The sequence below is a fragment of the Thunnus thynnus genome, chromosome 2 (genome assembly GCF_963924715.1).
Source record: "Thunnus thynnus chromosome 2, fThuThy2.1, whole genome shotgun sequence".
Classification (NCBI taxonomy): domain Eukaryota; kingdom Metazoa; phylum Chordata; class Actinopteri; order Scombriformes; family Scombridae; genus Thunnus; species Thunnus thynnus.
Genome location: NC_089518.1, coordinates 18,697,869 through 18,842,047, shown reverse-complemented (window position 1 = coordinate 18,842,047; position 144,179 = coordinate 18,697,869). Strand labels below are relative to the sequence as shown.

Sequence of the window (144,179 nt, the reverse complement as noted above, 5' to 3'; positions counted from 1 at the left end):
TAGCGGCTGGAGGCCAAGCAATAGGCCCATTCCAAACAGGCACATTTTGAACTAGTCAGTATCAAACTGAGACTGTTTCATAACCAGTTGTAGTTGCTTTAAATAAACTAATTTACACATCAGTTCATTTAGCTATATGAGGCCCATGGTCTTATGTGTCTGACTAAACTAAATAAATCCATCTAACATGATATTATATCATTTTTCATAGCACATGGGACATTTCCAGCAACTTAAGATGGATACTGACCAGTTGTATAATATTCTCTTATATCAAAGTGTGTCACAGCACCTACCCACCCATTCCCTTTTTTAATTAAGACTGTGTGCTGACATGTGTGTCGTTGTGAGATTATTTTATCTTCAATTTGTTAATGACCTTTATGTGCAAGCCATGTGAGGAAGGAATGTGAAAATGTTAGCCATTGCTCATTTGAGTCTCCTGTGTTCTTTGGACAGCAGACAATGTGTCACGGGTTTCAAACTGTCTCTGAAGTGGGAAGGTTGGGTGTGAATTCAAAAATACCAAGAAATAACACGCTAAATGAGAGGCTGCCATTCATCCTCCCGGGCATGGTTGGATCAAGCTCACTACAGAGTCAACTATAGCATGGACCATGCTGATGCAAAAATCAGTTTATTCTCCAACTTCCTCTAGTGCTGACAATGCACCAGCTTTTCATAAGTCCAGAAACAGGAAATGCATCTGAAGATTTGAGGCTTGTGCTAGTAAACCACTTGTGAGGTGATAGGGGGATATTTTGGCTCACTGATGAAAGAGCCCTTTGATCATCCCATTAACCATATACTCAAAACAGTGGAATATTTTGTGAGGCTATAGGAGAAATGGGACATTTTGTGGTCATGATTACTCTACAGTATGCATCAAAAAAGCGTTAATAATCATAATTGGATTCTAGGTTAAAACACATAATAGTTAACGGTGAGGTAGGAAAATTCCATATATGTGATGTTTTCCTAAGCCATACGAACAGATTCCTTGACAGCGCTGGGTAAGGTAAAGCACAGTGTTTGTATAGGCTTACAGACAACTTGTCTGTAGCTTCATACACATCCAACAGGCCACTGTGGGAGACAGTCTGGCTGCCCCTAACTCAACAAACATTGTCACAGCAAACAAATCTGTTCCCAATTTTAATGTGATCAAATAAATTACAGAAACATTTTTCACGGACTATACTCTCTGACTGAGACATCCAGTTACTAGTGCCAGGAAGTGAAACATTCAGCCAAGATATTTCTCCTTCAGGAACAGCTCTGTGAAGTCATCCTTTCTATCTCTGTGACAGTGAGGGATTGAGAAGTTTAGCAGTCTCTTGAAGCTCCTCAAACAACATTTTGATACAGCTGGGGCAAAGGCAACATGATTATTTGTGCTGTTTCCTTCACAGTACATGTCCTCTGCTGGAGGGGATGGGAGTAAAACCATGACAAGCTTGTAAAATCCATGACGTGCTTGGGATTCTTTGCCCTTATCACCATGTGGGTCTTTTTTTCTGGCTGGTTTCTGAGGCATAATGCCCACCCCTCTTGTCCTAATCATGCCCCCTGCACAGAGAGCCTGGCAGACCTCACATCCAGTAAAACCTGTTGATAAGTGGCTGGTGTTGTGGCAGGGAAGAGGGCTGGAGTTTAGTCTTTGGCCCAGGCCAAGAATAAACCATAGTTGGAGAAGAAAGGGATTGAAAACAAGTATGAGCATATTCAGGATTTTCTGTGTGTTTGTGTGTTATCTTAAAAAGTTTGTAGTCAATGTCATCTGTAATTTATATGTGTCAAAGACTCATACATACTCAAGATTTTTTTTTCTTAAGGTTGGGCTGGCAGTTTGGCCGTGTATGGTCCAGCCAGTGGTGATAACACTCCCCTGTCCTCACTGTTGCCTCCCACCGTGCCCCTTAAAGAGCAAGGGTTCATGGGAATGACCAATGGGAAGCATTGCTCAGCTCCTTCCCACAGCTAAGAGACAGCTGTAATCCTTTAACCCCTTCCCCCCATATGAGTTTTAAAACGCACACACACACAAACTTTCTTAAACACAATGGAATTTGTAGGTACACACGTGTGCACGTATACAAAGACACATTGCACAGTACAGTTTCGACCAGTCGTGCTGTGATACAGCTACTGAATTGATGGTGGTTCTGCTGCAGTGTCCTAGATTGCCTCTGAACATTCATCACTGGACCCTCCATGGCAAGCTGTGGCCACTGGCCTTCAGTCAAACCCCATACCATAGTGCCAATGGGGCACTGATAAAACAAACAACACACTGCTGCCTACACAGTGACCCTCTGAGTCTGCATATTAAGACTCACTCTCTCTACCACCCTCCTTAAAATTACTTTTTTTCTCATTCACTCTTTCTTTAACCCCCCTCCTCCTCCAGTCCCAGCAGACCTCCTTCCCGTTTCCTCTCAATATGCACCTCCTTTAGAGCGTTGGCCAACCACCTCCCCTCTCTCTTTTCTCTATCTTTTTCTTTGTGCTATGTGATGAAGAGGATTTGGGTAGCTACTGTAGCTAAGGGGGTTGAGGGGGCTGGAAAAGGAAGAGATGGAAAAGGAGTGAGTATGAAAAAGGAAGGCACGACGGTGGATATGTAAGGGTGGGAGGATAGGGGGCTATGAGTATACAGTCCTCAGAGGAGTGAAGTGAAAGCCAAGAGTGTTTTCTGAGGAAGTGGGTTCAAGATGGAGGTCTTTTATTCCAGCACCGTCATCACTCTGCTTTTTCCTCTCTCATATATGTACACATTTACACACAGTGCTTTGTCTTGCATACAGTGTAGAATGATGAGAGCACAATATCATGTAAAACTAGAAGGAACTTTGCAGATGTAAACACTGTCAACATAATAAGACCTGTAGAATTGGCAATAGAAATTCTGATGTTCTTCTATTTGCATTTATCTCTTGGGGATTTCCAACTGCATTGTTTTCATGATACAATTTTAGCACTTACCATTGTCAGTTGTTGCCATTCCCAGGCCACAGTGGCATCCAGCAGCATAAGAGAAAAGTGTTTTCATTTATTAACCTCACCTTGTTGCTTCTATTGCCCTTTTCAACCCAAGAACCTTTTTGCAGGAATCCAGGAACCTTGTTAGCAACTTGTTGGGACCTTTTCTTGCATTTCTGCCTCAGGAATTGAGTCCCAGTTTTCTGGGCTGTTTTTCCTGTCCCCTGAAAAGTCTCTGCTCCAAATGTTATAGTTTCCGATGCCCCAGGAACTACTGAGGTGGAGTTTGCAAAATAGTTTAGTGAATATGTGGTAAAAGAAAAGATGGTGAATTGTTTTCTTCTCACAAAAGTGAGAATATTCCATGTATGTATTATTTTGGTGTATAATTCTAAAAAGAAACTTGTCTTCAAATTGATTCAGTGTTTATTAGTTACTGCCAGTAACTGAGGGGCATTTCATTGGTCTATCAATTTAAGCACCGCTGACTGTTGGCGGATCAGTTGACAGCAATCAAAAGTTGCAAAAATGTCTTCTTTGCCAGATCGAATTGCAAGCCTGCACATGCACCAGCATAACACAGGATTGCAGGCAGCTTCATAAGCAGGGGACTTTGTAAATGTTGCTTCACTGGCCTTATTTCATAGAATATGAACAGAAGAGATGTGACATTGGCTGCCATCTCATTACACTACATGTTTTACTTTTGTGCCATTCACATTGCACTGGGTACAAAAGGAACAAAGGGACAGTCAATTTACATTCCAAGGTCAAAAAAATATGATGTCTTCAAGCACTTAAAATTATTGTCCCTTTGGACTACAGCTGCATATACAGTAGGCGGAGGTATATTGTCTGCAAGTGACAACATGAGCATACAGTGCACAAAGAATTTCAAAATCAACAATTTTAGTGAATTGCGGTGAATACTTCTAGTGTGTTTGTATGGAGATTCTCTATTGTTTCAACTAATATTATATATCATATATGGCAAATGTTTCTTTACTTTATGTGTCCCTTCACAAGCATCACCAATGATCAAGATAAGCAAACTCACAATGTTTTGTTTTTTTTCCTAAAAACCATAGGGGATGGTAGCAGCCTCCATTGAGAATAAGAGAAAGAGAGAGAGAGAGTTGTTCCATAGCAAGCCTGTTATTGCATCTGCCTGGTTGAGCATGGAGGCTTTAATGTCTCACTAATCACATTAACACACAACGCTCACCCAGTCATGGGGATGGAACAACATGCATTCTCTCCATGGCTTAGGCATCCATCCGCTTTTTGCTCAGACAGAAGCATTATAGCGTCAGCAGTTAAAAACAAAGATTCCTTGATGGGATCAGGGGGAGCTATTGAGATGTACTGGTCTCACAGTTAGCTGAACAGATTTATCATCTGTTTAGTGCTGGAGGAAATTGGAAATGATGAGACAATACAAGGAGAAATAATACAAAAAAGAGCAAGAGACTGCATCTGCTGACAGTCAAGGCCTGACTTAAAGTAAGATAGGATCAATCTTGAGAATTGAGAGGCTCAATGTGTAGAGGAGCTTAGTGGCGGATGGCTCTTCAGAGCTATGGCTGTTATAGCCAAAGGAAAAAGGAGTTGATGTATTCAAGAATTATGCATTTTTTGAGGCATGCAGGCAGAAAGGGGGTGGAGAGGGAATGTATTGGTGTCTACATTCAATGTTCTGTCATAAACTCTTGAAATATAACAAAGCAAAGTGCTTGATTATAAAACCTTGTGAAAACATCCTGTCGTAGTTTTAATCACCTCTTCCTTGTTCTATACATTATGAGTAGACGATGAGTTAATTGTTATTCAAGTGATAAACATTCCTAAATCATACTCTTGACTTGAAACATTGTGGCATACAGTAAATCTCTAAAAAACTGCATGAGACAGAATCTCAATAGCATTAGTGTCCACTATGTGAGGCTTAACTGTCACTTCTGCCACTTCTTTACAGTTCTCTTCCTTGTTTTTAAGTGGTCTCACACATTCTTTGCCGGCATCTGTGCCATCTCAGAAGCGGGCCCTGTCTCTTCTGCCTGCCCACCTCCTAATGTTATTTGGCAGAACAAAAGCTTCAGTGCTCATGCCAACGATCCTACCAAAGGAAGTTCTTGGGTATATGAGTTGAGTTGTGGTGGAGAAGGTAATACCACTCTCAATAGTGGCTGCCTTGGTGTCAGGCAATGGACGTAGAGAAGAGGATGTTTGTCATGTTTCCTTTGTTTGCTGTGCATTATCCTCTCTATATGCTCGCTCCTGTCTGGCCTGTCTGTCCTGCTCCTTCTTGGCTTTTTTATTTCACTTTCTGTCTATGGATCTTCACCTCCCCCTCATATTCTCATATTCTTTGTTTGACATCTCGTTTGAGTTGTTGTTCTTCGCTCTTTCTCTCTGTCTCTCTCTCTCTCTCTCTTTTTCTCTTTCTCTCTCTCTGCTTGTGTCTCTTTGATGCCCTCATGGTTGGTTGAATGACTGAAGCCATAAGGCTGATCCGCCCACACACGTACGCTGAGCTGAGCTGTCCTGTACTGCGCTGTTGATTCTCCTGCTCAACCCATCTGAAAGAGAAGGCAGAGTGTGACTCAGATGCTAAGGTGGGTGGTATGGGCCCAGGTGGGTGGTTAAATAGGCTAACTGTAGCTTCTCCGACGCACTCACTTTCACATGGGAGATATTCTGATAAGTAGCTAAAACACGGCAAATTGGAGACGTGAACAGCTTTCAAATGTGATTTACAGTTCAAAGATCGTCGCTGTTATATCTCTAGGTTGTTTTGGAGACAAACCAAAGCTCTTGATTTGATTTGCTGGGATGACTGTTACTTACTATGATAGCTCCCTCAGCCTCAGAGTCAAAATGACATTAGCAGATCAGCATTATCATAATCATCCAAACCATGCAGCTCTCTGAGTTATTTTCATATTTGCCGCATCACAAGAAAGTGTTTTGGAATGGATCTGTATAAATTGAATATTTGATTTTATTAGATGTTTTGAATCAGCGTGGAGGCTGTAAAGCTACTTTAAAAGCTTCAAAATATACTGAGATTATTAAAAATGAAATCAAACAAATACAAATAAAAAGCACAAACACACCATCATAAGGCATCTAGACTTTTTTTAAAAGATAAAAGTTAAATATGATCTTATGGTCTTGGAGTATATCCAATTTAAATCAAGGCATCATACTGTAGATATGATAACCTTTTGCTGTAGGCCCACAAGTCAAATGCTGATAGACAACAAGGCTCTTTCTTCTCAGTGGAGAGGTTTTAAATTTTGCCTTAAGTTATAGATTTAGATTTTCACTTCTACCGTGGGTAATTCTCCCTGACAGGCTAAAGTGACTAAGTAACATTGCGTGCACTGAGGGAAACTGCAACTGGCCTATCTTTGAACGTGATTATCTTTATATAATTTGGCTGTCTGTAAAGCAGAGCGTGAGTCACTATCTGAGGGCTATGTAATGTCTCTTTTCTGAGCCACACAACACACAAAGCTTTGGCTGGACACTTTTACCTTGGAATGACAGTGTTCTCTTAAGTGAAGCTCCAGTACAGAGATAATGCTTTGTGGCTTTAACATTCATCTCAAATGGAAAAATGAAGATGCAGTGTATAATTTTTCACTTAGTATTTTAGCAAATGGCAAGGATTGTTTAACATGTACACACAAGAAATTTCTTGTTATGTTCCCATGGCACAAATGTACTGTAATATATCAGTTTATTAGTACCAATGACTTAATGATTTATATTATCAATATCTAAAAAATAAGGCACCATATTACATTATCAAGCCAAAACTGACAGAACAGTTTTATTTTTCATTATGAAATATTAACCTTTCACTAGACATTTCTTTTGACCCCCTGTACACTTCTTGACTTGATTTTGAAAACATGACATTCATGTTCAGGGCACCATAAACTGTGAGACTTGTAAGTGTTGTTGCAACTTCAGTTGCCAGTAGAGCTTGATAGACATCATACTGTTTATGACCTCATGTTTCAGATTTGTCATTGTTGTCGTTCTTTGCCCCTCTCCAATGGAAAACTGTCTCATAAAGGTAAGTGAAGAGAATTCTGAAATGTATAGCATGCTGTGAACATGAACTGCAGTAAGTGGCAATTTTGAACCACAGCACCAAAAGAATTAATTAAAAGAATGCCATGAATTTGACACCTTTTCCCTAGTTTGGTACATGAAAAGGTTGCCTCACAGCTAGGTAATGTCTAATTAGATTAGGGTTATAGTATATGGAATGTAGAATTAGTTCATAAACTTTAGAGTATGGTGATATTTACTTTAAAAAGTTCAAATGTTCACTTGCACTAAAATCTTTTTTGCACAAGTTGGAAATCAAACATCAAAACAAAGCAAAGCAAAAGGCAGTATCACTTATTTCACTGATGACATATATAGTATTTTACAACACAATTTATCTTTATTTACATTCTTATTGTTTTTCTGTGAAAATACATTTCTATGTGAACATGCCTTACCTGTGATGATACCTGGCCACCCTTTTATACGAAACACAGATAATGGGTAAACTAAACAATGCAAGCATCTAACGTTACTGACAAAAATGGTAGTTTCAAGAGGGAGACTTAATGTGGAAGTAAACTGCATCTGGCAAACTCCACATCTGATAAGTGTGGAGGTGGTTATTCAAATAGGTCAAGCACATGATAGATGGGCTGCAGAGATGACTGACTTAAGACTGTCTTATAAACTGTTATAGTGGTGAATGATGGGATGAATAAGTTAATAAAAAAAGTGTTTAAATTCTGCTGTTGAAATCATTCACAACATTGCTATGAGCTTGTTTTGGTGTCAATATGGTCCTCTTTTTACACTGTAGCACCTAGTCTGACGAAGACATCACCAGTTCTGTCTATCTGACACCCGCAACCATCTGTTGGGAGCCCATGGTGGAGCCTTGATGGCTGTGCATTTGAGTGGTAATTGAGCCTGAAATGTGCTTAATAACGATTGTCCTGCCTAATATGCCACATCAGGAGCTCAGAGCACCGTGACAACCTCGAGCAGCCGAGACAGGCAGGCCTGCAGGCAGATAGGAAAGATGGGCAGAAACCACATTTCTCCTCCTCATTAGCCTCCAATAACTGGGAACAGCCCACATAAATGCATCACTGGGAATCAGCTAAGAGAAAGACACAAGAGTAATTGTTCCTCTGAAAAGGCTGTGATGTTTATCAGTCCCGCTATGTTCTGGGAATTGTGTATTTTATTCAGAAATTAAAAACAGGTCTATATCTCGCAGAGTGTCTGTACATGCACGTATTGATTTCATTCCTCAGTCCTGGCATTTGCCTTGGCTAACAATTTACAGTTATAATTACAGACATAATGCAAAGGGCCAATTCCTTTTTTCACATATCTTAAGTCCAACAAAGTGACCAAGCTTATGATACAACAATGACAACTGAGATGAGCCCCACTTCTCAAATTGGTTACATAATGAACATCCCTTTGAATTTATTTGTCATGTTTAAATTGATCATGGCTGCTATGGCTATGAACACATCCTCTGGGAACAAGTTTCCTGTGTTATTAATGGGTGTAAAATAAGTTGTAGGTATTAGTCTGTGATGGGGGGCTCTGTTCCCCATGACAGCTGCCCCAGGAGACCACATGGCAGTAAGAGGTACTTGTCAACAGTGGGTTAGAGACAAAAGGCAGGCGTCTTCCTGGTCGGCAGGGGACAGTGTGTGGGATCAGAGGGCGTGATATCCTGTCCAATGCCCCCGCTGAGGATCCAGCAAACCCCAACTCCCTGCACCTGTCAGGCGCCACAGGGAGGTGGTTTGACAGTGTCACACTCATAACACAAGAGAACGCCCCTCTCCTGAGGTGTACGTGTACAGTAGTCATCATGGCTTCCGTTTCAGATCTATAATCAGTCGTTCAACCTGACAAAAGCACTGTGTTTTTGCCTGTATGTTGCGTTGTGTTGAAGCTGAAGAGATTGGGTGCTTTGGGTTTTGGAAGGGTAATTGCCTCACAAAGTGAACTGAGTCATGAGGAAATGAGCATCCTCAGAGAAAAATCTGTCTTACAAAGTAACTCATATACACAACAACTAGAGCCTGCTGGTGAAGCATTACTTATTCCCTCTCAACTTCCTCTGCTATTCATTTTCCAGTCTGTTCAACTTACAGTGTGTGGGTGCCGCTAACCCACCCAGCCGCATGTGTAACCTGCTCAGCAGTAGCTAAATGTTACTCTGGGGATATAGCTTCATAAGAGCAATACCATGCATCACAGAGACCACATTTAAATACCAAATATTGCCCATTCGTTTCTCCCTCTCCAATCGTGGAGGAGTGCACAGCACTGTGTTTAGAGCAGGCCAGGGGGATTTGAGCAGGCAAACAGATGGGACCTGAGAAAAGGTATGGATAAGGTACAAATGAGAACAGGAATCCCCTTGGGAGCACCCTCCTCATTCTGGCACCCACTTTCATGGTGTGTTTAGTGCCCTACTCTGTATGAATTATGAACAGACTCAGAGACTGATTGTGTAAAGCTCTGAATACAAAGTGTGTTGTGTTTTATGTGGTAACATTGAGATAGAGTGGTTAGCCTTTCTCTGTGTATCAACTTATTTTAGTATGTTTTACAAAGAAAGTTGCCCTGTGATGCTGTTCATTTAAATACAAGTCAAACTATATAACTCATTGTTCCATGACATTATAAAGATCTCCTGTATAATATTAAAGAAAGGTATTCTATCGCCACATCTCTTGAGAAATACTACACTAGGTGTATGGCAGCGCAGCAATCACAGCAATCAGCACTCTTATTTCAGGATTTCTCTGGACCGCACAGCACTGACAAAACACATGTAGGAGCAGAGCTGACAAATCTGGATACAAGATGGGCACTCTGACCTTCCCCTGGCACGCCGCCCACAGCCTGCAAACCCACTCAACATGACGGGTATCTGTGCGTCTCTGCTGAAATCGTGGCAGGCATAATTGCGCCTCCTGTCCAAGTACGAGAAAGATATTCTTAAGGACCTTTTCTCTGTGCATCTCTGTGAGACACGACCGAACAAGAGTACTCATCCTCATCTATGGATCAGACCCCAAAGGTCCCTTGCTTTAGTCGGAAATGTAATGAGACATTGTTAACTCAATTTTCACAATTTTCTGTGGGATTGCAGAATATCACTACCCTTTAATTCTCTTGTCTAGAGTCTGATGTGTGTGAACAAATGTGCTTTTAACATTTAAAATGTCAAATTTATGACAAGATGTGGTGCTATCCTTGTAACATTGTTTTAATAACAACACTAACACAGTAATATATATATATATATATTACTGTGTTAGTGTTAGAATATATATATATGCTTCTTTAATCACCAGTTAAGGAAAAGGGCTTCTATACGAATGTGTGTGTGTGTGTGTGTGTGTGTGTGTGTGTGTGTGTGTGTAGGGTTAGGACATATATAAAAAAAAAGGTGGAGACAGACAAATAGCCCCACTTCTTTTTTATCTCTCTCTCTCTTGGTGTTAAAGGGTTGCTTGCCACAACCATGGGTTACTGTTCAGATGCCCTGACATTTACACAGCCATCTCTGCATGCACAAAAACTAACACACATACAAAGAATCACAATGTTAATCTGTGTCACAATGCCCTCTGAAAGATTGGGCACCTTTCAAAAACACCCCTGCTACAAAGGACAGTCCATGGCACCAGCACATGTTGTCGAGGCTGAGGTCATGGTGAACCATGTCACTGTAAGCCCAGGAAACAAATGAGGTGGGTCTATTATGCCAACTCCTGGTTACATGAACACATTTAAGGACATAGCGGCTGTCTGCTTGGAGTGAATCAACTCATCCTGGATAGCTGGCAGAGAGTGTGAGAGAGAAAGGGTCTTACTTTTGTCGCTGTGTCCTCCTTTTTTGTCACCTCTAACTGAACACACGTCCGTCAACTTCCACAACATCTCCATTTAGCGCTAATGAAAGTCTCACTTGCAAGTACACACAAGGGGTATGAGTGACCCTTTGCACTGGACATCAACACCCACTAGCTATAATGTTTGGCCTCTCATTTACTATAGCCTGTGTCTCATAACATTTTATTTTTATTGAAGAATGTGAACATGGAGAAGTGGAGTAGAGTTGCAAACACACAATGTAGGTCTTTGTTTCTCTACATGAATATTTTTTTATTTACCAGTGTACTTTAGATTAAGAGAGACAAATCGGGCTGTTTTTTTGGGCACATCATGTGATGTATGCATGTGAATTGCTGGAGGAGGTAGCTGCTGGATTGAAGCTGCTTGTCTGTCAATCTCTTTCACACATGATGCCTTGACTGCGATGTTAAGCTGCGGCCCTGCGGGCCACAAGAGAAACACATCATCGTTGTTCTAATACTACTTCCACTGCTGCTTCTGTGTTTAAAATCTGAAGACTTTTACATCTGTATGTTGCTCCTTTATTTACAGAGTGCATCTGCCCACGCAGACCAAGTGTGTATGCCCAATGGGACTACTGTAAGAGGAGGCATGGGGTGCAGCGGAATGTTGTTTTCCTGCTCAGAGACAGACTCACTGCCACTGACGAGGGGAGGGATTTAAAAGTCACGGTCTCCTTGGTAACAACATGCTTTCTCCAAAGCCCAATCTCAACTATTTAATCGCTTTAATCAGTGAAGTTATCAACACAATTACATCAACAATGCAAACATGTGAATAAGCAGTTCAGCATTTATTCCTGCCGAAATGGAGGATTGCGTGTTGGTGAATAATTGGCATTGATGAACAACACAAAGCCAAATGTGGTTACGGTACATTAACCAAGTATTTGGAAGTATTAAGTTATTAGCAGGTTTTACTTTTTAACAATAGCGTGAGTTCTCACTTTTACCTTTTTGGAAATCAGAATAAAACGATAGAAAAAAAGACTTGTGACATTATTACTGAAGTCTTTTTTTAGCTTTCAGTTGCACAATAATCACAACATCTTATTTTTTTAGTCCAACCATCCTAGTGTTCCAAGAAATGCCACGGTAAATCTTTTTAAAAGGTGTATCATACCATTCAATCAGTTGTATATTAAAACATTATGTAATTATACTTACTTGTATATTTAGAATGTAACCGCCAAGATGAATAAATGAAGCACTTGGCAGTCGCACAGACAACCCAACCTGTAAAGTGTATTTCCAAGCTGAGCTATAACACATTATTACAATCATCTACCCACCCCCTGTCCTTCCTCAGGACTAAATAACTAAATTGATACCACCAGAAAGCATGCACTTCACCACTGACACTTTGAGGGGGATTTGGTCCTGTGGGGATATAAATACCTGCCGAATCATGAAATGCATACCACTGAGAGATGGAGGAGAGGCCAATCAGGTGAATAATAGCCATAGTTTTTACACCATAGCTGGCAGTACTGGTTGCCATCAGTAGTAATGTCCACCTTGAAAAACTCTAAGTGTGCTGTTTGATCAATGCTGCCTGATGGGAAGGGAAAATCAAGCCCATAAACGGGCCCTTGGATGCTAAAAGGGGAGTGAGACCTGAGGGACCGAGCATTGAAATGTATGGTGAGAGGTATATTGATGGCTGAGTTCCGAGAAGTAGAAGTGTTTGACCCTATAGCTTTTTCCCCTTTTGTAATATGCATCCTCTGTGTACCTGTGTATGTATGTTTTTGTGCTGGAAAATGTGCACAAGTGGCATAGTTTATACATGTAATTAAGATAAAGAATCTGCCCAGTGGTAACGCTGCACTGAGAGACAGTTATGACCTTCCTGTATGTCTCATAGATCATGCTTCCATGGTTGAAAAGTTCATCTCTTCAAACGGAGAAAAGAGAAGTCTCTTGAAGTAGAGAACAAGAGCAGAAGAAAGCCAGCAAGAAGGAAAATGAAAAAAAAAAAGAAATAAGTAGCAGCAAAGTTTCTCTTCTCAGCAAAGAAGGAGGCATGTTTCTGTGTCACTGTTTTCCCTTTTCATGGCAAAGGGAGGAGAGCCAAGGTCGAGCGTGTCAGTGTGAGTCAAGCCTGAAAGTGTGAAGACTCCAATTAGACATAGCCTCAGGTCTGACTCCAAAAGACAAGGATAACACACACCCCTCCGTGAACATGTGCCAAACAACGCATAGTGCAAACACACACACACGCAAACACACACACACACACACATACACACACACACACCGCATGTCTTCATGTCCCTGTTTTACATGAAATGCATGTTGATACCACAGCTGTTTGCACCCCATCCATCATCTCTAGCAGGCAACAGGCAGAATTATTAACAAGCAAAATCTGTCATGCCCTATTAGCGCAATAAGGAACCTGCTAAGGCAAGTAAACAATTTATTAATGTATGGCTGATGTATCTAATTATCGTGTGTTTGAAAAAGACCAAATATTTATGATTTCACAGTCTATTTGCACTTAATCGAACATGCTGCTTGTAAAAATATCACAGCATTGATTATTTAATGAGCACTGGGAAGATTTACAAAGTTTATAAGCAATGGATTTCTGTTACTCTAAACTTCTTTGTCGGGATGTGACATCATCATTGATTTTTTTTTAATTTACTTTAGGTAGTGAGCTGTAAAAGAAGAGAAAAGTGTTTTTTTTCACAAATTCCTTGCTCTTCACAGACCATTCTACTCAAGATAAACCTAGTAGGAGTGTTATTTCCAAGCACAGATGTGTTTGTATAGATTTATTTAATTTATATTTTAGTATTTTGTGCTGTATCTTCTTTTAATGTTTTTAATGCATTATGTAAAGCGCCTTGCATTGTCTTTGTGTGTGAAATGAAATGAAACTTAACAAGCAAGAATCTGTGTTTGAGTGAGTGAGGAAATGCTTGTTGTTGGTAGAAGCAGCTGTTTTCAGTCTTGTAGTAATTTTGTCCACACATTCACATAAATGAAACAATTACCCACACTACAAAAACTGCACTAAAAATCCATATTTAGAAAACATTATTCCATCTTAGAATATTTTTTTCTTGAAACTATTTTAAACATTTACCAAGGGCATGGGTTCCTTTTACATGTTTGCAATGTGGTTCAAAAAATCAAAATTTCAGATAATTTCAGGTTTTTTTTTCATCATGACAGTATTTCTGAAACAAAGCATAATGAACAGTGTTTTTTACTTTAGTGCAATAATTGTATTTTTCCTGTAATCACTTCACAGGTGTGTGTCAGTGACAAGCATGGGTTAAGACTAATGATGCAACTACAAATGATAAAACAACAGCATTTCAGTGATGCCAATACTCACGTTTTTGAACACCACTGACCTTTCATGTTTTTGAAAAACACTGACCTTCAACAGCAAAATTTCTAACTGGTTGATTCTCTGCTGGTTTGCCAATTTATTATGAATGATCTGATTCTTTTGAGCATGTAGCCTGACTAACAAAGAGATGAAAATGCACTGGCTTCTCATGACCCCATCTTGGCACATTATATGAAACTAATCACTCTAACTGACAAAGTTTGTAAAGGACCCATAGTATTGAGACAGAGGAAACCATCTCAGAGATAGAAATCTCCTGGACAAAACCAACCATCAAATCCACAAACACAATAATACCAACCTCCAACCTGACATAGTACTCTGGTCAAGAACTACAAAACAAGTGCCCCCTCTGGAGCTGATGGTACCCTAGGAGGAAACGATTGAGGAGGCACACAAGCGCAAGCTGAGAAAATATCAGTCCCTCATCCTTGAAAGCCAGCAGAGGGGATGGAGAGCCAGGAACCTCCCAGTGGAAGTTGGTTGCAGAGGCTTCCCAGGTCACTCTGGAGAGCATTGGAAGTCCTCCGGGTCAGAGGGTCAGCCCACGAGAATTTGGTCATGGACATCACCAAGTGGGCAGAGACAGCATCCAGATGGCTCTGGCTGAAGAGGAGTGAGTAATGGCACAACTGGGCTGGCAGAGGAGAGGGAGGACACAGCCAAATGGTGAGTAGAACTGAGAGACTGAGGTGGGGGGGTTACAGGATGCTGGTTCTACTGTCAAGCCCATCTGCGGTGTTGTGGGCCAATCGACAAAACACCAGTGAGGGGGGGTGCCCACTTGAAAACCCTATGAATACAAAGGTCTGAACCACAAGACTCTGCCCTCGGATGATGGAAGAGCAATTGGAGAGAGTGATTTTATGCCAATCACATTACATAAGGCACAGGAGGTAACTCCTGCCAGGCGAGGTGGCTGCAATACAACACTGTGTAAAGATATTTCCCATTTAGTGACCCAGTGACAACTAGGAAAGACTAAATGGGAACCACAGAAGCATGGTGAATGGGATGGAGCAGAGAAAGACCAAAGGCCCTCAGCAAGCCAGAGTGAATGACATTTAAGGAAGATTGCAAACCTATGGGGCGACCTGAAAAGGCTGAGGAAGGCCTTTCTCCAGGCATCAGAGGATGAAAAACCATCCCTCAAAGAGATGTGAGACCACCTGAGGGAGCACATCAAAATTGTGTGCTGTGCTTAGTGCCAGTGAAGGGATAAAAGATGATGGGCAAAGTAGAGAGCCAAATTCACTCAAAACCCCTTCAAGTATTTGTCAAGACTCCTTGGGGAAAAAAGATCAGGGAAGCTTAAGGCATTGAAGGAGGAGGGTGAGGAGCACCTTCACAGTGTGCACAGTGATCCAAGGCAGGAGGAAGAACTCGAGTTGGGAGATAAGTTGTGCTGCCTGCAAAAACCAGTTATCTCTTTTGATGATGGGGAGCCCAGATGGCAGGAGGTTAATCACTTCATCCGGAGGGCCAGGGGAAGATCTGCACCAGGGCCCAATGGTATTCCATACAGAGTGTACAAGAGCTGCGAGAAGGTAAGGAGACATCTGTGGAAGTTCTTGAAGGTTGCATGGTGGAAGAACAACCTGCCCGAGAGCTGGCTCATCACTGAGAGTTGTTTCATTTCCAAAGAGGAGAATTTCTCCAGCATGAAAGAGCTCTGCACAATCTTCTTGCTGAATGTGGAGGGTAGGGTTTTTTTCAGAATTTTAGTGAAGATGCTGACTTAGTTCCTGCGGAGCAACAAGTACATTGACACCTCTGTGCAGAAAGGCGGAGTCCCTGGAATTCCCAGTTGCATCAAGTACAACAACATCACCTCCAAGATCATTGAGGATGCAAAGAGGAATCAGGGAGACCTGGTAGTACTAACTAATGCCTACGGGACAGTACCACACAAACTGGTCGAATCCATGCTGAAGGCCTACCATGTCCCTGAAAAATTCCAGCAGCTTCTCCTATTTTAGCTGCTTCAAGATGCTTCACCTCTGGCAACTTCACCACCAACTGGCAGCAGCTAGAGGTTGGCATTGTCACTGGGTGTACTATCCCTGTGATTTTGTTTGCAGCAGCAATGAGCCTCCTTGTCAAGTCAGCAGAGAAACCTAGACAGGGAGCTGTACTTGGAAGCAGCATCCAACAGTCTCCAATCAGGGCCTTCATGGATAACCTGACAATCCCAGCAAGGTCAGTCCTAGAAGGCAGATGGATTTTGGAAGATCTGGCAGAGCTCACCAAAGCAGCCAGAATGGAGTTCAAACCATCCAAATCCAGAAGCCTAGTCCTGAAGCGGGGCCGTGTTCAGGACCACTTTCGATTTAAGATAGGCAAAGATGTCATTCAAACTGTCACTGAGTAGCCTTCACTTCAAGGCAAGTGTGAAGGAGATGCTCAACCAAGCAGAGGTGTGGCTAAGAGCCCTGGAGAGTGGTGGCTATCCAAAGAAGTAGTAGTAAGGCCTGGGGCTACCAGCATGGAGTCCTTCCGAGACTCCTGAGGCCACTGCTTGTATACGAGGTTCCCTGGTCAATAGTAGAAGCTTTGGGAATGAAAATCAACAACTTCCTGAGGAGCTGGCTGTCTGTCCCCAACAGCTTTTGCTCTATCAGCTTGTACAGTTCAGAGAGCAAGCTGCAGCTGCCAGTGACGTTAGTTGTGGAGGAGTACAAGACAGCAAAAGTCCGGTTAGCCATGATGCTGCACGACAGTGAGGACAAGACGGTTCAGCAGGCAGATATCAACATCCGGACAGGACGTAAGTGGACAGCAGTGCACTGAGAGAGGCAGCATGCTGACATTATGGGGACAGTAAACCAGGGGAGGCTGGGCCAGAGCAAGCTGGAAGGATGCAAAGCCAAAGGAGTGGCAAGGTATGGGGCAGCAGGGCAGGTGGACCTGGTGGGACAGTGTATGAGGAAGATCTCCAGGATGGAAGGACATCTGGAATATAGAGGGGCATCGGATCAAGTTTCTGCTCTGTCAGACTTCTGCTTATGGCAGCGAATTATATGGATGCATTCTGTAAAATATGCACCCTTTTTAAGTCCTTAATTGTAGTTGAAGCAAGGAAAATAAACCAAAATTGCTTCAGGAATGGAAAATAACAAAAAGTCAACAAGACTTTGATGGGGGGGCCCACTTGAATACCCTATAAAGTCACAATGCTCTGAACCAGGCTCTGCCCTCAGATGATGGAAGGGTGATTGAAGAGAGCGATTTTATGCCAACCACCTCACATTAGGTGCAGGAGGTCATTCCTGACTGGTGAGGCAGCTGCAATACAACATCATGTAAAGATATTACACTGAAACTCATAATAATAGGCCTATCTGCCCAATAAGGCAACAACTACTGTATTGTATGATACAATGTAATTTCTTTAACAATTTCATTTACAATTAGTGAGGCTGTCTTCAGTATATAGAAACACTCCCATGCTACAGTACTACAGTATACTATGAAACATTGCATTTAAGTAGCAAAACTGAAAACTGCAATTATAAACTTGACAGGACAAAAATAAATATCTAGACTCTCCAGAGGAAAGACAGTTACTTTAAGCATCTTAAAATAAAAATGCCCCAACAGCTCTGATGGAGCTCAGGATTCATCCTGAGAAGAGTTGCTTTATTCCAAGTAATTTGTTGCATTGTGAGTAATGTAGGCAACAGGTTTTAGCAAGGAAGACAAATGTGTGGAATAAAAAAGACTGTCTGGTTATCTGCATCGATTTTGATCCTTTTTTAAAAAGCTATCCCATGTGAGTCCAACAAGACTGCAATGCTGAATCAGTAGAGTAAGATGCAGGTCTTGGTTAATACTGAAAAGGTCTGTTTGCTTACTTAACCAAAACCCCATGTTTCAAGATATACGCAAATATGCTGCTTGGAATCATAATTTGTGTCTCATATTCCACACAAAAAGTTCAATAACCTTATTAAAATCATTTAAATGACATCTCTTTCTTATCCCTTAATTAAAAACTCAGAATCTATGAATATACAAATTCAAAAGTTTACCTGCTGGATGTAATATGTATTCTACTTCACTGTAATGACCATTCTCAGTGTATATGCACTGGAGGCTTCAAGTCTGACCACGATTGACACCAGACTATTTGTGATGTCGCAATATATGAGTACATGACTTAAACTCAGATTTAAGGTGAGCACAGATAAACTTTCCCATTTAACAGATGAATGTGAATATAGCAATCTACTATCAGGCTCTGTGACACGATAAAGGTCAAACATCCAACTAAAGTAACGAGTAGAACATGTTTGTGAGGGACTTTAACCAAAGTGTTATAGTAGCATAAGCTTATCAACCTAACAACATGCAACTCTCCAGTGTGAAAGCCTAGCAGTTTATACACTCGTGCAGAACAAGAAATGTATACTTCGTGGACAGGAAAAAACATTGTCAGTGAACATAACTATTATGTTTTACCTCACACAGGCACCGCTCTCTACTGGACTCTATGGGTAATACTCTCTTCTAATCACACACACACAGTGGCCCACTGAAATTTGCATGTACGTAGCCAGACAATCAGGATGTGCCTACCGATTACGTGTATCTCACACAGTATAAAAGGCTTGCTGCTTCTCTCATCCTTCTCACTTCAGTGACGGTGAATTCAGCTCCCTGATCTCATTTCTCCAGGGGTGGAGTCGCTGCTTCAATCTGGCCACTTAAGGGCATCTCTTTCTGCTTTGAGTGCCTCACATAGGACCACACAGAGAGCAGTGTGATGCAGCCAGCGCCCTGCAACCCAACACCAGCAGTGGTAGGACCATTATCGGCTGTGTGATGTCTTATTCCACTGCAACGAGAGCAAACCAGAACTCAAGATTGACCTCCACAGCACGGATGAGTCCCCCACTTTGTCCGTTCCTTCACCACCATTGCCACCACTGGATACCTTGGCTGAGACTGTCCCACTGGCTTTGCCAAGGGATGATGACGGCAACCTCTTGTCTGTGTCTGCAACATTCCTGACCTTCATAAATCCACCACCAACTTCAGTTCACCATGATTTCTCAGAGCGTGTAGGGCTCTCACTTCCCCTGCCTATCCCAACCAAACCGGTCAACTGGCTTCATAAAGACTTTTGGTGGTGCAGGATAGGAACATGCTGGATGCTGAATGCACGACTGGCTGCGGCAACAAACAATCTGGGAGTTTTGGGCAGTGCTGTGGCCAATACACTACTGGACGCCTCCGCCATAGCAGAACGGGACTTTTTTCTGGGCCACACCATCGGCCAGATAAATAACCTAATTCTGGGTGTTGCTACTGCGCGGGTGATGTTGCTTGCCACAGTAGGATCACGTCACGTATGGCTGGGACTCTCCGCCCTACAGAGGACAGAGAAGACCCCTGCAAGCTCCCAGAGCTCCAGACAGGCTTTTAGGGTCCATCTCTTCTGTTACTCAGCGTTTCAAGAGGCTGGAACAGGAGAAAGCGCAGCTGAGCTGTCATCTGCCACTCGCGCCTTCTTCTAGCCAGAGAGGAGATGAGGTGCATCACCACAGCACCATGGTGAGTAGGAGAGCGTGCAGGCAGGGCAGAGCACCGCCAGCCCTTGCCACTTCAGTCACCTCCCAGACCACCTTGAGGGAGACACCGCAGCACCAGCCCTCCCCACAAATGCGGAGCGGCCCGTGCCGGGTCGAAAAATGCTAGCAGACCCCCACAGAAGCTAACCTGTCAGCAGGAGGGAGCGTCACATCAGTGTGGGCCCATGCGAATCAGGACTTGTGAAAAGGGTGGTGTGAGTGTCAGCTGTGGTACACCTGACATCCCCCTGGGCAATACACGTCTGCATTCTGCATTCTGTGATCCAAGATAACTTGGGGAATGAAATGTGCAGGGTGTCTGTTGTATAATTTGTGAATCCTGCAAGGTTAGACCATGGTTTCACCCAGTTATGTTCATGTTAACTGGGCTGGGTTGGGCCCCCTATTGCTCCACTTAAGTGGCTGGGATTATAAAGTAGTAGGAGAGCTGTGACGACTAACCTATAGCTGGTGGAGCTCAGTGAGGCAGTCTGATGACATGTAGCGGCAGGGCAAACATTCATCAGGCTCTGCCTTCTGTACCCATAGAGTCCAGTAGAGGGTGGAGCCTTTGTGAGATAGAACGAGGGTTACGATATTGTAACTCTAATTCTATAAGCACAGGTGGAGCCCTCTACCTACGGGCCTTACTGCTCCTATGCCGTCCACTGAAGTGGTTTCAGGATGAGAGCTGCAGCAAGACACTGTCTTTTATACTGTGTGAGACACACATAATCGGTAGGCGCGCCCTGATTGGCCAGCTACGTGCATGCAAATTTCAGTGGGCAAATGTGTGCGTGTGATTGGAAGAGAGTATTACCCATAGAGTCCAGTAGAGGGCTCCACCTGTGCTTATAGAAGTAGGGTTACAATATCATAACCTTCGTTTCCTCCTAAACATTATATGGCAAAACCTTTTATCCGCCAAATCGATGCCATTTGAATGTTGTAACTTTTCAAAACTTAACTTCGTTCTTCGTCTTTTTTCAGCACTGGATCCAATGACACACATGTTTAACTATTCAAAATGTGTAATGGTCAATTTCAGGCCATTTTATTTATTTTTTAAAAGGTTTCTAAATGACAAATACTTCATATGAGTCACAGAACTGACAGTAACAGGACCAGGAGTTTTTAGCATAGCATTAGCAAATATGAAATGTAGCCACATGGCATCAATGCTAATAGTATTAGAGACCCTTAACACTTTCAGTGGTTAACCAAAACTATCTATATAAAAAACAAACACAATAACATTGAGAAATAATTTAGGCAACAGGAATGAACATTGAGATTGATATTTTCAGTCATACTTACAATATGATCAAAACTACAGAAAATAGAGTAAGAGAACTTACTTTTGGTCTTCCCACGACCTTCAGGACACTCAAATGATGCCACTTCCTATTGATCATGTGACTTGTGGAGTGTCCCAAATTTTTAAAGGGGGGAAGGTGTCAGGGTAACAGGATTGGGTGAAAACCTGGGGACACGACTAAAATGTGTATTTTAACTAACATATTATGAATTTTCCAATGAGAAAATGTATTTTATGTCTAAATGGAAAATAGAGTCACACAATAATTTAAAAAAAATAAGATTTCTGAAGGATTGTAATCATTATATTTCATGTTGAAGTGTAGTGTTAGAGAGTGGGGATGGGCTAAAATCCTATTTTTTAGTTTTGTATTAAGGTTTTTCATGATGTATCTTCAAATTGCAATTAGGACAAAGTGCAGGACGTTTGCTTGATAATATAACATATTATACAGATACTTTTCATGCATATGTATGCATGTAATATCCTGGGGACAGAAAAGGCACCAATATGGCAGAATGGCCCAGTTAGTATACTGTATACATGCAACTTTTAGGAGATATTTTTGCACAATGCCAAACTGAACTTTTTCTAAAGAGAGCCTATCAGGGGGCATGTTTTTTTAAGATCACTCTTACTTAAGACTAGATTATTAAAAGCCATCTATAGGTTTAATTATCCCAACCACCTACACTACAAGGTCAATCCCTTATCACTCTCATCTATCCTCTTGATGCCTGGCTTTAGCAATGCATGAAATACCTCAGCGTGCAGAAAATCCAAAGAAATGTGTGTTTGAGAAAGAGAGTGAAGAGGAAATAGAATATTGTATGTAGTGTGTATAACAACAGATAGTAAAAACATACTCAAGCACAAATGCAGAGCAGATGTCCAGTGTACAGTGTGAACTTAATGAGCCATGAATGATATGAGAGGCAAGTGGAGATGCCTGTCCCTATCTGTATGGAGGCTGTGGTTGGGACACATCTGGTACCTGCCCCCCTCCCTACTGCACCTGTGCCTCAGATGCTTAGGGACAGTTGTGAAGCACACTACAATTATAACCTCAACCTCTCCATTTGTACCTATCTGATGTCTGTCTATTGCACATTGTAAGAGAAGTAGACCAAGACTAGGTATTAAAATGCTCTCTGTCTAATTCTCAGGATTAAGAGAACTCTTAAAGAAATAGTTTGACATTTTGGGAAATATAGGCTACGTATTTGTTTTTTAAGAGAGTTAGATGAGAAGATTGACACCACTCTGTGCCTTGTAGGGAAGATTACGGGTAAAATAAAATATGCATACCAGCACCTTTAAAGAACAGTATATTATTGTATATCTCATTTGTTAAATACATACACTAACAGAAATGTAAAAACAACAAGTTGTATTCTGTAACTGTAGCTGTTTCCCGCTTTTGTTATGTTTCCATTCAGGGTTTCCCACCAATACACATGTGTATCCTTGAGGTAGATTTTTTTAATCATTTCAATCCTGCATTGATTACATTCATGTTTACTAGCTTGCACTCTTCCTATGTTTGTTAGCATGTAACTGCCACCAGCTGTTGATTAGCAAAATATCATGAAATTGGCAGAATGTGAATCTACCAAAGTGTCAAACGGTTCTTTTAATATAACTTGTAACCAATGTCTTAAAATTGTTTAGATTTTACACGTTGTGAACTTGTGAATTATTTCTACAATACTTGTGTAAGACCCAGTTTTCACTATGGACACATAAACCTTCAGTAGAGGTAAAAATAAGAAATTTAAGTAAACAGGACACTCACAGCAGGGTGTGTGGCATACTTTTGATGCGACATAATCGGTCTGTAGGCAGGCAAATATGTTTATGGAATGCTACAGGAGCAGCAACAGGAAGTTTTTGCAACTGCTTTATAGCAAAGTTTGCAAATAAGCAGGCAGTGCAGCAGCCACCTGAAGGATGAAATAAGAACAAGTTGAACTTTAGTCCTAAGACATGTCATCAGAGGAAAAAAACATGTTCACTATAAAAGCAGACTGGTCAGGCTTGGCCAGTCACTCTGAAAAATTATGATTTACTCACTTTCATACAGAGAGGAATCAGAGTTTTAGCAGGAGAGGAAATCTGTGACTTATGGCCAATAGTTCAAATAAATGGTGTTATTTATTAGTTTTGAGTCTCTGAACCCCGATTGGTTTCCTTTGTTTCAAAACTGATTTAGGTAATGTAATTTACCAGCGGAGAGACACCATCGAACAGGAACAAGATTTTTTTCGTCTGTGGCAGTAAAAACAACACATGGCCCATAGATAATAGTGCTGTATTCAGCTTCACTCAATATTCATACTTATTGAACAGTTATGTTAACCATTATAACAGCAGGGTTACAACTAACATTATTCTGTTTACTGGCACTCCCCAACACACAGGGGGATCCTGTTGTAGATGATTTGCTAGCCAAGTTACAACACAGCAACTCTCCTGAAGAGGCATAAACGTGCTTCCAGTGACTTTGAAGTACAGAAGGAGAGGACTTGAGAATATTTTTTGACCTGTGGCAGGTCAGTGCTTAGGCACTGAATGGGCACAGACAATAGATGGCGCTGTTTACTGCCCTTCCAGTGACTCAATAGTCGTATAAACTGACCCACGAGTCAGTTTTGTGGTTTGTAGGGAATCTGGCATGCAGGGGGTGGAGTCATGGCTGGAATGGAGCAAGAAAAAAATGTCTCTTATGTTGTGTTCACACCAAATGCGAAGCAAATTTTTTCATGCGGCATGATTACATACAAAGCCAGTGCAAAGACACGAATAGACATAAATTTGCACCAGGCAACACAAAAATTTGTGCATATTGCAGAGCTTTATGAATGTTTTTCATGAACGTACAGAGAGAGGAAAAGGTGAGAGACTGGAGGGAAATAACAGAAAGAACCAGAGTTCCTGGTGAGTTCTGAGTTCTTCAGAGGATGTTTTATTGACAGTATAGTATTATTGGCAGTACAGTATAGTCAGTATTATTGACGCTCCTCCCGCTGAAACTGACTCAGTATTATTGACCTTCAGCCCTCTGAAACCGACTCACAAGTCAGTATTATTGACCTTCCTCCCGCTGAAACCAGCTCACAAGTCAGTATTATTGACCCTCCAGTCCAATCCAGTTTTAGTGTTCAATTTTCAGGAAGGTCAATAATACTGACCCGCAAGGCAGTTTCTCTGGAAGAAGATTGAAAATACTGACCTGTGAAGCTGTTTTGTCTGGTAGAAAGGTAAAAATACTGACCTGCGGAACAGTTTGGCCTCACCTTTGACCTGTATTTTCATAGGCGGCAGGTCAGTTTGCCTTAAGCTGTGCAGTATTGCAGCTTTAAAGCAATACTGTTTTGAGTCACACCAGGTGGTAAGTCTTTCCTTGATAGCACTTTGGATCATGGTGCTATGGCAGTTATTCTTAGTTTGAATAAACATAAGCAATCAGAGACATAACCACCACTATATGCCCATGACATATGCATTTAAGAATATTCTACATCAGTAAAACGATACAAATCAGTTCAATAAAATTCAGATACACTGAATTGATTGTTCTAACTGTTGCATGCTGGGAAATCTTAAGGAGGGTTAACCTAGTACTCTCTAGTATCATTTGTAATAAAAATGTTTAAAAAGATATTAATCTTTTAGGCTGTCACAATGTGGCTTTTTCTGGTACTATATCCCACTGAACCCCGTGACACTACACTGGATATTTTTTTGAAAATATTCAATTTTATATGTCTAAATTATCAGACATGGTACCCTTATCTTTTTTTCCATGCTCATCTGTAACACAGTATAATGTAGTATCATCTTTTATTCATAAAGTATATACAGTATTTCATCCTCAATCTGTGTAGAGTAGCTTATGAGTGTGGGTACAGGCTTGTAGTTATTAATTTTTTGTTTTGATGTGAACTGCCTTTTGGATTAAGTACTATAGGTGTGTCAACCTTTTAGGAGGGTTTTTTTATCTCATGCTCAACTCCAGCCATGACTCCACCCCCTGCATGCCAAACTCCCTACAGAGTACAAAACACACATGGGTCAGTTTTTGTGACTCGTGAGTCACTGTAAGGGCAGAAAACAGTGCCATCTACTGTGCCCGGTCAGTGCACAGATCAAAAAATATTCCCAACCCCTACTGTGCTGCACGTCTTTCCAGCAGAGAAACATGTAAGACCAACATAAGCTGTTCATGGCTGGTTAGCTCTGACTACCGGCACCATAGGAATGCACATCGCTATCCTGGTTCTACCCAATGAACTATGTTGGTTAGTGTCTTCTGCCTCCCATCACCCCTGCATCATCACACACTACATAGTCACAAGGCCACGCCTCACACAGACGTTTATGTCTAGCAGAATTTTAGAGTGGACAAAATGTGACCCACCTTTGAGCCAAGGATGGCCATTCATTCAGTCTAAGTTATTTCATTTATGAAATGCTTTTTGTGTACTGTACCCCCTCTTTTTATCCTGTGCAGGAACACCCCAGTATCCCCCAGGAAGAACTGAGAGCATGGATGGGAAAAACATATCTAGGCTACCCCACCATGACTCAGACCTGGAAATATGTGTAAAAATGAATAAAATGGACGGATATATTCTTTAATTCACTTAATTTATTGTTCCAACAAAGGACAAAGGAGGTTTAATGGTTTTAGCCGAGAGTGATTAAAATATGGAGGGGGTGATTATAATAGGGCAGAAAGGGAAATGAGAAAGGGAAGTGAGAGAAACCAAGGATGAATGAAGGATGATGGTGATGCACTGGAGCAAAGCTCTATAAGAGAGAGCAAGAGAGGAAAATCTCAGGAAGGAAGCATGGAAATGGATGGTGGTCAGTTGTTTGCCCACTGGTCTGTCGCTGGCTGTGTCAGGGGCACAGATGACCCAAAACCAGAAGCTCTCCCCGCTGTCATCCACCCCCGGAGACCTCCATGGCACTGACCTAATTCACACTGATTGATCTTCTTCCAAGCCCTCACATGTGACCTCTCAGCCACTTCTCTCTACCTCACAACTAAAAATTTGGGCTGGAAACTTTCTTTTTGGCGGTGTTAATGATTTTAATTGATCTGTTATCCATATCACTTATTTGTATCAAGATGCATATTGTATAGATGTAGAAAAATGTACATCTATCTACCAACAAGTCTCTCTGACTACTGTATTATTGCTTTTTCATGGCACTTTTGCTTGACAGTGCAAAATCGGTTTAATATCAAACAAACACAAACATACAGAAAAGAGAATAGTAGCGTTTAGAAAATGCACTGGAAGATCAGACAGTGTTATTATTTAACAAGGTTAAGTGCGCTGAAGATTTCCTGCATCTCAGAAAATGCTGCTATAGCCTGTTTCTGAAAAGAAAATGATGTGTTTATTTTTCTGAAGAATTTATGCCATATTATGTACAGGATGTATCAGATAATACTTTACTGGATTGTTTGATGATGTAGCTCGAAGTGGTAGTGTAAATGGGCAAATTTCTGTTTCCTCTCCATGCACAAATTCTTTCCATAATGATATTCCAGTACAACATTAAAGAACTCCTCCAGCCTTTCTAGTTGTTACTTTCTCTGTGTTTGATATGAGTTCACCAACAAAGCTCTTCTATTCTCAAATTATTGCTATTGTTGAACCCATCAGAGTGTGAGTTTGGAAAAATTTGAATCAGATCAAATAAATTAGATCGTGAGAATTTGTGTGTGAAAATTTGTCAATATGTTTGCAACATCCAGTGTTAAGGAGAACAGAATGTGTGGCCATGGCCTCAGCTGTTTTATGAAAAACAAAAACAAAAGTATTTTAAAATTCTTTTTGTCATAGCAGTACAACCTGCAGCACTGCTATCACTGCTATATATCCCTCCTAAAACAAAAAGTGACTTCACAATTTTGCAGTTGCAGAAAAAGTGAAGACATGTATTGTACTATTATAGCAGTAACATTGTAATTGATTGTGTACATCAATTATAAAGTTTTTCGCTGTTTAACATTGCTGTATTATCATCATCGCCATCATCCCTGTCATTTTTAGCAGCAGCAGTCACAGCTGCATCATCATTATCATCCGAGTCATAAATGGCATCATCGTTGCCATCATCAGGTGAATAAATAATTGTGATTGTTGGGGCCCCACACAGCATAAATTATGTGGCTAGATCTGAAACCCAGATAGAATGCAACTCCTTCATCTCATCTAGCCACCAGTTCATCCAGCCATCTGTCCATCCTGAAAGGCAAAAGGCTGTTTAGAGAGCGGAGGGAAGAAATCACTGGAGGCCTCAGACCAGCCTCTGTAGGCCCACACTATCCTCTCCTGTCCAGGCAGCATCTCAGTGAGTTAGACTGAGTGGCCCTGCTCCAGCATCTTGAATAATGAATTAGAGGCTGATATCCTGTGACGGAGACTGGGAGAGAGCACTTCCTCCCTGGGCCAGAGTGGGGCTTGAATACCCGTGAATAATACATGGCCAAAAGTGGGTCTGTTGAAATGACTCAATACTGGGAGTCAAGTGCGAGATTATCTTTCCACGGTTATGAAAATATTGCAGCCTTCGTAACACAATAGGAGAGGTGAGAAGATGATCGTATGAAGCAGGCTCACAGTTACTGTTCTGTGTGAAAAATTTGTTATCAAATTGTTCTGCCTACGTTGTTTCTGAAATGCCTGTCCAAAAGCATCTGCTTTGTTTAGTTTTGTGAGGAAATTACAGTTCATCCATCCAAACTAAAAAGTCTGGTGTAGTTTTAAATAATGTAAACAAGTATGTGCCAAAAATATTTGACTTGGACTAATAGCCCACTTGAAAAAGAAGAAATGTTGTAATAACACTTTTCACTGAACGTGGACTAAGAAGTGTGTCTCTGTTCAGCATGGCATGAGTAAAACAGTCCTACCTTATTTCTCAGTTTTTCCTTTTTTCCATGTTTCATCATGGGATTCTGGTTACATGGATGTGGAAAACTAATAATCATGGCACCTGTCTATTCAAACAAAAATAAATCCTCCTGGACTGAATTATAATATATTTACTTATCTTTATACAGTTGTCAATTTACACGTGCAGAGATGGATTTTCGGCCTCCCACTAGACTAACCAGGGCCCCCTGTCTCTCACTGGGCCAAGTCAGCCTCCAAGAAAGCTGGAAACCGCAGGCTCTTGCTCAGCCCCAGCTCTCCCAGCTAACCGCTAATCCATGTGTTTGATACATTAGACGCTCTGCTTGGCTTTGTTCTGCTGGGATGTGCTGTTCCTTCTCCTGCCAAGTCTCCCTCTTTCTATCTCTCCTCCTTGTGCTCTCTCTTGCTCCTGCTGCAGTCCAGAGGATTATGCTAGAGTCCATGGGATTTATCTAATTGTGTTTAATTAGGGCTGGGTCAGGCCAGAGTCACAAAGCTCACGCTGTTGGATTCGAGGAAGCAGATACTGTTGAGTAACCCCTCCAGATCTGAAGCTGGTAGGTAGGTCTGAGTAAGGTGAGAAAGAGCCAGAACAAGAGACGAAAGAGAGGATTAATAAATGGATTGGGAGAGAGGAAAAAAGACAGAGACAGAGGGCAGAAAGAGAGGTGGAAGAGAGGTATCAGTAAGGCGACGACAGTGTCTGTGTTGGATTCCCCCAAGGAGAAATCGATTGCCACGCGCCTTGCTGTTCCCCAGACCTCTGCTTCTCCATGCTTCTCTCCGTGACACCATGCTGTGGGGAGCCGTAACTCACTGTGCCCTTGGTCGGGGCTTAAGCGGATTGTGGGTCCGGAAGTCTTCCCTTTGGCATGATGCACTGTATCCCCGCTAAAATAAATTCGCTACTGAGGAGCATTAACAGCAACCGGCCTCTTGCTCTTGTCTGCTGAGGACTACCCAGGGCTTAGAGGAAGACAAAGACACAGAGCGGGTGCAAAAAGAAAGTGCCAGTTTCTTTGATTTTCATTGACTAAAGACCTTGAAATCTACCGAGAGCATTTAACACTCACTATATCTGGGTTACTTAGATACTGCATTGTCACATTACAATCCTATCATAATTCACCCAACCAACAGCCATACATACGGTGCATACATCTATTACAGAAAATACATGTCACCATTTACTTGGTCCACTACATCTTCTCAGTGTAAGACTGATCTAAGATGTAACCATAGGAACTGAATCAAGTGCTTAATGACTCTCATCTCTCATCAAAGGAGAAGGATATACTTTTTTTTCCATCCAATAATTCAGTGAAATGCTATTGAGAACGGAACATACCACATGTAAAAATTCAACAATGCATCAAAGAAAACTGTTTATCCATGTAAAGGAGCTGTCATGTTAAATCTCCCGAGCGTTTTCTCCTGTTACAGACAAAATGAATCTGGTCGCCTCATAATGAGCCCTTATTATGGCATTGTGTTTATGTTGGGTGAAACAAATTGTTATTCCTGTGGGGAGGGCTGAAAGAAAATGCGAATGTAATTTGTGTACCAAGGCATTGTCATCAGGAGTTACTGTAAGAGCAGGCGGCCGCTGAAATGTGAGCTGTAGACGCACACACAAACACAAAATAGTAAAGCCACACAAAAAGGAGTTCTGGGGCACATAAAGGCACGTTGATGGAGCGGCAGTTGCAAATGAAGTGTAAAGAAATGCTGCAGCTTGCTGTTGTCTTGATTCATTTCATCACATTGTGATCTAAGACTTTATGAGACACACAATCCAACTGACAAATCTATGTAGTGAGTTTTCCTCTCTCTGTCTGTGCATGTGTCTTGTGTGTAAATGTGTGTACTATGTGTCCAAGAGAGCCAAAGAGTTGGTGTGTTCATCATGTTCATAATATTAACAATCATTTCCAAGTTTATGGTTTTGTGGGTGTGCTGGAATAGCCTCCAAAAGGCCCAAGATAGTCAGTGTCTATATAACAGCACATGTCAGTGCCCCTATTAGATAGAATTTCAGCACACTAAATTGCTCAATCCAAATAACTGCCACAGACTATGTAACCCCACGATTCCCTGATGTCCATCATAACTAATGTGTTGATTCAGTGAGAGAGACAGATGGCCAGTGACAGCCAATGCTATCAACCTCAATTGACTCCAAAAGCTCCCACAATTACTCACTACCTCTTAATCACAATGACCCATAACAGTATCCAAGGCACTCCATTGGGCTCAGAGATGGTTCACTGTACAATTATTCAAATCACATCTGAACAAGAGCAATGGATGGAATTGTTGGAATTGAGTAATTATAGGGGCAGCCAGTAGTGGCTCCAAATGCCACAAGCTGAGCGATTAAGTAATAACATTGTATCCACGGTAACCTTTCTGAAGGAAAGTAATATCTGTATAATATGGCCCCATCTGATCACAGAGAGAGAGCAAGCAGAGAGGATGTCCAACATCTTTGTGACCAAAAAACTTTGTGGAAGGTTATTTTTGAACCAACACTGCTGCTGTTATTGGTTTTAACATGTTGAGGTTAATTAGTGAATAATTGTTTTAAGTTTTAATATGAATAAGCTTCTAAGCTGGCCTCATGGAAATGCCTCAGGTCCCTCACAGGGTGCACTACAGTTTCTGTGCAACCTGCCTTTACATCACCCAAGAAAGCTTAGAGGTTTCATCACATGGAACCAGAGATAGAGAAAATGAATAAAACTTTATTATTCATCACAAGGTTGGCAGTGCGAACTACTGAACACAATATATCCATTTGCATCACCCTAACAACTCAGTCCACTGTCATCCCCAGCATTAAAAATTGAGCTCTGCCTGGTCAGCACCTTTCAAATCTCTGCATCCTCAGGACCACGTTTTTTGTTTGATTTTAGCTTTTGAAGCAATAGAGAAGACTTTTTATATGTGTAGGGGGGATCAACTGGAAAAAATTTGTTCATAAATAACTTTGTGATCTGTTTAATTTCAAAAACATAATTTAAAACCTTGCATTTGTGTTGTACACAACTGGATGGTTCTGTTTATTTCATTTCCATTTTAGTGTCATACATTTGAGAAAGCAGTTTCAATTAGAGCTAAAGATAATACTTTGTCACTGGGCTTGAGTGTGCATCTGATATGCAGTAAATCATGAACACTGTGTGTTACAATATTAAGGTTAACTGAGGGCTAAATTAATGAGGAATGTAGGAATGTGGCTGACTTTTCACTGCCCTTAAGGGAATTTAAACCAGGCAGTCAGTCAAAAGGTGAGAGATGATTTTATTCACCACAGGAATGAATCATACGTATTTAAATTTAGATCTCCTTCTTCCCAGGCTGATCATTTTGAAAAGCAGAATAATATAGTATTTATTTTACAATGTGTCTACAATCACTGATCAAATAAATGACATTTAATGTAAATGTCACATAATTATGAGCAATGCATGTTCATGTAAGTACTAAATATCAGGATGAATAGGATATTCATACAATAATACATTACTATAAAGTAAACTAAGGCGTGAAACTGGATGTGCTGTTGTTTTTTTGCATAAGTCACCTTTGCAGACAGATACTATGAAGTATAGTTATATTGTCCTGACTGTATGAGGTGAAAGTGGGACATAGCCAGACTTAAATTAGAGAGAGGCACGGCAGTTGCATGTGTGCACATAACATTGAGGCTGGTTGCCTAGTCACAGCGGAACAAAGCGCTGCATCCTGGTCCCAGAGAGTGGACTAGAGATGCTGATTCAGCCAAATCCCTCAGCTGCAGGCTGGAATTGGCCCCCAGGAGCACAATGTCTGACCCACATAACTCAACGCTAGGTGCAGTACAATAACAGCATACATTAAGTTTCACAACACTTTACTTGTAGTTAAACTAACACTTATGGTGACATTATGTCCTAACATGGGAGCTTTGATAAACCCTAAAACGATGCATCGTCTATTCTAGTTTAACATTACACAAACAAAATTATTTTGATCTGCCTAAGCACGGAGTGACTGAAGTACATGCTCAAATAGGCTGTCCTCACATGACCCATGATGCTTTAGGCAGGAATAATCACCTTGTTTGTGCAGAATCTGTGTAATTTGTGAAGTAGCCTCCAGCTTAGTTAGTGTTAGTTAGTTTCTATTAGTTGAGTAAATGGGCTCCTTTGTTTTCTAAATGTAGGTTTAAATCCCATATTGGACATATACTGGTCAATGACACATACCCAGACAAACACAAAGGGCAGTCAGATGTGCGGTGGCCTGAGGCTTTCTTGCCTGTGGCAACAGACCGCGTGACCATCGCCTCCCATTAACCTCCTCCAAAGAGGGGGGAGAGAACTGCAAACAGACAAGAGCTGAAGATTTTATATTTAGAGGTGTGCTGCTGAGGCTCTGCTAGCTATCTGTTCCGTCTTTGTTCCACCTTGAGAGGCAGTGCTTGCAGGCTAGCTGTAACCTGGCAACAGGTTATGTACTCTTCGCTTATTGTGTGCTTTTATTAAAAAAAATATTTGCCTGTGTAACACAGTTGAGAAAGTCAGGTAAGCTCGCTCCTCTGGCAAAAATACTGCCCAAGCATGTATGGTTGAATTTGCTTTGATCAGTAGAACACTGGCAGGTGGTAACCAGGAGGTTAAAGACTCATTAGAAAGTCAGCCCTGAGGAGAAGAAAGGAGGAAGGAAAGAGGAAACTTGCATGTACGAAAGTGGCCTGTGATATTGAAGCTGTGGCCTAGATGAGCACTTTTGCTATAGTTGGGTTTTTAGATGTGTGGTGTCTTGACACTCCCTCTGCTCTGCTCCTCTGGTGGAATTACTATCCTCAACATTTTTCAAGATCAACGTTTGTATGAGAGAATGCTTTTGTCTGCAATTGATTGGCACCATGGCCATTTATCATGCTGGTAGGTACAACATGAGAGCACTGAAGTTTGAAACTGGGAAAAGAAACTACAATCTTTCCAATTCTGGGTAATATACATGGAATGTAAGCGATATTGTATATCTAGATAGAGTTAGGCATTCAATAATCTTACAATTATGTCAATTTATGGTCAGTGTGTTACAGAGGAATATTTGGACATGAACTTGTCAAACTGTGTTCATTGGTGGCTCATGCTTAATAAATTCCTTTCCATACAAAGGCCACTTCGTTAATGAGGTTCTATGTGGGGGGGTTTCTCTTAAGCATTATGTAGACAATATTGTTCTGAAGGACTTATTCCTTCCTTCCAATCAATAATTCAAGGTGTTGTTTGAGCAGTGAGTAAACAGTAAACAGGATCCCAATCTATTCAGATAACATGACCTCCGTTATGACATCATGAAGACATAAAGGTCATTGATTGGTGGGGAATCATTAGCAACTGTCAAGCTGATTCAGCTGCAGCTCCTTTTAATAGTCTACATGGTTGTGAATGGAGAGGTAAGCAGATCAACTTGCCCTCACAGTTTCTAATTGATACATGCTGCTGTAACCATAGCTGACTAACTAGATAAAAGATTGTTCTGAAGCTCAAAATGTTTCTGAAGCTAATGCAACAGATTAAACAGAGATTGACCACACTGAGTTACATCATAGAACACATTCATAGTTATACAACTTTCACTGTTTCACTTCTTAGTCTGAAGTATAAAAGCGTGTGTGTACTTTTCCATGCCAACTTCAATCAGAGTGCTTAAGGAACTGGTCATCTGGACTCTGTAAAGGAAACTTTGACTTAATTGTTAAAACTAACACTGTGCAACCTGTGCTGTGTTCTCCCTGAGTTACAGTGGGCACAATGGCAGCTAGCTCTATTTTGTTGTCAAATACAGGAAGGCAGGGAGGAGAAAAACACCATGAACTTGTATCAGTGGAGAGAGAGAGAGGACACTTGGTATTATTAATAGTAACAGACCCATGACAGTGAACAGAGAGGAGTCTGTGTGAGCTGCCTTTTATTTCAACCACCCTCCCATATACCCCACAACCTCCCACTTCCATCCACCCCAGAATCTTATGAAATATGTACAAGGCAAACAGAGGTGGGGTTGATGCGCAGACCTTCCTCCTCTATGACTAACCGCTACACGTCCAGTACCATTACTTATTTATAAGGCATGCCGTGTAAGTGCCAGAGTGGCCTCGCTCGCTTCCCTCCACGCCATAAGGGCACTTTCATAACACCCTGTTTACATTTCAACCACCAAGAGAGGAGCGATAACAAAAAAGGATCTCCAATTAGTTACAGTGTCCAGAGCATGGGCGAGACATAGGCCGCTGTGATGGTTCTGATAAATATTTGTAATGTGTTGTAGAGCCCATTGGTTTGTGCTGGTCATCATCCAAGGTTATTGGAAGAGATGAGTAGAATACTTTCCCATAGGGTCTCAAATAGGTTTAAAACTACACAGAGAGAGAATAAAAAACAATAAAGGCTTAGTTCAAAAAAAGCTGTTAAATGTGCTTTGCAATTACATCCAAGGAACAATCTATATAAGTGCTATTATGTTGCTCCTTTACATTGGCTGTACTTTTGAAATCATTTTTTGCCCTTTCCTTTAGACTATTTCTATCTTTAACACTAACACGGAAATAAGTCATAGGTGCCAATTTATATTTTTATGTTGCAGGGCCAGAACTATTACCAGCATTCAATATTATAACCAATGTGCATGGTTTTAAATCATTTTGCAACACCATTCATTTCAGTCCATTTAATGATTTTAAACAGATTTATTGCTCATTGAAAGAAATGATGGATGTTCAATAGCTGGATTAGATTCTCTTGATACACATGGATTGAATGATAATTATAATCAATTCTGACAACATTATTTCAGCAAAATCAATGAATACTGCAAAGCCTCTTCATAGTGAAAATACTTCAGATTTTCACAGAAACCTCTGTAATGGAGTTGTATGGGGGAGCTTTGAAATTTGGCTTCTCAGGAAAGAAACACTCATTGCCACTTGCATAGAAATAAGTGGGAGGATTCATTGTCAGCAAGTAAACAAAGCACTATGACAAGCCAATACCCCTCCCTACTGTTTTTGTAACACAATAAAAAATCAGATCAGATGTGGATTAAGAATAAAATGCCCATGGCATCTTACATGCACCCCCCAACTGTATGGATTGCAAGCTTCACTAGGGTACCTACCAAGGGACATGTGGTATAACTGCATTCTGCTAGATGGTATGATTTACTCTGAGTAAACCATGTAGTTCACTGGATCTTTTCTTCTTCTTCACTTTTATTGAAAATCAAGTCAATCTCTATAATATATATCTTTTACCAGTGCTGGAAAATGACATTACTGATGAAACTAATGAAAACAGCATTTTCACCTTGATGTATAATAGGCTGTACAGAAAGGTCATTTATAGGTGATATTTTATGTAAAACTGTGGGCTGCACAGGAATGTATATAAAAATGTATTTGAGATAAAATTGTACATGTTTTTATTGCACACATAAAGTATCCAGATTGCTTCTGTGTAAATTGTGAAAGCTAAGCATCCTCCCTCCCTTATGGCAATGTAGGTCATATTTTCCTCCAACTCTGCCTCTTTGAGTGTCTCAGTATGAAGCAAGGCCTGCCCCATCTCTGGATGCCACCAAACACAGAGCTGGCACTACCTCCTGGGAGACACACACACAGACACACACGCACACATACACACATTCCGACAGAAGCTGTGCCAGGCAGACCTCAGACATGTTACCATACTGCACCACTGTCTGGGACCTCCATTGCCACTGTATCCCCAAACCACTATCCAGCGCCACGCCTCATAGATCCAGCCTCAGGCCAGGCCAGCCCTGCCCAGCTGTGTGTGATTCAGCCCAGACCTGGCTGACACAAGTCCACCCTCCATCCACACCACAACCTAATCTCTCTCATCACTTGTCTCTGTATGGATGGGAGTTTGGGATTGACGGCAGGCTTGCCGCCTCCGTCCTTGCCATTGCCATCTGCTTGGTGAGCCCAAGGAAAGCGAGAGGAACGGTTATGTACGTCTGCCAGCCAGCCAGCTAGCCTTGCAAAGGGCTGTTGTGTCCAAAAACGCTGTGCCGTGCCACAGAACTTTAACTCACTGTCACAGGGCCGTCCAATGTGATTGATCTGGTCCATTTAGTTAGAGCAGCCAAGTCTGGAGGAGGCCTAGTCCTCCTGTAGCCCCTCCAGCCCCCTTCAGCCCACTCTAGCCCTGACATCCCAACTAGCACAACACAAACACTTGAGCCCTGCCAGCTGGCCCACAGGCCTGACATGCTCTGCCTGCTTATCAGTTAACACGCCTCAGGCCTTAAACCAGGCTTATGTGGTCATCCACAGCTCAGTTCTTTTGGCTGTCCTATTGACAAGTAATTGAACTGAATTGAATCATAGTAAATGCTCATAAAGTGGTATGCTTTCAGTACATGATAATGTCATTTTATTGGAAAAACAGCATACTTTTTCTTCTGAGGTCCAGAGGGTTGAATGTAGTTGCTCTGCACTACCAAGTTTATGCTCAAAGAGAAGCAAAAGCTTTTTATCAGCTCTATTAAATTGTACTGATTCACAAAGCAGAGACATATAGCATATTTTATATTTCAACAAGTATGTCCTCCCCAATATCCTCAATACATTTATTAGTGACAGATGAAATGGAATTGGAGGAAATTAAAGAGGTCATCAGTATGGGTTTGTGCAGTTTCATTTTACATCCCCAATATTATTTCCTGTTCAGCATATTTACGTATCCCTATCCCTTTTATTGGACGGTCGCTGCTCTGGCTTGGCTCATTCCAGGGAAGACATTTCATTGGTGTTTAGTTACTATGAAAATGAGTTCCCTAGACACAGAGGTCATGGCCACAGCCCTTCATCCAGTTGCTATTTGCGCTCTGTGTGTATTACATCACTTTGAAATCAGGCTAGTCCAAAGAACCAACTTCTCAATGCTCCCTTTTAACAAGCCTAGTGTTAGTTTTTGGGATTTACCCATTGCCAGGCTTTACGGTTTTCCTTAAAATTCCAACCACATCACATGGACTTATTTTTCTTTTTAGACGTCTGACTGCTGAGGAGAAATCGATTCTCGAGCTGCTCCATTTCACTATATAAACAGAGAATGATCGTAGATTTAGCGTTAAAAGTCATGTAAGGTTTACTTGATTTGTTGATATAGATGTGACATTTAGCTGAAACAGACATTGCTTTAAAGCTTTAATTGTGAGCACTGAGGCAAGGCAAAGATACAGACCTTTTAGTTTAAGGCCAGGCTTCAGAGGAGAAATGGACTCTATGTACTGCACGTACACTGAGTGAGGTTAAAAAACTCAGGGAGGATGTTAGGAAAGTTGCGTGTCCTCTCACTTTAATATTTAACAAGAGGAGAGGCTTTTCTCTTAAACTTTCCAGCATCCTTTTGGTCACTGTATTTTTTTTTCTCATCTCACCAAGCCATCTTCTCTCTCTCTCTTCCCTCTCTCACTGTCTCTTTCTTTGCCTCTCACTCCCTGTTATTTCTGTATTACCTTTGCTGCAGAGGGTAATATTTGCAACACAGAAAGTAGAGGGGCCAAGGGAACAAAGCATGTAAGTTACATAATAATTTAACATACATAATATTTACCTGAACATCTTAAAATGTATTTTATTTACCCCTAGTCATGCAGATCTGATATTCTTAACAAACCAACATCTTTTTAACTTTATTGAATTGAGAATTGAACCAAGTCTGCATACTCACTCATGACTACAGAGTTATTTATAATTTATGTTTAAAAACACACACAAGAGAAAAATGTTTTGACATTTTTATTCGCTGTTTGCATACAGTATGTCAATGATTCTAATCTCCACAATCCTTCACCAGAATTTGAAGTCACACTGTGGTGTGACAACCTAAGCAAACTCCCTATCTGACTGAGGCAGTTGGAACGCTCCTCTGTGAGCTGTCCAAGGACCACCATGGGAACTTTACTAGAGAGGCTGGCTGGAAAGATTGTGGGAGTGCAGTGACAGTTGGGGGACTTTTCTCATGTGAAAAGGGCTCAGTCATCCCATAGAAAAACACACTACTACAAACAAAGAGCATCCGTGACCTGACAATAAGGCACTCTGAGTTTGATCATTTTTTAAAAAGTAATAGCAGTCCCTTTTTTTTGCCTTCTCCACATTCGTATTCGTAGCCAGGTCAATTAAAGAATTATTTTCTTAATTTCCCAGAATATAATCATGACAGTTTCACAAGCAGCAAGGTAATATGATCTCATATTTTTGTTCAGCGCTGCTAACCGTGTTGCAAAGTAGTTTTAAGCGTGTCTCCAATGGTGACATCTCATCATGGCGCAGTATGAAATGGTTCTGAAGTTGAATGAGACTCAAACAAAAGCGTGAGGGAATTAGTACATGCGAGGCACATTTCCAGAAAGTGTTTATGTTCTTCTTAAAGCCTTTCTCTGGCAGAAGCGATTACATGAACGTCTCCTACTTATTTGTTTTCATCTGAACATTTGGCTGAGGGGTTTATCCATCTTGACAAGCACATAATATGGCTTTTGGTGCTCTGAGGGAGAAAATGAGAGAGATCGGAGGAGAGAGAGGGAGAAAATGTGAAAGTTAAAACAGAGGCTCTATGGTGGGGTTTTATCACTTTTCTTGCTCTTCCCTTCCTCTCTTTAACAACATGCTTAACTCCCCAAAGATGTGTTGTAAGATCACAATAATCCCCTCGAAATGACATTAGTCCTCACTCTCCTCTTTGAGTAGGTGGAATGTATCTGAGCCAAATTACTGAAGACACTCTAGGGTGTTGGGAACGATGTGATAAACACATAAAGTTCCCAATGTAATTTGATTAAGTTTAAAAAGTATAAATATGCTGTCTGCTCAGCATTCCATGCTAAGCCAATTAGAAGCTCTACAGTAAATGAATTTTGGTCCATATGATAGTTTGACTTTGCTTCCTTAGTCAAAAGGTATGCTTTTAACATTAACTCTGTTAAACTTTTCATCATCCTATGTTGGTCACTGTAATTTCTAAAGAAAATGGCCAACAGAGGACACAGTTGTTGTAACTGATGGAGTAAGACACTACTGAAGTCCTATTTGCATGCTATATTGTATTCTATAACTTACATCTCTAACAAAAACCACCATACCAAAATACTGGGTCAGACAGTGTTTTATTTGCTACATAGAAGTACAAAAAGAGAAAATGCATAATACTGCCCAGTTGGACAGTCCTCTAACACACAGTCTCAACCACTTGGCCACTACTTGTAGCAAACTTCAAAATAGAGCATTACAGAATGCGGACTTCTCCTCCACCAATGGTGCATTTGAACATTACAGAAAGAGCACCAAAGTGCTTATTTCTACTCCATCAAATGGGGAGCCTGGGAGGCTAGATTGGAGTGCTCAGCTCCTAAAATTGCTGCCAAGATATGCCACTGACTTTTCGACCAGCTTTCAGTTACAACAGTATAATGCAGGAGTGGAGAGGAGGGGCCTCTCTGGTCTTTCTCTGGTTGTGGGGGTATTTACGACCCAAATATTTTGCTTTTTCATTTTTTTTTTTTTTGTTTTTTGTTTTTTGTGTTGACACCAATTTTTTTCTATCTAGTTTTTTAAGTCCTGACCAATTTCATGAGTTTTATTATTTTGTTTTGTTCACATTTTTTGCCATTATTTTAAAAAAAACCTAAGTAAGTCAGTATTTTGACTTTCTTATATGTTTTTATCTATCTCTATCTTGTCTTATAACTTGTGTTGTGCTCTGTCCTACTGGTGTATGCATACGTTTGACAGTGTTTTTGCAGACCATATAGTTTTGTATGTGTGTGGCTGTCTGCTGTTTGCCGATCCACTTCCCCTGGTGTGTGAAGTGTTGGATAATTAGCTGCCTTATCAGCCTGGGACACGGGCAGTCTCCTCTACACTGACAGGTCATGGAGCCCAGGACCAGCGGGAGGTTCGAGAAAAGGAGGAGGTGGGATGATAAGGCCACAGGAGGAGAGACAAGGAGGAGAGAGCAAGAGAGAGGGAGAAGGAGCTAAGGGGAAAGAGATCAGGGGAGAGGGGGAGGGGGCAGAGAGGCAGACAAAACCTGAAAGAGAGAAATGGGATGAGGAGCCAGACAGAGGAGTAGACAGAGAGATGGAGCAGTTAAAAAGGGGGAGACAGTTAGGCCCCGCAAGGACAGAGCAGCTGCTCCGGCCTATCAGCTCTTCCACGAGATCTCGGCACTCATTAGCATAAATTCGAATGACAAATGTGGCCGCTTTGGCAAAGACTAATTAATTCACGGAGGGGGGAAACTCACCAGAGTAAGAATTCAAATCATTCAATGCCACAGGCCTGAACAAGTGTTAAGAGGGAGCGTGTTGAGCTCCATTGTGTTTTGGAATTACTACTGTTCTCTAACATGTACTGAAAAGGTTACAGCTTTCATTTTAGTATTTGAGTTGTGCTTGTTTTTTCATTAGTTTTTTCATTTTATGTTTTTTTATAATTCAGCCTGAGCGACCAGTATTTGGAAAAGTTTGTAAAGGTACAGTGTTGCTTTTTAAAAAATATTCCATATTTATTTAGTGTGTGTGGGAGGGTGTGACTAGATTGATTAGATTGATAGGCTGAATTCAGTATATTTTCACACACACACACACACACACACACAGACACTCAGGACTTCATGATTTATAAGAGGGAACAATGGACTGGAAAAGATTGCTTCGCTCTGAAGTGACGGCAGGCCTGGGAAACACAGGGAAAGGATAAGTGCTCCCCCTTGTGTTCAGCATACATATCTCTGCCTCTAATCCTTTCTCTATTTGGTTTCATAAACTGTGATCATGCACTGTAGGGCAATGTAACTCTAGCTCACATTAAATTGATATAGCGCTCTGTCACTATGGATACTTGAACAAAGTTTTGCACATCACATTCAGTCTCTTACTTCCTTCAGAGAACAGCAAGCATTACCTCATTTTGTCCTCCAGTCACTTGTTTGAAATAGAGGCAAAGTCTGCCAACGAAATGTCTGTCTCCTCAACTTTTGTTAACAAGCTGATCGTTCTCAGGAGGTTTGTGTAAATTGAATCAATCCAACATGTTGGCAAGTGACACCGAGTGGCGTGGGGGGCCTAAATGATTCATTTGAATGAGATTATAGATAAAGTGTCTGCTCGGTGCCCCAGCTTGTGTTAGCCCTCAATCCTCTTTGTTTTCCACTTTACAGCAGGCTTAACTGGCCAGAACATCTGGCCCTCATCAAGTCCAGGTGTTCCTGCAACAGTGTGTGTGCACGTGTGTGTATGTGTGTGTATGTTAGAGAGAGTGACTTCTCTGTCTCTCACTCTCTCTCTCTCTCTCTATGTCTGTCTCACTCCCTCTACCTCTTAATGTATCTGTCTTTTCTTTCCTTTTTCTCCCTGGTCCAAAACACATCAAGCTTAGCCAGGTGCAACCATTTTCCTTACCAAGTGTCTTGTTAAAGACCCCACAACAGTTGCCCAAGAGCACTCCCTGCTAAACCAGGCTCTTCCTGCATCATAATTACATCAAAACAGAACATGTTGTGCAGTGTTAGGACTATTTATACATCCACGTCGAGAGCCAGTTTTCACTCTTTCTGCTTCCAAGGAACATCCTTCTGTGACTACTGTGTATGTGCATATGTGTGTGATTCAGGGTGGGTGCTGCGGGAGTAAATGGGTGGTGGTTGGCGGGGGCAGTGTGATCCTCCAGGTGGTACGGGGGCCCCTGTTGCCGCTACCCATTACCAATTACCCCAAGACTCCTACACCTGTGAAACGCATTATAGCTTGACCAAGACACTGAAAGTAGGTGGGACTCTTTGTGTGACAGTGGCGCACAGCTAAAGCAATTTAAAGGCAATGCTATAACCAACTGTTGGTTCAAAAGGGATCGTTCAGGCAAAGCCACAACTATTATGGGCCTACTATTCATATCTTTGCATGAGGCCATCAGAATTTCCATACTAGTCCTCTATGTAATATGATTGCTCTCTGGTTTAAACTACAGAATGGTCTTTGTTGGACAGATCTCATAATCGTGCAATGTTCCAGGCTCTAATGGGCAATTACGCTGTAGACCCGCCCGCTCATTTATTTATTTAATACTATCACTACCATGGCAATGACGTTTGTCACATTCATGCTAGCATGCTGTCATTTTCAACTTCAACATTTGTCACTGGGGCAGTAAGACATCATCATGTCAACAGAGGAAGACTTATTTCCACATGAGTTTAGCCATCACATTGGGAAAAAGCTATTCAGAGCTGTATATCTGTTTGTGTGCATGTAAAAAGGAGACAGAATGTTAAGCCAATATATATATGCAAATATGTTTTCATAGAAGGTCATGGTAAAATAACCACTGTGTGCCATGTAAGGAGCTGGTCAGAGTAAGTGATAGTTATGGTCTTATGGGCTGGGAGCTGGACTTGAGGTTGAAGAACAGCATTGAAACAATCACAAGTAAACACTAAGAAAGTAATGTCTGAGTCAGTGGTAAAACTACACAAATGTGGATTTTGAACTACAGCTGATGCCTAGTTATGACAGAGAAACTTCTTTTGAAGCTGTAAATTACTATGTGTATATATTAAGTATATTTACAGGTTAGGGCCCCTCATAAAGAAAACAAAACACATCTGGAAGGCAAATGCAAAAATTAGTATTTCCCTACACTTACTGTACATACATTACCTCTGCTAGAAATCTCTCTTTGCATATAGCAGACAGTCATTTGATAAATCTATCCATCTATTATTACATTTAAAAAAAGTATATGATGTGTAGATAACCCCCTTTAATGTAGGGGAAAATCCCTCTGCAGGGTACATATACAAAAGCAGCCAAGAGATTCAATGCCATCACACTCACCCTATCAACTTCAGAGTGTCATGGCCAGTAGGTTTGATAGGTTATCCACTGAGGGGACTTTCACATCACTGATAAGCCTGTTGAGCTTCAGATAAAGAAATAGCATGCTACAACAAAACTCTAAGCAAGTAAAATTAATTGCCATCAAAACTCATACATGTTGACTACATTTCTGAGGACTGTGTTTCAATCGCTGTTGGCGGACATGGCATTGTAATTTGGTAATGCAAATTATTTGACTTGGATCACCAAACATTCATGCATAGATGCACACAGTTCAGAAGGTGCCATTGTCCTCTTTTTCCCCCAAGTGTGAATTACAAAAACATTTCTAACATGTTGATGTTTGCTGTCCATCAAAGGAGTTTAATGACTGGATTTTATTTGCTGACACTAATGCAAAACGTGTGACAAAACCAGAGAAATTTCTTCATTCTGGGCGTAGAGAAATGTTCTATTTAAGTACTGCACTCTTGAGTGAACTACATGTACCATGGCAAAAATGTTAATTTTGCAACAATTAGATTATTGCTGTCAGATTTCTCATTGCAACCCTGTCTCCTACTGTGTATACTAAATGGTTTTATCAAGTGTGTTTTGGAGGAATATAATTATGTTGAATGAAAACACCTTTTCTTGTCCACATAGTGCAAGTCATAAAGAGGTGGTTGGAGTGGTTTGTAAGCGCGCAAAGCACAGGTCTTTGACATTGGAGACCGGAGTGTACTATACATGCTGCACCCTGCATGTGTTTAGGTTTCAGCCATAAAAATGTTTTAGATTAGGTTAAGGAAAGATCATGGTTTTGGTTAAACATTGAGAAAGTAAACACATCTTGTAACCCATTTACTTTTTCAATATTTAACCATGACCAGGACAAAGCGCTGTGAATTACCAATACATAAGCTTAAAAATGTTAATTATGCTTTAGCTGCCACAAACAGTTGGAGTTGCAGACCTAACATATAATAAAAACATAATCTGGGTGATGTACTTGCTTTTGCAAATATATAGTATGTATATTAAAAACTTGCAAATTACTAGTTTATTCTCATTTATTTACAAGCATTGTTGCAATGTATGTACGACTGTGTGACATCACATATCTGAAAAAAAAAAAGTGTCATCCCATACAGTATATTCAGACTTTTATTCAATATTCTCATATATATATATATTTTTATTTTTTTCATTTCCAGAGGGAGTTGCTCATTGTCTGATAATCTGCCTCATTGGGGCTGAAGATTACAGGTTTGAAAAAGAAAAAAATCTGTTGGTGTGAGTTAGAAAGATGTGAGGTTACCAGATCCGCTCCTCATCGGTTCTTGTGGCTAGCAGCTCAAGGCACCATTAACCGATACTAGCATAACATCCAAATCCGTATAGTCAAGTGAATGGGGTCGAATTGCATTGTGGGTGATGTAGGCGCCAGGTTTTGGGAGAGGAATGCATGCAATCAAAAAAACAATATCTCTGGTTCTGCTGCATCTATTTTTATTTTAAACTCCGACAATATAATAGGATTGCAATGTTAAATCAGTGGAGAACTCTTTGAACTTAATAATTCTTTTTAACAAGAACGGTGAAAACTTTGAAGCTGCATATCTACCTTCCTGCGGTCAGCTACAACCTGATGAACTTAGGATAACGAAAGGTAACAAACTCACTTAGACTAAGGTATGACTGTTGCTACACCTTGCAATACCCTGCTGACGCACATGGAGCAGAAAGGAAGGGAGTGGAGGAATCATGGGAGGAAATGGTTTCATGGCTGAGCTGACTGTTTGAATTAGTGTATCTGAAATGGGCATCGTCTGCTAGCACTCTGACATGGTGTTGCTCTTGCCTTTGGCATTCATCCATCCCTTCAGACTGACACACATGCACACACACGCAGTCACACATACCATCACACACAGACAGACGCACATGCACTCGCACACAGAAACACACATCGTGCATTTAGCTTGCCTTCCTCCGACCTCCCTGCTGTGTCTGACACAGCACCCATGATCCTTTGCCTTGCGGGCTGTGAGCTGTCAGAGTGACAGGGCATGAGGAGGCTGACATGTGATGTTGCGAGACAGGATCAAATGTGTCATCATCTTCTCAAACAAAGAAACAAAGGGATGAGAAACTCTTTTCTGTACCGTAAGCTAATATCTGTCAGAAATATCATATCCATGTTAATGTTTTTCATCTTCTTTAATTTAGTCAGTGTTTAATTCAGTCAAAAATGATTTAGCTCTTCTATAGGTATGTTCAGGGGTGTACAGTGGGGGCTTTGTTTCAATCATTTGTATTTTCCTATTTGGGTAATAGATGTGATTTTGCCAAAGAAAACAAAAGAGGACAATGAGTACCAGTTGACACATTTACAATCAGTGTTTTCAAACTCAAGTCCGTTTGTATCTCTGGGAATGTTATATCAATGTAATGCGGCATTATCTAGTTTTAAAAAGTTTAATATTGTTTAAAAATAATCAAGACCTTTCTAGGAGAAATCACAAAAAACTATATGGTACATTGGTCAGTACTGAAAATTCAATATAAGTTATTACCTGATCTGAGCAGGCTGAGGTGTTAAAATTAGATTGGCACAAAAAAGTATATGATTACTGCAGTAATCCTCTCCCCTACTCTCCTGTGTCTGACAAGCTGTCGTCAGGTAGAGCACATACAGTATGTACACATACACGCAGACACACACACACACACACATATATATAAAGCTCTCCAGGTCCCACTAGCTTAGTCCAATCTGTCCTGGGCTGTCCAGGCCTCTGCTGTGCTAGTAGACCACACATCCACACATCAGCTCTTTATTGTTCCTTCCACTGTAGTAATGGAAACAGAGTCAATGTGGCACGGAGGGGGAGGAAGTGGTGGCCAAGGGCTGTGGGCCCCGGGCCTTGCATGGCCCCTCCATGGTTGGCATCTCTTTACTCTCTGTCTCACACACACACACACACACATAACTGCACACAACCTCTCTCTTTTTCTTCCTCTCTGGATTTGACACACACACACACACACACACATATACACCATTATGAGGGAAGAAAGCCACACTGTAGTGAAAACACACACCACCCCTGCATCCCTTCAAATGGTAGGAAATCCTGGACATGTCGAGCACATTTAGAAAAATACTTGAGGTTTTGGAGAAATTGGGATCACCTCATCTCAGAGTAACATGATGCTTGGTTATATTAAAAAATGAAAGGGTGCCCATATGGAAGCCATCGCGGACCCCGTGCATGCACGTACAAATCAAAGCAACTCCAGTGTGGCTGCTAATGAGGGTGACCGTGACGTTTTTATGTTGTTATCCTACTGTGTGGCTTAGGTAATGGCTGTATAGGATGGGAGGTTTCATCCACACACGCACAGGGGGGTCCGGGTGGTATTGTTACAGCCTAAACACATTTTTATGGTCTTTTTCGCCTTTGAATCATAGTATCAGTTCTACACATGGCAGGTAGGGTTTAGTGGTTGGTTAGCAAGCTGGATTTATTTACTTTAAATGTCTGACAGCAGCCAAACTGACACAAGGGGACCGGCTCTGTTTACAGTGAAACAGTCAACACCAGCAGTTCATCTCAGGAAAGCCAGACAGAATAGAATAGAATGGAATAGAATAGAATAGAATAGAATAGAATAGAATAGAATAGAATAGAACTTAAAACACGAGTCTGCATTCACCTGCAGATAGGCTGTAATATCTATTCTGCACAGACCATATAAAATCTCGACAAAAGTATTAAATTATTGTTTTTTACTCTTCTAATGCTCCAGCGTGGCTTTCACATTTTCTAATTGATCTTTGTATTAACAAAGAGATGATAATGCTGAGGTATTAATTGCCTGAGTGCTGCCCCTAGTTGCTGTTAGTATGTGTGTGTGTGACAGCTATAGTGTGCACATGCCTGTGTCTGTATATTTGTGCATCTGTGTGTGTACTTGCATGCTCCTGTGCTATCAGTCTTGGTCAGGTCCCTGCCTGGGTGTGTAAAGGTTTGTCTCCCTGTGTTGTTGCAGCCTGTGTAATCATGGTATTAATTATTAGCTGTTTGCTCTCCATCATCCTCCTCCCCTGGGTCGGGCACCGTGCCTGGGCTGCCAAGGGCTGGCTCTGGGTGTCTCATCCACTATAAATCTGCACGGTTAACATCACAATCATTGGAATAACAGTGTGAAGCACAAAGTCGTTGTGCACGTCTTAATATAGGATGAGCAAAATTTGAATTGTTTTTACATCATGTTAGTAAGACACATATTTTTTGCCTGTCTGCCTTTGTCATTATTGTTGATGTGGGGGGGGGGGGTTGTTTCTTTTTTTGTTGTTTTGTTGTTAGTTTTTTTCACATCTACATAAAATTGTGCCATGTTGTTTTCTGTGTTTCAAAACCACACGTACAGCCAGAAATTATGTAGTTCAACCAAGAAATAAACAATGTTTCCCCATGAGCTTAGCCTAAATGGTGTGAGAAAAGATGTCTCACATTATCCTCGCTTGGTGTCCTCGGGCTAGGCTGTGCATTAGACTCAACTCTATCTGATCTCATATGTGTCCTTTTCACACACTGCCACTGGCATATCCCCATCACTCACAAACACACACATGCTTATGTACATTTGTCTCCCTCAAATGCCACCATCGGCATCGCTCCTTCAGAGGTACTTGTGAAATGAATTGTCTGAGAGAAAGTCACAGCATCTGGCAGTGATTGTGATGCCACAGGCAGTATGTGTGAAGCTCAGTTGGTGAGTGATTCACAAGGAGGACGGGGACCTTTTACCCCTGCTAGTTTTTAGGATAAGACACGGCTCACCCAATTAGTGACCTCCATGACCTTACCTACGTTTTCATGTGTACTGGTGACTTCTGAAAACATTTTAGTACTCAGCTTAAAAGGAAACTTCGGGATATTTCAACCTGGAGCCTGTCAGTGGCAAAGACAAGCACTTTTAGTGGATGTAAATTGAGGGGGCGCAATTGCCCCAAAGGATTACACTGCAGCCTGTTTTGCTGAAGCTGCCGGCTGAAGCGCTCTCGCTAAATATTGGATGAATTTCAAAGATTGTTGTCCCTATTAGTCACAAAATGATGGGAAAATAGGGTGCAGGTTGAAAAATCCAGAAGGTTCCCTTTAAGTTCATGATTTATTTTGACAATATTTCTCTACTCTTTTATTACTGCTGTTTATTATAAAAAAAAATATGAAATGTGTACAATCACAAGCTATCCAAAACCTTTAAAGTCATTTACTGGATTGAAAGCAATTTAGAAAATCTTAAGATTAAACCCTATTATCCGTCATTTATCATAGCCAATTTTGCTTCAGTTGCCTTTCAGCCGTTACCACAGCCTCTCTCATGTCTCCCAATTCTTTCAAATTCAATGATAGTCATAAAGACCAGAAAAGATCATTTTAGCAAAACACATTTTTAAGTCAATTTACTGAATGGAAACATAAATGATCGGTATGAACAAAAATCCAATAAACCTAAACCAGAGAGAGAGAGATTTCTTCTGGAACCGCAGCAGAGTTAATAAAAATCACTTATGGTTTTCAGAGAAACAACAGCATTTCATTGTCCAGGATGATGGTTTGAAGATGAGGTAAGAGATTTGGATGTGCCTGTTGCTAGATTCAAAGCACAAATTTTTGTTTTCATCTTAAGAGTCAGGAAAATAAAGCATTTGTACGGAGTCTGTTGCATTAATTAACAACTACCAATGTTCCCCTGTGGTTTTCAACCACTTTGAAGATTCCTTCACAATAGACTGAGAGACTTAACCATTTACAAACTGAAGGAAAAAAAATCCTATGATTGGATCACAATGCCACATGTTGGCTGATTGCAAGCACAGGAATTGTATCGTAAAAGCAAAAACCGCCTCTTGGGAATCATGTCAGGAAAAATCCCAAGGAGGAAATGCTGCCAACTAGTCTTCACCAATGACTGGTAAAAAGAGATTTTTTTCTTTGCTTTAAGATAGAGAGATGTTCTAATCCTCTGTTCATTGTTAGGGTTGTGTGAGACTGGCCGAGGGAAATAGCTTTTTGATGGCAATGGAGGGGAAAGGGAGCTTTGCCAAAGAGGGCTTCAGAAGTTAATGGGCCGGTTTCTATGCTGACAGTAAAATCTTGGCTGGAGCCATCAGGAGCTTCCAAGGCGTTATCTACTTCAGCGGTTTTGAAGATTATCTTTAAAGGGAAAACAGAAAATGACAATGTCAAGAACAAGAGAGATGTCTAAAAGCAAAGGTTTAATCAAGACTTATACCAGATGGAATTATCACCGAGCTAAAGCAGATTTATGTTGAGGAAGCATAATAGTTTAGAGAATATTCTTCCCAGATAACTGATGTATAGCCTTGAGATTGTGTCAAAAGCAAACAGAATCAGTAGTGAATTCACATTTTGATACACCACCAAGGCTTGAAATGGAGTTTCTATTGGGTGGGTAATGTTTGATCCAATGTTGCCTGTGGTAAATGTTGCCCCTGCAGAACAATGAACCAAAAAGAAAATGAGACCCAATTTCTCAGTGAGTTCTCTTATGTTCTAGTGCTTACAAACACAATCTTTATTCCAGCAAGGGAAAAGACCTAAACAGGAGCTCCTAAGGTATTTTAAGAATAGCATTGCATACCTGAGCTCTGCCAAACCTTCGAAAACCTAAATTTCATCGCACTTTCAAGTGCAGAAGATCCAAATGGGCAGCCCTCTGGCACAAAGACTGGTGAGGTAACCTGAAGCCTTGAGGAGAGACGGGGTAACTCTGTTCTTCACATGTTTCCTTGCTTCTACAGAACAATGGGCCAAAAAGAAAACAAGTCCCATTTGCTTTCACTTGCACACAGGTGCTTGCAGCTAGAGTACAGTAAAGAGGAGAGGCTGAACACAGAGTTATGAGACTGCTCTGGTAAGATTTTTGTCTCCTGTAAACTGATACCTCTCCCAAACACATAATTAATAACAAAAAGTTGCAGCAAACTATTAGTTAGACGATGACAGGCAGGGATTGAGGAGTGGCAAGGAGAAGGAGGTTGCATCAGAAACGAGAGCTAAGAATAGTGGGCATCTGCGGTTGCGTGTACATGTACATGTGTTTCATGTGTGCATCCGTGCCCATGTGCATACATGTGCTTATCCTCCTTTCCAAGTATCTCGGGGGCTGCCAGGATCTGTTTCAGAGCAGAAATGTAGCCAGTGAGCCACGAGCCATCAGCAGCCAGGTCAGATTAGGCTTCTGTCGTTGGCCTTTGTGCTGATAACACTACAATGAGTGGCACTTCCCTACCGCCACTTCACCTCGGCCGTCCCACACTTGTCAGTCCTCCACCGGTCAGATAGGGTCTGTCAGTTAAGTAAGAGATAAAGGGAAAGTCAGGGGGAGGGGGAAGGGGCTCTTCTCTGTTAGTTTAGCACCCTGGTTGAAGGGTTTTGTTACTGATGAGGGTCACAGAATGAAGGAACAGCCTAAAGACAAAGGGGAAGGGAGAGTTGACTGGCACATTAGCCAGTGTCTCCCTATCACTCTGCTTAATCTGAAGAGACAAGGGATCTCTTGAGTTGTGGGGATGACCATGGGAACGGGGATATGGTGAAGCAGGAGAAGGGGGACACAACTGTCGAGACCAATTTGCCTTCACATTCTCTGTCCAGATGTCCTCTCTCTCTCACTTTATCTCTAACTTTGCGGCTATTTATCTTTCTCGCATACACAAATGTAAAATATAAATATATATATAGATGTGTGTGTGTGTGTGTGTGTGTGTGTGTGTGTGTGTGTGTGTGTGTGTGTGTGTGTGTAAACTGTCACGGCTCTTGTCAGTCAGATTTATTTGTCTTTTTAATATATATATACACATATATATGGATGTATATGTGTGTAATATATGTTGTTTATTTTATCTACCTGTTTAAAACTAAAATTAACGACTTTTTTCTATCTCTCAATCTTGCTCATTTGAGCTTTTCACGGTCTTCTCCTTGCAACCCAATTAGTATTTCATAAGAGGCTCATCACCTTTTCACACATTTCACTGATGATTAGCCTCCTGGGATAACCTCGACAGAATAGTCTCCTGGATAGATTTATTCAGTCTGTCAACAGGCATCAGTTCAGGCAGGATGAGACCCATGTCAAACATTACCTCTCTATTTCAGAACAGAGGCGCATCTGCCAAACACTGTTATTGAACTGGCACTACAACAGCGTAACCTAGCTCAACTCCATAAATATTAAAGGTGTGTGGTTAAGAAATATTAATGTCATATTCAATCAATCATTATTACCCTAGGGGAAAATCCTGTTTGAGGTGTAGCAGCATTAGCAATTTTTAGCTTTGAGAACGTCTGGATACCCTGCTTCTAAAATGTGTGTAACAATGAGCCTTCTCTTTGCCTGTCAAAATATTTTGCATTTTGTTCTCAGGAATCTGTTCAAATCAGTGGGCACACTCTCAATAGTGTTAGCAGTGACACATTGGAAAAGGCAATGTCTCCACCTATGGGTTCAAATATAGCATTACAATTCAAAAACTTTTTTTTTTTTTAACCTTTACACAATTCATTTAAGAATCAGTGCTTAAATTAAATAAATACAACAAAACAAATATTTTTGGGATGAACAACCTCACAAAGAAACCACAATACTGCACAATGTCCATCAAAGCATAAATAAAATATAGAGATGAATCTGTCTGCTTACTTAATGAGAAATTAAATGCGTTCTGTCCTTTTTCAGTGACCAGTAATCACTTGTTCATGATCACTTCATTAACTAATGCTAATTAGTCAACTTGTGTATGTCTTTAATACCTGATGGCTTAGGGAAATATGACAATTTCATTTTTCAAGTAGTTACTATGTAATGTATAATGTGTTTTTGTGATTTTTAGAAATCCTTCCAAATCCAAAATGTCTGTGGGTACAGTTGTTATGTAGCAGCACTGTGTTCTGATTAAGATGAAGAAAATCAGACTTTTTTTTGTTTTTTGTTTTTTTTAGTTCTAAGATTAACAGACACAAGACTGAGCCCATAAACCAACATATTTGAGATGTTATGGATTCATCTTAGCAAAAATGTGGACACTCAAAAATCTCTAAAATGTTGTCATAACAGTAATAGCACCTAATATTAATAAAAAAAAATTTGAGACTTGTTCTGTTTGGCCATTGAAAACAGTAAATATGAAAAGTAATGAAGAAAAGAAAACATTTTAATAAAACCTTTTGAGTTTAAAGATGCTATATATTTGTAAGTTTGGAGTAAATACAAAGAACATACATGTAATCAAATAAGCATACAACATACAAACATACAAGCCAAGTATAGAAAAAGAGAAGATATTTGTTTTTTTCTATACATTCTTATATACAGTGTAATGTATTAAGATATTACAGAAGATTAAAGTTGGAATATTTTTTGTATATCATCTGTGTGTCAACATAATCCTTTAATTTCTTAAAATCTAGAACAAAAAACAATATCAGACATAATCACAAAATGAATGGAAGGACATCACCACATGAACAAAATACAACCTCGTCTCAAAGTGTGATAGAGAAATACAGGTACAGGCCTTTTTCCTCAGCTTGTTAATCTTTTGTTATGCTGCTGTTTTGTTTTTCAGTGGGTAATTAAAAGAGGCTGTCAGTAAAAAATATAGTGCTATAAAATAACTCAGGAAAATACAGGAATATGATTATATGTTGATGGGTGATACATGTATCTTGATTATATATACCAGTCAAGAGCAGTAAATTAATTTTTAGCAATGTAACACACAAAGCAAACGGTGAGCAGAATAGAAGGCTTGTTATATGTGTGGATCAAAAGGAAAACTATACACTCTAAAAATCTGTTTGTGTTTCTTATAAGAAAAGCAAGTTTGTGATCGTTTGTCATTGTGATCTGATCCCTCCCTCCAACATTCCTACAGTATCTCAAGAGGAAATAAGTTATTTTGGTCCAGGAAAAGGTCTCGACTATTTCATCCAAGAAAATGAGGCAGGGTAATTTCTGCATACTTGTGAGAATATTTTGTTTTTATCAAAGAACATCAAAATAGAGTCACATTTTTTCTTTATCCTTTCTACAAAATAGAGAATACAAAGATTCTGTGGGAGGATTAAGGTAAAAACATGCATGAAGATGAGGGGTGAAGGTGTCCCTGAGTGTGTGTATGTGTGTGTATGTGTGTGTCTGTGTTTGTGCTAGTGTGAGTCTGTCTGCCTATATGGTTTCCACATAATTGGCAGGGAACAAGCCTTGTCGGCCATCTTTGCTCCACCCTCTCCACCAGGCTTTGTCCACCGTTTCCACGTCCCTGATGATGTCACCAGGTTCAAAGGAGATCTCGGATTCGTCCTCTGTGGGAACCGCAAGATAACATGGTGAAAACCCGCTAATCACAGTGTAATTACTCTAAGTGGAGGCACTTTATGTGCACATGCGTGGCGATTATCCTCTAAATGGCAGCTTACCTGCTTGGTAGTCATACAGAGCTCGGACGCACATTTGTCGCTCGGCTAAAACCTAAAGTGCAGAGGAAAATAGAGCGACATAAAGGCTTTAATCATGAAATAAATGTCTTTTTTAACTTAAATCATAAGGCAGAATAGAGGAAAATAAGTATGTAATCACTTTCACAGAAACTTTCTTCAAATAAACTTTAATGTTAAAGATAAGCCTATATTTTTTCTTGTTTTCAATAAATTATTTCCTGCACAGCATATTTTATTGTACTTTTAAATGTGCATATAATTTCTTTATTAAAAAAATAATGTTCATAAAATAAATAACTGTGTAAGAGATGTTGGAGATTTTGGACCCAGTCAAAAACTCAAATGGAAAATATTTTTTTTAAAAAGAGTTTTTTTTTTTTTAATTGCTTGACTGATTTTGGAGTAATTAGCTTTGTGCAAGACAGTACAAGCACAGTTAGTGTTTGTAGATACAGTACCTCTTGTCCATTTTCTGAGATCTCCTGTTCCTTATCTTCATTGATGTCATCTTCCTCTGCTGTGCCACGGAGATCGTAGCACACACCCAGCTCTGGGGAGCTGAGTTCAGTGTCAGATGGGCTCAAAGATCGCTCTGAGAAAGACCAGTGTGGAAAGCATTCATCACATTCTGACCAGCACAGAGTAATTGATGTATGTATGTATTGTGTTATCATTGTACAATAATATTTTAATATTGTTTGAACTGATCTGTTGTCAAACCTATGCCATTCTGTTCCTGTGTGTCATCTCCATTTGTGATCCCGTTGCTTGACAGGACCACAGTCTCGTGTTTGATTTCCTGACAAATTGGTTCAGCATCTGAAATAATGATTTGATTGTAAGCTTTTGCTACTGTGTTCTGTAAAATCTATTTTTTTAATTTTTGACAAACACAATACTCCTTATAGAACATCGATCATCTCAACATAACTACATCCAAGAACAAGAGGTACCTGTAACTGCTGGTTCTTCCTCTTTCTCTAAAAGCTCAGCAGGTTCAGCAGGGGCCTGGCTTCTGTCTTCTTCTGTCTTCCTGTCTTCTGATTGGTTGTTGTGCTCTCTATCGTCCTTTGCCTCTTCTTCTTCCTCCTGCAGCAATTCCACAGGCTCCTCTAGTGATGGAGGTTCAGCCTCTTGTTTTAATCCCTCCTCCTCCTTCTCCTCCTCTTCCTCCTCCTGCTGCTGCTCATCCTTCTCCTCTTCCTGCTGCTCATCCTTCTCCTCCTGCTGCTCGTCCTTCTCCTCCTCCTGCTGCTCGTCCTTCTCCTCCTCCTGCTGCTCGTCCTTCTCCTCCTCCTGCTGCTCGTACGTCTCCTTCACCTGCTCATACTTCTCCTCCACCTGCTCGTATTTCTCCTCCACCTGCTCGTACTTCTCCTCCACCTGCTCGTACTTCTCCTCCACCTGCTCATATGTCTCCTGCACCTGCTCGCACTTCTCCTCCACCTGCTCCTGCTCCTCCGCTTCTCTCTGGACTGGTTCTGTAGTGAAGGCACAAGGCTGCGGTTGTGTTCCGGCCTTATCTTCCTCGTTCTCCTCCACCTCGTCTTCCTCCTCCTCCTCTTCTATCAGTACAGCCTGGACTTTGTAGCCAGTGTCTGAGACCAGCTCAGTGTGCATCTGCGTGGCTGTATGTAGCTCTGTTGATTGGAAAATTATAATATTAAAAATCAAAAAACAAAGTTGTACATTTTGATAAACTTACATGTTGTGAATGTGTATGGCTGTGGTAGTATTGTAAAGTTCTCTGGGTGTACATTACAGTCAACCCTGAGGAGACTAGGAGTTATAGTGTATGTGGTTACTTTAGAGCTTAAAAGGAATATTTAATTGTGAGTGGCCCATAGAAGTATAGTTCTGTATAACAGGCCTCTGATTCATACTCCCTTGGCTGCTTTAAACCGTCTGGAGTATGTGGAGTAGACTTTGGCAAAGGCATCTGAGTAACTTAAGCCTTTAATAAAAAATGTTGAAATCAATATTTAATGTCAAATGATTAATGTCTTTGGCAAATAAATGAGTAATAAGGAAAGTAATGTGCTCTTCTGTACTCTTCTTTGCATTATTACTCTGAAAGGACATTTTGTTGTTTTTACAGTAATGACAATCTATCAGATATCAATATCAGATCCCAGTATAATTCTTTGTGTCCTGTGCCACCCCACCTGTGTTTGGCTGTGGTCTCTCAGGAAGAGGAGCTGTTGGAGCCTGTGGAGTCAGGACATGCTCGAAGCAGAAAGTTGAGGGCTCTGGCTCAGTTGGGGTATTTGGGGGTAAAGGAGGGAAAGTCTCCGAATGTGACTGAGAAGGGATATTTTTCTCTAAACTGTGGGACAAGGAAGCCAAGAGACTAGGGGAGGCTGGAGGCGCAGAAGGTTCTGTGGGTGATGGAGCTTTGGGCTCATCAGCAGGCTGAACTTGGTGCTTAGGTGGTGGCACAACAGGCAGGGCTGAAACTGGAGGGGCAGGGCGAAGTGGTGATGTGGGCGGTGTCATGGGGGCTCTGGGCCTTTGTGGAGAGGTGACAGGGCGGAAATCGAGGCTCGCGGGGGGAGATGTGGCACGATATAAGGGGGAGGGAGGAGCCCGGGAGAAGGGGGAGACCAGGGGAGAACTGCGAGGGGACGATGCCGTGCTCTCTTCTGCTTTAGAGAAGATGAAAGCTGTGTCTGTCAGGCTGCGCTGGTATCGTCTGAATGGTTTGCCTGGAGAGAAGCAAAACAGTTTGTGAGCGGTTCAAAAACTTGAAGAATACACAATTTATATCCAAAAACATCAAACTGTATGTCCAGCAATTCAGAGTGATTTCTGTGTTTTGATGAGCTCATCTGGACCTTCAAGTGAATACGTGGTAACATTACTTCCTATTTAAGCTCACACAAATATACCAGTACATACCAGTGCGGGAGGATCCAGGGCTGGTTGGACTTTGTGATGTTGACGACAGCTGCCTGAAGAACTCCCTTGGGTTCATGGAGCGTTGGGACACTAATACTGCTGCCTCCTACAGGTAAATTGACAATAATAAATACATAAACGCAAGGATTATACAGACTTTGGTTTTCAAGCAGGATTTACCAAAATCCAGTGATCAAATGAGACATGTGTGGCCTATTTAGGTCTTTGGTAAAGCACTAGTTCAAAGCAATATTTGGTCATTTGATTTGTTGGTATATAGTAGTCTAAGATGGACTTACTGCTGCCTTCTCTATGGATTCACTCCTTCTAAGACGAGCCCTCATGTCCTCCTCATGCTCCATTTGTTGCTGCTCCTGTCAGTGCAGAAACACAGCAGCAATCACATATACTACATCTAACTGTAACACACACATTTTAATACTTTTGTTTATGTTAACATTAAAAAAAATACCAGCAGAACATAAATACTGGGTGACACAATGTAATAATGGCACAAGCAGTGTCTTCTTCAAAAATGGCACTTACAGTGACAACTTCTGGAGTATTAGCTAAGGTATAAGTTAAAACACATCACATTTTCTGTTCCACAATTCAACAATGGAAGTCAACAGAGGACCATTTGTACATTTAGCAGATAAATGTAAGTAATAAAATCACAGACTGTCATGTGTTGCTATATTAACCAATTTATATGCACAGCATCCATTCAGAGTATGTGACAGGGATGCAGTTACAAGGTAATTTATGGCTCTATGTGTAAAAATGATACAAAGTCAATGCATAATCCCTTTAATATATTTTTTATAAATGAACAATCAACAGTGGTTACATGCCACTTTTCCTACCACTGTTGTCTTTGTTTAAGTAACAGTAAATCCATTAGGATTGGATGCATTAGCAGATGTTGTGGCAGACAACAGCGACCCTCACATGGATCAAAAGATAAATTACACAGAAATAAACACAGTTTCAGAGTCAGATCTCACCTTGCCCATGACCAATCCAGTTCCTACACAGGGGTCACTGAGTTCAGGTCAGCTTGACCAAACTCCATAGAGAAGCCAGCAAAATGTGTCAATTTTGCCACAAGGTTTCATTTAAAAGCCCATAAAAACATGGCTTTCACACTTTTTTCTAGAGGGACTTTGCATCATTTTATGTGCAAAAACTAAAATTGTAGGAAGATATAGACATCTTTTCACTCACCCATCTTAATTTTTCCTTTCTGCGCAACGCTTCTTCTTGCTCTGCCTGCTTTCTTCTGAATTACAGAAAAAAAAAATGAAATTAAATACAGTGGATTTAAAGTGTACATGATAGTTTACTTTGTTGCTGATGACAGTTTCTCTCTCCACTACTTGAACACTGGGAAAATGCAGTTTTCAGACAGGATGAACTTGAAATATCTCAGCTGTCTGTGACAATTATTCCTCAAACAAAAATATGTGCTCTTCACATCCACATTTGTTTGACAGCTTATTAATAATCACCAAAGCTGATTTCATGGCCACCAATAATTACCTGTAGAATATGAACTAAATGTAGAACTATACCCATCAAAGAATTTCTTCAGTCAAAACCAAGTCAATTTTTTTTTCTTTGTTTCATACATGAGATTTGTGACACAATTTATAAAATATCTAAAATGTTTAATTTAATATGAAATTTGAAAGTTAATTTATTTGATAATGTAATTTTCTATTTAATTTAAAGTTTAATTCAATTTAATTTGTATTGCAATTTAATCTTTAATTTTATTCCATTTCTTTTGCTTTAATATGATTGATTTAATTTTTAACTTTAATTTAACTTTTAATTTTAATCTAGTTTAATTTGATTTAAATTATTTTTATCTTTCTAATTTAATCTAATCTAATCCAATCTAATTCCTTTTTACACTCTTATCTATGGATAAGTATTTTATTTCATATCTATAGACACAGACCAGTCACCTGTCAACCAATCACAGTAGACATAGTGAGTAAATTAATTCAGACACATGATGTCATCCATAGCAACTATGTCCACCCCATTTGGTCTATTAGTTTAGCTTTGTTAAAAGCTCTTTCAGCCCTATTTAAGGGTACTTCTAATGGTAATATGAGACACTTTGTGCATATGGCCCCAGATCAATACCAAATATAGCCACTAGAGGGCCCTTGACAGAAAAGAGGCATTGTTCCAACCTCTGCTCCTCAATCATCTGCAGTTTCTCATTCATCTTTCTGTCTCTCTCTTCTGCATCCTTTCGGTCCTTCAAAACTCTTTCTCTTTCAAGCCGCCGTCTCTCCTCCGCTGCTCGTCTCCTCTCCTCTTCTTTCCTCTGTTCTTCCTCACGCTGACAAAGAGAAATAATAGGACAAAATATTGTACATTAAGTTCACTTTCATAACAAACAATAACTCTCTTCAGTAGCTCTTGTAAATGGAAGTAAGCACCCAACAGAATTATGTTTGTTGTCACAAAGTAGCTTTCTGGCCAAATAGAGAGAAAGCTACTTTTGCATACCTCTGCACGTGCCCAGAAGGAGTCTCTGTTTATAAGTCTCATCTCCATTGCAGCATTAGTTTTTCTGTAGTTTGTACCCTAGAAAAAAATAAACAAATACCAGACAGAGATTCTTTTTTATATATTATACACAGTAATATATTCTATTATATTCCATATACTTAAACTTTTTAAAACACACTATTGCTTATTGTTTTCATTCAAATGACTAAATGAACACAATGGAGGTGAAAATAAAAGTCAAATAAAAAGTCACCAGAAAAACAGAGTCTCGACCTTCAAAATGTATCACAAATGTGCATATGATAGTCTCTGCCTCCATCTGATGGGCAGATGAGGTATTGCAGGAGACTCACCACGATGTCCTCCTTGTCCACAGACCTGGAGCTCCTCCTCACCCACTGTGCAGGAGCTTGGGCCTGGGTTTTGCTGAGCTCTGCTCTTATCTTCTCCTCCGTCACATCCTCCACCGTCTCTGCACTAATGAAGGCATGTGCTTCCTGAAACATGGAGGGCGGGGAATTAAAATAAAGACATGGCAAAACAGATGTGAATGTAATCCAACCTTACGTACTGTATCCACACACACACACACACACACACACACACAAAGGCTAGAAATCCATACACAAGTACACACAGTTCCTCTGGTGGTTTTCACTTGGTCTGACTTGGAGTTATGCAAACTTGGAGCCAAACTATTGTGCAACTGCTTCAATTGTGAGGATGGTAAGAGAATAAAAATACTCCCTGGCTTCAGCGAGAGGACAGGAATGCATTGGTTTGGATGGTTATAGATAGCAGAGGGGGAGATGGGAAAATGAGAAATAGGTGGGGAGGGGTGGGGGGGTTGGGTAAGGTAGAGAAAGTGAGAAAAAAAAAAGGGGTGCAAAAGCATGAGTGTGTGCAAGGAGGGAGAAAAAGACCCTCATGTGACACAGAGAAATTGCTCAAGAGATTTGCAAAAAAAAGAGTGTTGACAGACCAGAGTCACAAACCACAGACCAAAATATAATGTTGCACTGATGCTTTTTCTATGAGACACATATGAGGTGTTAAACATGGGCTGAACTCCTGTGTTTGGTGGTGCATGTCTGTGTATGTATGCAAGCATTTGTAAACCTCAGAATAATTTCCATGGAGAGTAAGTCCAGGCTTGTTGATGGAGGGCCAGGTCTGTCAGCCTCCAACAGGAAACCACAGCTTTATCTGAGTGACAACACTGACACTGACACTGAGCAGAACGTTCAATGTGCCCTATAATACATGTCAGTACAGTGTATAATCCATATCACTCTAGCTGTCACTGCCAACTGCATACACACAAACCAGACAGGCAGTCCACAGTGCTGCCAGGGACACAGTTAAAATCATAACAGACAGAACCACAATCTAAAGCAAAAAATATGAGTAGCATAGTGTGGAAAATCACTATGTTTGTCTATTACTGAGACCAAAAGCCCTGCAACCTTGTCTAATTCATGAGGTACAGGAGGTGTAAAAACTGTTAGAAATGGTGTTACCGATACCCTGACACATAGTCCAACCAGCCATATGTTGGATAGCAGACAAACATATAATAGATAACAGAACAGGTGTTCTCTCAGAATATTAAAAGGAACTGTCTATATGCTTTTCTTTGCATACTACACACAAATCCCCCCTTTTCATAACTCGTTTCTTAACATAACATGGCTTGAAGTCATATTGCAGCATGTCCATATATCAAAACACCTTTTTTATCATCTATTTACAGATGTAAATCTTAAATGTTTGAGATTGAATCAATCTCTACTGTCTTCTGTCGCTCACCTTACCCTCATCGTTCTTTTCTTTCCCTCCTTTTCACCCTGTGCCAACTCCATTACCCAACTTGTGTCTTTACTGTAAATGTAATGCCAATCAGAATTTTCTCATAACATATACATGTTCTCATAAAATGCAATATAATATATACTTCTTTTATGAGATGTGTGGAATTGATGACTTTTGCAAAGGAAACTCGCTCTTAGCACAAAAATATAACCTCTCTGGGAGGAAAATAGCCCAATGTGATGTGACAGGTTGGCAGTTACTGGTTATATATAATTTGGCTTAACTTTGCACAAACTGTCTACTCTGGAACTAAACTGCTTCATGCAGTCTCTCTCCACTCAGGAGTCATTCAGAGTGAGCAGCAGTAGGTGGATGTGGGGTAACTTCAACTAGGGACAGTCCCTTGTTGAAATTTGCCACAATTGATTGCTGCTCTCACAATATTTGCTTGTGGAATACTGGATTTAGATTTTGTCAAGCTTTTAGCAAAATATTAGTGTTCTGAAAACATTTATTTTCCTTTTACTGTAAAAAAAAAAAAGTAATTCAAATTCATCATGAACAGTAAGATGAGAAAAATATATAGCTTTATAAGATAGTTGCAATGTTCTTGTTACATTAATAGCATATTATGTCATGACATTTACAGTTGTAATGTGAGCTCTTCAGCTGAAACAAGACAGAAGAAGCAATTAAGAGTGATGATGATTGAAATAAGACTAAAGCCTCTGTTCTCAAGTATGTGTCAAGGCGAGATGACAGATGTGTATGATCTAAAGTGCTTCAGGGTTCGGTGACTTGACCCGGACATTTTGCTTATTCTTTATTTACAATAGAAGTACTGTTCTTTGTTGCGATCCAAATCTCCTGCTCCACCTTCTGACCTGAATGTATTTCACAATGCAAATGTAGAACAAAGGAAACATGTACACCCTATTCATATTTTAGTTTTCATAACTTAATGCCACACTGGAGTACAGTATGTAACACGCCCAAATCTGCTGCTGCAGACTCGCCTTGACAAAACCCCCTCACTGCCAGCCGGGACATGCAGCAGAGAGACGGCGAAGGAAAGAAAGAAAGAAAGAAAGAAAGAAAGAAAGAAAGAAAGAAAGAAAGAAAGAAAACAAAGTGCCAAGAGAAATTCAGAAATATTGTATCTAAGGTAATGAAAGATTACAGGTCATCGCAAGGTCAAATAGGAATTGAGCTGAGAATCAGGTTTATTTAAAGCTGCAGCATCCATTTATTTTTCTGCTAAATATATCAGCAAATACAGTATCACATAACTAAAAAATCCCTGCTTTGTGTGTTGGTGATATACTGTAGGTTATGTCTCAGGGATGCTCTATTTTAGCATCTTTTCCCCTCAACACTCTCCTCTTACTGTTGCAAAGTGTGCCCTGATATTATGTTAAAACAGTCACATATGATTTTTGTTTAAAACAAACCAAAATGAGGGGAAGTGACCTTTAAACATGTACCATATGAGTTTTTGTAGATACATTGTGTTATGTAATGTCTGGTGCACTGGTAGGAAAAGTATATTTTATTCAATGTAAAAATCTATTTAAAGTACAAGCCTCACATTTACATCTTCACCTCTGTAAAAAAAGACAAGCATTTGCACAAAAATCTACTTAATTAAATGTGCTCGATCTTATAGATGGTCTCTCAAGACATAAAGTACTAAAATAAAGCTGAAAAAAGTTATTTTCATTATCAATTTATCTGTTGATAAAGTTTTTACTAATTAACTAACATTTCAGTGATGACCAACAATGGACTAATAATTAAAAATATAAGGAAATTGTGCTCTTCACATTTTCCCTGAGCCCTAGATGATGTCTTCAAATTGCTTTTTTGGTCCACCCATTACACCAAACCCCAAAAATATTAAAAATTTCAATGACATAAAATACAGAAATGCTATATTTCTGAAAATAAGCAAAACCAGCAAATGTTTTGCCTTTTTGCTTGTTAAATTACTAAATAATAAATGGCTACAGAACTTAGTTACTTAGAACTAGACAATAACTTTTCTGCCAATCAACTAGTCAAATAATTGACTATAAATCAAAAAATTTACATAATATTACCACTCAATTTCAACAGCGAAGACACTGAATCAGTGTGAGAGCCTGTGGTAGAAGCAATGTTTTCCTTAAAACATCAGCTATTCATGAGGTCTATTCAAATCCAAACACTGGTATTAATTGGTATTACCGTCATTTTAAATTCTACACAGTGTCACTTCTTGGGCTGCTGATTTTTGCCAATCCTTTGCCAAACTCCAAGACTGATAAATTGAACCATAAAAAAACAGGTCTTGTGAGAAATGAGAGAACATTTTTCAACAATTTATCACACACTAAGCCCAGATGATTTCCCAGACAGAGGTATGACACAGACTATTTACAAGCTTCCCTTGATGTTTCACTTATCCTTTGTCAGCATATGAAGCATGTTTTCAAAGAGTTTTATTGTTCATGAACAACATTCTTGCTGGGAAAGGTGATTAATGGTGATCACATGGCCTTAACACAGTGTGAAAAACAAGAAGTGATAGCACAGTTATGTGCATGTATCATCACCATAGTCCCTAAACTCAAAATATTTCTGCAAATGCAATCCTTATGCTTGGCTATGGTGTCCCTCATGCATGGTTCTACAGTATGTTCTCTTTTTATTCTGAATTAGCTTCAGCTAATAAAACCAAGCAAAGAGTGTGAACTGCTGAGTAATGGAAAGTTAAACTGATTGTACATTCTTTCTTTCTCTGTTCTTACAATATAAAGTCAAACACCAACAGACACAAAACATGGCATTTAGGTTTGGTCTTAATTTAAAATAAATTGTTTTTCTTCCTTCTACAGTAGTTGATTATTTGCATTGTGGTGACATATGTAGGTCTGGCCGTTAATGTATGAGTGTGTGTGTTTGCTGAGGTTAGAGGTTACAATTCTCCCACAATTCACAGAAGGGGGAAAGATTTCTTTTCACTCCACACCATATTGACCATGTAATCATTTCTTGACAATTTTGAAATCCCATATGAAAATGTACAGAGGCCCAAGGGTGCTCATACATACACACACACACACACACACACACACACACACAGTTTCACAAAGGAGTTAAGGGGCTTTCGAACAGTTGCTCAGAAAATCCCAGACTCAACATTGACTGGTAAAAAAAAGGACAAAAAAACAACAAACATTCCACAGATTCCTCTGCAGTTGACTGGGTAATGCCTTTATATGGAAACTAGTGAACTTAGGGGTCAGCTGAACTTCTTCTAGTTAGATTGAAATGCTAAATAAATCCTGTTTGAGGAGCACAGATGGCGAGGAGACATCGGTGTTTGTTTCTCATATACACAACCATACACCTGCATCATAAAAATATACATACGTTTACACAGCCTTCATCATTACTTTCTGAATCTCTTTCTTCACAAAAGCCCTACCCCTCTTCTTCCTGTCTCTCCTGTCACCACTTGTATGTGTGTGGCAACACAAACAATGCAGCTTTTAACCCCAAAGTTAGCCATCTCTCCCTGATATCAAAATGGCCACCAGGACCAACACAGCAATAGGACAGGAAGTGGACTGAGGACAGGAAACTCTGAAAACAATACAAAGTAAACTTGAGTGTGTAAATATAGAGTTTGAAAGTACAAAGTCTGGGGTCCATGGATAAAATAAATATAACAGGACAGAACTTTTTGTCTGTAGAAGGAATATGAGGAAGCAGATAGTACCATGTAGTATATTTCCAATACTTTTAGATACAGCTCCTCCTCAATGCTAATTGGCAGCTGGAATGATGTCATCTTTAATGCACAGTTTAGCGGGGAAACCAAACAAACTACCCCAAGAAATGCACATTAGCAACTGTCAAATCCAAAGGTTACTGAGTAGTGGTTAAAAACAACTTGATGTACTGCACCTTGAAAAAGTTTTTGATGGCTGGAATGTGGCTGGCACATTCTGTCCTCCGGTATTTATCCACATTTTGGCCGACCTGCAGACAAACACAGGATGTAGACACTTACATTCATGTCATACCTCTGTCCTGTGCAAACTAAAAAAAGAGGAGCAGGAACAATAGCAATCACAATGCTGTAGCAGGGTCTTATCCTTGTTTCACAAAACATGAGCATTTGGATGAAGGACATCAAATATTATAGGAGCTAAAAGATGAAGTATTAATGTGAATATGTGAGTTTTAACATTCCTATCTCTCAGCATTTGTTGCTTAGACTCATTTATGATCATGTGTGTATATGTGGCTTTCTACAATTGTATAGGTCTATTTACAGCATGTCGTAGATGTAAATAACCTTTTGAGTCGTTTTAATCGCCCATTTACTGTCTGACACATATCTGACCTCTACAAATGAGCAAGACTGTTAAAATGTTCTTTTGCCCTGTGATTCATAAACGTTCGTACAGCAATGATGTAATAAGACTATTTCACAACATTTTCCCACATGTCAAGTGCCAAATAAGCCTGTCTAACCATATAATGTGAATAAGCCAAGTGGCTGTGGCTTTTCTCCAAAGAATTCTACAGGTTAATAAGTGCATAGATAATTCTGTGTGTGGCCACTTAAGATGTTAAACCAATTATCGCAAAGCTGCTAATGACTTTGCTGTCTTGAAATAAGTGCAGGTCTGTAAGCGCCTGTGTGTGTGTGCCTGCCGTTTTCATATTACGTATGCACAAAGCATATGTGTGTGTGTGTTCGTAATTTGTGCTGGAATGTGTGTTTCTTTAACACGATAGACTCATGCTTACATGATCTAAACCCCATGAGCCTGTCTGCCTCTTACCCAGCTGATCATAACAATCCGGTGGCCTCCCGTCTCCGCGCTTCCCACTCTGCACAGTCCATACTGGGCCTGGGACACATGGAACTTCCCTGCCAATTCTGCCACTCCACCCACTGTTAGAAAAGAGACAGAAATGGGGAGATGTTGGAGGGGCAAAAATGCTACTTTTTTGTCAATAGCAAACTGTGAAAGTGTTTCATTAATTTCTAAATACAAGAGGACATGTGAATTCCTCTAAGGCCAAAGTTATGAAGCTGACAAGTTTCATTCTTTACGGTGCTTAGGAATTCAAAATGTGCATTTCTGACAAACACACTATATATGACAGTCAACCTTACCTCCTGAGTCAGCCAGTTTGACCTTGTTGCTGGCTCCAGCATATGTGAATAATGCCCTGTGGACATACAGACATACATACAGGTCAGGTACTGAGAGATGTGAGTGACAAAGACATGACAGATACATTTGTTATGTTGAGTGATGGAACAGTTAAAGTTTAACAGCATACAGGTTGAATATTCTGGACTAAACAACTACATGTTCGATTTCTGTATAACTTTCAAATCCATGCATGAGCATGTGGACAGCTGGGTACACCATGTGTTCAGACTATCACTGTGCACAGTGGACACAGAGAGGCACACACACACACACACACACACACACACACACACACACACATGGCCAGATGTTTTACTGCACATACTTTGTCTAAATCATAACAAGCTTCCCTGCAGTGCAAAGTATCTCGACAATGTACCGACAAAAATGAATTCTCCTCAGCTGTGACACATGTACTTGTTCCTGTCTTTCCTTTCCTGCCCTTGTTACCCAGAAGCCTTTACAGTATAAGTGTGTAACAGGAAGGCACTCAGAAGCACAATAACCTTCGTTCATAGTGTTTGCGTCAGATGGATGTTGTGAATCTGAAATAAATGCAGTCGGTGCTGTTCAGGGATAAAGGGTTTTTGACAATTTGCAGGTGAAAACCTGTCCTACCGCACCCTTCAATGTGTCAAACTGCAGGTCACTGTGGCAACTCAACAACTCCTGATGTGTTTTCATGGGACCATTGAGACACATTTCCACTACTGAACAAGCTAAGTGCAGAATAATCCTTTTGATTGTTTAGATAAATATAAGTAAACATTGATATATATATGTTAGCTCTGTCACAAACAGACTCTTCAAGACAGAAATGTGTGACTTCATAATAAACCATAAAAACAAACCCAAGGACAAATGTGATTCTTACTTTGATATTTATCATCCTAAACATGATTAGCTGTTACCTATACCACTAGTTCAGAGTGATACCCAAACTGATACCCATATGCTATTTGACATGACATGCTTCTAATATAATCCTGATTTATCTGTGTGTTTGAAGCACAACTGGGGGTAAACGTGTTTGTGAGTGTAAGTGATTTTACGAGGTGGCCTGCAGAGAGATGAATTGTCAGAGCTCTACAAGACTGTCTGTATGTGTGTGTACATGTGTGTGAATGGCTCTGCATCTGACTGCGTGTCTGTGTAAATTTCTCTCTCTGACTCCTGGGGGTGTGTCAATAACATCTGGAGCTGGGTAGTGAGAGCGTAAGGCCATGAGCAGCTATTACAATGGGCCAAAGGTGAATGGTGTGTGTGTGTGTGTGTGTGTGTGTGTGTGTGTGTGTGTGTGTGTGTGTGTATGTGTGTGTGTGTGTGTGTGTGTGTGTGTGTGTGTGTGTGTGCTTGCGTGTATGTGTGCGTGTATGTCTGGTGAAGGGGGTGAGAGACAGTGACAACTAAACAGACACAGAAAAAGAGTGAAGGTGTTAGTTTAAAAATGTTTTGCCTACAATACTATACAAACAAGGCCAGCTAACTTAGTTAGCATCGTGATACAACATTTCTCTGTCAGTTCAAAGAACAAAGAGTGACAAAAGTCAATCTTTATGTGTGTGTGTGTGTGTGTGCTGAGGAAAACAATAACCATATTGTTTGCCCTATTGAGCAAGCTGCACACTGCAGTGTGAGGCAGGCCGCTACTGTTCCCTCATTTGCTACTGTGCCAATAATGCTGTTTCCTGTATATCAGGTTATTAAACGAAACCAAGTATGCCCCATTCTTTATGATTTCAATATAGAATATAAGATTTTGTCAGAATATGAGGCAATCCTTGGAAACATTCTCCAGGGCTCTCCAGCATTAGGTGAGCTTTGTGTCAACCGGATCATTCACATATCCTTCCAGGGATTAGTCTAGCCACAGTAAGCATAGAAACAACACACTCCCCTCAATCATTAGTCTTACCAGAATCCAGAGCTTAGACACCAATCCACATTTACTGATCCTTGGTCCTCAAGACATCCCTAAAGGTCACCATTCACAAACAAGTCATAGTCAAAGGTCACTGTGTCTCTGAAGGAGTCTTAATTGCATGTGCAAATTCTCCACCCACAAGGAACAGGCTTGCACATGATGATACACTGTGCTGTGTGAGACTCTTTGTTCTGCCAGAGCTTTTACTGAGATGGAGTTTGCAAAGATCCTATTTTCAGACATTTTTCTTCCTAGGACTTTCTTTAATCCTTGTCTTGGATACAAGGTTAAGGGGTTCACAAATGCAATGATTTTACAAAAGCAACCAAAATCTATGAAATGAAATCTGTGAAACTGTTTTGGTAAAGCAAAAATAGAGCCATACATGACAACCTGACACACCAGACGGTTTGTTACACAGAACCATCTGAGAAGTCGTCCTGGGAAACTGTTTGGAAAAGGGCAGGTGTTTGGATGAACCATCTGCCTTTCACCGTTTTACCTTGCAAGGCAGCTGAATTCGCAAGATCAAGCAATCACGTGTTCATACGAGAATCTCACAGGATGCTGATTGGTCCGAACCACCAGTGGTTCAGACACAAGTGCATAACTTGAAGCCTGACAAGATGGATTCTCGTGTGATCTCATGATGTCATGATCTTGCGAACCCAGCTGCCTCACAAGGTAACATACATGATCCCTTTAATAAACTCTACTGCACAAAAGCATCTCCAAAATTCATCTTCATTCATCTTGCTGTGGTCTGCCTCAAGGAAGGAATTAAATAATTTCTTTGGTTCAGTGATTGTGCCGAAGGATGTAGAAAGTTCTTGTTGCTGATATGAAATAAATGGATTATCTTTGATGAGAAGACTTGCAAAACTAACCCTAACAAAAAATATTTTTGAACCTATGGCAAACCACTGATTGATAAATGGTAGCAGTGTGGTACTAGCATATGCAGCCCTCCAAAGAAAAGGTGAAGGTTCAAGTTCACATCACAAGTGTTTACCCAGCTGAAGTGTCCTTGAGCAAGATAATGGATCCAAAGCAGTTTTAGGGTCCCTCTTGTGTAGCTGACCCAAAGTAAACCAGTGGGATGCCCTTGTCTCTCTTTTTTTATCTGCACTACTTGATTAGCTTTGTTACTATACTGTTGTAGTAGTGGTAGTATAGTATTACTGCTTCTAAAATCTACCCTAACTAACAGAGCAGAGACTCCCACTCCTTAACACATGTAGGTTTCTTAAGAGCCCAACTGGCTGATGAGAAAAACAGGCTCATCTCTGTACTCCAACCCACCTCCAAACCCAGCCAGCTATGACCTCAGCTCTAAGAGAGGGAAGGACAGATGGTGGAGAGAAGCAAAGAGAGAAGAGAAGAGAAGAGAAGAGAAGAGAAGAGAAGAGAAGAGAAGAGAAGAGAAGAGAAGAGAAGAGAAGAGAAGAGAAGAGAAGAGAAGAAAAATGTTGGGATAGAGGCCATTATTAAGGGGATAGGGGGGCATGAAAAGGGGAGAGGGCAAGGCAAAGAGAAGAAAATGCAATGATGTCATAATCTTAACAATGAGGAATTAAATCTGTGCATCATTACCACAGCCAGCCACTCAGTTCAGCTACAAACAAATAAACAAGCATTCATCTCAGAGTATACAAAAAGAGCACAGACACATGCACGCACACACAAAGACACAAAGAGCTTGTGCACACACTGTATAATGTAACCCTGAGCCAGTAACAATAGGGATGGTTTGTTTTGGACTGCCAGAGCCCCTGTAATACCTCCAAACATGCTACGCTCTACCATTTCAAGATGAACATAACAGAAACAGATGGTGAGCTGTGCTGGAGAAGGCCTCGATTTCACTTATTCAGGCATTCCGCTACACCAGGCTAAACTCTGAGCCATTTGAATGTGGTAATATGCAGGAAATACTTGAACACAATGTACACACTACTTTTTATTGCAATTTCTTAACAGTCTTTAGCATTTTTTAAAAAATGTCCTTTCTTTTTAGTTACCTAGTTTAATTTTGACATACATAAAGTAAAAGAATGCAAAAATAACTTTGTTATGAGAACATATATTTACACCCGAGACACAATAACCATTTCTCGTATTCCTCATATTTCATCATCACTACTCTGTCCATATATTCTGTTGACATATCAACTATATCAGCATATCATTACCACTCTAAATGCATTATTCTGACCCCCATCGCTTAGAGCACATAATTCTTTCCCTCCTACTTTAAATCCAGTACAACAATATACCTCTCTCACAAACTGAAGTAATACCTCATCCTCATCTTTTCCTCCTTGACTCCACATTTCTCTACCTTCTGTGCCTCTCTGACAGGAAGATCTTGTGGGCTCATAGGTCATTTATTCATTCCATCTTTGCCAGCAGGGGAGATATGAGAGATTTGTGGTTATGCGGGCTGTTGTGATATGATAAAGTGCACATGAAGAAGAAGACATGAGAAAATGGATGAGAGACTGCTAGCTCTCACCAGGATTCAGCGCACAGATAAAGCTCTCCATCAGACATCTAACAGCATCACCTCATTCTTCCTCTCCTTTCCTTCTTGGTCCCCCTTGCACATGCTGTACACATCCCCAGTGGTCATTCCAATTTTCGGGCAGTCTTTTGAACACTTATTGCTTGCTCTCAGTTCTTTCACATTTGTATTTTTCATTACGTCTACCTGTCCACAAGCTTCTTTCTGTTCAGTTCATTTTACATTATATGCTTTTTCTCCCCTCACTCCCTCAACCCCCATCACTCCTTACTCTTGGCTCAGAGCTGACCTGGGCTCCCAGTGCTATTTTTAGCCTGTCTCTCTGTCTACCTCTCTGTCTGTGTTGGAGTGGGGAGCTCAGAGACGTCCCCACAGCACACAGCGCTCATTTCCTGTCTCCAAACATGGGCAAAAGAAGTCCAGCCAGACTCAACTGCTGAAAAAGTCATTTTTCCCCCCTGGTCCAGCATGTTACTCATACAATGTCCATGCAGCAACCCCAGTGGTTCACACATTCCTCCATCCGTCTGGACTCCAGAGACATGTGGAGATATTGGGGGTTTATAGGTAGAAGTTGAAAAATGTGAGTAAGAGAGAGGAAGTGATGGAAACTGAGAGACTGATAGAAGAATGAAGCCAACGAAGAGGGTAGAGGAATGGAGCTAAAGTTGCCTGATTTGTAAAGGTACTGAGTGGTACTGTGCGCTCTAAGGTGAGGAATCACTGTAAATCTCATGACTGAAAAATGTGGAATAGTAAACCACAGACACGTTCCACACGCACTGTGGTAAAAGATAGGAAGCACACACACGTTGAAAACTTATGACAAAGTTAACTGTTGCGTGAGGTTTCATGTTGTCCTGGTAAAAAAAAAAAAAAACTACAAAATTTGGCCATAAACATGAAGGAATGAAGACCATCTTATTAATATCTTATTATCTTAATCCCCTGTACTTAAGACCGCAGTGACCCAAGCAGTGTTTTTCTATTTGGCCTCTCATCAAGTCATGAAACGTGGATGTGAAAAGGACGAAGACTGCTGTAGAGGGAAGGTGTTTATATGAACACCTCTCTGTGCTTATTAAACCGACCACCATAGAGCTGACCTAGATCCGCTGAGAAAAAGTATGACAGGTAAAAAAACAGAGACAAAGTTAGAAAGAGAGCATGAGGGACAGAGAAAGCGGTAGTGTCTCAGAGCGGAAAGTTGTAAGGGAAAGAGAGAAGTAAAAAGCATACAAACAGAGGAGAGTCATGGCCCTCAAACACATGGTTTGCTGTAGAGAATTCAGTCAGGTGCCCTGCAGAGAGTGGGCTGAAACCACAGTAATCCTGACAGGCCAAGCACCAGGGCCCCTTAATAAGAGCTGCTGAACAGGAGGGGATTGAAACACAGCACCAAAGGCTCCCGAGGGACAACTTAAAATGATATTAGTAAAGTAATATTCCTCAACTTGCCACAAATTAAATTGAAGAGAGAAAATGTAATCTACATTTGAATGTATTACTTATCGGAAAATATTGTTGATGTGCTTATGTCACGAGGCATAAAAACCAAAGATAATAGCTAAATGGATGTTTGTGGATCCCCGCAATGATGTGGGGTGAAGTCACATATGAACAAGCCAAACACCCTCAAGCAATACTGTGGTTTAAGGAATAAGGTGTAATATCCCTTTTCTGTCATTTCCACTGAAGACAATACTTGTGTGCCCCTCTCCCACTGAGATGGGATTCAAGCAAGGCCCCATGAGAAGGGCAGTGTATCACTAAGTCACTATTTTATTCCAGAATAATAAGTAAAAGCATGATTTTCATTATGAAACATACTATCAAACTTATTCACAATATAGTGTCTGGTCTATTCCACATGCATGAATGTGTAAAGTAAAGCTAGCTCAGGAAAAGTCCTTCCTTCTGGCAGGGCTCTACATGTGAGTTATGATGTGATGGTAATGCATAGCACAGAAACTTTGATCCAGTACCAGAACCATTTGAGGTCCCAATCAACATTTACATGAGCCAAACAAACTGTCAGTTGGACGCACAAACAAGGAATTTGGTTCATACAATGCTTCATGTCCATTAAGTCTAAAATTAGATTAAATATATTATAACAGTATCACTGGAGACTACAGGCTTACATTTTCTCAAAGTAAACACACTCTGGAATTTTCCATTCACTGTTATGATGAAAATTATAAAACATGAGGAAGAATGCATCTGTAAAGCCTATTATGCTTCAGTGACATTTCAACTCATGCTTAATCCAGAATCCTGCACTAATCTTACTGGCAGTGGCAACAAACAGAAACTTTGTTGAAAAGCTTTGACTGATGCTCTGACAATTCCAGTCAACACACAGCAGTAGGCTGCGGGATCAAACATGAGTCAGTATTATTTAATAGAATTCAAATGAAAAGCTCGTCCAATTTGAAGCTCTGCTATTGAGCTGATGTACTAATTGAGTAATAGGCAGTAGTGTCTGAAGCTATAGCATAACAGTGTCACACACAGTGTTTCGTATTGTCATTAATGTGAATGAGGAACAAAGCAACAAGATGCTGATAATCTTGTTTTCTTTGCAAAGTTTAACTATGGAATATCAATAATAATACTACAAAGAGAATGACTCTAGAGCAAACAAATTAATGCAAAAACCACTGCTTGCTTTGCATGCTTCGAATACTTTTGAAGACAGTCTTCCAGGATGTTGAGACATACTGGGGTCAAAATATGACCTCATGTCAGTTCTTGACTTTTGTGTCCTTTCCCATTTTTTGTCTATTTGACAGATTCTAAAAGCATGAGTTTCTAAATGCATTTTTGAGTAGGACAAGTAAAAGTAGCCATATACTTTGTTACCATGAAGATATTACTTTGCTCTCTTTATTTGTATTGATGGTGCAATACTCATAGTGACGATAAATTGTGTTTAACGCCCCTTTTCATGACAGCTGTGCAAATTTGAAGTATATATGACCCATAAGAGCACATGCTCAGATCCACCCAATGAGTAACACTGACTGATCCGTGTAATATTTGACTGGGTGGAGGACCAAGCAGACTCCTCTGGAGACTATTACAGACCACTAAAGCTATTTAGCCTGAAGAGAACAGTAAATAGAGGGGGAAATGACAGAGGTGATAGAGAACAAAATCATAAGAAAGAGCAGAATGCGTAGAAAAATTAAGTAAGAGCAAAAAACAAAACAACTGAGTGCATAAAATATCAGGCAGTGGGGGGTGAAGAAGTGAGGGGCAGAAGGAGAGAGTGGAATGCTGAAAGGAGGAGGAGGGGAGGGAAGAAAAATTCTGTTCTCAGCAAAACACGGAGCCAGAGAAGTTTAGAATATGACAAACTAAACAAATAAGTAATTAAATCACTGCCAAGGACCAGTGAGAGAAAACAGCCCTCTCTGTGCTGAGGCGGATGGAAAAGAGCGGGGGATAGACAAAGAGAGAAAGAGAAAGAGAGACAGAAAATATGCTTCTGTATGGCAGATGTCAATTCCAAATGTCCTCAAACAACAAACTTGCACCATCACAGACAAAACAGATCATTAACACTCAGACTGGGGATGACACAGTCTGGTGAGGTTGTGCATGTAGCATGCATACACGCATGGACAACAGTTGGTCTCGTGTTACAGCTGTGAGTTTATCCACAGACAACATTAGCCAGTCACTGTGTAAGCAGAGCTGCACATGTACTAATTCTCTCTGTGTAATATAATCCTAACAACCAAGAGAGGCAAGTGTACGTCTATGTCTAGGTGTGTGTGTCTGTCTCTCTCAGCATATTTTGTCTCAAGACAGAATATGAGAGCATTATTTATCACTGTATCATGGCATACAGCAGTACTTTTTAAACCCTGGATAGACTGAAACTTGGAACAGCTCAGTCGTACTGGTTTTAAAGAGATTCACAGAGACAGTATCCTTCCTTTCGAAGCTGTATGACATTTTTCAATCCAGCCAGAGGAAGCAGTCTAGACCTCCCCTGTTGTGTGTAACATACAGTATGTACAAGCTGATAACAAAGAGGATGCAGGTATGTTTACTCTCAAAGATACAATTCAGCTTGCTCTCAAACAAACTTGCAAACATGAGTGGACATTAAAAACAAATGTATAATAGTAGTAGATCACACCCAATTTATTTACTTTTAACAATTTACATTCTTGTACATTTACAGTAACATAGAAATGACAGATGTGCATGGCTATTATATTTTAAATATAAGTGCATCTCTTTATATCAGACTGCACATTGGCATTAGATAATGCAGCATTTTTTTATTATTTTATTCCCCTTTGAATAAAAAGATTATGTAGAACTGGCATTCTTTTGAGTGTGGAGGTGCCCCATGCGCACATGTTGTGCAGCAAAACAAACAAATATACTCAAACATGCAGCTAAAGTCAACTAAAGCCTTAACAGTTTGCACCAAGTCTCATGATAGTAAAAAACATAGCAGGACTTTGGGCTAAAACACAGGTGAAATCAGTGGATGATATGTACATGGAGTTCAGTGTCAAAAGGGTGAATGTTTAAAGAGTGATGAGGCACATGAAAAGAGTGCACCAGAGGGAGGGATATATTCAGGCTGGAGTTCACACTGGGGAAAACGATGAAAAACACCAGGGGATGCAGAGAGGTATAAATGGGCAGGCTAACAGGAGCACATTTTACACACAATGGGAAACAGCCAGAGTGCATGGAAGGTTTCCAAGGGGGCAGAAGAGTATGTGGTTATTGGGGGCAAGTGCCTTATGGAAGTATTACCGCAGAAATGGTGCAGGTCTCCATGGGGTAAATTGCTCTGACTCCTAAAAGGACCCTTGCGGGGAGGTTTATGGTTGAGAGGAGAGGAGAGGAGAGGACAGGAGAGGAGAGGAGAGGAGAGGAGAGAAGAGGAAAGGAGAGGGTGATCATAAACGCTCTAAAGTCGTGGTCTACTGGGATCCCTCAGGCATTTCCTGTATGTTGTCCCACACTGATACAGACACACAAAAATACCCTCCCTTCTCGATATCACAGTTTCTACAGGGTCATTAAAACAAGATGGCATCTTATCTCTAACCATTTCCTTCAGTTAAACAAAACTCTCCTAAGTATCACATGTCCACTTCTGCCTCATTTGACCTGTCTTCTCTGCATCCTCTCCTCTTAATGCTTTGATCTCCCTCTCATTCCTCTTCATTCATCCACCTGTCCTCTCATCTTTCCCTTTTCTCAGCTCTATCACTCCCCCTCCCAACTTCAATCATTTGCTGATTCTGCCTTTTAACAGCCTTTTATCTGGACCACCCTGCTGAACTTGTCTTCAGTCTCTGCATTTATTTCTCATTCCTATAACATGTTGTCCTTTTTCATCTCATTATTACAGTATATTTCTTACCAAGAGTGTTCTTGCCCATTCATTTGCAAGTCCTTCCCAGCCTCCCCAGTCCCTCTCCACTCATCTCCCCCATTTCATTCAGTCTCTCTTAACAAACAACCTAGCTTTCCCACCAGGGTCGTCAGGACAACGGAGCCCCCTGACTCTCCTCACCCACCCTCAACCTCAATCCCACCACTAGCAAGTGAACAAACAAGAGGTTAGAGTTCCCAGTCGAGACCCTGCATCCAGTGTGACTTTGCTGCAAGATGCTAACAATTAACTCTCAGAGTGTCATGATTACAACCATGAGGCTCCTTTGTGCTGATGGTAACTCAGCAAACACAGCTGATGTTACCTCAGAAAGGACAACTATGGGAAAGAGAGCAAAAGACGGCTGCATCCAAACTAGTTTGCATGTGCCAATGTGTGTATAAAATATGTATGAAAGTGTCAGTGCATGCGTCTGATGATTTCATAAGAGTGTAACTAGGAGAAAAATAACAATAAATATGTTGTCGCCTGTGAAAGGTTTTGTGGTAGTCAGGCACTGCTGGTGTTGTGCTTGGCACACTCACAAAGAGACGAGCTACAGCAACACAGAACATGATGAGACGTTTCAGCATGAACTTGGTTACTCCTTTCACAATATTCATTCTGGCTCTTTATTTTCAAGGCTCTGGCTTATTCAATGGCCTCGAAATAAAGATGCACAACTAACATAAACCAGAGTGAAGAGGTGGTCTTTGAAACATATCTCAAATTGTTTTTACAAAGTACAGCATTTTCATACATACTTGATTTATTTCTGACAATACTGCAAAGCAGCACACCTTGCATCACTCCTACAAGGTCTTCAAAGAAATGACCCCTTGAAACTTGGCCTGATTCTAAGACCATCTTCCCTGTGAGGTCATTCTTTAGCAATAAGACATCTTCCTTCTTCAGCACTGTGATCCAAACATGAGAACAGAGGTGGGTCATTCTTATATCTGCAATATGAGTTTCAGTGTATTAAAGTGCCAAATGCTTGGTTTCACAGATTATATCTTTGGAAAACTGCAGTAAAGACACTTGTAAACACATGTAGAAGAATCTGTGTGACATCATATCATTGCTAAGACATCCTATAAAAGTGCCTCAATTGTGCTAAGGACTTCACTCACACACACACACACACACACACACACACACCAAGCACTGTATTCATCTTCTTGCCAATGTTTGAAGAAACACTAAAATACGTATGTTTTTAGACAGCTATCTGACACACCCTTGGAAACAACTCTGTCTGCTACACTCAAGGCCCATTAGTTAGATTAAACAAGCAATTCACCTCAATCCAGCTTCTATTTTTTATAGTATTTGCATGAAAAATCCATCTGGTTCCACAAAGATACAGCCAGAATTTTCCAATTTTCCAAGTGCTTCAGCCTTTATCTTGAACTGCAAAGCGAAACAATAAAGTATGTGTTATGTCCACTGCTGTAGGCATAAAAAGGACAGATTTCCAGTGGAAACAATGTGCAGAGGGCATCTGGATTAAGGTCAGCTGCTCTGAGGCAGTTGCATGAACAAAAGGAGGATTTGATAGAAAGGTCAGGTGTGAGTACAATTGACAAAATACTTGAAGAGTTATTGTTTACTATAAAAACAATACAACATTTACTAAAAATGAAAACAGAGAGGCCACACTTGTTGCATACAATGTCTTTTTTTAAGGTAGTAGTTCATTTGTGTTGATAATCTTCAAGTTAAACTGCCTGTTTGGGAAACTGACACCATGAAGAATAACAGCACTGCAGTGCCACCAAGTCATGAAACATTAATTACCAACCTTTTGCATCTTCTATTGGGGCAATTACAACTCACACTTCAACACGGTGTCAATTTGTGGTCTTGCACCCAACAGTTTGGAACCCATACAAAGACATACGCACAATACACACACACACATACACATGCAGTATAACCTCAGGCAGTCATGTCTCATCATGCCTGAGACCTACTATTACCTTGCAGCTTCATCTTAGACCCGAGATGCATCTAAACAATGTTTAAGACAGTAGTAAGCAGTTGTTTAGTGATTACTGCTTGAAACATTCTCTAAGTTCATCTAAACACAGATACATATAACAGCCATTATAGCCATTATTGTCATCATCTTCCAACATGCCACCCACAGACTGGTTCACACAAGCAGCTTGGCAAGCTCAGGGTGCTCTTTTGCAGAAGGCACAACCTACAGCCCACAGTGTGCAAAATGTAAGGTAACTAAAGTAGTGGTGTGACAGTGAGAGAGACATATTCACATATTCATTCACATCATTTTACCCTAATGTCACACCCAAGGCACTTCAGTAGCCCATGCACTACTCTGGTCAGGTTAACGTAAGTCAGGTTAACTGCTCCTGTGTTTAGTCCAAGTGCCCATCTGGTTAGTTCTTACTGTAAGTGCTGCTTTGGTGTGTTCATAGGGTTAAAAATGAACACCAATCTTGAAAGCGAAAACATGCCCCTTTTTTTTTACCAGAGTCTGTGCATACCAATCATTTTTGAGATTCAAAAATGTTCTCAACTAATAAAGGAAGATGTAAACCTTCAAATTCAAAGTTATGTGAACACCTGAAATACATGTTGTTATAAGATTTTTATAGCAGCAATAGGGAGATAAACGCTTCCTGTCTATCTTTTCCTACTGCAGAATTCTTATTTTCCATGCCTCAACATCCTGCAAATACTTGCATGCTTCCTTGGAAATCATTGGAGATCTATTTCAAACAGACAGCTATTGCAAGGTATTGCACAGGAAGCAGAGATAGAGAGAAAAACAGAGGTTGAGAGAGATAGCAAGAGCGTGGACTGGGCATTGCTCCAGTATAACCGCCCTTTGACTTCTCATTTACGGTATACCGTTATTTATATTAGGGATCAATCAAACATGTCCTGTTATCATTCTGATAACAGACACTGACACTATGTGAGACTTCTGAAGCCTGAACCAGGCTGCTTGTTTTCATTATCTGGGACACCATAGTGAGATGATCAGAAGGATTTGTTTCAATGCAGAAAGTTAACTTGACCTAAAGAGATGAGGATTGCACAATAGCTCATGTGTCAACAGCTAGCATGTTGGGTCTCTTTTGACAGGTGGGTCTTTGTGGATAAATAAGGAACTGAAGAAAAAGCAGAACCTGTGTTCTTCTAAGTTCAGGCGCTTAGCAACTGCTTGATAAGAGCATGGAGATAATGGTTGTTTATCTTTATGAACAAGATAACTGTCTTGCCACGCTTAAATACATAATCTCCTTCTGGAGTCAGGAAATACAAGCAGAAGCAGTCAGGCATGTGCATCCACATACACTGGACACCATGCGTTTTGCCTTCCACCCTCCCATCTTCTACCCACACCCACAGGTGTACTCCATCTAGCCTGTAACTTTAGACACAGGAACACTTTAGGTCTCAGTTAATCATGCATGAGCCTATGGAAATTCTGGCAAGTAGCAGCAACACAAACACCCCAGGCCTATGCTGAAATAAAGGCTCCTCCATTTATCATCAACAGGAGAGTCCCCTCACAAGAGACCAGAGGAAAGTAGCGGATAGTGTGTTGCTTCTTAAATGAAAATGAGTAAGACTGATAAAAAAGTTCCACACAGACTGCCAAAATCAAAGAAATGATTAATGAAGATAAAAAGAAATTATCCAGATATTAATTAATTCAGCAGTTCTTGGATATTTGGTGAAAGACGTGTATCACTTTGCAGCTAATGAAAGAAATGAAATGAAATGAAACAGGAAATTCAACATGACTTCTCAAGAAATTCTTGCACTAACAAATCAATGAGGAACTGTTATACCTGGTAAATATCTGGGCCAGTAAAAGAAAACATCTTCAAACAGGATGCATGAGTTAATTCTATCATGTTACAAGCACAATGTCTGACAACAATATCTTTTTCTGACAATTTGGGAACATTTATACCATCTTAATATAATAATATAATCTGTAATGTATTCGAAACACATTTTACTGTACATAATGTTGTCTTTTTTTTTTGGAGATGCAGCTAACTTGAAACATGTAAATAAAATATGCAAATTAGATCTAGAACAAGCCTTTTAACTGGAAATGAAGGAAGATAAGATTGATTGATTGATCTTTAAAGACTCTATCTAAACTGAATCACTGCTATGACAATGAAATCAGATATTTACTTTGTGTGTCATTGCCTGACACATAAGCTCATGAAGAAGGTGTGTTTAGGCAGTTGCTAAAGTCACAAGGTCCCACAGATGCCTTGATACAGCCCACACCCATTTCTGATGAATAGAGGTCAAACTGCTCAACAGCTCAATTGAAATTCCCATCAGATACATTATGCAAGACTGGAACAACGCTGCAAACATTTTTCTAAACTGATTCCTCCCCCTGTTTTACATGTTTCGCTAAGCTGGTGCTGCAGTCTATTTGGCAGAAAGACACTTCTAGTATTACATGCTCCTTTGGAAAATGGCTCTTATTTACACTGACTCACTGGATGGGTTGAAAATGTGTAAAATGTGCAAAGAAAACCACTATCGGAGGAATTTTACTGAATAGTAAAAACACAAGACACATGAATGTTTTGAGTTTGAGCTAAAACTACATCCAATCTGTATCTGTCCTTTCAGACAAAATGCTAAAGTTCAAACTTCCATTAAGTTTGTGGAAGTGTCCTTACAATCAAATCATTTCTTTTGGTATAAATGGACAGAAACTATGGAAATAAATCATAATTATTTTTGCTATACAGACTTAGAAGTGTTTCCTCTTCACAGAATTACACACATCCTTGGGAGTTTGTGCCATACAAACACAAAACACGTGCAAACAGTGCAGATTTCCAGCCCACGACTGAGATGTTTTGTAGTCCATAGTGGTCTGGGAGACTAAGGAGAGACCTCCAAGGCTGTATGTTGAGCAGAGAGGTCTGAATGGAGGATGCATTGAAATTGCTCCTCTTTTCTTCAGAGCCTCACCACAAAGGGTCTGTTTCCCATTCAGGACACAAGGTCATTAGATAATACACACAGGGACCTCAAGGCCACACAGTGGGGGCGGGATCTTTCCACAAAACAATCCTCTTACCCCTCTCTCCTTGCAAACTTCTCAATGCCCCCGACTCACTTTAATAGTCTCTGTAGGATGCACATCCAGACACAAATATGTTCACACCCAAACTCACACGCACGCTCATAAAATCTCTTCCACACACACGTGGTGGGTGTCTCTCGCAGTGGTTTGACAGTGGGAATCATGACATCATCGTGTCCCCCTCCCACTTCCCTATTCAGTCCCAGCAGCCCTCTAAAGCAGGCTCAGTGAATGCTAGAGGATTTTGCTCTCCCACTTTCTTTTTCTCTTTTTCGTCTCTTGTAAGCACAAACATACACGTGTGTGTGGTGGATAGTTTGTGTGATTGTTTGACAGGCAGTGGGTTGGCAGGAACACAAACCAGATCTGTTTTTCACTGAGAGTTTGGGCAAATTCTCTCCAGTGAGAAATTGCTGGATCAGGGAAGTATCAGTGTGGAGGTGTTGGGACAAAATCTCCATAGTGATACTGAACATGGAAACTTTTAGAGATTTTTCCAAATGCAAGAAAGAAAGGAAACTGAGCATGTTCTGCCTGGATGAGGAAGTTCTTTCCACCCTATTCATGAAGATGTCAGATTTCAGCTTGTCAAGGTTAACTCATGGTGTTCTGAATGCTCATTTCCCCAAGTCTGCATATGGCATCATGGAAAGCCAAGGAGAAGGTAGGAAGAAAGGGGGCAAAGAGACCCAAAGGCAGAGAGAGATGAGAGGCAGAAAAAGATTAAACAAAGATAGACATAATCAGTCCTCTACTCACACATGAGCACACATGTGTTCTTGGGCCTTGGCCCACTTCTCTAAGCTATAACTTGTAATTTACAATACCTTTGGTCATTAAAGTGAGTGGAAATGTGGAAAGAGAGGGACAGCATGTCTAATTCTCCCCTTACTAGCTGAAAACAGCCAGTGAAAACACATTTATAGCTCGAGCTGAGAATACCACACACACAGTAAAAGAGAAGGAAAAAGTAAAGAAAGGGAATTACACATGCAGACAGAGTTGGAAGTTGGTATGTTTGGAAAAGATGGACGGGTCACCATAGTGACAGACCAGCAAAACCCTGTGACAAGACGACAGAATGAGCCAAGTGTCAGGTGGTCAAGTTACAGCACGACATGAACACACGTCACACAGCAGAATGTCTGGAAAATATGTAGTAAATAAATATAAATATTATATATACATAACCTTTATTTATTGTACATCTATTGTACACATCATAGTTGTTACTCAACATTTTACTTTGTACTATTTGATAGTCGAGTGAACGCTACTGTACTCATGCATGCGTGCTATCCTGTCTGTCAAATTCAAGAGCCTCTCCCTGAAAGACAACCCCTGTCAAAGATCAGCACATCAGCAGAAACCCGATCCTCAGCACAAAGAATGAAGCCTCAGAGCTCCGGAGGGAGAATAGCAAAGTCATGGAAGGAAAGGACCGGGTGAGGGCAGCGGGCCGCCAGCCAGGTGCTGCGCTCTGAGCCACACCAGCCGCCTGGCGTGCGTAATGGACGACCATCCACACCTCACATCAGCTCACCGAGAGGATAAAGGAGCCAATACATCTCTGTGCCACTTAAAACAGCCTGTGCGTGTTTGTCACTGCTGAACTTGTAAATAGAGTCCAGGTTGCGTGCTACCCCTGTGCTGGCCAGCTCTGTGTGCCTCTTACTGGATTAATTGAAATCAAGCGTCTATTACGCAACAGCCACTGTGGTCGTAAGCAAACTGCCATGGCCCATTCAGTAAAACAACATGAAACTTTCATGGAAGTTTCTGATTCGATTTGTCTTCGTGGTTCTCATTTTAAAAACGCACAATTATAATGTTGACATGAATCTGTTATGAGAATTTTGTTCAAGAGCACTATGTGTTACCAGTTAGTGGAGGACCGGGTGTTGAGGATGTCCTCTTTGGCCGTGAGCAGCGACAGGCTGTAGGTATCAAGGTTGACCGTTTGCATGCTCATGATGGCAAAGGTTTCCAGACCACTCCCGCAGCTTCTCTCTTCACTGGTCCCCACGGTTTTCGGGGTCGGACTATCTGCTTGAAACAGCCACAGCGGAATAATGAGGGTCGTTCACGGCCGAGAAAACAGCAGTAAAGGTACGTAGGTTCATGCAATGTGGGCTTAAGTTCCAAATGGGAGCGATCTGTGCAGGCGCTGCGCACACACAGCGTGGAGGAGACTGCTGCGACTGCACACTGGTCTTTGTGCAGCGGGGTAGAATAAGTTTTCACCAAAAAGCCCCACCTCCCGTTGAGAGAGTGGAAAGCATAATGACTTCACTAGCTGGGTCACTTGGAAGAAAAGTCTTCAGCCTGCAACGCAGCCACTCATAAAAATATGTCTCATGCATCCACTTTATCCTGGTATTCACTTTTTAACCTTTGTCTTTGATAGGACAACTTCCCTGCAATTCAATTGCCCAACAGTGTGACCAAAAGCCACTTTGTTGTGCTAAAGCAAAGCAGAGTAGTGGTGGTATTGCACCACATCACGAATATTTACATAATTCTGCAAGCAAATGGAACAGTCCAATAAAATTATTTATTTTCCAATAAGTTGCACAATAAGTTATTACTTTTCAATAATTCAAACCAAACTATTTTTGGATACGCTTCAGATGGAAAGAAATCCAGAATAAGAAATGATGTGGTTGATGTGGTTTAGAGTGGCTACAGGGGCAGTGTGGCAGCTTTGGATCTGTCAGTCTCTCTTTGTCTCGTTTTGTCTTTGAATCGGCCCCCACTGGCCCTTGGCAGACTCCAGAGAAGCCATTTACAGTGCAGGCAAACTCTGAAGGAGCCTAAGAAGGACTAATTTCATGGGAACTGAGTCTGAAACAGGCTGCACATAAAAAAGAACAGGGGAGGCTGTTTCAGTGTTTAAGAACAGCTGGGGGTCTGCTCAGTGGCTGCCCAACAGTGACACACACACACAAACACTGACATGCATTGATGCACACGCTCACACGTGCACCCATGCACCCACTGGCACACATACTCAAGACAAACTCTCTCCAGACATTTATGCACACATACACACACATACAATGGTATTTGACTGTAGGTCAGTGGCATGGGGGTTTAAGATCTTGGATTATGGGAACGTTCCTGAGCTCTGTAATTTACTTAACAGCCATTCTTAGATAATCCACGACAGATGTAGAGGATAAAAGTCACAGGTTTTTATTTTCTGATGTGTCAGACTCGGGCTGGATTTCACCTAATGAAATTTCATTTCAGATAACTATTCATCAACAGTTAATACTCCGTGCCATGCTTTTCACCACGAAGATTTGATCTGGAAATAGTTCACAGTGGCTAAGTAATCCTCTGGTGAATATTGGATTGACACACTCACCAGATGCGATCACTCAGGAAAATACCCACTTCCTTTAAAGGGAAAGAGTTTCTGTCTTCGCCTTTGTATTCCTCTTTCTCTTCAGATTCTTTGGGTACATTTTTCACACAGGATTCCAACTACTTTTCTTGTGATGCCAGTGTCAGGGAAATACTTGATAGGCCTACTGAAAGTTGTGCTAAAAATTAGCATTAGTTGTGTAAGAAAGCATGCAGCACATACAGACTCTGCTGTTTTGGCCAAAGCTTGCATGCCAGAAGGACAGGGGGCATGACATCTCCATGCCGCTATTATTCTTACAACTTCCTGCTATTAGAGGCTCTCCTGCCCTTCCAGACTCTTAGCCCTTCACTGTGGATGTGAACGCAATGCTGTTATGCTCCACTTCAGAGGACTTTGGCATTTCCTCTGCTGGGGTGCGGTGGCAGCTGTTGTTGGAGATGGGGTCTAAATGTGGGAATGATTGTATGTCCACTGGGAATTTGGACATATGTGTGTGTGTGTGTGTGTGTGTGTGTGTGTGTGTGTGTGTGTGTACTAGTGGGGATTTACTCCTCATTTGCTGAAACTCTTTCTCTAATTGTCACAGGCTTTTTTGTTCAACATCCTGCTTCCCTGATATAGCCTAAACTAACAAGAGTGTTGGTGACAGAGTGCTGAGAGGTCCAGTCACACGTGACATCCTCTCATAGCCTCTCAGAGCACTATTAAGTCTCATCAGTCATAGATCACTCTGTGATTTTTATCAAGTCCTTGTACATCTGGCTGTTCTACCATCTAATGGCATGTAGCATTCAATAACATGCAAATCATAATCTCCCTCTGAATTGACAAAACATAGTTCTGCCACTAAACAAACCGGTTCCTTGTGTGCATGGATTTGTCCAAATCCTGTTTTCTTGGGGCGTATTGAGGCTTGCCTGGCAGGTTTATGTGTACTTAGACGTGAGGGATCGTGTTCTGTGGGTTCAGGGGTCACAGCCTCATCTTCGTCCTCCTGTTGTCATTATACTTCACTAATAATATGTTTTCCATTGCTCCTCTGGAGGCCAGGATCCACCCACTAATGCGGGAGCATGCGCTGTCATATTTGCGTGTCTATGGACAGTTGCAATGGTTGTAATCTTCAGTTCATGTTGTCATAAATACAGCCTGTCCTATGACATTATGACGTTGTGTTTGCATTTGTAGTTTTACATTATGAGCTGCTGGAATGTGTCTAACCTTTTAGGGGCATTTCATGCCAGCTGTACAGTATATCAAACACGTCAAACTTTGCTGTGCATGGTACTATTTTCTCAACCCTTGGAAATCATCCAGCACAGCAGTTTTACAGATCAACAGCGACTGATGGTTATAAGTCATTAAGTCATAAAAGATAATGTACATAATGCTTGTTTCTATTGACAACTATCAGAATTCAACACTGTTTTTTTTTACTGCAGCAGACTGAAGACACTGTCTGACCTCCTCCAGTTGAGGAGTCATGTCATTGCTTTCCTGGAGACAGATAATGAGGTGGATGTGGAAGAGGCTCACTAGCAGCGATGATACAATTGCGTGGAAATTAGTCACAAGTCATATGCCAGTAGTGTACACACATTAATCTAACAGCTGAACTCACAAACACACCAGCAGCTGAGGGGTAATAACACCACGGCTCAGCCTTGGAAAACAATTGAGGTCAATCCAGGTGCCAGACAGGCGAGATAAGAAAAGGAAACATCAGAGTTATGTGGCAAAGTAGGAAACAAAATGTATCAATTGGAAAGAGAAAGAAAAGATAGAGAGAGCAAAGATGTGCAACAGGGTCACACAAACCCTTTGCATGTAGTGAGTGAGTGTGAGAGAGGTCTACACACATTCCCCGTGAATCTGGGTGTCTTCTCATCCGGCCTCCAGGTGAGGTCACTGCTCAGCTATGCGCCTTCACAACAACCCTGAGATATCTTCCCCTTGAGCCTCAGTGTGTGAGTGTGTGCAAGGGTGTATCCATGTGAATGCGTGTGTTGTGTGCAGTTTCAAATCACATTCTCACCTCTATGAACACAAACACGAGTAATGAAAAACAGGGTTTTCCAAACTCTCTCTTCACTTTGTTTCCCCTTATCTCATTCAGACTGAATAAACATAAGCTTTTGCCTTCCTCATCACGTCGAGGTTGCCCTGCTTCAGTTAAATATGACAAGCATAAACAAACGGCCAGGTTATGCGGAGATAAAAAAAGAGCAAAAATCTCTGTTAAAGAAAGAAGCTCCGTGTCTGCTTTCTCATACAAAATATCCCTTAGATTAGACCATGGTGTCAGGCTGAGAACGTATTCATAAACTCTGCTGATTTAGAGGTATGTGCATGTGTGCATGTGTGGGGGGCAGACACATTTGTTTATGGAGTAGACTTTGGGGAGGTTTGGACTAACAACATGTAGATGAGACACACTTTGGAGGAGGGTGAAATACACAGAGGAATGTGCTGTCAGTTCTCAACCAACAGACCTCGTTTGTACTTTTGGTATTTCTTGTTGGTCAACTTTTTAATTAAATGTCCAAGGCATGCGCATGTTTCTGTGTGTGACTGTGTTATTGTATACTTGAAAGCTTCAAAACTCTGAAAATACATTCTTATCCTCAATCAGCTTCAACTGTGAATAATAAAAAGGCAGTCCCAGTTTTGATGCAGTCACACCCACCTCTCTGAGATTTAAAGCTTTCTCCCACTCCTCCATCGTATTCTTCAAGGCTTCAAGCATCAGCAAGATTAATCTCATTATTTCAGCTTCAGTCCTACCTGTAAGTAACATGTTTCATAAAAAAAAAACCCATGTAAACTCTCATATCCAAGGCAACGTTTTGTCCATTTCCCTCAAACTCAGATCTTCTCATCTCCTCCCAAGGGAACCTTTGGAAATGAGAGCCAGATGTGGTGATGTCAGCACGTGTCTGTGACTCTTAAGCTGTGTTCTTTGAGGCTGTGGTGTGAGATCAGGGGCAAGGTCAGTGGGAAATTTGAACACAGCCTACTGATAAAACAGCTGACGCGGCATTAAGTTCTGTGACTGTAATCAGTGTTCAAACCGATTCTCAGGACCATTGATGACGCTGAGGTCGCTGCCACAAATACACACTAGTAAATTCTTACATTTACTAGCAAATGAAAGGAAAACGGACGTACGTCATCGGTTGTTAAGAGTTTGTTGGTTGGCAGCTTGACTTGTGTGTTTTCCTGGAAGAGTCTGAACTGATGGTAGCTTTGCGAAACACACACCCATGCGCACATGCACACACGCACGTCAAGATAGCATATGGATACGAATATTCCACTCCCCACAACCGCCCCCATCCCTCGTCACCCTTCCTAAGTTATGCATCATCAGCCACATCACTAAACATTACCATGGCAACAGTCAGTCCTGTCCCCCATGTTTCTGTGGCTTTCTGTGATCCCTTACCAGACTTGCTCGATTAGAAGTCTCAGCTCGCAGTATGTTGATCTTGATGATACGTGTTCAGGGAGCCACTTGGTGGGAGTTGCTGACTCAATCTCTCTCTCATCCAAAGGAAATGTAAAAAGAAATATGAGAATATATGAATGCAACTGCTTTGTGATTTGGTGGATAGCTTTTGTAATAAAACAAGGGGAGAGATAATGCATTAATGATGAAAAAAGTTCTAAGGGTGTTTGAACTTTAATATAATTCCAATCAAAACCAATCAAAGATAATGAGATATTAATGTGAAAGTTCAGGGTGTATTTATGTCTGTTAGTGGCTCAGTTGTTGACATAATGATAACACTAATACATCACTTCCAAAACTTTAATTATCTCAGAGTGGAAAGAGAAATGATGCAAACTAAGTAGGTCTCACTTACAAAATAATAAAGAATACAGCTCCCGGTTACTTAATAACTACTTTAGTCTCATCAGAGATCATCATAACTATGCAACAAGAGGTAGCTTAACAAACATTATTCCTTTCAGATTCAAGAATAAAAACATGTTTTTATTTTATACACTGCTGCAATTCTCTGGACCAGTTCTCCGAATTCTCTGACACAAAAGCAGGCTGAGAAGGGCTTTTAACGTTTGTTCAAGAAATGGTTGATGAAATGCTTGTTGAATGAATGAATGAATGTTTGTTTTACTTGTTGTATGATTTATCTCTAGTTTGATTGTGTGTTTTGACTTGAATATCTGCCATCCTCCCCCTTTTCCCCTTACAGGGTGACATTGGAAGCTTTATTGGCTTTTTATCCTTGATAATTTAATTGTATTGTATTGTATGAGTGACTGCAGTCTTGTATGTACTTTTATTGTAGTCAAATCTATCTATCTATCAAACTGAAAAGCCTGCATAGTATATCTGGGTGTAAAACTTCTATTTTAAATAGAAATGTAGAAAAATGGTGTGCAACCTATTCCATTTAGAGATGATTTTTTTCTACATTTCACTCAGTGATGTTGGACAGCTGATTTTGTCCACCAGGTGGCACAGCTGCATTACAGGGAATACTATGGAGTCACAACATCTTTTTATACCTTTTCATTAGTGGAGAACTTATTGACTTCTAAAATGCCATGTTTTCTCCAATAAAGTGTTTTCGAACTGGTCTAAGTCTACATTCTCTCAAAGAAATATTTTTGATATGGATTTATTGTTCACAGTATATTTGACAAATTTGATTTAATTACTGAAACCCAGATTAACCTTTCTTCACATTTCCAAGTCTCTGGCAGTTTGAGTTATACTGTACCACATTTGCAATAACTTTCCAGAGGCAATTATGATTATTTTGTTTTCAAAACACAGCATTCAACAACCATGATTTCCACAGTGTTTTGTGTTGCACATTGGTACAGGAAAAACACACAATAACAAACATCTAGGACAACAAGTTCAAAAGATTAACAGTTTTAATAAAATCCATGTCAAACATCAAAATACTGAAATGGCAAAAAAACATCTTTTTTCTACTTTTCTTTTTGAAGTTTTGTACAAATCACAGTGGTTCAAAAATATTACAAATTTTTTGTTTCAAAACATTTTTGCAACAGCAGCAAAACATTCTGATTGTTGTATATTTTTTGAAAGCCCTTAATAGTTGTGTGTGGTGTGCTCTTTCTTTTGCCTTTTATTGTATTAAAACACAATAACACGAGCAGTAAATGTTAATAAAACTCATATGAGTCAATTGAAACAAAGGTGCATAACAATACTATACAATATATACGATCCACTTAAAAATTACGGTATAGACCAGAGGTTAATCACACCATGTCTGTCTATCTAACACTCTCCCTGTCCTGGGCATCTCTGTGCATACAATTATATGTATACAACAGCTTGGTAAATACATACAGTGTGGTGAGCAGTTATAAGGTGAGGGGTTCGTTCCAACTGGGACTACTAATTTCAAATTTACAACACTGTACTTTACTTTGGATAACAACTATTTTAATTAAAGCATTATATATATATAGTTGTCACAGCTAATATCTGCTTTTAATCCAAACAGTAGTTCACAGATGCTGTTCCCCAACTTAAAATACACTGACTTTATGCCTGGTTGCAATATATTAAAATTGCAGCTAAATAGTGGAAGCAATATTCAATTTGGCTTAGAGAGAAAATAATCACAACAAAGTGAAACTTGTAATAAGATATTTTCATTCTGATCAGGAAAACTGTTAAATATAAAGACTTAACATCACAAAAGTTGTGTTAGGCTACATAATAGAAAGTGCAGGCACCTGAAAGAGTGCGAAAACATTAGTTTAAAACTGCTGGTATGCTGGGTTTCTTGGTCATTTCATAATTTAAGTTGTCTGTTATGTAGCTTTAGCTAATGAGCGTGTAAAGCTCCGTATCTTATGTCATCACTGCAAGTTATCACTATGCCCCCAATAAACAGTAACTGCTTTGTGCCTCACACATATTAAAGAAACAAGAGCCAATCCACACAAGCACTAAGATACTGTACATTAAAGAAAGCTGCCTACTGTTATTTCTGTGCTCACATGTGTGTATTTCTTGGCTTAATCAACTTAAACTTGAGCTCACAAGGCTGCAGGTACAGTGCCGTCAGCCTGTGCAGAGCTAAAAAGAGTGAGATATCACTGAAGGCACAGGAGAGGAGACACCAAAGACAAACAACAAGGTGTTCTCTCAGTCACTAGGCCTCACATTAAAAAAGGGAAGGTCAGTCCTGCTAAAAAAGGAAGAAAAAGTCCACGTAAAATAAGTGGAGAGGACAGGATGTGACGGTAAAAAGGATGTGATAAGATAGAACAAGACAAACCAAATGAATACCAACCACACAACCCTCCATTAAGGTGTGACAAGGTATAATTTTGGCCTGTAGGGGTCAGTGTGGGGCAAAAAGTGAGGGCTGACTAAAGCTTACAAGGTTTTAAATTTTACATCTGGATCTCTCCCTCTCTGTAAATCAGGGTTTCTCAACTTTTTGTGGCCCATGACCTTATTCTTATAAGGTTCCCACAAATCTCACCCCAACAATAAAAGAGTACTCAACTGTCATGTGAATTTACTGAGTAGACATTTTGTACTCTATTTTCAATAGCATGGAGGTATGCAAATATCCAAAATGATTATAACATATATTTCAACCCAACAATAACAGATTTGTTTTATTATATCAGTTTTAGAAGTTTCATATGAAGTGGCCCCAGACAGGGGCCTGACCCTAAGGTTAAGAAACTCTACGCCTAACCCCAGAAACATGCATCATGCTTTTCTAAGTTCCTATGTCATTGCATGCAGGCTCAATCAAATTGTTATATTTGACTTTCAGCCATTTAGGACATTCTTCAAATATGTGCATTATAATACTCAAATTCCCCTAAATACTTGCTTTTTATGCTTTTCAGTTTCATGCCTTGTATCTTCAAGAATAGCTTTGACTGATTGTATTAATCTACAGTAACAGCATAAAAAGAACAGCTGTAACACTGTACAGCAGCAACAGAATTAGTTTTTCAAACATATGTATGTAGATTTCCCAGAATATTATTCAAAGTTGTATATTTAGTGATGCTACCTTAAGCTGTGTTGAGCTAATTTAGTTAAACTGATCTATGTATAATGCCACATAGTTTAAAAAAAGAGAGAGAGAGAGCTACTGTAGGGATCAGTTCAAGCTAGACCTTAAATAAGAAGCTGGACAAGTCATGTTATTCAGCTCTGCACTGAGCAAGTTGTGGGAAAATTTGAAAGAAGTGGAAATATTGTGCTACAATCATCAGTTTTATAAACAATCTCACATGAGGAACAATGCACACTAAGCACAAAAATGTATAGTAATAGACAAAAAAAGAAGAAAGTGCTTTCCTACACAAAGTGTCGTTATAGTGACAAAGTTAGGCCACCATGCAAATTAACCACATTCCAAAAGTGGTCACACTCTTCCAGCACACAGGCCAGCCAGTGTTCATTAAAAAGCTTTGCTTTCTCAAAGTCAGTGGTTTTGAAGGTACACAACAGGAATCAACCTGTCAGTCATTGTTATCACTAACTCTCAATCACCTGGTCAGTGGAGAACTCCAACTATGATCCTACATCCAAATAATCTAGAAAAACCACAAATCTAAGGCCATATAATTATACCAACCTAACGACTACACTCTAGAATTTAATTCAAGGCCATTTGTCTGCATAAAAACAAGTATTAGGCCAAAAGATTCTCCACAAGGATGGCTCAGGTTGGCTCAAAAGTCCCCTCAAGAAGGATAATAGCTGAGAGTGCATAAAGCAAAACCATAATCCATTTTACAGTTATATCATTATCTACTATATCAATCATGTCAACCACTGCAGAACCTGTCTGCAGGTTTGAACTAAGCCTTTGTGAAAATCCCAAACAAAATTTCAGTTTTGACGAAATCTGTCCAACTATAAGGCACATGGACCAAGAGAAGAGGCTTAATAGGTCATACCAACCATTAATAAGACAAATCTAGTAGCCATCCCTTCTATGGTGAACTAAGAAGAGGCCATGGAAATCCATTTCAATTCCATTTCCCTCAACTTTCTCCTCTTTAGGTCACATTTCCAAATTCCGAAAGCCCTACACTGGGATGAGTTCAAATATCCACGGAGTAATTCCAATATATGTAGGTTGCATGCAATGCTGACTAAGACTTTTACTCTGCTTTCAATCTTATCAGAGAGGAATCAGCTCAATTCTCACTTGGGTCTCGTGAGATCCTATCTGACTTCTATTTCAGTAGCTGAAAATGACTTTAACACACCTCCCATGGAGAACGGCAGAATGCACCACATGTCTCACACAATCTATCTATCTCCTACAGTTGCCTGGGTAAAGCTAAGGGGCACAGACCCACAAATAGAACGTGCTAATAGAAACTCATCACCACAAAGTCTCATTTTCACATTCAGTCCTAAAGCCCAAAGAAATTAGCACCCTTAACGAGAAAATCCGATTTGCTCTTATATGTGGTTATATATCAAACCATTCATCGTTTGAGACAACACTCATGATTGCAAATTCAATCTAAAGTAATATTATTTTCCTGGTTAACAAGGAAGCTAAACAGATCATACTGTTTTTGAGTACAAAAGCAACAAAAGACATTACAAGGTTGTGACCACTGTGTGTAAAATCAGAAATCTACACATTCTAAAATCAATTACCTATTATGACCTCCTGCAGACTGTTAGCATATGGAGCAGAAAAATTAAAAATGTGTCAAATTGAAATACTTTCTTTGAAACTTTCCGCACTTTCATCACAAGTAAACACTTAACAACTTGACAGACACTTATACTGTGAACAGAGAATTGCGTGCGTGTCTGTGTGTTCATGTGGACACTGTCTTATTGTGTCTTAAGCACCATTTTCAATTCCAGCAAGAGGAATGGAAGGCAATGTCCAGCAGTGACACTTTTCTCCTGACACCACAGACTGAAAAACGTCACCTCGAGGAGGGATTCAAACATCATTTTGTACTGCATCCTTTTCCTACAAGCCCCTTTCTCTTCTCTCCTCCATCCCCTCTTTCCAATAAGGAAGAGGGAAGCAGAACTGAATAAATTGAGGAAGAAAGAGATCAAAAAGAATCACAGCTTTGGTATTCAGAGTCAGGTGAATATCAATAGTCTATAACACTGTGCATGTGCTTTTGCTTTCTCTTAACACTCTGCAAGGATTTAAGTATACTGATGATCTTAATAATTGAAAAACTAGAGAGAATAAATCACACACATAAAAAAAAAAAACTCCTGTTAGTGTGGAGGTTAGTGCTGGGGCCCTGAGCAGTGCTGCCCCTAGTGATGTAGGGGTGTAAAGGCAGGCTGGCTGAGGCGCTTCAATGCAACCTTGTGGTCATGGACGTTACAAGCTTTTTCTGTTTAATACTGTATCCGTCTTTCTTCCATGGAAGAGGTATCAAGTAAGGCTAGCCCTCTCTACCCCCATCATTGCTATAGAGTGGTCACTTTGAATGTCTCTGAAGTGCAGTTTGGTGAATCCAACTCATCAAGGAGAGCTTGTGTTTTGCTTTTTTTGCGCGTGTGGTGTTCAGGAGGAGGGAATGGCAGGTGCAGGGATGGATGATGGACACACATCAAAACAGACTGGAGATTAATAGCTATGATTGAGCCTCCTTACTGGAGCATCCTAACTCACTAACAGCTCTAAGGTTGTCCTTGCACCCAAACTCGGGCTCTAGCTTAACAGTCCCATTTTTGCGGTTGCAATGGCAATCATCAAGGTCCCCAACACTTCCTGGGAGTAGTGTGCGCCATTTCCCCTGATAAGAGTGTCCTAGAAGGTGCAAAAAAATATATAAAATGGACAAATAATATCAAAATAATAATAGTTACATTGTCAGTGTCAGTTCCTGGGAATCCAGTGCTGGTTTTAGAGGGGTGGATCTTGGGGCATGGGTCTGTGTGTGCAAGCTAACAGTCTGTGTAGAAGTGAAGGCAGAGGTAATCTCCCCAAGAGGAGCTGCAGTGGTCAATGTGTTATAGTCATTAAGGTCAATGTGAAAGATGGAGACTGAGAGAGATAGAGAGCTCTTGCTCCCAGTCCGAAGACTGGGACACTGAGAGTGCTGGCGGAGGGTCAGAGCTCTTGTGGAGGGGACGGGAGGCTGCACTGCAATGCCACAGGCCCTTATAGATCAGGGCGTCTGGGAAGCACTCAACTTGGAAGCTTCAATCATAATAACCATACGCATACACTCACACATCCACAAGTCCACACTTGTCACACAGGCATACCAAAATGCACTCATAAAGTCACCCACAATTATAAAGAGGCACATACATTCCCCCTAAACAAGCTGACATTCAGGCATAGTAGCACTGATAGAGGGTTCGAAGCCTCCTCTATATGCGTTACAGGGGTGTTAGTTATCCTGGGCAGGATGACCCAGGTCAAGATGAAGTGTAGAGGAAGTGGAGGAAATGCTTAGGAGACATGTGGAGAGGAAGATGGGTGTCTCCAGAAACACCAGCCCCGTTTGTTGTGTTGCTTGCGTAAGATCTCCTCCTCACGCTCGCGCTCCTTCTGAGAGCGCAGGTAGCGGTCCTCCTCCTTCAGGAACCACACAGGAGGCCAACGCTGCTTCTCAAAGTGCCTCTGGTTTTCTTCAGAGAGAAACACAAAAATATGTACAGAAAAGAGAATTTAAAAAATATTAAGTATTTCAACTTTCAAAAAAGATTTTAGGTGTCATTTCAGATATACACTGAGAGTGGATAGGAACATTTTTTAACAGGACTAAACCAACAAAGTGGAGACACAGTGAGGGTTTGTGAAATAATAATGTCATTAAAAAATTGACATTAGGAAACAACAAACATTGCAATAAGTTGAGAGGAAGTGAGTAAGGAAATGAAGCAAGAGAGGTGCACATAAAACCCATGAGATCGCTGTTAACCTCTCTGGAAGTGTTGTATTACTACACATTAATACATACTATTTAAAAGTTTCCTGTGTGAAATGTATTCACACCTTAGTGAAAGGTGAGGATGGATGTTGTGTTTACTCGATGCAAGACATATTTTTCCAATCTTACAAAAACACCCCATGGGGAGCTCATGTGTTTCTTCAACTATTGTTTTTATTTTTAGCTACTTTCCATAAATGTTTTCTCCAACAAAAAAATAACAATTGAGCCCTCCCCTATAAATAGTCACATGAAGCTACAGTTCCTATTTAGCGTACTTGTAAAATTAAAGTTTTTGTTCAAACTAGGATCGCAAAGATTGTTTGTACTGGGTCTTGTGCTGGCAATGCTGTGTCTGTACCTGGAGACATGGCCTTCATGTCTTTGGGAAACTTGCGGCAGATGCTATTATAATTAGTGCAGATGTGATGGAGACACCAGGCTGATAGTTGCTTGGCATTGTGGAACTGCAAAAGGAAAAAAATAGAGGGGAAATGAGCATTTAATACAGTTGTGAAAGAAGAGGCAAGAGATTAAGATAAGCTGTTATCAAATGTACCTATCGTAAATTACTATTCATCGCTGTAAATGATTATGAATACCTACTAAACTTGAATTATTGATATTTTAAGGACAGAAATATTTTATTGGGGACAGACCTGTGCCAGCTCCAGGTATGCCAACACCTGTCCGTCAATGTCAACTCCTTTCACTGCCAACTGCAGAAGCTCGTCCACAGCATGCTGTTCTGAAGATGCACAAAATGTAATCATGTCAATATTTACTGTTGATATGCACCACTGACATGGGCCCGCATCTTTATCTCTCACACATACTTTGTCTGTCAGTCTGCATTTAAGACATTTCACTGCACATAAAGTCTTTTATTTAGACACTGATAAAAAGGTTTAAAGTTAAAACACTATTAAAACCCCATTTACCCACATACACTCTGTAAAAAAACATCAAAGTCAATAATATTTCTAATACTGCAGAGAGTCATTACCTGTGAGGGCAACAAGGCGTGGCAAACAGAGACGGTTGGCCAGAACAATTAGTTCTATGGGCTCCAGACCAGGACAGGGTGTCAGCAGACCGCAGTACAGGAACTCCAGCACCCCGTGCATACAGGCTGTACTGGTGTTAGGAATGGATACCTGGAAAATGATAAGATTAAGAGGGAATGAAAAACATGAGAAATGAAGAGCTTAAAGTCAACGATGGTAATTAAATATAGACCTAAATTCTAGATGAGATCATACTAAGTCAGTAAATGTTGCATGTGTATATCTTTTCCTGCATGTGTGCATTCAAAAATAACATGTTAACTGATGTATATGCTATATTAAGTGTAATGGCCAGCAATAGGTGGTGACTTATGAAGACACGGATATCAATGGAAGCAATGCTGTTGGTATTTGGAGGTAAAGGGCAAAGCATATCCTGTTCTGGTCACATTCCCTTTGATCTAGGCTCAGATGAAAGCGCAGTGTGAGGGCTAGTGATGCGAGCAATATACAGTACCAGTCAAAAGTCAAAATTTTTGACTGGTGCTGTAGGTAACACTAAAGATCCAAAAGCACACACAAGCAGGCTGCTACACTGGGCACAGTGAGAGATAAGCCCAGCCCTAATGTGTATCACAGCTGGGTTGGGCCCAGTTTTTAAAATGAGACAGTGCATCACATAATGCACATTATGCTCCCATCATAAAATAAAATAATGTGTGAAAATAGAACAGACCTACAAAAGGTAAACTTTATTGCAAACTAAAGTTCACTATGAAAAGAATCACTTGCAATGACCTCTAGATGTCGCTACACCATCAGCAGGACGTTAGCTAAACCAGAGGCAATGGCCACACTACTTTCCTGTGTAGCTCAGCATTTCACTTCGGATGGGATAAATAAATGCATACAAATGAGCAAGACCTTTTTAAGAGCCTAATTACTGTAAGTCAGACCATCAGCAATTCCAAGCCAGGTTATGCAGTCTAAGCCCGGAAAGCACAGAAGGAAAGTAAATGATGAGATTGATGACCTGACCCCTCCAGGTGCACTCTGAGTATTCCCACAGAGGCGCTCTTCAACCTCCACTCCCATAACCAATTAGGAGAATGTCAGCTTGGCACGACCTCTCGTTAAGACTAAAAGTCACAACACTGAGACAAGGGTGGTCTCTGGAGCTTAAAGCCCCAGCTGGGGCCAGAAAGCATTAATGAGTGGACACATTCACAGTGACAGGACATTTATGAATAAGGCCCATCAGCTGTATTGACAGCTGTTCTTTTGCTCCCTCAGTCTGGACTCATAGAGGCCAGTGACTTATTTAGTGCAAGTTAAGTTAATTTACATAACCATAAAGCGTAGACTGCGTAAGAGTGAAGAATTATGATAAAAATCTAAAACCACAGGAAGAACAGCTGCAGTGACTAAAACGTGTAAATGAGATATCAGTCCCTAAAGGGTTTAACAAACCTCACCTCAAGGGAATTAGTGAGTGTAAAACTCAAAATAAACGGTTGTGAGGAAAAAAGCAGTGAGTCACAAAGCCTCCACAAAAGATGGTATGAAGTTAAAGAGAAAAAAAGAGAAAAAATGAGGTTATTCTTCCCCCGCAGTGGCAACAAGTTAGTCTACTGCAAAAGGAAAAAAAAAAAAATACATATATACATATATATATATATATATATATCCTGTTGACTCTGCTGTCCCTTTTTAGTGAGTGAGTGAGGACTTTAAGAGGCCATTACATTTGATAAGCTAGGTTTCTCAACATGTAATACCCCGCTGGGATGCTCATTCTCATGGTGAACACAAAACCACAGACACACACCTAGAACATTATCCAAGGGTGTACCATGACACACACTGTGGCTGACAGCAGTCAGTTTGTATAACTGCCTGGACAGAAGTCAAACCTCAAAACATGTCTTTGACTCCAAAGATAAAAAGTCCATGGAGCTTTCCCCTAAGCAAGCTTATAGTATGGAACAATTATTGTCTTTTGATTGATTACTTTAAAATTACACAAACAGTGCAGATGGTGCTAATGCTAGTGGTACTGCAAATAATAATGGCACTGATAATAAATCAGTTTGAAATACATGTTTGTCCTAATACTGTTCTGCACAGAACTCGAATAGCATGAACACTGAAATGTGTGAGCCTAAAAATACTGAGAAGGAAGTGTGACATGAGCATGAAAATAGAAAAGCGCTGGCTGATCACGTGCCACTCTCACAGTTACAGTCACTGGTTCTTTGAATTTCCATACAATGCATTTATAGGATGATGCTCCACTCAAACCTAAAATACTCTGTAATTGCAACACAATTCTACTAAAAGTTAATGAACAAAAATATTGAATTATCCCCCTGCCTTACTAGATCCTATCCTGTCACAATCAGATTATCACTTCTTTTTTTTCTAAATCACTATCATCATCTCTCCATATTGATTTTTGAGTAAATGAATAGAATGAGACCATTTGCTTTGTCAAGGCTGCGTAATTTTGTTATTGTGTCCTGCTCGAAAAGAGCTGCTTCCATGGAGAGACTACTGACTCCGCTTCTATTATTTATCCAAGAAGATTGGTGCCTCAGAGTAAGATATATAGCCATCCAATGTCATGGCAAATCTGAAAATACAATTTGAACATTAGTGACACTACAAGTCACCTTTTTACCTCAGGAACTTTCAAAACCAGCAGAAAATCAAGTAACTCCAGCTTGACGTATGAAATTAAATTAGCTGATTAGCACTGCAAAGCTTCTTAACATAGCGAAATGCAAATACAAACACAAACAGACTCTTCTCTCATAAACATAAATGCTAACAGCCTCATTGTGCAGTCACTCTTTGAGGCTTTGTCTCCGGGGCACCTGCTTTCTGTGCTATGCCAGCTTCATGCCATAAACAATGCCATAATAGTCACAGACATGCACCATTTAGAGTAACCATAGACACCGGCAGCCCACCAGCAGCAAACACTGTGCCCCTCAGTGATGCTGATGTCCTGTTTTTAACCACAGTCCACAGTAGCTTCAATAGCTTTGTTTCACACCCATTCACATGGTGTGTTCTGGACTAAAATCCAGGCTAACAAAGTGGAAATACAAAAAACTGAAATTGATTTCCGTCTCAGATCTTCATTAGTTTTCTTCCAACATGCCTTCTATAACTTTGCCTTACACTGAAACTGAATACACAACATTTTTATCCCCTCTCTGTCTTTCTCTTTCCATTTCTAAGGATTGCTTCCAGTTCCTCTGAGGGCCTGGATCAACATAACCTAACCCTGCTGACCTTGAAAGTAACCATACCCCAGGGGATCTGGTTCTGCAACAGTCTGTGGAGTGTCAACTTTAAGACAGCCAGAGACATGAACTTCCTCTCTAGTTAGGTCAGGTCCGGTGCACAGGCTCTGCCCTCAACCAGAAGCTGAGCATCAGATGAGAGCACACCTGAAGTAACCAGACCCACCACTTGGGAAATGCTGACCTTGAATAGGGAGACTCTTCTGGGTATTGAAATCGGTTTGTGCAACATCCTCAATCTGATTTCATAGGCTAGAGCCGTCACACAAATGTTGCAATGTGTTAGCGTTGTGACACAAAGCCAAACACGGTGTGGTTTGCGTCATTGCGAAACACAAGAAACCACATGGTCTCAAACAACATAAAGTCAAAGGTAAGGTTTCTTTTTGCTTTAACCATGTAAGAAGAAAATATGTTTGTGTGTGTGCCTGTGCACATTCTATATGTGCTCATTATGTGTGCAACGCCACAGGGGTGGTTACAGAGCTTTCAGCACATTTGCAGGTGAAACAACGGTTTGTAGGTCAATCTGATAACAAGTCTCAAGTGCCTTTAGCTGTAAACCTTCAGTGAGAAAGCACAGACACACATGTGGGTTTCTGTACAAAGTCATCAAGCAACACACTCATCATCAATGTGATAAACATTATCCAAGTAAACTATTTACCTTTACCTCACTTATTGATTATTTTATCATATGTTACTGCTATTGTTGTAACATGCTGAAGACAGGTGTATGATTAGCTTGCCCCTAAAGGCTGACCTGAGTTTACTGTTTTAAATTTGCTGAACTGCTTAAAAGTGCAGTTTGCAGAATTTAGAGGCATCTAGCTGAACAGACATGGCAGAAATGGAATATAATATTCATAAGTATGTTTTAATCAGTGTAGTTTTAATTAGTGTAATAGTAATCACCTGAAAATAAGAATCACCATGTTTTCTTTATCTTAGAATGAGCCCTTTATATCTACATAGGGAGTGGGTCCTCTTCCAATGCAACCCGCCATGTTGCATCGCCATGTTTCTACAGTAGCCCAGAATGGACAAACCAAACACTGGCATGCGTTTTTCACGTTTTTCGCATTTTGGAGTTTTGCACCCACAGTAGGTTCACCTACACTCTTGGAAGGAGAGGTGGTAGTGGGGGGAGAGGGGTATTCAGTTTGTTGCAATCTGCAACCTCACTGCTAGATGCCACTCAATCCAACACACGGCACCTTTAACGTTAAGGTTCAGGACACAGAAACTTAATCCAGCCACAAAACTTAAAGGTAAGTCCATCCTTAAGCTTTTCCCAGTATGTTTGAACTCACCTCCTCAATGTAGCTTTCCATGAAAGAGCCACGGAACATGGCAGCCATCCAGTCACAGCTGGAGATGAGCAGGGGCTTGTGGGCCGGGAGGCAGCCATCGTCCAGTCGGAACACCACATCTAAAACCGGGGTGGGAAAAGAGCATTCATCTCGTGGAGTGCCATAGAAGCCCAAGCTACAGAGGGGGAAAGACAGACAAGGCAGACGTCCAGACGCACGCACAGGCAGAAAGGACAGACAGACACACACAGAGACATAGACACAGGTAGACAGACAAAGAGATAAATTGACAGAAGGACAGAACAGCTTTTGACACAGAGTAAGGGAAAGAGAGCAGACGCAAGGTAGTCGGTCATGGACTAAATCTTCTGTGTTGGACTCTGGACTAGTGCTTTGGTAGATAAAGTGTTGACAGGGAACACAGCAACTATGTTAGTACAATAATTTTGTACCGAACTGCATCTCAAAGGAAAGGATTTCACCTGTCTTTAATTCAATCCTTGATAATGAGATAAAGCAGATAATAGCTTCATTCATCAGTAGAATCGCTTGTAAGTATTATAGAGAAAGATTCCCATTGTAATTATGAAGACAACAGAGAAGGTATAGAAAGAAGTGAATGTGAGACAGGCTTTGTTGGGAAATTGCAGATGTCTCGCATTGGCTGCAAATGCTGTGGCAACATGCACATACAACAGCTTAGCAGGACAGACAATACCACACAAACAAGATACAGGAAGCACACAAGAATGAAGACAAGAAAACCAAGCAGACTGAGGAGACAGACAGTCATCAAGCCACTTGATGAACTGAAAAAGACTTCAGAATACAGATAAACTACAACATACAAAATGCATATTTTCTACTAAATATACAATGGCAATATACAGTATGACCAAATGTACACACAGTGTACATTTCCTGAGACTGAAAGAGAATGCTGAGAATTAGCAAAGTCTTCTCTGTCTTTCTCACACCTCTCTCACATACACATACACCCACACACACAAACACTTACTGATGCATACATGGAAAACATCTACAATGTCACCAATGCTACTGAAAGTATTGAGGCACTGAAAGGTTGGCACAGTGGTTTACCAGCAAAGGTCCCTTTATTGAGACACTCCTTGATGCGGTTGGCTCTGCGAACGTGAAAAGCCTTAGTTATCTCCTGGTTCATGAAGCTCTCTCTGTTCAGAACATTGGCCACCATCATCCGCAGGTCAAACACTTCAAGTAGCTCTGCTATGGTGGCCACCTGCATCAGATCCCCTCGGCCCTCATCCAGACTGCCCGTGTACAGGTACTGAAGCACTGCCTAGTACAAGAGCAAATAAACAGTTTTGGAACAACTATAAAAATATCAAAAAGCTTGTTTTCAAATAAGGCTAAGATTGTAGCCTGCTGAATATATGTTTTAGTAATCTTGTTGCTTTTAAGTCTGTCACCTTGAATGGTTCTTCCTGTATAAGCGCATCCATGGCTACAACAGTCATTAGTCGTGGTCGTCCAGTCACGGGATCATCAACATGCTCCAGACAAACACTCAGGAACCCTCTTCCCCATCCTGAAAGTGCACGGCCAGTCCCTAGAGCTCCCAGAGAGTACTGGGCACGAAAGGGGAGTGCATTATCACTCTGGGAAGTCCTCAAAGAGCCCTGCTGGAGTGTCTGGGGTCGATTCAGGCCCCGCACCCCCATATCAACTCCGTCTTTGTCAATGTCCAGGCTCTTAGTACGCCCAGCTTGCTCCTTGGCTCCTCTCCTGCTCTGCTCATCTTCCTCCCCACTCTCCAAGTTTTCCTTGCTCTCCTGTTCCTCCCCCCGTGGCCCCATACATGATCCACCTAGATCAAGGGTGAAGAGGTCATAGAACTTGGAGCAGGAAGTTGCCAGATAGACCTTGTGTGCAAAGACGCGGGTGCCACCACCCTGCAGGAGGAAAAGAACATCTGCACACAGTGGCTGACAGAAAAGGGAATCAGGCCCCTCGCCGTCTGTAGGAGGGGGGTCTGGGATGCCCACTATGGGGCGTGGTGGGCGTGGAGGCAGGAAGGGAGCCTGGAGAAGGGGCCTCTGGACCTTTTTCAGATGGGATTTCCAGAACTGCAGGTGACGGCGGGAGATGAGGGCGGCTCGGATGGCATTGTCAAAAACATCTTTAACTCCAAATTGGGCAACAATGCTGGTCTCATAGTAGGGAATCCCAAGTTCCTTTGCCACCTCGTGGCCTCTCTCTGGGGGAAGGATATCTGTTGGTTTGATGGGTCTGTGGGTAGAAGAGATGATGACATTCATAAGTTCAAATGAAAAGAGTGTTCAGATGAAGGCCGAAGTAAACACAAGTAAGGAGAAAGTAGGACATGGAGTGCACTGTGAATGAAAGTGAAGTATTTTAATAATACTTTACACAAAGTAAGGCAATGATGTCTTAATGTTAATATTTTACTACTATTTTGGCTGATTAACTGGCACTACCCCACATGCAAAACCTTGCAGAAAGCAACCATGGTGCAGGTTCTATCTAAATTTGTCTATTAATGCGAGATGTTGAAGGTGTCTCACTTGGCTAGGGGTCGTCGTGCACGATTAACTGCATCCAGGTCAGCATAGCGCAGATCCAGCTGGCAGCCAACCAGGATGATTGGTGTGCGGGGACAGAAGTGCTTGATTTCCGGGAACCACATGGTGCGGACGTGGCGCAGGGAATTGGGGTTAGCCAGAGAGAAGCAAAGCACCACTACGTCAGACCTAGAGGGAAAACAGGGAGAGAAATAGTCTTTTCATGTCATTTCATGTACTAACAACTTAAGAGAGATCCAGATAAGATAGGAAAAAGCTGATATGTTGTGTCATGAGCAAGAGATGTCAGCAGAGAGAAGACATGCGGGCTTTGATAGAGTGAAAGGGAAAGAAAAAAGAGAAGGAAGAAAGGGGACAGTGCTGAGTCACTGAACATCGTGTCAGTTTATGTTAAAACATGTGTGATATGCTTATGGAAGAAGCTTGTTCAGCTGCTGCAAGGCATTATGGGAGCATGGACAGTGCCATCAAGCAAGCTATGAGGTGGGGTCAGAAGATGCATGTGTGTGCGGGTGGTCTCTGTGTGTTTGTGCCTGTGTGTATGTGTCTGGGCCTCTGGGCTGGTGATCTGTGTGGCCCATCTCTCTCTCTCTCACTCTCTCTCTCTTACGTAAATCTCCCTAAGCCCTCCAAGGCTACATGGACCACAAAGAGAAAGCTAAGAATAGATCAGGATACACACACACAAATTCACTTCCTCAACCGATGTGTTTGAGCAAGCAGACAGCAGCACTTACAGCTGATCTCTGGTGCTGATATTTCTGCTGTGTTTGTTCATGCGTGTCTGTTTCTAGGCAATATTTGATAAAGCTCTGTGTTAGTGAGACTTACATTTAGTACACCAGTACAATATTGACACTGCAACAATCTACAATTCCTAAATGATCTACTTCTTAAAACAACACAAAACAACACACAACTTTGGACCCCAGCAGCACAAAACTAGGCCTGTGTTGCATTAGCATTATTTATGTAACTTGAATTCTACATTAACCATCATTGATAGTCTGCAGATAATGAAACATATATTCCTTTTTTGGCATTGCAGTATTCATCAGAAGATGTGAGGTGCTAAACTAAATCCTGAACTTGAAAGCAACATTACACACCACTTCAACACAACACAAAATACTTGTTCTGCAGCTAACATGACCTATTTACTGGGATGTCCTCTCCTCTTTGAAGTAAATACACCTGAGTGACAAGTTGAATTGCTCATGAAGACACATGGCACAAAATCAATTGACTTACAACAAAGGACCATTTTATGCAGTGTAAACACAGGTTCCATAGTCCATCTTTACTTTCCCTAATGTAATCTCACCTAAGCTCCTACTCCCGCGGACATTACATCACAGCTCTCACACATACACAGGAATTCCCATTAGCACTTTGTCAAAGGATCATTAGTATGGCTTAGTCGGTTTGAGGTCATGTTATGTGTACGTGCCTTTGCTCTCGTGGTTAAACATTTTTTATAACCTAGGCCTTGTTAGCCATAGTTTGGGCCATTATACCTTAATTTTAGCATAATACTTCCATTGTAGAGACTGAGGGGAAACAGCTGGAAACAGCTTTACTGTGCAAAGGCGTCAAACAAGGCCAAGGAAATGTGAGTCCCAGGCGGCTTTTAAACCAGTCCAATCTTAACTTATCTTTCAAAAGCAGCTATTTGAAAGTCTGAGAGAGAGCTTCTTCCAGGTTCAACCTGCGGCTAAACCCAGATGACCTGCATACTATATTTATGTGCACTTTACTTACAGTGCCCATAGTCGTACAGAATTAGAAGTCATAGACACCCTAAGCCTGGGAAGGTGTTTTAAGGCTTGTGCTTTTTGGCTGCATTTGATTCTGTTATAAAGCTGCTTCCAACATAGGAGTGGTGTCTACAAGCTCTACAGTGATGGTAGATTGATTCAGATTCTGATTCTGATTGTAAGGAAAGACAGAGGGTAGCTGTGTCACAAAAAACCCTCACATTAACATACAAATCTTACAATACCATAATATTTATTAAGGTAGTCTCATTTGACTTGTTTACTTCTGCAAGAGTATACAGAGTGTACAAGTTGATGTAATTGTATCATAAGGCAAACAAGTTCACTGTGTTATCGCTAATAATTAACCTCAAGCACTTATGTATAATAAATAGCCCCGCCAGTGACTGTTTTTTAGGGTTTTGTGTGTGTGTGTGTGTATGTGGTGGATCCAAACTACAAAGGTCATCAGTTGCCAGATTATGTAAGAACACACATGCACACAGGTGCTCATACACACACACAAACACAGCAGAGATGTCCCAAATAATCTGATTTTACTTTGTATAAAGAAAATTAATGGATCTCACACAAGCATATATATATATATATATATATATTACTCTGCAATCACACAGCCTGGCATAACACTCCTCATCAGAATTAAGTCTGTCACAACAGCTTTATAAAAAATAAACTGCTACTGCTACTAAAACTGCTTACAAGAACAATGCTTGCAAGTGTAAATATGAAACTGTTTTACTTATTTAGCCAAAAAAGCATTTTTTTCTAAATGAATTTCTGCTGACTGAACAAAATTAAGTTGGGGTTGGCTCAGGTTAAGTTTGGCTTAGCCTATTTTCAGGCTAAGATTGTTTTCCCAACCAGAAAATTCCACTCCTAACAAGGCATGTGACAGTCTGTGTATTGTCTGTGATGTTTTGAGTTTTTATATCAACAAGAGGCTACAGAGTGGAGGAAGGTGTCAAGAATGTGAAGGAGCAGCAAAGTGTCAAGGGCACAGAGGAGGCTAATGATGGGAAATAACAGGGTGATGAGGGAGATGGGAGATAGGTGAGAAGAGGTACAGGAGATGAGGACAGGAGACTGAGGGCAGGTTAGAGGAGAGGGCATGAACGTGTGAATGAACAGAGCTGGAAGAGGAGGAGGATGAAGAGGAGGAGGGGGGTGGGGGAGGTTGATGCCCGGAGCTGCAGACACCAGGGAGGCAGGCAGGCAAGCAGAAAACAGCTGAGCTGGCACTGGGTCTTTATCAGCTGACTGCAGGCTGACAAAGCATACAGGACATGCGGACAGGCACGAATATACACACACAAACACACACAAACAGAAGCAGATCACTGTGAAAATGTACAGACACTAAAGAGTGGAAGAACACAACAGAGGGGTGGAAAATTGAGTCACAAACTGAACTACATGCAAAATACAAATGCACAAACACACAGTCTGTCATGCAGATACACTTGGATAAAGGTGATAGGGTGACATTTTACACAAAGTGCATCCACCCACCCTTGAGAGAACTCAGATTGCACGGTATGATGTGTGCATGCCAGTGCGTGTGGATGTGTGTGATGTCCTACTGCCTGGTTATGGGTTAGGACTTCATTAAATAATGGAAGATCTCGATACAATGGATTAGACCTTTTAAAAAATGAGTGTGTTGCTATTAAATGTTTGAGAACACTAAAGGGAGAGAATTTTATAAGAAGTTGTCTGTATATTTATTTAATGGCATATGAAATGTATGTGGTCAAGTTTGGTCACTGACATTTGAATGTGTATTTGCTGACTTTGCTATGGCAATAAATACTTTTCCATGTCATGCCAATAAAGCAGATTTGATAGAGGGAAGGGAAGTAAGAGGATAGAGTGATGATCCAATCACGTCTGGTGGAGGAAGGATGTAACAGCCTGAGGGCAGAGTTCAACTAAAAAGCGTGGCAGCTGGATTACACAAAACAACTTTTGGTTAAGTAAGTGTTACGTTGGTGTGACAGATTAGTTATATTCACACTTTCTCCTCAACCAGACCAGAATGAAATTGGTGATATTAGCTCAATGAGGGCCTTACCAATTCTGCAGCCAGATAATGCAATCTCTTGGCTGCACCAGTTGTGGAAATGGATCGCGTTGCAAGGTAGTTAGCCTTGTGGGCAGCCAGCAATTGTGTTTTCAGGTCAATAACCAAGTTCTGGCTGATAGGCAGTCTGAACCTTGTGTGTGGGTGTGTGGGTGTGCCTGTCTCTGTTTCTGTGTATGTTTTGGCTCACCTGCCATAGGCAAATCGTCTGTCTTTGTGATGATCCCCGAATGTGTCCCATAGCCTCAGGGACACACTGACCTCATCCACTACATCACGAGATCTCTCTAGCACCTGCAACACAACACATCCGGTAATCAGGCCAACAGGTCTTTGTAATGTTTGTGTTTTTAGTGGAACTGAAGGATTAAACACTCAGTGAAGGAAAAAAAATCCAAATTGTCAACATTTTTAGAATTAAGACTCATAGCTGTGAAAAGAGATGTTTTTACCTATTTAATAAATGCACAGTGAACAGATTTAGCCTCATGCCCAAAGGTATTTGTCTATATGGGGCTCTTTTCACACTGTGTGCCGGTGTGTATATGTGTATGTGTGTGCCTACCTCCTGGCATACACGGTACTGGTCGATGGCCCAAACGGTTGGCACGTGGGTGGCAAGCAGCTGATACTGTGTGAGGGTGGCATTGCAGGCCCGGGCACAGATTAGCCTGGTCTTACCTACTGCATTATCCCCTACCACCACACATTTAATGGTTTCCACATTGGGCCGCTCATAGTCTGTGTCTATATCCATGGAGAGGGCCCTGGAGAACAGGAGAGAGGAAAGAGGGAGAAAGAGAAATAAAAGAGGTTAATTCAATATTCATGGAAATTAAAAACTGCATTGATAAGGCATCCCAGCAGGAATGACAGTGCATTTTGAGATAGCTTCTAACTCTCTCCCAGTCCAGGCTAGGGAGGCTTTCTCAAGCCCCCGTAGCTGTACTGACCAATGTTCAGAGGCTTCTGCCAAACTCCTCAACAGAACACATGGTCTGCAGGCTGAGGAATAGAGGGACTGCAGAGCTATTTCTGTAACAGCACAGAGAGAGAGAAAGACAGAGAAACAAAAAGAGAGACATCCCCTGAGCACACTGTCCTTTTCTCCTTTTGTCTGTCATTCCCCCTATCTGTTCCCCTATGTGATGCCATGATAGCATCTTCGCTTCAGAGAAAAAATAAGGCAGAGTGACGAAGCATCTACCAAAGCAGCACAATAAAATCCCTCATAAAGGTATTTGGAATGAACTTTTCAGGTCATTCGTTGACCCAGGGGAGGTTTTACCTCCTATTTTGGAGGTCAAAGAAAAATGTGTGGTTGCATGTTCTACTTGTCAACTTCCGCCTTAACCTTACCACAAGACTGCGGAGGTTATGTACACAGCTCTACTGGCTTCCTCTTTCAAAACCACACATCATTGTGAAAAGCTTATCAAAATCCCCTCTCCATAAACTGCTTACAAACATTTCTGACATGTCAAAACACATGCTAATACCCATTTATTAAATACATTTCTAGAAGAATCTGCTCTATTGCATAACCAGCCCACACACACACACACACACAGACCTGTAGTCAGCCAGTCAGTCCATTCGTCCTTGCAACTTTTTCAAAGACTCACCTCAAGGCCCCATAAATAGAACATTTGAAACATTCATAAAGGTCTTCACTTGTTATTCCATTGACGTGGATGCCAGTGCAACACTTCAGTCCAGCACTGACAGACACAATGAGCTAAAAATGGCATCTATTCATCGGACACATGAGCCATGTGTGCACCCTGCTATTCAGCCATGACCTGCTCTCCATGGCCTCAGTCACCTCAAACCTGTCCATAATACCACTGCTCCTATACAGAACTTCCCAGAAACCTTCTCCAGAGACCTGAAGGCATTGATTTCCCCTGTCAACAACAACAAAAACATCTTCATCTTTCCAGATTTCCTGGAGGCTGGAAGTGAAAAAGGAACCCCAGTTACATCAGCCAGGAGGTACAACACAGCACAGAGAGCTTACCTTTGACTAACTGAGCCCAAGAGTGTCTGTCAAAGAGTCTGTGTTCTGAGTGGTCCATATGGAAAAGATAGAACTGTGCCTTTCAGACTTATAAATAACCTCACTCCCTTGCCACCTGTCAGGCAGCGACACCTTTAGAGACACGTCCTCCAGGTAGAGGAGAGAAAGATAAAAGAAGCAATAAAAAGTTCACTTATCTAACAGCTACGGCCAAATGGTCACGTCAAAGTAGCAGTTCCTCTTAGTGATGTGTTAGGAAAAGAGGGATGAAGGGCCAAGTGTGAAGCCTGACACACTACACAAGTGGTTCTGTAATATCCACAATACGTGACAAAGGACACATGAGCACAACGAGATAAAAAATGAGACAGAGGGAGTGAGGATGCCTAGTATTGTTAATTCCCAGCATTTCCAATGCAACAGCAGATAAGCAAATAGGGGATTTCAAGAGAGACAAGGCAGAGAGAGGATTATTAGAGTCTTAGAGAGAAAGAGAGGGACTGTCAGCCCAGCATTAGAATCAGTCAGTCATGCTGCGGGGATCAAAAGGGCAAGACCAACAATAACCGAGGCTGCTCAGGGTAACAAATCACTACTTTTCCTGCTGATGCTTTACTGACTAAAGTGTGATTCTATAAGAGAGACAGACAGATAAGAGAGACAAAGCAGGAGGAGACAAAGCAGTGAACAATTTAAGATCCTCTACCTCTGACCCCTGGGAGTCCGGAAGTGTGTATGTGCATGTAAGCGGGTGTGCATGTGTGTGCGCGTGATAATGAGCTTAGGGCCCGTCTGTGAGACATGGAATGATGCAAGCAGTGATATAACCAGGAGGCGGCGTTGGTGGTGGTGTGGACAGTTTCTCGGGGGGCTCAAGAGTACCTGGCTCCCAGATATCATGCTCCATCTGTGGCTCTGCATCGGGCTCCAAGTGAGAGTCTGGTCACGTATCGTTCAACAGACATAACACAATTGTCTACGCACACATCAGTGTGCTTGATAGATAATGCACCTGCTCTCAGGTTTAAATTTAAACTTTATGAGCTTTCACAAACCTCCACAGTTATTTCTGATTTGTTTGACTGAAAGATGGGCAGAAGCCAGATATTGTGAGAGTAGAGCAGTGCAGTTCAGAGGAGCGGAAATAGAAACTGTAAAACTCGGGTTTCATTTTTAGCCAACGACCTATAGTGAACCTCACACAGACGTCTAGACTTCATCTGCCAGCCAGTGTCATCTTCCCAGAAAGGCAGCAAAGGAGGCTGCAAGGACAAAGAAGTGCTGGAATGTGACAATAAACTGTGTGTGAATGAGAGAAAGAGATTCTGTCCCAGTTTTTGCGCATGTGTGCATGTTTTTCTGACTCTATAGTGACATAATGACAAGACTACAGTGAATGAAACACTGTGACAGGAACTCAAACACCCACTCAGCACATAAACATCGACCTTTTTGATTTACTGGAATGCTGGAATGTCACAATTTGAGTCTGTATGTGTGCATGAATGTGTGTGTGTGTGTGTGGGGTGGGGACGGGAGGGGGGGCGGCTGGGGTAGGAGGACCAGGCAGACAAAGAAACTCATGCATAATTTGGACAGTGTCTGTCTCAGTGCAGCTTTGCTTTAAGGCCAAGGGGGGTTTCATAAGGAGATGGCTTACAGGTCTCAGTTCTTGTCATCTTTATGTCTTGTTTTTTATACACACCTGCAGTCTCCTTTCTAATCATTTTATTGATCCCTCTGATTGGTTTGTCGGGTTTGTTCCCAGCTGCGCCCACTCAACCACACCCTCTGACCCATTGACAAACTCCCTCACTCTCTTTTCCTTTCCATATTTATTATATGATTGTTATGCTCCAGCACACAGTTATTCCATCTTTCATGTCCTTCAGTAACCTCAATTCACCACCCCTTTTCCTTGTTCACTGTTAGTTTCTCCCACACACATTCAATATCATGCCTCCTGCGCCCCTTTTATTAGCAGTTTTAAGCAGATATCCCTCCCACACCCAGTTTGCTTCCCCCTCTGTCTCCCTCTCTCTGTTATGTAATACCTTTAGCGAACCACTAACAGCAAACACTCATCTTAAAACCCTCCATAACCCCCCAGCCCCCTTTTTGGTCCTTTTTCTTGGAGCTATAGTGCACCCCAACACCATGAAGCTCCCTGCCCCTCCACTCCCTCTACCCTCCCTGGCTTGCAAAAAAAAGGACCCCAATAACCATCCATACACAGGTCAACACTTACGCACTCACCAGAGCTATGGGATTTATACTATCACAGGCTTGACTGCATAGTCAAAGTGTCCATGTGTAATTGCTGGAAGAACCCGATGGGTCCATGTGCAATCATGTATGCAACCTATTTTTTAACAGTCAAAAGTCTGCTCAGAAATAAAATACTACTGTACTTGTTTGCCCTGTATGCTTTCAGGTGTATATGCTAATGTACAGTGTTGGGGAGTAATTAGTCACATGTAATGGTATTATGTAATTAAATTACAAAGTAAATGTAATTAAATTATTAAATTGCAGTTACTAATCAAAATGTTGGTGATTACAAAGGGGTTACATCTGAATATATCATTTTTGGTGAAAAGCTTATATGTAGAATATAACACTCATTCAGTTACTTTGCATCTTTTAGCCATGCAGGAATGCCTTCTTTTGGCATATTTCCAGACAATGCAGGTCCGCAAGGCCATTGGGACAAATTTGAGTGCAACATTCTCAAGGGTAGGATGGCTTACAAGAAGCTGTCTCTACGTCTAGTCTCTACATTAATTTGGCAGTATGTGCTCAAGTTTTGAGCATTGTTTTTGAATGGTTGTCTTGTTTGAATTTGCACCATCTCTTGTCTGCTAATCAAATCAATGCACATTGCTGCCATGCCTACGACCAGCCAACCACATAAAGGCAGGTGGCCATGTCGTCGGACAAGAATATCTTTCAGTCCTGGAAATGAGGTTAACAGTGAGGTTTATACTGCCTGGTTTAAATTTGTGTTTTTAGGACTTTTCAGCTTTATTGCCCAGTTTAAAAAAATTGATTGAAAAAAAGTAATTAAAAGTAATCAAAATGTAAACAAATGTAATAAGTTACATTACTTTGATGAAGTAATTAAAATAGCTACATTACTTATTACATTTTTCACAGGGTAACTAGTAATCTGTAACCTATTACATTTCAAAAGTAACCTCCCCAACCCTGCTGTTGTGTGTGGCAGAGAAAGTGTGTGTGTGTGTGTGTGTGTGTGTTATGTGGGTGTTTGAGACAGTGACTGCCACAGGCGCAGCTGGCACAGACTGGTTACATAACCTGGTCTGTATCCTCTGCTTGGTTCCCTGGATGACTGACAGTAAACCTCAAACTCAGACACACTAGCACAGACATGCATACACACACATGCATGCTGGCACATATTGCGTCACCCACTGCAGATGGTATGGGTGTTAATGCACAGCCCGTGGCAGACAGTGATATGTATGCATCTAATCTAATGAATGAAAGGGTCTTTGGGAGCAGCATGTCATCCTGCTCTGAAGAGCCTTCCTCCTCTCTTCTCTCTGCTGCAATAATGCTTTGTAAACATAGACAGGCTCCTCTTGATGCCCTCATTTCCTTTATCCCTTCCCATCTTCCTCCTCCTCCTCCTCCTCCCCTGTCCGTATTTTCCACCTACTCTTTCTCTCCATCTCTCTTGCTGTATTAGCTCATTCCTATCTATCTCTCGCCAGCTTCCACTTCAGTACAGAATATTTATCTAAGTACAGTATTTCATCTGTCATTCATTTTTCTCCTCTTTCCTGCTTTCTTACCCATTCTTACTATTTTCTTTTCAATACTTGTCTGACAAAAATAAACGCATGAGCTGTCAATTCTTTTGTCATGTGCCATAGGCCATTACAGTATTATGTGATTTATTTGACTTATGGTCAAATGGTTTATTATTATATAAAAATTCAAAACGCAACAATGATTATGGTTTCATGATATATACAATATTCTGATACTTTGATAAACTTGATGTATGACGCATTACCTAATTTGACAGATGTTTTCATTTTGCATGCTATATGAGAATTTGGACACTAAATTAAAACAATTTGTATTAGTATTTTGTGGTTTTCTGTCAAATTGAGTGAAAGCAACTGTGAATTTCTATTACAGTGCCTCAGTTGGTGACCCAAATGCAACTTTGTCAATGGGGAGGGAGATTAAATTTGTCTGGAAGATAATATTCAAATCAATCAATCGAGTTTTGTCACATGTAATCATATAAGGTACAATCACAGTGAAATGTAACCCTGCCAGTTCCTTCAATTTGTGAATTATGAAGAGTTTAAATAGAATAGGAATAGTAATAAATATACGTGCAAGACTGGGGGGCAAACAGTCTTAGGCAATGACCTCATTTAAGAACCTACTGGCCTGAGGGTAAAAGCTCTTCCTAAGCCTCTCCTCTCAGTACTGGCCTGGTGTATCCGGCACCTTCTTCCTGACCACAGCAGGGAGAAAAGGCCATTTATCAAGGTGGTTGGGATCCTTAATGATTCTCCTAGCCTTACTCTTGCAGTGCCTGGTGTAAATATCCTTTAGGCAGGGCAGAGCACCGCCTCTTTGTAGGGTCTTGCAGCCCTGTTCAGTGCTGTTTCCGTACCAGTCAGTGTTGTCCCCCGTCAGAATGCTCTTGATGTAGCAGGAGTAGAAATTCCTCAGTATTTGAGTAGATACCCTGAATTTCCTCAAACATCTGAGGTGAAATAGTCTCTGCCTTGCCTTTCTCACCACTGAATCAGTATGCAGCACCCAGGTCAGGCCCTCGGTGATGTGAACACAAAGGTACTTGAAGCTGTCTACCCTCTCCACTGAGGACTCCTTGATATTAAAGGGAGCGTTGTTCCTTCCCTACTTCTTCCCAAAGTCCATTATCAGCTCCTTAGTCTTGCTGACGTTCAGGTAGGTTGTTGCCCTGACACCAGCGGGTCAGGTCCTCTACTTTCTTCAGATAGGCCTTTTCATTGTTATCTGTGATCAGGCGCACCACAGCTGTGGTGTCAGTAAACTTGATGATGGCGTTGCAGTCAAAAGTGGCTACGCAGTCGTGTGTGTACAGGGAGTCCAGCAGAGGGTCAAAACGCAGCCCTGGGGTGCTCCGGTGTCAAGGATGAGGGTAGAAGTGGGGGGCTTTTAATCTGTCATAGTTCTTAGACCTTGCCACATGCTTCTTTGATTGTCCTGCTGGTGTTGTAATTCCAGCTTCTTCCCGTAGTCCGTTTTTGCCTCCTTTGCTGCTCGTCTTACTTTGTAGGCTGCTGCTTTATAATTTCCATGTTTTCAGCCTGCAGCCCAAAGTTGTAGGCTGCAGTGCGTGTGTTTTTGGCATCCCGGATGGTTCTGGGAATTCATGGTCTCTGGTTGTGGAATGATTTAACTGTAGTTTTTAGACTCATTGAATCCATTGATGTCATCTGTGACGTCGACGGTGGTATCCTGGAATGTGCTCAAAACTGCGTCATGTGCAGACTGTAAGACGGCTGATTGCCCTGACCATTTCCTGACCTCTCGAGTCACTGGAGGCATGCATCATAGTTTGTTTATATACTGACCTCAGCAAGATGGCCACATGGTCACTCTTCCCAAACACGGGCAGCAATTCCACTCTGTAGCCATTTTTAAATGGCATGTAGAAGTGATCCAGAGTGTTAATTCCCTTTGTGGCGCAGTCAATATGTTAATGGAGGTCAGGCAAAACCTTCTTAAGATTAGCCTGACTGTCTCCAGCAACAATAAGCACAGCATCAGGATTACCGGTCTGTGAGCAGCTCAAGTCTTTGCAAAGATCTGACAGGGCAGCCTCTGTACTAACCTGTCGTGAGATATAGACTACTGTGATAATGACCAATGTAAATTCCCTTGGTAGAAAGTGTGGTCTGCATTTGATTGACAATAACTCCAGATCAGGTGAGCAGGAACGGGATAGCAATTTAATATTCCTCCTGTCACACTTATCCTTATTCACCATAAAGCACACACCTCCTTTTTTCTTGCCAGAGTCCTCTATTCTATCTGATCAGTTTACAAAAAAAGAGTCACCTGGTTGGATGGCGCTGTCTGGTATTCCAGGATTTAGCTAAGTTTCGGTGAAACAAAGGACATTACAGTTCCTGATATCCTATTGGAAACTGATGCAGGCATGGAGGTCATCCATTTTATTTTCCAACACCTGTTCACTGGCCACATATCTCCTTTTTAACATACTTCTCATCAAACTACTTTATGTGCTATATAATAATGTGTTCAGCCTGAGAAGGCATACACATAAACAATAAAACATATACACAATTACAAGCACTATTACCGCTGTGTAACTTCCACTAGAGCCTGACACAGAGTTCAGAACATTTAAGCCAGCCATATAATGCTGGCTGACTCTTCCATGTAGGTCTGCCAATGCTGCACTATGTTATCTCAAAGCTGATGACACAGTAAAAGAATTGGGCATAGTGCCTAACCAGGACAATAAGTAGCCTTGTTCCAGAGCCATCTGCCTAACTGGTCAAACCAAGTTCTGGCTAAAATATATTGTATATAAATCAGGCTTTTAGTGAAGCCTCAACATTTTCATAATTTTCTGTTATTTTGGTAAAGATTTCTACAGAGAATTGCATAGGACAGAATATTTGATAATGTTAAAACAAACAAAATTTGAACAGTTGGTGTTTCCGCACAAAGATAAGCCTCACACACATCTTTTCAGCAGAAAAAATATATTGGCCGAAAGACAAATATTGCACAATATGGTAGAGAAGGGTGCCAAATTATTTATGCAACCAAATCCTGTGGAAATGATTAATTAGGTGAGGAAAATGTGGTTAAATTAAAAAAAAAAATTCTCATGTAGAACATTATTTCTTTTCCTGACTGAGCATTGATGCTTCTTCACCAACTACACAGCCACCTGCGTAACACAATCCCTCTGGTGACGTCATGGCCTCAGGATCAGCATTACAGTCTGTGTGTGTGCTTGTGCGTGTGTGTGTGTGTGTGTGTGTGTGTGTGTGTGTGTGTGTGTGCGCGCGCGCGCGCGCGTGCAGTCATACAAACTGAGATTCACGTTATCTATTGTCACAGTTTTGATCGGCACGCTGTTCCAGCACATACGGTGTTGTAGGATCACACTCATCAATGAAAAGCACCTCGTGCGCTCCCTCCCATTCATAACCACCTGACTCATTCATATTTTTTGGAAATCCGATTCAACACCACCACCAGGCAATTGTATTCCCATCCATGTCTCATGTCTGGGGAGATAAAGCTGGATATACACCGCATTCCTCGCGGTGGTGAGATGTCTTTCTCTGTTGTATAAAGGCAGGTGCATATCATCCTACATCCAAAATGATGCACTGATAACTCTTGCGTAACGTGCCAAGCCCATCCGCTGCACTACAACACTGAATCGAAATGCTTCAACACTGGGCTGTGCAAAAATAATCCTCCATTGTAAACACATCTCCTTATAATAATCATTTAATACATGTGCCGTATAAGAGCGTGCAAGCATCTAGGACTAGTGACATAAGAGTAGATTAAAAACCCATTAAGTGCAATAAGGTCACCGTGATAGGAAGCGAATACAGCTGGTGATGTTTCTGTTAGTGAACCTTTGGAGTAAAGGAAAATATAAGCAGTGTGTTGACTGCTTTGCGCACAATATTTCACTGGGAGCATGTGACCCAGTATTTCTGCAGGAGGGGTCCCTACCTTCCGACGGTTCCGGAACTGACCCACATGCCACTCTGTTGGTGGTTCAGCCGGTGACTCAAACCGGACAAAGACGTGCAGAGAATGAAGAGGTGGTTGCGGTGGTCCAACTGTTTGTCAAAGAGCAGATACAGCTACGGACGTCGCACAGGACCTCTGCCCTGTCACATCCTCCTCTTACTTCCTCTGGCTGCCTCTTTGATCCGACGTCTCACACTCCTCAACAAGTATCGACTCTCTGCGGAAGACCTGAAATACTGCAGTTTTGATTTTAAATGGACGCTTTTTAGAGTGAATTCTATACATAACTGGCCTGGAGATCTTCTAGTCTGAGCCACCCCCTTTTCTGTTTTTGTTTCCCCAGCTGATTTCATCAGGGGCACGCCTCCACGACGGCACGTCACGACACAAATCGCCCTACTCCTATTGTGCTGCGTTCAGGTGCTATCAGAAAAAGTGGCATTTAGAGCAGAGCGACACCCCTAAATCAGTGGTTCTCAAACTTTTTCACGTCAAGGACCCCCAAACTGACACAAATTACACCACGAACCCCAATTTGATAAGATTTTGTCCCAGGGTCCCCAGTCTGCTATTATTATTTATATTATTTATTTCATTATTATTTATTTATTACAGAAAGTGTGGCCTATGAAACATATGACCGAAGTAGTCACACGTTATGTCATTGTGTTACTTATGGATATAATTGTAATGAAACTTAATTGTACCCCTTTTTGCTGGGAACCCCCTGGAACCCTCTCAAGGACCCCTGGGGGTCCCCAGAACCCATTTTGAGAACCACTGCCCTAAGCTATCTCCACTATAATCAATACCCCAGCTGTACTGCCATGAAATATTTTGGGGTCGAATGGGGAACATGGAGCAAATTAATCATGATAAAAAGATGATATCATACAATAACTGTTTGCTTAACACTGATTGAAACATCAAATAGCATTTTCTACAATTCGGTTTGCTGTGCTGTGTGAGTTATTTCTAAAATTAGGAACAATCCTCACAAAGCTTTATTTTTTTATTCAAGATTAATGTTACCACATTAAAGTGTCTGAACACTCCAAAGTTGTGTTTACAAATGTCAGTGTCTGATGTAGGAACTGAAGAGGAGTACTTAAAAGTCTCACCGGAGATTACAGCACGTCAGCCAATCAGATCAAGCAGAGCTGATAGTATCCCCGCCCTGAAACTGTGCTCTTTCCGTCCTGTTAACTCAAAACATCCCACAAAGCATGCTGCCTTTTGTTGGTGGGGTGATGCATTCACAAAAATCTTGGCGGTATTCTCTGTCATCAGCTGTCATTATTACTCAGAGACAAATGAAAGGGCGTGTTAAAAAAGATTTAAAAGCTTGGTAACATCAATTGCCAAATGTGTAAAATTATGACTATCTATCTGATTTTAGGTTCATCCTCCCTTTAATCCTTGTTCATACACATAAATCATACTTTATCACAACTAAAATCCAGATAAATTGTGCAATATAGTTACTCATGGGAAATGTAAAGGAGTTTTTTTCCTACATGGTTGTTCTGGTTGTTCGGGAATAGCCGATACAGGAGCCAATTAAAAAGCCAAAAGACTGGATTTCTGTGGAAAATACCCAGCCTTTTGCCCTCATATTTTTCCAAGACCTCGATGTCTGGGAATTCATTTCTGGAATGTTAAGCTGTACCAGAGAAGAAAAATGCTGCCATGTCGCCAAGAGGCAAAAGTATAGTGAGGTACGCTATTCTGCCAACAAAACTACTTTTAATCTAAAATGAAATTCCTTTGTAAATGTGGTGGTATATGACTGGAGACTTTTCCCAGGCATGTTTTTAAGATAGGGACATTCTTTTGAGCTAATTTGCCTTCCATTATAGGCACGTCAGCAATTTTAGATAAGATGTGGAATTTGTATTACATTATACTTTATCTAACCATTCAATTGTGACATTTTGCAGTTTTTGGCCACGTGGGGACCCTGGACGGTCTGCTGCACTAACTTTCTTTCATGACTGTGGAAGACTGAAGACAGACATCTACTGGTAGAATTTGGTACTGATCGGTCTGAAACAAAGGAGGTAATAAACCCCCTCACCAATGTTGTGTCAGTGCTGTTGCTCAAGGCCATGATGTGACAGATTTCTGTGACAGATTCTGCTGTATCAGCAATGTCATAGACTATATGCCAAGAGTGAAAGGTGATGCTCAGTCTCCCCCTACAGACTCACAAAGACATCTAGTTCCATGTACATTTCTGCTCAAAACATGCATGATGACACATACAATGACACAGAAACACCATATTTACACACTAAACATACAGGAGTTGAATGTGCAACTAGCAGAGATGCCTGTTTTATATTTGACCAGTGTGGTCTTGAAGCCCTGAGAAAACAGTGCCCCCTGACCTGGCTGGCATGGCCAGAAAGAAACAGCATGAAAGATGGGCTGGAATGCTGCTGGAGAAAGCAGGGGTTCAACGGCACTGAGAGGGCTTAGAAATGTGGAGAGGCAGCCCCTTTGTTGGAGAGGTGTACTTTAGAGAGAACTCTCAAGCTGCACAGTCTGAGGTGATGTCTGGCCTTTTCAGCTACAGTAGTACGAAAAAGGACTGTGCTGCTTTGTTTACGAGCTTTATCACTCTTTTATGAACTGTGTGGGAAGTCTACTCCCATAGCTTTTACACTCTGGTGAGATTAAAGTTGGGAGAATGAGCTGAGATCAGTCCTTGGCATGACTGCTTTAACAAGGAGTGTCCTGCAACTTGGGCAAACACTCAGTTTAGTGTGCGATATATTCAATGCCATCCAGTGTTCCTCACATATTTAAATAAAGCCATCTTGTTCAAGTTCAGAAAATCACAATTTCTATCAGTTATTGCTCAGTTAACAAGTATTAATTACACATACATTTAATATATTTTATTTAGTTGCAGGCTGTTTAAAAAGAATATTTTCAGAGAAATCAGATGGTTGATTTGTTTGACTGACGTTGTGCTTATCAGCCACCGGTTGATCAGAAAATCTGGTCAAATATCAGAGTCAAATGTCCTGAACAAGACTGTCACTAACATCAGACAAAAATTGGGACCTAACCCAATTATGAGTGAGGATACCAAATTATATATCTTTTTCACATGTTAAGTCAATAAGCTGTACATACATCAAGCTGCTTCTCATCAATACTTATCCACCCTAATCATTTCCGATTTGCCTCGTTTGCTCCCTTTTGCAGTACTTTCCTCATAACTCTGAATCTGCCTTTGTCTCTCCTTACATCACACATTTGGAAAGGGATTCATTTTGCAATCACTTCTTTTAAAAAAACAATTGCTGTTGTTTCAGTAAAAATTCCCTTCTTGCTTACATTATGGTGCAAGTGAATACCTTTGGGCTCAAATGGATTGATTTTAGATGACATCATGAGTTTATTTAATATCACCCAAAGGATATCAGGTCTGTAGAGCATTTTGGAATGAAACTCATCTGCTCATCTCATCGTCTCTTATCCACTGCTTCACTGACCCTATTCTCACCCCTACAGTTCACCCGAACATCCAACAGGCACCCCCTGCCCCAACACTGTACTGGAACTGTTCTAAAGCTGTCAAAACACCCAGCTTCTCACACTCCCCGTGTCCACAGAGAGTTTGCCTCAAACACACACTGTCCCGAGCACTAACAAACACACACACAACATACACTCAATGAAAAACAGTCCGCATGCAGCCCCCGTACATTGACACAAGTAGGTCAGAGCTGCAGTGGGTCTTCCAAACAGTCCCCCAGCACCATGGAACTGATAACAGTATCAAAGATTACCTTCAGCCCTGACACACACACACACACACACACAACATTACATACTACATGTACATAGATCTGCAGTATGAGATCATTAGCTTGTTCGTTTGGCAGGATGATTTTGGCTCACATTTTTGTTTTTCAGACAACACAGGAATTTCAGTTGTTCCTCTGGGAAGAAAATTCATAGGTCAAAGGTCAAGGGTGAGACTGGAATGGCTGGAGGGCAAAGTGAAGTGAGTTTGTGGGAAACATTGATACTGGCATTCCAAAATGAGAAGTAGAAAAACACTGGAAAACTGACATATGCACAGAAACACATGTCTATAATGTCTGCCTCTGAATCTTTTCTTCATTTTCTCTCTTAATCTCTCTCACACATACATACACTTTGACACGGAGAGGTGGCTGAGATGTCTTGCCAGAGCCAACACCCTGGCATGAGACAGAGTGTGCTTTGTAACAGCCGGCCTATTTGGCGATTGGTGATGGGCATGTTAGCAGAGTGTGAGTTTAAGTGAAAAACATTCAAGGCTAGATAAGGCCCGAGAGAAAGTACAAAAAGAGACACAGACAGAGTGAGAGGAGAGAAAGAGGCCAGATATGTTGTTTACTTGCCAGGTTATCAGTATATTGTCTTATCTACAGTTAGTTGGAAAGCTCCATGTGTGTGACCAGCTGTTGTTGCCTCATTATATCCTAATGAAGACATATCCCTCAATTGCTCCACAGAAAAAGAAAAACACTATAGTGGAGTCAAAAGATACAGCGTATTAATCAGAAGCACTATTTATTAAGGTTTTGTGCTGATCTATTTTAAAAACCTTTCTGTGCAGGCCTTATTTCTTGCATGCCAAAAATGCTGTGATAGACCATTTCCAATGAGAACAATAACTAACCCTCATGCTTTGTTGGTATTGCCCTCATTTCTGTATTGTTTCAGACCCTCAATTTGTACAAACCAATTTTTACCTTCATGTTTTCTGATGGCTGTAGCCCTTTTAAAAAAAAGACAGGCCATGGATAAGACCATAAAGATGTATATCTCATCATGGTTAAGAGTGTATGTGTGATACATTGAAGACTTTTAAAATGTCACAAGCAGCTGTCACAAAATTAGGAAAAGTCATAAAGAAGAATTTGGTATTGAAGATGATCTATGAGCTATTAAACAGTGTCGAAGGTCTCTAACTTCCCAAATAGAAGATTAGAATTAAAACACCTTCTGTTGACATACTTGTCACTAGCTATTATTCCCCCATTGCCAAAGCAGGCAGAATGACAGTACGGCTCCCTGGCTGTGTTTACTGGCTATAAGACTGATGAATGATCAGGTCAAGTAAGTGCTGGTGATGATGGGCCATGATGGTAGAATATGTTGGGAATGTAAAGTGGCTTGAGGTCCTGGGCCAAAGGCTGGATAAAGGTGGGAATAACTGAAGGAAGGAGGGTGAGATGTGTAGTGTGCAAGAGTGAAGAAAGACAGAGCTTTTCAGGGTGTATGAGGGGTTAGGCGGGGTGGGGGGCGTTCTGTGTGTTTAGTTGCCTGCTGTCTGCCTGAGAATAAACAGACCTCTGATTGTGATATTAATGCCAACTTAAATGTTTCTCAGTGAGGTGTCTGGCTTTCGCAAAGAGGTGCCCGGGATGAACAAGCACACAACACTGTATATTCCCCTCTGTCCTTCACTTGCTGCCCACGGACTGCCGAAGCTACTTAGAGTCATGTGGCATCTGGCACACCTAACTACCAGCAACAGCACATCTGCCACATACACGCGATACCCATGTCATGTTACCTCAGCCTCCTGTGGCTGTGGTGTCCTTGGCATGGCCTTGGCAAGCGCCTAGTTAAAACATATCTGAGCGCTAAGTGGAAACACTTGGGTGAGAAATTCCAGTGATTCCATGGGCTTTGTGTTGAATTGTTTGCTTGTTGGTTTAATACCCTTGCCTCTAATTTTGAGCCTGTGTCGTCCAAATCACAGCCTAAGAATGGAGAGTGCCCAGGGATAGACGACATGGTCAGTGGTTTCTGAGAGGTTGAAGGGTTGAGTGGATGCTCTAAATTCTCGAGTTGCACAAATCGTCTGTGATAAAATAAGACTGTGCATAGCTGAGGTAGCCTGCTCTAAAAGTCATAATATACTGTCTGTGCTCTAACTCGAGGGGACTGAAGTTGCCCAGGCATGCCTTGCTACACAGAACCACATCCCCAAGTTCATGTATAGACACATAAAGACATACATACTTAAGTTTTTCATCAAATCCAACAAAAGAACACTCTCACTAATACAATCTGACAATCACACACACGCACAAACAAATACACATGCACACACACACACTCTCTGTTGGACATAGACGCACAGGTCAGTAGAGGTGCCTCTAAAGCTGTGGCTGTCAAGTGGCAGTGCTAATCTTATTAAGGCTCTCTTCAGCTGCTGGTCGAAATTCTTAAAGTGATAGTTCACTATGGTGGAAAATTAGTACTATTTGAACCTAAGAGTGTCTTCAGAGGAAGTGTTTACTTTTTGATGGGGGAGGTAGAGTCCTGTGTGAGAATATGTTTCACCCTATAGGAAGTTCTCCAACATTAGAAGCAAATGGAAAGTAAAGAAAAAATTAACATTTGCATGAAAAAAATCCATGCATTGATCTTCTAAGATAAATCACAGTGGTTGGTTGACTCATAAGGAGGCATATGCACTAGATAGTGTGGCTTATGCTCCAGGAAAGTAAAAGATCACTTTAATTACCTTACGAAATGATTGCTGAGCCAGTTAGGGGCTTGGTGGATTCATTGGCTGTGCAGGTCTGAGGGCATTATAGGGATGTAGATGAGCTAGGTGCTTAGGTTAAGGGCCTGGCTGGACATAACATCAATGAGGTTGAGGAAATGAGGAATGACAGACACAGATATGGAAAAGGGGATGGAGATCATGAAGGAAGTGAATATAGGACCAGGGCTCTGGTAAAGATAGGACACTAAGGATAGAATTCAGGTTAGCAAACAGACCAACGTGAGCAGGTTTAAGCCTATATATGGGTATGGGCTAGCACTACAAAGACAGCTAAAGACTAGAACTATAGGAAGGACATAAAGTGAATGTCTGATGTGATCTTGTGGGCTTTAAAGTTCTGTCATTTGGTTTGCCAGCTGGTCCAAAATCTCTATGGAATATATGAGTGCGATCTGGGTCTAGCAATGAAATACATGGATAGACGACAGTCTGACATGACCTCTGGATTAATCAGTGCACCCATGTTCTGATAGTTCAGTGTTCCTCATGATGAACATTTCAATACCAAATGTTTATGATAAAAAATATCAATAATCACAAATGTGATACACCTGCAAACAAACGAACTGTAGTAATTCCATTCAGAGTAATCTACACTCTCCATAGAGAGTGTCATTTTCCAAAAAATTGGAAAATGACACCTTTTGCTTACCACCTTGAGATTACAACTGGAGCTATATTTCCCTGCCTAATACAATTGTTTGAATTCAGATTTACAGTTATTTTCTTTTCATCCATGAGAAGGTGAAATGATCAACCAGGTCATTCATACAGCAGAAAGGTTTGTTGCCCAATTCAACACATTGACACATTTTTTTATTTTAAAAAAAATTACAACTCTGAAGTCTGAATCACATTTTAGTTTAAAATAGATTGTAACAGGCACTGAAATACTGATGAACAGAGGAGTATAGACACAGGGATTGGTGCATAATAGTGGAATTTTGACTCATAGAGGTCACAACAAGGTCAAATGGCTCTGCCTTGAACAAATTTAGCAAGTGTAACCCACTGAACATGTTCCCTACACCACCTCTGATTAGATTCATTGAACTTATTCCCCAGATATAGAGTGGATTCAGTGCCAGCTCGAAATTGATTTAATCCGGCAGATATATTGCCTAGTAACTTCTTAATATGTCCTTAATATATCTTAAATAGGACCTTTTGTTCCTGGAACTCTTTAATGTACCTGCTGGGGATATTAAGGAAAAGGTAAATTAATGGGATATTACAATTACACCTTTTTAGCCAATCTCCACTTTATCTCCATCCTATCTTATCTCCATTTTATATGATTTTAACATTTTAATAGTTAAGTGGAAGAGTCAATGACTCTTAATTATTAAGAGTCATGACTCATTCTCATATCCCTGCATGTCTTGTGGCAACATTACATGACTCTGTTATAGTCTATGATGGCATTTGCCAAAATAGATCATTCCTATCCTAAAATTTATTTTATTTTTATCTCTAACTGTCAAATGTGGTACAACATGATGATAAATAAAAGCATGTGTTCTTTGATTCAAGGGACTGATGAGGGTCAGGCAGCTGAAAAACAATTTGCTGTGTAACATTGTACTACCATATACAGTATCTGCAGGAATAAGAGGACATGTCCACAAAATTTACCCAAGATACATTGGAAACAGATGTTTCAGATAGGTTACCATTATAGCTGGTATAATGCTACATAGCACTGTATGCTACACTGTACATCTTAAGAGCATTATTGACAAGCCCGTTAATGGCAGATCAATGAGTGGTCAACAGCAAAGTACTGTAATTTGTAATCTGCCAGAGGGTCTTTCCGAAAATAAATGCAATCTATTACCAGGCATTGACGCCTCACTGCTACCTGTGGTGATATTGGGAATGTTGGTAACCTCGCTGAACCTCAGACAGGTCCGCAGCCACACTCACACGCTGGTGAGAATGTATCAGAGTAAACTTTGGACTGTGGTTGAGATCAGACAACAAACAGGGAGATGTGAGAGAGGGCAAATGGAGCTCTCAGGTACAACAGGACAGAAAAAGAGAAATGTTGCATGCTTGTTTCAGTTGCTCTATTGTTCATTGTGTATTGCATAAACATACAGGAAATACCATACTACTAGAAAAGTCTACATAAAATGAAATGAAATGAGTTCTGATCAATGTGAATATAACCAGGAGGAGTGTCAGCAGCAGAAGAAAAATGGTAAAGTTGTGAAGCGAGGGATGCATTTGGCATCAGTACAGGTCAGTCAGTATTGCAGAAACAGCCTGATCAAACAGAGAGTGAAGCCAAATCAAACACCTCTGGACTTCAGCCTGGCACAGAGAAGCCGGGCCGCAGTCCTGCCGAGATCACGCACTGCACACAGTCAGTACATGGACCCAGCACACACTACATAGTACTCTGCAGCAGAGGCTCCCCACTTTTATGGCTTGTGAACTCTTAAAACGAATGAACTTGAACTCTGACAACTTGTGACCCTGGTCCCTGGTCACAAGTTGTATATGCCATATAAACCAAAGATTTTTTTTAATCACTTTTAGAGGCTTGAGGAAATACAATTATCCATTAATAAGAACTAGAACAAAAAATAAAGCAATAATTATAGAAAAGGCTGAAAATTAAAACATTTTGTATAACAAAACTATGTTTTATCTCCTTCTCTTATATTCTTGAGACCCTTCAGATTTATTCTGCAACTCCTCTTGTCTGGGAACCACTGCTCTATAGATCTGTGTATGTTGTCTGTTAATGTAAAGCCTGAATATCAACCAAGATATTGGTCTTTTTCAACTTAGCTTCCTTTTCTTTTTATCCTCAAGATCTATATTTGTAGCAGACGGAGAAATCCGGGATGTGTCTGCCTCTATTTCAAACATGCTGTTACTCACAGATACAGAAATAGTGAGCAGCAAATGATGGGGACGGAAAGAACAGGAGTGTAAAAGAAAAATCACAGACCGACTGAGACACAGACAGACAAATAAACCACATTACAGAGGGCTGAGGCATAACAGGAAGGTCCTTTGTTATGTTTACTTCAAATAGCCTGCATGTTGTTTACCCATTTGTGCTGCTCAGTTAGAGTTCCTCAAATTGTATTGCACTTGCACAAACAAAAACAGACCTGTCGTGAGGTGAAAACCTTGTATCTCTCAGAAACAGCAATGCATTTATTTTAATGGCAATTTTAATTTTATCCAATACAGTTTTGAGTGCGTTTCATAAGCCTGAGAGGTCAAAGCATTTTCACAGGCAGTACAGGAACCATGTAATCCTTCAGCTGCCCTCAAAAACACAAGATCACCAAATTCAGGGATACAATTTCCACATGACATCAGTGAAATACAATACCCTACATACTGCTGTCAAAATGGAGGTCAATATGCAACTCTAAATGCGGGAATATCAATAAACAAGACTACACATGCATGTACACACACACATATACACACACATGCAGCTGATAGACTATGAACAGTACGCATCCAAAAATAGTGTGATGGAAAAATCTATACTGATGTCTGGTTATTTCCGCACTGCTGCGCAGTGGCCTGGTGATACAACTGGCAAACAATAGTTACCGCACACTGTGACCACATGTCATTCACTTGCCAAGTTGCAGCACAGCCACACAGGCTTTAATCATTTGAATAAGGGCAAGGGGCAAGGGGGTTGAAGCTCTTTTGGATGGTGCATTACTGTTGATCCCAGCTAATCCTAACCACTTGTGAACAGAGGTCATTCAGACCAGCAAAATGTTCAGATGAAACACAGTGAGACACTGGCATTTTATACACAAAATATATCATATACTTATGTCAAAATGACCTTTATAATTCTATACGTGCCTTTTAACGGTTCAGTTTAGATATTCAATATGTCCCTATCACTGATCGCTGCATTGAGGGGGAAGTAAAAGGCGATTTAACAAAAAACCATAACAGCTATAATGGAGCATTACAACACACAGGAAATCAATAGTTCTGCATAACATGACTTCTGTTGAAAAATGCATTGGTATTAAGTAGCCTCGAGTACATAAATAGGAATGATATTGATGATATTGATTAAATATTTATGTTGGAATGAGAGTAATGTAATCTACTGGGAGACAGAGAGAGAGACACAAAGAGCAAGATTATTTCATTGGCAGACTCTATGACAGTTTAACAATTGTGACTGATTTACAAATTATCTATACCCAGATACAAGCTGTGACTCACATTTTTTTCCCAGGTCTCGGTGTTTTACCCTTTAATTGCATTTTGCAGCAAATACGGCAAAGTAATATGATTATACACGGTTCAATTAAAGTTTTTCCTAAAATTTGTTTAAATTAAGGGAAATGCCCCTGGAGTATGCAATGACTAAAATAGATCTGAGCTGAAACTGGCTAACCAAACCACATAATATGTGGTGAGTCAATTTCAGTTTTCCATGTGGGAGCAAACCACAGAGACAGACAAACACTGACTGGGATGATGACAGAGCTCTCATTTGCAACTTGCTACCCTGAGTTATCATATCTGATTCATCCATTCTGGTTTGTGTGCTCACATGTGTGTGTGAGAGAGAGACTGAGATACACGAGCGAGAGTGTCAGTCAGGTTGCATCAGCCTCCTGAAACTGCAAAAATTGGGTAACTCTCGATCAAATGGCGCGTGGGTGACTGCAAGCGCGAAGACATCAATGTGTGTAAAAATAGATGTGAAGGGAAACACCTTAACCTGCACAACCACATGAGCAAATACCCAATACAATTAGAGATTAAAATCCTGTGGTTTCATGAGTGGCTTGGCCAACATTGAAACTGGTCTGACCCTGATTAGCAGGAATGGCACCCTTGGGCGTTTCTCTCACCACAGATTAGTTTAAAGCTTCAAGCTCTTACCAGAGAAGTGAGAGAGACACATAGACAGGCGGAGAGGCAGAGAGCATATGCATGTGTCAATGTGTTTATGTCTATAGGAAGTGTGGGTTAGGGAGTTCATATGCTTCTCTGCGTGAGTCATTGTGTCTGTTTCTGTGTGTGTCTGCTAATGAGTTTGGGTGTGATAGAAGATTTTTGCATGCATCCCAGGAGCATTCTGAGAAATGAGATGCTTTCTGGGTACAATGCAAGTAACTAACTTCCAAAACAATAGCTTCTAAAGTCATAGAAATAGTTTGACTGAAGAAATCACCAAACTATTGTTCCCCGACACATTTGCAAGTGTGCCACTAACACTAGCAATTAGTTGAAGGAAGTGCTAAAATGAGACATGAGGGCAAATGTCTATGTGACATGAAGCGTACAATAGCACCTCCCAGAAGATTCTTTTTTTTTCCCGCTTTGACTCAATTTCTCATGGACAAACATGAAAAAGAAACTGTGAATAAACTCCCCCCTCTCCCTCTCTCTCTGCCTCGCTTCCTCTCACCCGAGCACAGCCAATCACTGATGTTGCTTAACGTGCTAATTGGGGTTTCTTAATTCTCCATTAACGAAAGCCACAGCTGCTGAATGATGTGTGTGATGGGATGAGAGTTGTTGTTATTACAGGAAGGCAGGGGGAAAGACAGGCAGGCAAGACATGAAAACAAACAGGGAGATAGAGAGACAGACAGCCAAAGCTTGCAGGCGTTGAAGATGAGAGTCACTTGAGATTACCACTGCGCGTGTACAACACAGAAGCCAGACATATGGGCCTGTTTGGTCCCATACAGACAAGGAAAGTGGTTAGTGAGTGGGTCAGCCTCCAAAGTCCTGTAGGGAATGGAAGGAGATAGCCACACCCCTCCAACTATGCGCTTACTCCACATTACATACGCAACTATAAAACACTCAGACGACCTCCTAAGGTGTAAAATGCAATCTGTAATTGCGGCACAAACATTTGAATACCTAGTTGGCATATATTCAGTCATATGACTTTGGAGCCAATTCACCCCAGGGGATCAGCTTTCTGCCGCAAATGAGAGGAGCAGATGCTAAAGAAAGAGACGCCAAGGGATCAAATTGCATACAGCGCCGCACACATACAAAAATCTGCATGCATAATAACACACAGATGCACAGGAAGATATATTTGCTAAAGTGATACATCCACACTACAGTGATACACAGACGCACACGCACAAACACAAACACGAACATAAATAGAGAGGAGCTACAGCCAAGCAGCCAAGCCGTGACTCATGGTGTCTGTAATACGCTGCCTCTCTCCTAACACACATGAAAAGTAACCACATACATGAACTCATTAAGCAATAATTTCTGGTGAAATGAAAACAATGTCAGGGCTGAAGAGATTCAGGCAGAGCTATTCAGATGTAAGCATCTATCAGTTTGAGACTCAAAAAAGAAGTGAAAAAAGGCTGTATCAATCTAGAAACACTACACATGATTAAGAGTGTGCGTGAGTGCCTGAGAGAAGTATTGGCGACCTTATACACCCTGTCAGTCCAAGGCTTTTTAAAAATATTGCTCCACCAGCTGTTTTCTTTGAGAGAACAGCCATGTTCCTCTTCAGCTGGAATTGTAGCTGACCCTGACCCTGTCCTACCTCAGGCCTATGTTAATCTGTCATTTGAAGCTGCGCAATGTAGAACATGGGGCAAGGCAGTTTTCATCACAGGTGACGGTGCACTCAAAAACAGCACAGAACAGGAGGGACATAAACTGACACTAGGGAAAAACACTTGAGTGTTTGAGGTATAGGTTTAAGTAACTGTTTTGATGTGAAGCATAAATAAATGAAAAGCACAGACCACAGCAAAAATGAAACAATTCTAGCTGTATAGAACCTCTGGCCCAGAACTCTGCACTGACACTTTCACTATATTCTGTCAACGGTGAAGTTGTGTAATAAGCCTCCTTATCAGTGCAGCCATTCTGGATCTCTGGACACACACCCCTGTCAAACCTTGGCCTTGACCCAGCCCGAAGCTCTCTGAGCGGGCTCATAGCAGGATGAGGACCCTGGCTAGGACGAACTGGCTCTCTTATCTCCTCTCGCCCTCTTGGTCCTTCTCTGCCCTGCCCTGCCCCATCCTGTCCTGTCCTGTCCTCACTGGTGACACAACACCTTCTTATCCGAGTCTCTCACCACACACATACAGACAGAACTCACTCAATCACACATGACTCGTCCTTGTAAAGGTGTGTTTTTCCTGCATGGAATCAAGTGATATGGACATGCAGGGCATTAGGAGTATGTTAAAAAAAAACTATGTTGCAGGCATATGTGTTTGATTTTATATTAATATTATTGTTATTGTTAAGTGGACCAGAGCAATAATGACATTTGTTTGCTCACTGTAATGTAGACCAGCTGCGGAGGCCTATACAGCTAATCACACTCACTTCCTCACACACACACATAGAAACAGGGAGAATGGTAGCGCTAGTGACACAGTGTAGCAGATTACCACAGTAGAGGATGTTAAGACAGATGTTCAAAGGATTCTAACATGTGGAATTATTTCTGAAAGAATTGAGGTTTTTTGGTTGGAGAAAGCTTTTTCTTCACCCCTAAACAGTTCGTCTGGGTGGGCAAAGGAGGAGGTTTCTTCTACTTAAATACTTTCTTTTCTTTTCAAACTTAGAAGAGGGAGTGGAGGAAGATCTGTGGTTAAAGAGGGTTCAAGCAACATGTTTTGCCCTCTGATTTAGTATGCTTTACAGTCATATGCAATCTAGCGCCTGACACACTCTCTCTCTCCTTTTCTCTCTTGCTCCCTCAGCCTGTGCTACTCTAATTTCCCCTCAGCCAAAACCCCTTCGTGTCCCTCTTCCTCAGGATCTGCACTCCTTTTTCTTCCGTCCTCTCTACCCTCCACAGCTCAATTTCCCCCTAATTCATTTTCAAACAACCTCCTTCTCTTCTCTTCTCTTCTCTTCTCTTCTCTTCTCTTCTCTTCTCTTCCTTGTTCCTTAACTTTCCCCCTAGCTGTCTTGCTCTGCTTTCTGCTCTTGCATACACATTCTTTGCTCACTGACACCCTGTTTAAAAAACAACCAAAGAGGCAGCCAATAAGAGGGAGACAAACTGTACAGTTGCCATCACCAGCACAATCACTCACTTCACTCTCTCCTTCTCACTTCCCCCCACCACATTTTCTCTCTCTCTCTCCCTGCAAAACTTACTTAAGAGGACAAACATCATGTGGTGCTGGTAAGAGAAGAAGATACTGTTGTGCAGTGACTGTGAGTCTCTGTTAGGCTTTTTTTTTATGTATAAATGCCTGTGTTGGCGTCCAAGAGCGTGCGTGTGTCTTTCTTCGAAGATCACTTAAGTGTAGCACTTTTAAACTGAATTTTTTTCTTCAATTTGTTTAAACAGGGCTACATAGTTTAGTTAGATCTAATCTTGCATTGTATACATATATCTCACTGCCCCTAGTCTTTCTGGATTCAATATTTGGGGGCGGGGGGGGTTCTCACAGCAGGGATAACCCGCCTCTGAGTGTGTGTGTGTGTGTGTTTCTGTGTGTGAGCATGTATGTGCATGTGACCGAATGCGTGTGCTCAACTCACACAAAGACACAGCGTCTTATATGTCTCCCAGCTGTGCGGACTTGGCCCACTAGTCGGCCATCCAGCAGCCAGGAATGTTTGGTGTGCAACCCTACTGGAAAGCCCCAGTTACCCACGCACACACACACACACACACACTCTCCCAGCCTCCTCTGGATACAACCTACTCCTCTGAGCAGGGGCAGGCAGAGGGACGGGCCTCACCCCAAAGGAAGAATGGTTCAAATTCCACAGCTGATAGAAAAACACAGAGGAGTGGGACAGAGCGGAGGAACTGATGTCAACTCTATCAGACCAACCCCCCCCCCCCCCCCCCCCCCCCCCCCCCAACACCCACCATCTGTTCTCTGCTCACAGTGTAGGAGAAATAAAATGGAGGGAACAAACAAATCAGGAGAGATTCGATTCATGGTGTGGCTGATAACTGGATGGTGTTTTGAGTGACGTCAGAAATACCAAGCTTCCTTCTATGCTTTGGCCTTTGTGTGCTTTAGCACGTACAGATACAACAGTGACCACTGTTTGGCTGTCTGTATATACTGAGTGATTCCATCCCTTAGCTATGCCTTCAAGCTGAACTCATTATTCCAGGCTGCAGGTGGTGGAGATATCTGATTTTGTATTTTAACCCAACAAAGAAAACTACACCTTTGCAAAACAAAGACTAACTTACTGAGTCATTGCTTTATTACCAAAGAGAACCCAATTAAAGTAGTCTGGAGCAGACCTGTAAGTGTAAAGCATATAATGATATTTTTATAATAGAGTCTTTGTATTAGTGTGAGATACTTAATGGTGAGCTGATATTGAAATTTCTGAAATTCAAGATTTTTCCCCCCACAGGCATCAAGGAACCACTATAATATTTACTGCATACTGCATACTAATACTAAGACTTGTAACCATTGCATTTTTCTGAAATGTTATTGGTATTGTTCCTCATTGTCATGTTGTTGTGTGGTATTTCTTGAATATTTTTTGTTGAATGTGCCAGTTTGAACTCAATTTTTCAAACAACTTAGGCATAGTAACAGTAAAAGTTGACAAAAACAAAAGTATCCCCTCAGGGCAGAAAATGCTTGACTTCTATCAATGTGCAGACTTTCTCTTGGGTTGACTTAAAGTCCCGCTCCACTCAAAAATATGTTTTTCTTCTTGTTCCTACAGTTAGATGTTTGAGCTTCACTGTGCAGAATGATGAAAAAACATATTAGACATAAATTATTATTCAAAGTAGAGTAAACAGGCCTGGAGGGGATCTTTAAAGAGGCACACCCACATAGATGTTATGACGTTTCGTTTTTACCCTAGTCTAAACATTAAAATAAAAAAGATAATAACAAAAAAAAGAAAAAGCAGATAAAGGAAGCCCAACACAACACCTCATCTAAGATGCCTAGACGTCTTAGTTTGATATCCCAAAAAACTGAACAAATAATGTCCGGAACAGAAGTTTAAAACTGTTGAAATTCAGCTTCAGGTTTGTCGAGAAGTGCAAAATTGTGAGCAACCCAAACTTACCGAACCGTTATGCAACCTCTATCTGTCCACATGTGGTCTGCAATCTTTTGTTGCGAGTCTAAATCACAAGTTCAAACAAAGAGTATGTATAATTATCCAAGTGGCTCCTACCTTTAAAAAGACATCCGCCTCTGGAATCTGTTCAGGTCTCTTTCCCCTTTGACGTCCACTTTCAGTTCACACCTCTCCGCTGCTCTTTTCCCCTTCAGTTGCTCCCGGGCTGCGCTCGTCTCTCGCTTCTCCCCATTAAAAACTGCAAGGCACAAAACACATGCGGTCACTCCAGAGCATTCCGCTTGATGACAACATCTAATCATAACTCACATGTTTTAACACTTGCGCCGTCTCAGCCCGGACTTGAGCGTCCTCAAATTATCGGCTTCGTTTCTAAATGCGCGTGTTTAGTGAGGATCTGCCAAAACTGACAGAGGCAAAATACTCCCGACTGTAGCCGAGAGACGCCAGGAGGGATGTAATTACATGAATACTGCTGCATATTGCAAAACCTGCAGACATGCTCTTGTTTGCAGGCCCCTGCTATTGTGCTTGGGATCTGTCTGGGCTGTTGTCCGCCTGTGGTCCTGATGCGAGTTTTTTCCACGTCCCTTTGTTGTTTCTGTCACACCTACAAGGAGGGAGCGCACGGAGGAGGGGACCCTTGCCTCGACTTTCTTTTGTCTGTCTGTTTCTTACACAGCGGTGCTTCCCGTCATGTCTGGATGAGTCTTATTTCTTAAATAATGATTCGATACGGACTTTTATAGCTATCACAGATGCACGAGGGATTTTTTTCCACGAAATGTTATCAGCTCGCGTTCATTTCATCCTCATCGCATCTGTCTGATCTCACCTAATCTCATCTGTACTGATTTTCCATTTATTTGATTTGTTTGATCTGAGCTATCTCGCGTGATAAAAAAATAAGAGAATAAACTGCAAGTCCGTTTGCCTTTTGTTTCACCGCACCCTTGCTTTTTGTGTGCGTGTGTGTGTGTGTGCGTGTGTGTGTGTGTGTGTGTCCCACAATCCTCTATCTCACCAAATTTCTCGCCAGAAGTTTAGTCTTCGCAGGGGAGTGGGCTGGCGCTGCTGTCTCTCTCTCTCTCTCTCTCTCTCTATTTCTCTCTCTCTCTCCCTCTCTCTCACTCTTTCTCTCTCTCACTCCTCTCGTCCCTTTTCCCTCTCTCGTTGTCTCTCCTGAGCGGTGGCAGAGCCCAGTTATGTTTCACTCCAGGCCAGCCTTCAGCAACAGCACGCCAGCGCACATCAACGAGCGCAGTGACGACAGCCTCATTGCTAGTCACCAGTGCCACACCCATCCATTCATAAAGTAGAGAGCGTGCCAGCCTCCAGGCCGGACAGTGCGCAGCATGAGGTGTCATAATATTCCTACAGGGACTCATAAAAATGGTTACGATACTCTTGTGTCTTATATGGTAGATAGGGGATATATAATAGGTTTTTTTATGATAATTTTGTATTCTAAAGAAGTTCATTTTTATTAGACTTTTTCAGATAGATGACTACAGTGGCAGCTGTCCCCTACAGTATATCTCTAGAATATGAAGACTATAGTGTATCCTATAAATATACAGACAAAGTAATGATTTGCATTGTCCCAGGAAATAAATCAGCAACAATTTTGATAATTGATTTATCCTTAAATTCATTTTAGTCAAAAATGCCACTTCCTCACCTTCTATGATAGTAAGTTAAATACTTTTTGGGTTTTGGACTGTTGGTCAGACAAAATAAGACATTTTAAGACATCCCCTTGGAGTCTGGGAAACTGCGAAGGCCATTTTTAACAGTTTTCTGAATTTCTATGGACCAAATGAGTAATCATTTAATCAAACAAACAACTCTCAAATTAGGCAAGGCTCGTGGTTATCACTTGAATACAGGTCCTCCCTTCTTTGCCACACTGCTGACTGTCCACCTGCTGGACCTGCCTGTTTGAGCAGGGTTGCATGACATTACACACCTTTGTTCTTATCCTTACAACTAATCACCCAGCTCATTTTGAAACTACTTGGGTGGATATGCAAGTGTAGCAATACTGTGTTGTGTACACAGTGGGTTGCCACCCTCTGGGAGGATGCTGCTACAGCTATTGTTCAGTACTGATACTGAAGTATATATCTAAGTAGAAACTGTTAATCACATCATATGCCGTGTGCATGCTGTTTGTGTTATTCAGTCAGTTCGGTTGCCCAGTTTCTTATGCCAAGTCCCATAAATGCAAGCTACAACTACATTCTTACTGAACTCTTTTGACACCGATACCTCGGAGATGCCCAGTAAAACCACAGGATCGCCACTGGAACAAATTACTCACTGGTGTCATGACAACAGTAATCAGAGCATACAGAGCTGTACTATTACTTCTCATCTCCAGCAAATTTTCAGTTAAGGAGCGAGCAGCCCTCCAGTCATAATCCAGCTTCTCTATAATTTAAGCAACTTTTGTAATGACATGACGCTGCCCTTTTCTACACCCACCTTAACTACATCTTAAGTGGCTTGGACTAAACTTGGAATCATTAATCATAAGAGACTGTTAGTGTCATCAAGATTTTGCTGAACTTAGCTATGGAGATCTAATCAAATCAAAAAGTATTAAACTTCTACTTAGAAACAGGATAGGGCAGGATGGGAAAATGATACAGTACAACGAAAACCCAGCACTCTCTAATTTAGCTTTCAGCGTCGACTCGTTTGTTTGCGCTGTCATGAAAGTATTTCAGAACCAGCCTCCATCAGCATTTCTGGAAAAAATATCTCTGTGAAGGCCTTTTGAACTTGGCAAAAGCATAAATGTCAGGCAGCTGAGGGGCCGTGAGAGGCCCCCTTTCTCTAAAAGATTCTCTAAGACTCCTGCTCAGCTAAGCATCTGAAGCAGCCATTGTCCTGTGAAGGGAACAGAGCGACCTGCCTAGGCTTGCTCCTATCTCAGTGTGCATGCAAGTCCTAGGTAACCATCCTCAGGCAGTATCCAGCAGGCATGGGACTCATACACACATACACACAGATGCACACACACTACTACAGACAGGTGGTGGAACATCATCTTGTAGCCATGGCGTGGATACCGTTGGGATGAATTGTGAATGCTAAAAAAAATATGCCACATTTCTATTCTACATGTTTCCTGAGTTCTGCTGACATGTGATACACTGCAGGTCATATGACTATGTGTATGTGTGTGTAGTCAGCTCTTTGCCCCCTCTCTACTTCATGGCGCACACAGGTGTACCAAACCTTTATCTCAAAGTGTCTTGTACAGCACTTTTCCATTGCCAATGGCCTCTGTTATAGCACTATTGATGCAGCCGCATGGGCACAATAGGGGCATAATGGGGGCGTCCACATGGTTCACCCGTCTCTCGGTCAGGCTCTCTTCTGAGGGGGCAAACTGCTGATCCCATGGGTGTAAAAGGCCTGTGTCAGCTGAAATTCTACAAACAAACACAGTCTGCATGTACACTGCACCCTCAACACAGACAGACACACAAACACATATAAGCAAATGCACTTACACACATTCACAAAAAGGTGACCTTTGTACCGTTTAGATCGATTTCACTCAGCAACTCTGTACCTCCATGGTGGCAAGTCAGGAGCCACAATGGCCTTTGACACCAGCCATCGAATGACCACAATAACATTTAACTTTGGCCGCAGACTGACCACAATGAGCCTCTCTTCGCCTCAGGGCCTCTGCTATTCTTCCCGCTGATCTCTCAGACAAAGCAGTGTTACAGAAGTACCAATTGAGCTTGAACAATCGCTCACAAAGGAGGCACTGACTTGGTGTTTCCAGCCCTCTTGCCAACTGTACCACTTTCTGGCCAGTGTCGTGTGAAGTTAAACTGGCATCATATGCAGCCATTCTCAGAAAGATAATGGTTAGTAAAACAATTATGTGGTGAATATTTAAACTGAAATGGGCCACAGAGTGTTAGGTTCAGGTTTAGTTTTTGGGCATTAAGTTTCTGATATCGAAAAGTTTTCAATCTAATTTCTTGAAAAAGAATTGTAATAAATACATTTTTATTTAATGTGCTCATGGATGTAAGAAATGTTTTATTTCAGGGGATTTACTGATATTTCTTAAGTGTGTTCTTTGCACAGTAACACATTGCTTTGATGACTCAATTCAATTAAAGTAAGTAAGTAAGTAAAGTTTGATGACAAAAGACACATTATCTTTTAATCTCCTTCAATATAATGTCTCAGAACAAAACAGGAATAATGACCAAAGTTACATTAAGTAGTAATGGCTGTGAGTCAGAGACAGAGAAAGCACAATCATTTCACACACCAGGATCCTGCAAAACCAGGAGGTGGTGGGACACGAAGAACAGAACTGGCTGCTGCAGGCAAGTAAGCTGAGCTTGATCCTTAAAGACTCCATCAGCTTTTGATAGGTTAACTTTCCTATTTGTTCCCTATTTGGGCCCAAAACAAGCAGGGATTTGTGTAAATCTTTGTGATGACTGTGGGGCCAGGTGTCATTTTGTCAGTCTGGACAGAGATCAGAGACAGGATGACATAACCCATACCATGAGTCCATCTCTCTTTCTCTCCATGCATCCATCCACCTTCATCAAGTGGTGCCATCCACTCCTGGTCCCAACCAGTTTTGGGCGCCTGGCCTCCTTGGCCTGCACACCGGGCTGCCTGTGTCCCTGCAGGGCGTCACTGAGGTGCTATGAATAGACGCTGGCATATGTTCAGTGCTGTCAGCTGGGCATTGACACGTGTGGCTCATGTCAGCGTGGCCGCAACGCAATGCTCTCGACTGGCGTCACTGCACCGACAGCACATTTGGGTTGCCATGGAAACAGGGACGAGCACAGCTACCTCTGCCCTGACATCCATTGGTTGTGTTTTCAAACACTGATCTCTTTTGCTTTCTGTCTTTTTTTCATGTCTTTCTTTCTCTCTGTTGCTTTTTCTTTTTGTGTGTGTTTGGTTCTCTGCCTCTATGTACGTGACTTATGACGCTCAGCAGGGAACTGGAGGTTTGAGATTCTATCCACGGGGCTTTATATTCATGAGCTGTTAAAGTCTGTGTCATTGTCATTCTCATCAGTCTAATGAAAGATACAGGAACTGTATCATGTGTGTATTCATGCAGGGTCTGGCTCTACAAGTTCCCTTTGAGTACTGTGCAGATATGTGTGTTTATGTGTGTGTCTGTCTGCCTGTTTTCCTCACTGGTGAATCATTAGCCAAACCAGGAGCTTCTTGAGGTCTTCCAAGTACATGGCGACTGTCACGTCTCTCTCCTCCTCCGACTTTCTGTCATGGCCAAACTTCCCTCTTTTTGCCTCACCCTCCATCCACACAGGCATGTGGTGTGGGAGTGACTGGCCTTAATGGAGGGGTGTGTGGGTCACTGCATTTTTCACGGAGGTCCGACAGCTTTCTCAGGACAAATGAGCAGATTGCAGTGTTTGTACTTCTGCTCCATTTACCACTTTGTGTTTAATCACATATCATTTACTGTGTCCTGGTGGGCAGGCAGGAAGCCAGATGGGTGGGGGGGGGGGGGGACAGGTACTAAGTTAACAAAACAAAACAAAAAAGGCAGGAGTTAGTCTACAGCTGCATCCTCTGCCCGGTGTTTCTTCACCTGAGAGTGTATGTGGCACAGGTCCCTGCTTCCAGAGTTTAATATTTGGCTGGTTAATATCAAAACAGCAATAATCCTCTTCTTCTTCCCCAGTCTTTCTCCTGTTCCTCCCAAGAAATGCCAAATCTACTGACACTTGGATTATTTGCTGTGATAGACAGATGAAGCAAAGTTCAATATAACAGTCCAAAGACAGGACTCACACTCTTTTTCAGCCTCGCTCTCTCTTACACCATGTGTGAGTATTGATATGTGATACTATGACATACACTTTTCAAAGGAGTCCTTTATGTCTCAGCCATAAAAGGCTTAAGTTCATGTCCAGTGATTTCACCAGGACAAAAAAAAACTGAACAGACAATAATTAAATCAGAGCCAGACAGTTAAAATTTAAACCACTTTGACACCACTTTTATGGGTCATCATCTGTGCATGGCTATGAGTAAGTGGGTGGGTATACTGGGGCATAGTTTTAACGTGTGTGTATTTGTGGTACGTGAGTGACAGAACAGCTGGGGAATGTGTTGGGTAATGAGGGTCAGTAGGGCACCACTCCAACTCCAACTTTTCTGATGTGAAATCTTTGTGTTTCAGCTTTTGACTACTAAAGATACAGTATTTTATCTTAACAAAATGCTATTTTTATTATTGGACTCAATAGGGGAAAAAATAATTCTAATAAAAATTTACGACAGAGCAGAAGTTTATAGGTCCAGACCCTGGCTATTAAAACTATTCAAGGAGAGATAAGACTATGGCAAATGCTAAGAAAATCAATAATATTGAGTTATGGAGTAGTTATGGGATTGTGGAGAATGCATAAAATAGTAAAATAACCGTCTGTGGAATTTCTACAGATGGTCAACGCCTACTTGTCCAGTGTAAAAGACCACACCATGTGAGTGTGTCACTGCTAGGGTAAGCGTGCTGAGTTACCATACCCCGGGGTAAAAAGGTTACACAAACAATGACGAAGGAAAAGTATGGACTTGAACTATGGCTTCCCAGACCATGATGAAAAAAACTTACACTGTCTCTGTGGAGGGAATTTTTAAGAAGATACATTTTGTCTCACCAATGTCCTTGAACATTCACAGAGCTTTGCTGAACATGTCGAAACAAACCCTGCCTTGATTAATGAACTCCTGACCCCCGATCCAACTACCCCCCACCACCACTAGCACACACACACACACGCACACACATGCACTCCAGAGCTGAACTGAAGAGCCTCTGTTGAAACACAGCAGGTGCGATATGAAACTGGCCTTTCTGTGGTGCGGCTGTTAGGATAAAATCAACCAGTTAATATTTTTTTCTTGACCTAGATTAAAAATAACAGTAGAGAAATTATCTTACACAATTTTTCCATACCTTTTAAAAATGCTAAATGCTAACACTTGGTTTCTCCCCTGCCGGACTTATAGCGTCTCTTGACACTGAGGTGATTTAAATGACTATTTCATTCATATCTGTTTTCCATTGATGCACTAGATAACCTCTGTATGACGTCTCTGCAGTGTTAGTTTGCCTGGGCTTTCTCCATAGCTACCAATTAGGAATGGTGTGTGTGCTGAGGTGAATGCCAAGTTGGTCCACTCATAGAGCCTGCATCACTCTCTCTCTGTCTCTGTCTCTCTCTCTTTCTCTGCACATACAAACACACATAACCCAATTTTTTATGGAGATGTTTATGTATTTTGATTTCAGGTTATGTCCTGAAGTTGCCCGTTCATCTCTTTCATGTTAACCCAATTAGCAGTCTCACTGACAGCACAATGATAAGGGTTGCAAGGATATTGCTGTTATTATTGCCGTGACTCTATTCCGAGACTCAATAACTCACCCACACACTAGAGGTAATGAGAGGGGTGTTTATGTGTGAGAAAAAAAAGTGCTTGTGAGTTAAAAGCAACCAGATTTTGTACCATTTCATAAAGCTGGCATTTGAACTTAACCATCTTTAGGCGACATCCATTACATTCTGCTCTATTTTCCTGAGTACAGTAAACAATGTAATGCAAAGCATGCCATTTTAGATTTGTGTCAAAATTACATATTTTAATATTTAGGGATAAAATATCCTTATCCCTAATCATTTAAAGATTTCTGATCATATTGTTATGATTATCCATTGAAACTGAGCTTGAACTAAATACAAACCATATAAACACATGAAAGGTATGCACACACACACACACACACACACACACACACACACACACACACACACACACACACACATACACTAATTCAAATCTGAGACAAGACTGCCTTTATTTGGAACACTGTCTGGAAAATAAATCCATCATCATCTGAATGGTGCCATCTGCACATATGGCCACATACACAAGGAGGCATAAACACACACACTAACACACACTCCAACGTCAGCACATCAACGTCAGACAATCCAAACAGTGCCCAGTGCTAGGCAACAATGCCATCCCAGTGCAGATGGCAGGGTCTGATCATGTTTATTTTACTCTAATCTAATGCACTTAAGTCCCATTACCTATCCATGCCTTCTAAATGACGTTACTGGGAATATACAAGTGTGTGTGTCTGTGTGTACGTGCGTGCATTTGGAGAGGTCAGTGCAGACCCACTAAGCGATTAAATGATTTTAAATTGATTGATTAAATGATTAAATGACTCCTGAGGTCAAGGATGGCATTATGATGCAATGCTGTCTCTAAAGCATGCCACCGTTAGCATTCAGGACAACAATACCATGCTGCTGCATCTGGCTCTGCTGATTTTCCATGGTTTACAGCTGTAGTGTCAATACAGCATTCTACCACTCTTCTGCTCCTGACTACTTCTTTGTATTGCGACCCACCACATGCCAGGTACACGGCTAAAATGATTATCCGAGTTGTGGGTCCAGGAGTTGAAGCCCGTACATGTTTTTTTTTGTTCCTTCAATCAACTCCAACCTCCTGTTTTATATGAGGTACAAGGCGTGGTGTTTACAGAATGGAACATTTTGCCTCTGCCATCTGTGTTTTGTTTTTTTTAACATTGGCCTGTAGTCCTGTAGGGGTTGAGATGAATGCAAAATCTAACTGAGTAGTAGCGTTTGATCAGCAGAAGTACTCAATCTCAACCTCTCTGCTATCAGCCAGGGTTTTCAGTGGATGACAATGGTATAGAAAAGGCTCTTCTCTTTCATAGCTTGATCATGGTAGTATGTAAAATCAATCAAGTTTGCCTGCCAATAGTGACAAGGCAAGATCACTACTGAGGAAGAGCAATACAATGGTATCCCGCATTTTTGGGAAGTTATGGCCTTGTTTGTCGCTGTAATTTCTGCCTAGACATGCAAATATCAATGCTCTACTAAACAGGAATGAGTTAATCTACAATATTTTATCGGGCTTTGTTTGTGCTAAAGTTATGATGTGTAACCAAATCTCGTCTAATGTGTTGATATGAAGTGCTCATGCACAAGCAGGAAAGTGGTAGTAATGGAAGACAAGGTCAACTTTAACAACGTTAACATTTATAAGCTTTTTCAAGCTTTTTACAAGCAGTTCTTGAATGTTACTGCACAGTACATATGTTAAGATCCAAGTCATTAAAACATTATGTAGAGATAACTAAAATTGTTGGAAACATAAAAAAAATGAATGACATGTAAAAACAGTCTTTTAATTCAGAATTATTTCAACCAAGTCTGACAACATAATGATAAAAACCCTTTGTTCTTTCATCCATGGAGCCTCAACTTGCCCTCTCATGAGCCGCAGTTTCCAGAGAACTGATTTGGGATACAGTGAGTCACTCAGTACTGGATGTTGAGAAATTTCCCAAAAAGTCAGGGACAGAAGCCCATACAGGCAGGAAGGGTGGATTGTCCTGGCAAGACATGTGGGTGTGGCTTTCCATGATACGGGCTACTGATGCACAGAGGCTATGGCTGCAGAGGTGGGTGGGTTGGTTTGGCTTGTAGGTCTGCTATATAAATAAAGGTTATTATTAACTATAATCTACTTGGTAGGAGTAAAACAAATCTACCCCACTACGTGCATCGCCATCCACCTAGATGAGCTGTCCATGTCATCAAGCCACTTCAGTTACTCCACGTTCAAATGATCATAATCACGATGATGAAATCACAGATATTTACACATCCTTTGTGTCCTCTACTGAACCTGTCCTACCAGCTGTCATGCCTGGGTGATATAATATTTCTGAGTATTGTGTTGCATACTATGTAACTATGTAACAAGTCACTTTGAAAGGTACCTTTCTGGCGCTCATGGAATCATCCTTGACTACCCCAAATATTACAAGATGGTTGCAACAAACCTTAATTCAGTAACAGTAGTTCACTACAAAGCCTTAAAACTTCTGAATTTGTCAACAATACGAGATACAAAAATAATGATCATTTCAATAAATGAGGATTAATACATTCATCAGTGCATTAGCCCAGGTATCATTTGAACATTTTCAATACCAATGCCACTGCTATAAGCAAGTTTCATTACCAATACCAAAACAATACTTTTATCACTACCTTCATTTGAAGAATATAACGCATGTCTTATCAATCTTATGAGCAGCAACATTTACGAGCAAACTTAGCTCCCATCATGCTATTTAGCAGGTCAGCCCTTCACCCTGCTCACCATCCCAAACTAATATATGATTGTATAATAAATGCTGTCTG

The 144,179-nt window shown here is 41.0% G+C and overlaps 2 protein-coding genes across 5 annotated transcripts; both read right to left on the bottom strand.

The window, feature by feature from the left end:
- Positions 1 to 52,304: 52,304 nt before the first annotated feature.
- On the bottom strand, positions 52,305 to 83,265 carry si:dkey-40c11.2 (drebrin). The gene is made up of 16 exons (XM_067607887.1): positions 82,921 to 83,265; positions 66,027 to 66,082; positions 65,689 to 65,801; positions 64,802 to 64,876; positions 59,392 to 59,535; positions 59,036 to 59,113; positions 58,714 to 58,865; positions 57,734 to 57,788; positions 56,806 to 56,880; positions 56,507 to 56,612; positions 55,774 to 56,313; positions 54,562 to 55,248; positions 54,329 to 54,427; positions 54,067 to 54,200; positions 53,588 to 53,639; positions 52,305 to 53,473 (listed from the first exon to the last, which is right to left on the bottom strand). Exons 1-16 carry the CDS (start codon positions 83,010 to 83,012, stop codon positions 53,337 to 53,339), a joined length of 2,595 nt encoding a protein of 864 aa, XP_067463988.1. The 5' UTR covers positions 83,013 to 83,265; the 3' UTR covers positions 52,305 to 53,336.
- Positions 83,266 to 89,303: 6,038 nt separating this feature from the next.
- rhobtb4 (Rho related BTB domain containing 4) lies at positions 89,304 to 135,064 on the bottom strand. Of its 4 annotated transcripts, none has more exons than XM_067607866.1 (12): positions 134,900 to 135,064; positions 133,972 to 134,113; positions 107,985 to 108,186; positions 107,610 to 107,713; positions 103,541 to 103,726; positions 102,425 to 103,244; positions 102,075 to 102,294; positions 100,974 to 101,092; positions 96,349 to 96,499; positions 96,002 to 96,090; positions 95,704 to 95,809; positions 89,304 to 95,040 (listed from the first exon to the last, which is right to left on the bottom strand). In XM_067607866.1, exons 3-12 carry the CDS (start codon positions 108,174 to 108,176, stop codon positions 94,862 to 94,864), a joined length of 2,166 nt encoding a protein of 721 aa, XP_067463967.1. In that variant the 5' UTR covers positions 108,177 to 108,186; positions 133,972 to 134,113; positions 134,900 to 135,064; the 3' UTR covers positions 89,304 to 94,861. The 4 variants fall into 4 exon arrangements, with proteins under 4 accessions (XP_067463967.1, XP_067463960.1, XP_067463975.1 ...); XM_067607859.1 differs by lacking the exon at positions 134,900 to 135,064 and adding an exon at positions 134,185 to 134,834; XM_067607874.1 differs by lacking the exon at positions 134,900 to 135,064 and adding an exon at positions 134,341 to 134,834.
- Between the last annotated feature and the right edge of the window lie 9,115 nt (positions 135,065 to 144,179).

Excerpts from the sequence above, each read along its gene's own strand:
- si:dkey-40c11.2 (XM_067607887.1), bottom strand. The coding sequence starts at position 83,012 with ATGAGCATGCAAACGGTCAACCTTGATACCTACAGCCTGTCGCTGCTC. Across the intron at positions 54,201-54,328 it reads ACAGGAACAGAATGGCATAG|AGCGATCTTTGAGCCCATCT; the intron begins GTTTGACAACAG and ends GGTCTTTCTCAG. Across the intron at positions 53,640-54,066 it reads TCTCAGAAAATGGACAAGAG|GTTTTAGCCGAGCGACAAAT; the intron begins GTACTGTATCTA and ends TCTGCACTTTAG.
- rhobtb4 (XM_067607851.1), bottom strand. The coding sequence starts at position 117,235 with ATGTGGGTCAGTTCCGGAACCGTCGGAAG. Across the intron at positions 107,714-107,984 it reads AGTACCGTGTATGCCAGGAG|GTGCTAGAGAGATCTCGTGA; the intron begins GTAGGCACACAC and ends GTTGTGTTGCAG. Across the intron at positions 96,500-100,973 it reads TGGAAAGCTACATTGAGGAG|GTATCCATTCCTAACACCAG; the intron begins GTGAGTTCAAAC and ends ATCATTTTCCAG.